The 144,179-nt window shown below is 43.7% G+C and overlaps 1 protein-coding gene across 1 annotated transcript; it reads right to left on the bottom strand.

Moving 5' to 3' along the window:
- Positions 1-4,778: 4,778 nt before the first annotated feature.
- On the bottom strand, positions 4,779-103,218 carry LOC129323422 (uncharacterized). The gene is made up of 3 exons (XM_054969954.1): positions 103,005-103,218; positions 100,437-100,816; positions 4,779-4,940 (listed from the first exon to the last, which is right to left on the bottom strand). Exons 1-3 carry the CDS (start codon positions 103,198-103,200, stop codon positions 4,779-4,781), a joined length of 738 nt encoding a protein of 245 aa, XP_054825929.1. The 5' UTR covers positions 103,201-103,218.
- Positions 103,219-144,179: the final 40,961 nt, after the last annotated feature.

Consider the following 144,179-nt stretch of genomic DNA (forward strand, 5'->3'; position numbering starts at 1 on the left):
GATCTAGAAGCTATATCTTATCATCTGAAGATAGTTTCAGGTAGGTAGCTGTGTTGATGTGCAGTAGAACAAGATCTGAACCCAGTAAAGACCAATGATGAAGGGAGCTTGACTCTTGAAAGTTTATACTCTGGAAAATCTTGTTAGTCCTTAAGGTACCACTGGACTTGAACCTTGATCTTATCACCTGGAAATCTTGCCCATTCATTGAGAAGTGCATGGGCAACTGCAATTACTTTGCACTCAGTATATGCACACAGGTGCTCTACTGCACAGGTGATCTTGGATGACTCATTTTTCTCTCAACCTAACTACCTCACAGAGTTTTGTTGCTTGGAAGGTGCATTATTGTGACTGCATCTCCTGGCCTTTTCAATGTGAGAGCTCTTTACATGTGGGCCATAGAGCATCAGACTGTAACGACATTGTTGTGGCTGACTCAGCTTAAAGGACCAGACCAGAACAGAAAGAGTCACAATAGCCTTGTAGTGTTTTTTTCCATCCTGCTGCATTGATAAAAGGAGAGATGAAAAGTTGCTGCTTGACCTACTCACCAAGGACAATTACTATTCTCCTTAGGTTAATGGTTAATTGCATAACTGATGAACAATAGGCTGAAGGCTGGATTTTATAACAGTGTATCTGTAGAGGCTGCAGGTAGTTGTATTGATCCAAAACAAAATCCAAAAGCAAAAGCCGTGTAATGACTTTTATTAAGACCAACAAAAATGACACAAAAAGTTTTGAGGTCACTAGAACTCTTTATCAGGCCAAGTGATGCTCTTAAAGCATCTTCTTTGCTTCCTGTGTATATCTGAATAGATATATTGGTGTGGGATGAAGTGGGCATTAGATTGCCCCTTTGGCTTTCTTGGAAGGAGAAGGGGCAATGGCAGGGTCCATTTGAGAATATTATGCACAGTAGATGATCAGATGTATCTCTGTGTAAGGATCTGCCAAGCAACTCTCAGAAGACTTATAGCCTCAGCATTTAACCATAACCATAACATCAAGCATTAGACTACCAGCATAACAGCAGGGAACAGCAGAGTGTTGCTGGGTATGACAGGTGATGATAATCACTTGACATCCTGCCCCCCCAAACTCAACCTCCCCCTGGCTTCTTTGGATATTTTTTATGAAAAGCCCGAGCCAATGTGTTGGCTCTAACATCAGTTGATTTAACCCATTCAGCATGGCCTTTTGAAAAATGTTTCCATTGGATCAGGTAGTACAGCACCCCCCCACTTCCATTTAGAGTCCAAGATCTGTTTGACCTCCTGTTATGGTTGCCCCTCAATCATGATAGGAGGTGGTGTTGCCGGTTCCAGGTGCCATTTGTCTGGTCCAGGGTCTTTCTTGAGAAGTGGAAAACAGGGTGCACATGTCTTAGATTTTGGGGTAACTCAAGTTCAACTGTCACATCATTAATCAAATGAGACACTTTGAAGGGTCCCAGGTATTTCCAACCCAGTTTTTTACTCGGCTGCACCTCCCAGCCCTTAATTTTTTTGTTGACACAGACTGCTTCTTTCAGTTTCAATTCCCAGGGTGAGGGGAAATGTTTCTTATCTGCTTGCTCTTTGTAATCTAGTTTGTTTTTTTCCAGAGTTTGTTTTACAAGGTCCCACTGAGTTACTATTTTAGTCTACCAGTCTTTCAAATCTCCTCCCTTCATCTTTGCTTCAGTTCCCAGGAGTGGCATTGGCTTCCCTTCAAAAACTTGGGTCACTTGACATGGTGATGCTCCAATTGTGATGCTCCAATTGTTGTAGCAATATTCCACATAGTGCAGAAAGTCGACCCAATCATCCTGTTGATAATTAATGTAACATTTCAAGAACTGTTCTAGTATCTGATTTGTGTGTTCCATTTGTCCATCAGTCTCGGGGTGGTATGCCAAGCTCAATCCCCATTACTTTCATAAGGTCCTGCCAGAAGTTGGCAACAAATTGGCTCCTGGGGTTGGAAATTATTTTATTTGGGAAAGAATGTAAATGCATCACGTTCTGCAGGAAGAGGTTAGCCAGTTTCTTTGCCCTAGGAAGCTTAGAGCAGAATATAAAGTGGGCTTGCTTTGAGAACAAATCCACCGCCACCAAAATCACACTTTCCCCTTTACTAGGGGGAGGTCTGTGATAAAATCTATGGAGATTGTAGACCAGGGTTGGGGGGGGGGGGTTCTAGCAGATGCAGAAGTCCCAGGGGTTTCCCTCCCTACTTCTTCCCCATCAAGCAGACTTGACAAGTAGTCAAGTATTGGGAAATTGGCCACCAGAATTGCTGTTGGGCTAAGTGCAAGGTCTTTACAAACCCAAAATGTTCAGCCAGTTTGTCATCATGACACTTTTTCAACACCTCCCCGTGAAGGGCTTCTTGTACATACAATTTGCCATTTCTATATCAGCATCCATTCTCCCCCTTCACAAGAGGTTCCTGTAAAGACTCTTCCCCTCCTTTTCCAGTTCTGCTTTAACTTTCTCCAGCCAAGGGTTGGGCGGGGTTGAGAGGAGTTTGCACACTTGTCACTTTGTCATCACCGCTCCTCCCAGTTGGGTTGGTGTGAACATAGTGTCTATAATCTCCTCCCTCTGACTCTTATGTTGTGGGAGGCTGGACAGAGTATCGGCCAGAAAATTTGACTTCCTTGGGAGGTGCTTGAGTGAGAATTGAAGCTTTGAAAAGAACCTCGCCTACTGGAGCTCTTTTGTGCCCAGCCTTTGGGGTGATCATAGGACTTCTAGAATTTTATGATCAGTCCACACCTCAAAAGGTAACTTTGCCCCAGTATCACCAAGTGGAAAGTGCCAGTTTGATGGCTGCTGCCTCTTTGTCCCACACTGATCAATGCCTCTCCACCTCTGAGATTTTCCAGGAGACATAAACACAGGGGTGCAGCTTTCCTTCCAAGCCCTTTTGTAAAATCACTCCTCCTATTGCCATGTTGCTGGCATCTACTTGTACAATGATTTTTTTATTCTCATTTGGATGGCACAGAATGGGTTCAGAGGTGAATAGAGCTTTTAATCTTTCAAACATCAGCTGGCACTCATTGGTCCAAGCAGGGAATTTCATGGTAGGGCTTACTACAAAAGCTCTCTCCTTCCAGTGACTCCCCATCCCCACCAGGGTCAACTCGGTCTCGTAAGTGCAGGGGATTTCCTTCATGGGGCTCTTGTCCATTTGCTCAAAACTGAGAGGCTCTGGCAGCTTCACCAGATCAAGTCCCAGTCCTGCAGGGGCGATCAAATCTTGAGTGCACCCAGAATCAATCAAGACTAGAACCCTGATATGGGTCCTTTGTCGTGGGTGCTCTAGGGTGATAGGGAGAAAAAATAAAGTTCCTTTTGGCTTCACCAAAGATGGCACTAGCTCCTCTCAGAACAGCTGGCTGATGCCCTTCACAGCAGGTCTCCACCATTTCTTGCTGGCTGCGCCTCTTCTCACTCGCTGCTGGATGGTGTGCCATCCCCCAAACTCTCAAGTCCTCTGCTTGCTCTTGCTGCCACCGCCTCCTCTCTGGCTTGTGATGCTGGTCCTCCCGGCTTAGAGTGGCTGGCAAGCCTAGCTTGGGTCCTGACTTTCTCTTGGAGAGAGCCTTCTTCACTTCCGTGGTGAAGTGGCCTGTGCCTCCACACTTTAGGCACAGTCCTTGTTTCATTCTCCTCTCCTATTCGGCCAGAGTAGTTGAACCTTTTGGACAAGGCTTGTCTCCCCCTCTGTACTCTGCAGTTCTTCGCTGTTGGCCTACTTGATGTTGAAGATGGAGCAGTTTCATGACCTGCTCCCTATTTTCAATCTCGCATCTCAGTTGGACCCACCCTAGCAGGGTGCATGAGTCGTCTTGGACCATGGCCTTGGCCACCAGGTCTGGGTTCAGGCTGGCATGAAAGAACTCAATCTTCACACTCAGTCAAGTCTTGCAGTTTGGCCACATATGCCCAGAACATTGCTGCGAACTCTCGCACTAAGCGGTTTCCCTGCCTCAAATGCTTCAGCTTGGCTCATGCCCTCTGTTCCTTGAGGGAGTCCTTGTACTGCTCTCTAAGTGCATGCATGCCTTCATGCTATGGAGTTCCAGTGCTCTGGCTACATAGAGAGTCACATACCAGTTCGCTGCTGATCCCCCCAGTCAGGAACCCAGGTAACTCACCTGGCTGGCTTCAACTGGGAAGGTGGGGCCCTATTCCCTCAAAAACTCTGTCACTTGCACTAGGAAGTACCCCAATTCCTCAGGGTCTCCATCAAACTGATCTTCTACCTTGTGTAGCCCTAGTGGCTGTTGAGGTTGAGGCTCCGTGACTGGCCCAGCCAGGACTCTGTCTGGGAAAACGGGTTGGGCCAGCTGCCATGGTGGTGGGAGGATAGGCTGCTGGTCCTCCTGTGGTTGAGCATCTTGATCAGGTCGTCTGCCTTGATCTCCCGGCTGGTCAGTTTGGAAGGCAGCCCTCATCATGTCTTAGATATTGCCCATGAAGGCGTGCATGTCACACCTCAGCTCCCCCATCTCAGCCTGGAGCTCTTGCACCACCTCATCGGAGGCTGCTCCCCAAAACTCCCTCTGCTGTGGTTCCTCATACTCTTCCTCCTCCTTCTCGAGGAGTCCTTTCCCCAGGAACAGACTCTGTCTGTACAGTCGGCTCTGCTGATGACCTCATCATTTGCTCTCCCTCCTGGTCAATGCCACGTGAGGGATCCATCCTAGTGGAGTGTATTCCGGCCAGTCTCTGTAGCTGGCATCCCATCAGGGAAAACAGGCGCGGGGTCATGCTCCAGCATCAGCCAACGCGCACGCTGGGCTCATGCTCGTTTGTGGGGTCTTCGAGGTTTTTCTCACTCTTCTCTGTAGCACTGGTATCCTTGTTCCCTTTGGCTCCCATGGCATGGGTGTCAAGATTCTGCGGTTGTTCAGGTCCAAGGTGAATGGGATTCCTGGCAATCTGTAAGGATATGCCAAGCAATTCTCAAAAGACTTCACTTTAGGCAGTAAAAGAACTTTATTGAAAAGCTGCTTGTATCAAGATCTTACTCCATGGTTGTTGTGGGTTTTCCGGGCTGTATTGCCATGGTCTTGGCATTGTAGTTCCTGACGTTTTGCCAGCAGCTGTGGCTGGCTTCTTCAGAGGTGTAGCACCAAAAGACAGAGATCTCTCAGTGTCACAGGCTGTCTTTTGGTGCTACACCTCTGAAGATGCCAGCCACAGCTGCTGGCGAAACGTCAGGAACTACAATGCCAAGACCACGGCAATACAGCCCGGAAAACCCACAACAACCATCGTTCTCCGGCCGTGAAAGCCTTCGACAATACATCTTACTCCATCTTTGCCAGGAATAACATTCACATGCAAGCATCAAACATATATAGGCTTTCAAAGCGCAGGCAAATCCTAAAATCCTACCCCCACCCCCAGTCTAACGGTCAGCTCCGCTCAGCAGGAAAACATCTAAGTGGGAAAACAGCAGAACTGACATGTAGGATTTTCAAGGTTGTGGTGTCTGGGAACTACTGGGTGCAGTTCAGAGGAACATACAGATAAGAGCAGGAACAAATACCTCCCTTGTATATTTTCACATCATGGGTCTGAAAGGCAAGGTAATTAACAGTTGCAGTCCAGTGAAAGAATAGCCTCAGCATTTAACCATAACCATAACATCAAGCATTAGACTACTAGCATAACAGCAGTGAAAAGCAGGATGTTGCTGGGTATGTCAGGTGATGCTAAGCACCTGACACTCTGACATCAAATGGAACACAAATGTAGTATTACCCAGGGCTGAGAACAGCCCCCCCTGTTACCGCCCCCCATTGACAGTGTCTCACTGTGTTTGTCATGCTGCACCCAACTCTCACATCCTCTCCAGTCCCATTCTGATATCCACTCACAGCCATCAAATTCTATCACTGTTGTCTGAGCAAATTCTGCAAGTGAGCCTCATTGAATGAGATATTGGGAAAGGAAGCTAACCCCTAGGAAAGTAAAGTAGCTTGGAGTATAATAGAGTGCTTCATTAATGATCAACCTCATACACAAGAAATACTGGAGAATGTTTCTCACTCACACTTCTATATGATCCTCATGTATGTAAGATTCTGCAGCCCACTGCAAAAAAGAAAAAAATTAAATTTCACATTCATCTATTTTACACAATACAATGTTCTCCTTTTATTTTAGTTTCAGCCAAAGCTGCTGTATAATTCTGCTCCTATCTGCACAAAATGCTGTAGAATACAAGTGCCTAGCTTCAAGATACAAGTCATGCTTTGCACGAAGTCTGCACATGAATTTAGCTTTTATTAAACATATTAAACACCAAGGCAACATCAGAAGAACAAGCACAGGCACTTGAGGAAGAATGCTCAGATTTTTGCATCCAGAGGCAGGAGAGCAGCAATGTGAAGAGTAGGGATGTGCGTTTCGGCTTTCTGAATGCCGAAAGAAAGCCGAAACAAAAGTGTTTCGGCTTCTTTCGGGCTAGCCGAAACGTTTCAGAGAAAGCCGAAACGTTTCAGCTTAGCCGAAAGAAAAAAGCCGAAACGTTTCGGCTTCCTTCGGCTTTCTTTCGGCTTTTCAATGGGAAAATGCCTCCATCTTCCTGGACGTCTGGGGGAGGCATTTTCCCACCGAATCAGCCCAAAATTGGTGGGGACCTTCCTCTAACCCCTCTCTAAAAAACCCCCAAGTTTCAGACCGATTGGACTTTGGGGGCCATGTTATGCCCCCCCAAAGCAGGTCCCCCTATCCTCCCATAAGAAAGCGATGGAGCAGCATATTGTTAGCATGCTGCTGCTCATCTTCTTCATTATTTCCTATGGGGAAAAATGAAGAAGCAGGCTTCCTTTGCCAGGGGTGGCATTTTGCATGCAAAATGCCCCCTTACCCTCAGGGGCCCTTCTCCCACCCCTCCTCCCACCCCCCACCAAGGCTCAGCTTGCTCCCACTTGGGGGGGCCATTTCATGGCCTCCCCAATTAGGTCCTCTCAGCCCCTAAAGTCCACCCCTTACAGCCCCACACAAACCCAATTCCCCCCCAGCTGCCACACACAGACCCAAATCCCCACATTAGCCCCTCACAGACCCAAATCCACCCCCACCTGCCCCACACCCATAACCCCAGGAACAGGCTGGCAAAGGCCAGCCCTCTCCCTTTGTTCCCTATGCTGGGAACTTCTAAACTCTCTTTCCCTGGGCAATTCTGCATAGCCCAGGGGTGCCACAATGGTGGGCACACTTCTGAGTGCCAGCTGGTCCCTGTGAAAGAGCACCTGAACCACAGACACCCTCCCTCAAATTCCCCCACCACCTACAGAGATGGCTGGCCAGCCAGCCCCATTGTTCCCTATGATGGGAACCAACTGCACAACAAAGAATAAAACACGAACAACACAAAATAAAGTTTTTTAAAAATTATTTTCTCCCTTTCAAAGTACAAGTAGGCAAAGCATTATGACACATTACACCAGCAGTCCCCCACACAGAAAAATTAACACAACTCACTTAACATCAGAGAATCACAAAAGCACAATTCCTGTCAAAAACACTTTATTTCTTGAACAGCTTTAGGATACACAGCAGGGGAGCACACCAAAGGGCATGATAGAAGTGTACTACACAAAATAATACAACCCACTTCACCGTTTTTGACAGCAGTTGTGTTTGTATGATTCTCTGATGTGAAGTAAGTTGTGTTATTTTTATGTAGTACACTGCTTTCATGCCCTGTTGTGCCTTCCTACTGTGTAACCTAAAGCAGTTAAGGAAATAAAGTGCTTTTGACAGCAATATTTTGGGGTGATTCTTTAATGTGAAGTGAGTTGTGTTATTTTTGTGTAAGATACTGCTGCCATTTCCCCATTTTCCCATTGAAAAAGCCGAAAGCCGAAAGAAAGCCGAAACAAAGCCGAAAGCCGAAACGGCTGGCCGTTTCGGCTTTCGGCTTATTCGAAAGAGATTCTTCTTTCGGCTTTCGGCTTTCGGCTTTAGCCGAAATTTTTTGGCTTGTACACCCCTAGTGAAGAGTAGGGGATAAAGAGTGGGATGTGTGTGGAGGACTATGTCCTCTGGTGTGTCGCACCAACAGCTGCAAGAAGAGAGACGCTGTCCAAAGTAGGCAGGGACTGTGAGGACTCAGCCAGGGGGAAAAGCTGCTGAGAGTATGCCAATGAGATTGCCCATCCCCTCCTGCCATTTCAGTTGGCTGCACAGGGGCATTATCGTCCCAATTATATTTGTACTTTTTAATCTCTGGCTGTCGTTGAAGTGATGCTGAGCAGTCTTGTACCCAGAATATTAACCACAGCATTATAGGAAAGTAAGGAGCCCAGGGAAAGAGACCATGCAAGGTGAAACGACAACGAGTAGAAGCTGCTCTGCCAGTTCCACTGAGGGGACTTGAAAAGAGCTTCAGCTCAGAAAAGGAACCCTCTTTGTTGGGCAGCATAGATAGCAAACTGGGAGAACAGGAACAAGATTATTAGTCCATGGGAAAAAGAAAGATACTCTGCCTGTAACTAAGCATAGGCTGATGCCATGCGCAGACCTATTCAATCTGCTATCTAGAGGCCTGCAGTCAAAGACTGGATTAGTTCAAAGCTAGTAAAAAAAATCTGGTAAAAATATGTAGTGGCCAAAATACTAACTGGGTCTCCAGCAATGGGCATATAAAGCCAGTTCTAGATAGACCACACTGGCTTCCAGTTTGTTTGGTGACCCAGTTCTAACTGCTGCGTTTGACTTTTAAAGCCTTTAATGGCTTGGTCCCAAGGTACCTGAATGGCTACCTTTACCCATATGAACCTACTCAGATTCTGTAATTATTTTGCTGTCAGAACCTACATTTCCAGAAATATGGTGCGTAAGATTGGTGGAAATGTTACCCTAAATGGAGGGAGGTCTCCTTGTGAGCTGGGGAATTAGCATATAAGGAGAAGCAGGGAAAGGGGGTAACTGCAGGATCTCCACCAATATATACCAAGGTCATTCCTTTAGAGAACTCTCTGAAAGAACCAGGTGGGTGCTCAACAGGAATGGTTTTTATTAAAGGAGCAGTAGGGACAAACACACAGGAAATCACACACAGCATATGCACAGAGCTAACTAGGAAACAGGGAGGAAGAGGGAGAAAGATTCACGATCGGGTGATATTTACCAGTTTAGGAGATAAAAGACAACCATAGAATAGCAGCATGAGCAACCAGCGCTTTGTGGCAAGAAGGCTCAGACACATGTCTGAGGGTATGCATAGGATCCAAGGACATACACACAGCATAGGGCTTGGGGCAGCCCAAGTATAGTGTAAAAAATACCCTGGGGCAGAAGTATGTCTTCTGCCTCTGAAACAATAGCTTGATGGCTTGTCCAGAAGTGTAACAATACATTGGGAAAGGTTTGATTAATCATATCTGGGAGAAACTGTAGATGAAAAAGGGCCACCTGCGATGGCCAGATAGGAGTGGCTATCAGGTCCCTGAATAGCCCAGATAAGGAAAGAGGGGTGAGGAAGGTATGGAAGGGCATTGATGAGATAAGCAGGAACTCCTGGAAGACCTCTTTTGTTTTACTTAAGTGCTTCTCTGGGGTGTGGAGGGGCAGCCTGACTCACCTTCTGGTAATTTTACAACTCCAGCTGGGATTGGCATTTGTTCTGCCTGGCCAGACAGTGCCCTGTGTTTATGACACATGAGAAAGGGGCTTGTGATATTTCAAACTATGAAACTCATTCAGGATTCTGTAGGATTGCCAAATTCCAGGTGGGGCCTGGAGATCTCCCAGGATTACAACTGATCTCCAGATTATAGAGATCAGTACCCCTGGAGAAAATGGCTGTTTTGGAGGGTGGAACTGATGACACACACAAGATTTACAATCGCTCACTAGGCTTGAATGCTTTGTTATTTTTGTTGGTTTTGTGGGGAAGATTTGTAGATTTAATCTGTAGATTTATTCCTCGTGGTCACGAATCATGGGAATAAAAGTACAGGGTGATGCCTGCATTCTCCACCAATTAATCTGTTACCGGAACGGGTCTCCTTGCAATGAAATGATTTGTGGGGGAATTAGCTAGCAAGGAGAATAGCTGTGCAAGAGGCCTCTAACCACAGGGATCTGTCACCAGTTTCTACCAGGTCCCTTCCCAAGGTAGCAAACGAGGCTGGTTCTTAAGGTCCAACAGTAACTTCTATTAGGAACAAAATGATATGCACATACATGCAGAATTACAAGGGCAAAAATAATTACACACACACAGAGCCCTAGGAAGCGTAGTCAGAAATTTTAAATAGAGAGAGAGTGAGCAAATATATTTACCTATCCTAAAGAAGGGTCCAGTCCACAGGAGAAGTGAGTAGCTTTGAATGGCCTGCGTCCTCAGCCAAGAGAGCAAGAGGCTTGGGCAAACCTCAACGGAACAGCACTTATGGATGTTCTTCCCTTCCCTTTCCTGCCCCACCCTAAACCCCAGCCTCCCCAGTCTCTAGCCCCAAATCTCCAGGAATTTCCCAACCTATAGCTGGCAAGCCTGCCCTAGAAGGTATAATCGGAATTATTTTTACAAGTCTTTTATTACAGTTTGAAATAATATTTGTTATGGAAGACCTTTGAAGAAATCTGATTCTTGTCCCTAGCGTTTTGTTACATTTTTTAGGTTTTGTTTTTATGTTATGTCTATGTTTTCATTTGTAAATTGCCTTGAGTATCCTTTAAATGGAAAAGTGACCCAGACATTTATGGCAGTTATTTCCAGTGTGTGTCCGTACGTGTATCCCGTCCGTCCCCTTTCTTCCCTAGGCCTGTATGAAGACTCTGTTGTGGCTGACTTGTGGCTTTCTTCTTATGCCCATGGTTGCTTTCTCTCCCATTCCTTAGGCCTTTCTGTTGCTCTGTAGGACCAGAGCAGCTCAGCCGTTACCAGGCTCTTTGCCTGCCCAACCTTCTATGACACTCTAGCAGGTAGGGTTGCCAAGTCTTCCTGGCAATTGGCGGGGAAGGGACATGTGCACATTTCCAGCCAGGTGCAAAGATATCACTTCCAAAAGTGATGTCATTATGTTGGCTGTGGGAGTGCTCCCTTGCTTCACACAGGGACGATTCTTTAAGAAGCGAGGGAGCACTCTCACAGCCTTCTTGATGACATCACTTCTGGAAGAGAAGTTGTCACTCTTGGCTGGCACACATGAGCCGCAAGTTTGCCTGGCTTGCCTCCTGGTGATGGGCGATCACCAGGAGGCTTGCCACCTCCCACTGATCACCAGAGATTGGTGGGCAGAAGGGCTGGTGGGCCCCTGGGATTCCTACTAGCAGCTGTTCCAATCGCTGTCACAGATTTCTTAATCATCAGAACCATTTCCAAATATGCATTACACTTTAATTTATTTTAAATAATTCTGTACTGCTAGAATATCATGCTGAGATAACAACAGCTAATTTTTTATCTTGGTCAGCCAACATGTTGCTCACCTTCAGGCCCAGTCCTAAGGTGACACACAAAGAGAATAACCAGGTTTTACACTGACACTTCAATCAGGGCACTTTCTATCATGCATAGGGTTGGATTGCATTAAAAAAATCCACACGTGGATTCGGTTTCGTTTTCCTGGCCATGTTGGACGCTCCTCTCCGCAGGTCCGGGAGGAAGCGGCTGAGCAGCCTGACCGGGTGGCTGACCTGCGAGGGTTAACCCCCAGGACTCCCAGTGAGGGGGTCAGGGTCCGGAGCGCTGCGGGAAGAGCCCCCTGAAGTCGATGCAGGGGGTAAATTGCCCGTTTGCTCCTACGGAGGCTGGCAGACTTGCGCAGCACATCGCGTGCTGCCGGGCCATGGAGAACGGCAACAAGCAGATTTAAGGTGAAAACCTGTAAGTAGCGAATCCCTTCTGTCATTCCAAGCGTATGCGTATGCGATTGGTGGGAGTTGAAGCTAAGAAGGTTCGGATATCTTCCCCTTCATTGAGTTTTGGAACTTAGTTGGCGGACTCCCCCCCCCCCAAGATGGCGACGAAAAAGCAGAGCCCTGCTTTGGGCAAATCTGTTTCGGCTGCTTTGCAGGGGAAAGGAGAGTCTCTTGAAGAGGTGGTTAAACGGTCGATCGCTGAAGCTATGAAGCCCTTTGTTGATAAGCTAAATGAAATCGGACAAAGGGTTGGCTCAGTTGAAAATGAAGTGAAAACCATTAAAGATGTAGCGCTCGAGGCAGAGGAATCTGCTCGTGAAAATGCAACACTCATGAGAGCTACAAACAAAGAAGTAAAGCTTTTGGAGAATCAGTTGATAGGACTACAAGTGGATCGTGCTCAGACGGTATTGCGTTTACAGAATGTGAAGGAGGAGGAAAGTGAAAATTTAAAGGATTTGGTGTCGGAACTTTTGGCGTCATTCGCAAAGGCAACTAAAGAAGAGTTAAAAAGCGATATTCTGGAAGTCCGTCGGACATCTTCAAAATATGCAATGAAGCGTCAGCTGCCTCGCGAGATTATTATTGATTTTTCATCTAAGAAGACTCGGGACACCATTTTATACAATTCGACTAACGTGGACTTGAACTTTCTTGGCAACAAGGTTAAGATATTGAAGGACATTCCATTTTTAGCTCGGAAAAGAAGATTCAAATACAAAAGGTTTGCAGCTCTTCTGAGAAAGCGTGATATAAAATACAAATGGTTATTTCCGGAAGGCATCTGGTTTAGATATAAAGACCAAGCCTACAAGATAATATCGGAAGTACAGCTGAAGGATTTTGTGCTTAATCATCAAGAGTTCGAGCAAGAAGAAGATCCATAATCTGAAGGGGGGAGTGGGGAGAACGGAGTGAGCGCAGCTATTGTAGCTGTTCAAAGAGAACTGAGACCGAGACGGCGGGGGGGGGGGGAAGAAGACCTGATCCTGACTGTAGTTTGTATCTTATAAGATCTACCAATCTAATAGCATATTAGAAAGTTTAACTTTAAATAATTGTATTATGAAGGGAATTCAATACTTGTAGTTGTAGTTTGTGTTCTTATGTTGTTTTTTCCCTCTCCCCTTGTTTCCTTTTTCCTTTTTCTGTTTGTAGTTTTGATGTTAGTAACTAGAAAATAAATTTTTTTTAAAAAAAAATCCACACGTGCACAGGTGGTGATTGTTGCAGATTCCCTCCTGCCACAGTCCTTCAGTTCTTCCTTCATGCTGCTCCTGGAGGTCCACTGCATTTAAGGGGCATTTTTGGCTGCAGTGGAATAAGGGAGGCAAGGATGGAGTTCTTCATGTACAGAAAGATAGGATCCAACTAGGATTGCCAGCTTTGGCTTGGGAAATTCATGGCGATTCAGGAGTGGAGCCTGGGAGGGTGGAGTTTGGGGGGATGAGGAAGCTCTGTAGAGCTGTGATACTGTACAGGCCACCCTCCAAGGCTGCGATTTTCTCCAACGGGAGATCAGCTGTAATTCTGGGAGAACTCCAGGCCTCATCTGGAGGTTAGCAACTCTAGATCCAACCCACAGAGAACATTTTATTGACCTATATTTATGTTCTCCAGGGTGGCTATAGTTGCAAGAATCTATGTTAGAGTGTGGAGGAAACTCGTTATGCAGAATCTCTGAATCTTGCACAGTGACTTCACAGGGCCAAGAAAAACTGTTTCTTTCTGTTGATAAGTAGTTTCAACAAGACAGGACCTGAAAGAGCTATCTGTTTTGCTGTTGGCCAGAATCCTTAAGCACTTACTATGCAAAGTCTTACCAAGAAAAAGAATGAGAGACAAAATATGGTCTCTAGAGATGGGCATATGAAATGCATGAAAAGGGGCACCTGCAACATAGGCAGCCTGGGAAAAGAATCAGTGTTCCTTTTGACATTTTTTGCTCTAGGCTTTGTGTATTTTTGTTGGGATGATGCACTGGAGGATGGAGACTACTCTTTGAAACTGATTGCTAGTTGTGTTATCCTTGGATGCTTTTCCCTGAAGAAAATCAGAGGCAGGCAATGTGCATCCCATGACCCTCATGCTACAATTCATTTCCTTCTGTTTCCCCACCCTGCCTCTCCAACACTCTCTCCTCCTAACCCACTGCTCCACCCCTCCTCTGGTGTGCAGGCACTGAGTGTTATTTCCACACTAACAGGGCTGTTGTGAGTTGAATCACCCAATAAACATAATTGAAACTTATGGATTGCCCTGGTGCTATTACGTGGAGCCATTTAAGGGAGTTAATGGGAGCTACAGTGCTGCTGTAATTCCTTGTGCTCTTGCAGTAGCGCTAAGGATGTTTCTTTTGAGCTGGATTCTAGCTTTGGCTCATTGCAGGCCGTTTCTCTCTCTTTGCACCAGGTTTGGAGAGGTGCAGATAGCATCAGCGTCTGGATTATGACAAGAGTCCACCTTTATTATTCATTGAACCATTGTATTAGAACTGAACTCTTGTAGAGAGCTGAGGATGTGGCAGAAAGCCTGTCCCCAGCAAGGGGAGAGAGTGCACAAAAAGAGCCAGGTCATGTGAAATGTTTTGATGACACAACACTTTCAGGTTGTGCCTCATTGTCTGAGGAAGTCACTTCAGGCAATCTTCTGTTCCTGTGTAGTTAAACTAAGATTTTTTAAATAAAGGAAATGCTTCTGTCCTCTTAAGTCATCCTTGCTTTATTCAGTGTTAAAATGCAAGTCCCAACAGCATATAGAAACCGGGCATAGTGCCTTCTTGAAAGCCAAGAGCAAGTCAGCTCAAAAACTCTACTTCTTTATACCAAGTAGTCAGAAAAGCCATTGCATACGGGCCCTGCCTTGCCTGGGTTGCACTGATGAAAGCCAATAAAATCCTAAGACATAAAAGGCAAACTGTGTTGCTGACGACTCACTTTTTATCCCCGTGCAGGTGCACTTGCCTTCTCACTGCCTCCTTGGGGCCTCTGGAGGCCTGGGAAGGCCTAGCACTGTGAGGGCTGTGCAACGGGCCCTGGAATGCTCCCGTGCTCTGCAGTGGGCTGATTTTGGCCCATTTGAGGTTGAATCGGGCCCATTTCAGGCCAAAATTGAGCCACTGTGGAGTGCAGGAACACTCCAGGGCCTGGTGCGCCACCCCAGCAGCATTCCTGCACTCTGCAGCAGGCCAATTTCAACCCCAAATGGGCCTGATTCAGCCCGAAATTGGCTGTGGAGTGCAGGAGCTGTTTGTAGAGCCCATTTTTTAAAAAAACGGGCTTGGTTGCTAGTGTACACATATATGATATAACAAGACTGACCAAGGTCTTTATTATTCAAATCTAGGCCACTTTACATATATCAGGAAGGACAAACCTATCAGGAGAATGAACAGAGGGGAGGGAAGATGTTAGGGCCTCACCTAGGCTGCCCATATCTCCAGAACAACTTTTGCTGAGTTTGAAAAGTGAGCGAATGCACATATATATTATAAATATCTGCAGTTACATAATTTGTTGTACAGCTTGAGCACCCACAAGGAATTGTAAGGAAGGGGGAATACACCATTTGAAAATTCCACTTCTTCAAATCTCCCCTCTCAGTTTTTACCCACTTGGACTCATTTGTACCCCTTCTCTTTCATTTAATTCTTGTTGAATTACTCTCAGTGTCCCATCATTTCTGGTGCATTCTCAGGATTTATCAGGCCTTTTTTGAGGGGGTTCCCCCCTTTTTGATTAATTTACAAAGTCATATTTTTCTCCTTACTTGGGGAAGCTCCCGGGTGTATAAAACTCATCTGTAGGTGGCCTGTTTTTTTCCTACTTTTGTGATTGCCACAGAAGTCAGCCACTTTACTATTAGATATCATTAGGGCATAATCCAGCATAAGTCCCACTGATTTCAAAGGGAGAGCTAAGTATATGTTTCAATCTCATCTACTGAATCCAATGGGATGTAAAGTGCTTCCCTTTAGCTGAACTGTGTTTTTAGGGAATATTTTTGGAAAAATTTTGTGGAAAGAAATGTCAAGAAGCATCTTTTCAAATGGAGCTATGGACTTGCTTCCAGTCAGGAAACTAGCAATGGGAATGGGAATGGGCGGAGAGGATAAGTTTCTAGTAGAGCTGCTAACTCTGAGTTGGGAAATCCTTTGAGATTTTGGGGGTGGATCCTGGGGAGTGTGGGATTTGGGGGAGAGAGATTAGTGGGGTATAATGCCCTAAGGCCCACCCTTCAAAGCATGCATTTTCCCCAAGGAAACTGACCTGGGTAGTCTGGAGATCAGCTGAAATTCTGGAAAATCTCCAGGCCCCACCTGGAGGTAACACTTGTTCCCGGGATGGAATTCCAAGACCATGTCTGTCAACCATGTATTTTAATGTGTGAACCAGCCCTAGTTTGTGGGATTACAGAACTATATCTATTCTAGATACAGGGCCACCTTCTCATGTTTCAAAAGCTATATGTTTACTTCTAATAAACATAGGGTTGCCAGCCTCCAGGTAGTGGCTGGAAATCTCCCGGAATTACAACATGTCTCCAGGCCACAGAGATCAGGTCACCTGGAGAAAATGGCTACTTTTGGGGGTGGACTCTATAGAATTTTGCCATGCCAAGGTCCTTTCCCTCTGCACACTGCACTTTCTCCAGGTTTCTCCAGGTTTCTCCCCCCAGATCTCCAGGAATTTCCCAACTTGGAGCTGGCAACCCTAAATAAGCATGATGCCTAATTCAGATTTGTGATAATTCCATCAGCATACCATGTTTAAAGGTTTGAAAGTTTTATTTGAACAAAAGCAGGGCCTTCCCTACCCTCTGCTAGTAGAGAACAAACAGCTCACAACATGATGGGAAAATGAAACCAAACTACTACACAGGCTTTTCAGCCTTAAGGGATCAGAGGAAAAATACTAAACAGTTCAATAAGGGAAAAGAGTTCAATAAGGGAAGATCACCAAATTCACAACTTGCCACAATATAACAAGAATCCTTGTTACATGACTTCCGGTTTGCGATTCATGAAGGTCTAATGCAGCTCAGGGAGCTGAGCTGTCCGTGCCGCTGTTTGTAGGGGCTGGAGGGGTGCAAGTTCGCTCAAGAACCTGAGGGCGCATTGATCTCGGGTGTGAGGGGGGTTCTACGTAACGAGCCCCCGTCCACCCTTGAGGTCCCACCCGAAGAAAGGTAGCCAAGATCTCTGCAGCGGCTCTGGAGTCAATTTTTGACATAAGACCTACATGCCCAAGCTTCAGCAAACCGAAAAGGGAACCTGAATCGATTGGATAATCGAAGCAGCGACTACAACCCAAGAGAAACATTTAAGAAGGTAAAGATTGCTATCTCTCAATACGGGACAGATTACAATAAGAAATAAAGTGATAAAGAGAATTAGAAAACTGCGAGAGACTTGATATATAACTGAGAAAACTCCGGCAAATAAATTACTAAAAAGTGACATTGTAAAGAGAAGTTAGCACGGAAAAACGATTATTGTTTACATACCTGCGGCTAGGAAGAGATAGCGGACTGTGAGAAAGTTTTAACATCGCGAGAACTGCTGTGAAACGGAGAGGAACAGGAAGTGCGTCAGAACCATAAAGAGACTGGTAAGAAGCGGCTTGTAAACAACGGAAGTGGAATATCGCCATTTTGAAGTAGGGCAAAGCTGCGACTTCAAGGAAAACGGAAGTAGGCCATCTTTGACAAGGGTAAGGGCGGTTGCCTCAAAATAAAACCATAGAGAAAAGACGCCCGACATTTTGGACTGCGTAAATACTAGTTTTTAGAAAAATAACCTAAATCTGGACTTTTAAAAATAAAAGAAAATAATAAAGTAGCGCCACGGAGTTAAGGAAAAGAGCAGACTCGTGGGAGCGAAGTAGAGCTAGCCCCACAATGTTGAAGAAGGAATGGCAAACGGCGCTGGAAAATTTAGACAAAAAAGTTTCGGAAGGAAATAAAGAGCTTAAAGATATGATGCAAGAGATGGCGAAAAATTTGAAATATTTTAAAGAGACACTTAAATCGGAGATGGCAGAACTAACTAAGAACATGGATCAAGTTCAAAAAGACTTGCAAGTTACACAGCGGAGAGTTAACGCAGTAGAAAATGCGGCTGACACTTTGGCAGATGTGCAGAGAATGGAGATGAGAGGAGTGAAGGGAAGAATGGCCGTAGCTGAATGTAAACAAATGGAAAAACAACTTAGATTTCGTGGAATTCCAGAAGTTTTGGAAAAATCAGCCCAAGAGCAGATTACAGAAATTTTGGCAGGTTACCTGGGTAAAGAAGAAGAGGAGATAGCAGCGCTTCTGGACGTGGCATACAGAATTAATTCAAAATTTGCAGCTCAAAAGAAGTTACCAAGAGATATGATAGTGCAATTTACAACTAGAAATACAAGAGTCAATCGTGAGTAAACAATTTCAGGATCCATTAGAAGTCGATGGGAAAGTGGTGAGAATCATGAAAGAACTGCCCAGATCGGTGTTGTTGGAGAGGAAAAAGTACAGAGAGTTGGTCCAGATGTTAAAGGATTTGAAAATCAGATACAGATGGGAAATACCTGAAGGACTGGCTTTCGAATTTGGTGGAGTCAGGAGAAACATCAGATCTGGCCAGGAGATGGAAACATTTATTAAAGACAATGAAAAGACTTACCAAAAGGAACTAAAATTTGATCATGGAGTGTAAAATTATATCTTGGAATGTAAATGGACTAAATTCACCTTTTAAACGTAAGACTATTACTAAAAGAAGAGGATGGAGGATAAATGAAGACTTGCTGCAGACGGAAGAAAATATTGCATTGTTACGAAGAGAAACCAAATTCTTTATACAGTACAATTTGAACAAGGATGTATCAACTTATAAGGTATGGGACACATATAAAGCTGTGATTAGAGGAATACTAATGGACCTGAATGCAAGAGCTAGGAAGAGAAAGGAAGAAAAGAGACTTGAAATTATGGAAAAAATTAAAGCCAAAGAGATACAACTTAAGAAAAGACAAGGGAAAAAGAAAATATATCAGGATATGAAAATCCTGCAGGAACAATTGACGGCAATGGATAACAAAGAATTGGAGTGGAATTTTTAAAAAATGAAGCAGAAGTTGTTTGAAGGCGCAAATAAACCTGGGAAATACTTAGCGTGGCAGTTAAAGAAAAAAAAGGAGAAGAAAACCATAACAGGCAGCCCAATCCTAAGAGGGGCGGGGAAAGTGAATAAGAACCGAACTTGTGACGGCGTATCTGGGCTTTACGCCCGAATAAGTTGCCCTCCGCCCGCGCTGGGACGCGGCGCTGGCCCGCTGGCGGGCCGGCACCAGCGCAAGCCTCAGGCGGCCGGGCGGAGGCGGAGGAGCGGCGTAGAGCCCTGCACCGGCGTGGGGTGTGTGTGGGGGGAGGGCAGGGCCAGAGTTAGTCTGCTCCCTAAGCCCCTCCAGAAGCGGGAACGCCCACAGCGGCGCAAAAAAGCTATGCCACGGAAAAAGAAGGCGTAGCCCATAGGCGCTCATGGAACGGTGAAAAACCGGCCTCCTCTCCGAGAGCCCAGCCCCGCCTCCATGGCCCGAAGGAGCATAGGATGAGAACTATCCCGGGGACCAATCAGTGTGCGCACCCGGCGTGGACGAGCCCCCCTCTCCGCACCCAATCACCTGCGACCGCGCCCTACAAAAACATCCGGCCAGCGCCGGCCAAAACCCTCAGGTAAGTGAGCACGTCGCCGGAGGCTCTGTCCCTCTGTCCGTGTGCTGAGTGGTGTGCTGAGTGGCGTTGCCCCTTTGAACACTGAACAGGGGTGAGGGCATTCACAGTGGCAGGCACGGAATGCACTTGGGGGACTTTGCGAAAAAGTGGGGGGACTTCCCGTAAAAGGGAAGAAGTGCAAATGTCTGGCTAACCCCCTTTCTACCCTGACAGGAAGAACAACTCAACATCTAACTGGACTCATGCAAGCTAGTTGCTTCTAACTAAGCACAAACAAATTAACCCTTCCGTGACAGAACGGAATGACACTTGGCAAATTAACTGCAGCCGCTCCTGTTTCCTTGCAGGTACCCAGGCTCTGGAGCTCCCGCCTGGTGATGACAGACAGAGCGCTGACAGGTGAGGAGGAGGTTGGGGGGGGGGCGTTCCGCAGATTAGTGCAAACCGCCCATTCACCTGAACCCACCCGCTCACTTGCCGCTTTGGGTGAGGCCCAGCAGGGGTGGGGGGCGACCATGGCCGCCCCTGGCCGCCTCAGAGGCAGGCGCGCCAAAAACCACATGTGACCAGGTGTTTGTTATGACCAGCTTATTCTCTCCCATAAAGGTAAAAGCTTGCCAAGGCCGCGTGCATCCTCGCCAGACTGCCGTGCAGCAGCTGGTCGCTGCTGCCCTCGACTGTGTGCATCCGCCCAGACGGCGGACTGTGGGGCTTGCATTGCCAGTGGAACGAGGCAAAGCCCACATGTGTCTCTTTCTCCCGCAGGCACGTCCAGGACATGGCTGCTCTCCTGCGTCCCACCCTCCCCAAACTTCCCTGATGGATGGTTGGCTGCAGCCCAGGAAGCACTTTCGTGCTGCGGCCTGCACCTCAGCCCCGCCCCTCGGAGCAGGAAGGAGGGCTGTGTGGAATGCTCTGGCTCCCCAGTCAGCCTAAACACAAGCCTGCTTTTTCCAGTGCAATAAAACGAGTTGTAAAACAACTACCTTCTGTGTCTGTAAGCCTGACTTCGTCCTCTGCCCCTCCCCCAACACTCCCGTCACATATCTCCACCTGCACATCGCCACAAATCTATCTGACAGACCCCGTTCTGCCTCCCCGCCCCCCCTCCCCTCACAGTAACGTCAGGTAGAGGGTTGGGGCAGGGCATGTCAGCGGGGAGGGGGGAGCCACTGAGGGCGATCAATCCCTGGTAGGGCGAGCAGCTGGCACCTGATAAGCCAGGGAGAGGGTTGCCAGGGGTGCTGCTGCAAGGGGGCGGGAGATGGCAGGGGAAACGGTCCGCTCTCCCAAACCCTAGCTCCATCAGCAAAGAAACTAGGGTAGAGGCAGGCGGATGCCATATCCCTGGCAGGAGCTCCCGCGCGTCAGAGGAGGGTCGCTCCCATTGCAGCCGCAGCCGCAGCAACACAGTCCCATGAGCGGCCTCCCCCCAGAGTGGGTCCGGCCCCTTGGGTGCCTGCGGCAGCCCCATTGGCCATTACAACACCCTCCGCCCCGCGGCGTCCCGCCTTGCATCCAATCCTGCGGGGCAGTTGCCAGCCTCCCACGCCAACATGCCATGGTTGTTGGGAGGGGTGGAGTGCGTCCGAGGCTGCGCGTGGCTCCGCCCTGGCCCGGCGCCGTCTCCTGCTTTCAGCATCTGTGGCCGCTTGCGTTGCCTTGTGGGGGGGTGGGACCCACTCCTAGGCTGACAGCCCCACCAATCCTGCAGGGGAGGCTGCTGGCCCCACCCGCTGCAGCAGCTTCACCTGCCCCAGAGGTGCCCCTCCCTCGGGCCCAGTTGCATGCAAGAGGCCGGGCCTGTGGACGGCCAAGGGGGTCTGGCTGCCGGCCTCGCCGGTGAGCCCCGCTGCCACCTTCCGGGGGGTGGGGTGTTCTGCTGGACAGGCGGGGCCGCAGTCCAGGGTGTAATACAGCTGCTGGAGACAAGGGGGAAGGGTCCTGGGGGGGCGGGGGCAGCGAAGCGGGGCTTGGCCGCGTGACCTGGTCACAGCAGCCGGGAAGGCTGGGTGGAGGGGCAGCTGCTTCTGACCATGCACTCGCACAGGCGCCGGACGGCGCAGGGGGCGAGCGGGGAGGGGGCTGGTGAGGCAGCGCCCAGGCTATTGACAGGCTCCTGGCTGCCTGTCCTTCCAAATGGGCTCTCCCCAGCCCTGCCTCCCCATGGTCCCTCGACACCCTACCTCTCCTGCACGCCTCCCCTTCCTCATGTGGGATGGTATAATAATAAAGGCTGATTTCTGTGCAACGGGTGTCTGTGGTCTTTGCCTTGGGATGGGGACGGGGGCGGGCCCGCTGTGTCTGCCTCTTGGTGGCGGCCTCAGACCAACCCTCCCCTTCGGCGCGACTTGGTGGCTGTTCCCTACTGCCGGGACTGGCTGCTGCCCTGGATTCCTCATGGCAGGGCGCCTGCCAGTCCCATGCCAACCTCTCTGGACGTGGCCGCCACGGACTTGGCGCTGTATTGGGCAAACGAGGGAGAGGCTCCTCAGATCACGCCCACCCCTCTCCTTTCCGACTGTGAGCCCCGCCCAACGCATGAGCCGGGGTGGTCTGCCGGCATGGGCACGATTTGCCTGCTGCTCTGGGGCCTGGCCGGGATCGCGTGCTGCCCATTGGCTGCGCCTATCCTGGCCCCTCCCCCTGCTGCTTGTGGGGAACAGCGCCCTTTGGCTGCGCCCGGCGGTGGCCGCACATCAGGCCTGCCCACAACGGTTTCTGGTTCTCCCAATTTGCATCTCTGCGCTGCTGCTGGGGCTGGCGCCGCTGCATTTCGCTGGCACAGGATACGGCCTGGCGGCGCCACTGCTCTGTCTGTGCAGGCACGCCGGCATTGGGGCTGGCCATAGGATTGCGCAGTAAGATTCGAGAAGAGGATAATATATTGATGGATCAATCTGCCATTAATAGAGCCTTTTTTAAATTTTATGCAAAATTGTACCAAAAAAAGGAGGTGAATAGAGATTCAATAGTGGAATATTTGGAGAAAATGAAGCTTCCAACAATTTCAGAGGAATGGAAAGAGAAGTTAAATAGGGAAGTGACAGAGGAAGAAATAAAAGAAGCTATACAATCAACAAAATTAGGGAAAGCGCCTGGACTGGATGGAATAACAGCAAAGTTTTATAGAATGATGGCCAATGATCTGACATCGTTTCTAAGGGAGGTAATTAATGGAATTTTGCAAGGCCAAAAGATTCCTGATTCATGGAATGAAGCTAATATATCACTGATCCCGAAAGAGGGACAGGATTTGACTAATGTTAAGAACTATCGGCCAATTTCGCTGCTGAATAATGACTATAAAATATTTGCAAAAATTATGGCGGAAAGGTTAAAGGGATGGATGTTGGAATTTATTGCAGAAGAACAGGCTGGATTCCTACCTAATAGACAAATTAAGGACAATTTAAGGACAGTAATAAACGCTATTGAATACTACGACAAGCACTGTGATAGGGAAGTTGGTTTCTTTTTTGTGGACGCGGAAAAAGCATTTGACAATTTGAACTGGGACTTTATGTTTGCCACTATGGAAAAGCTGCAAATGGGAGAAAAGTTCATACAAGCAGTTAAAGGAATTTATAAAGACCAGTGTGCAGCGATTGTAGTCAATGATGATTTGACTAAAAAGTTGAAAATAAGTAAAGGTACAAGACAAGGCTGCCCATTGTCTCCATTGTTGTTTATTTTGATTTTGGAAATTTTGCTGATTCAAATTTGAGAGGACGATACAATTCGTGGCATAAAAATAAAGGAATTTTCCTGCAAAGTCAGAGCATTTGCGGATGATGTAATGTTGATAGTGGAAGACCCGATAGATAACATGCCAAAAATAATGGATAAAATAAAGGAATTTGGAGACATGGCTGGATTCTATGTGAACAAAAAGAAGTCGAAGATATTGTGTAAGAATATGACGAAGCAAAATCAGCAAGAATTAATGGAGACAACAGACTGCGAGGTAACTAATAAAGTAAAATATTTAGGAATCGAGCTGACTGCGAAAAATATGGATTTATTTAAAAATAATTACGAGAAACTGTGGCAACAAATAGAAAGAGATTTGATAAAATGGAATAAATTAAATTTGTCATGGTTGGGAAGAATAGCAGCAGTAAAGATGAATGTGTTACCACGCGTGATGTTTTTGCTGCAAACTATTCCAATTATCCGAGACTTCAAACAATTCGACAAATGGCAAAGAAAAATTTCAGACTTCGTGTGGGCAGGCAGGAAACCCCGGGTGAAAATGAAAGTATTACAAGATTCGAAAGAAAGAGGGGGACTGCAACTGCCAAACATAAGATTATACTATGAAGCAATTTGTCTGGCTTGGTTAAAAGACTGGATAACGCTAAAAGACCGTAAATTGCTGGCCTTGGAGGGACACAAAAAATTGTTTGGATGGCATGCCTACTTGTGGTATGACAAAGTTAAAGCGGACTCTATGTTTTTGCATCACTATATTAGAAGAAGCCTTTTCACAATCTGGAAGAAATACAAGAATTACATGGAAAGTGATATCCCTTCATGGGTGGTACCATATGAAGTAATAGATCCGAGAGCTGTTTATAATGAACAACAATGTTTAACTTATAAAGAGATAACGTCGATGGAACAGAGAATATTAAAAATAAAGACACAAGAAGAGTTATCTCCTCAATATGGATGGTTTCAATATAGGCAAATCAGGGATCTTTACAACTCGGACTATTTAAGGGGAGGAATAAGACTGAAAAACTCGGAGCTAGAAGAAGTGATCTTACAAGAAGGTAAAAAAGACATTTCGAAAATATACAAAATACTCTTAAAATGGCATACGGAAGACGAGACAGTCAAAGTTCAGATGGTGAAATGGGCAATAAACTTTCATAAAGAAATAACAATGGAATCATGGGAATATTTGTGGAAAAACACTTTGAAGACTTCAAGTTGTACCAATATTAAAGAGAATGTTTACAAAATGATGTATAGGTGGTATTTAACGCCTAAGAAGATTGCGCTTGGAAATGCAAATATGTCAGACAAATGCTGGAAATGTAAAAAGCATGAAGGATCATTGTATCATATGTGGTGGACTTGTGAGGTAGCTAAGCAATACTGGGGAGATATAACAGAAATAATTAATGAGGTTTTGCAAACCCAAATAAATAGGAACCCAGAATTGCTGCTACTGAACTTGGGAATGGAAGATGTTCCAAAGCAGTATAGAACATTGCTATTTTACATGATTACAGCAGCAAGACTTTTATATGCGCAGAAATGGAAAGTGCAAGAAATACCAACCATAGAAGATTGGATTTACAAATTGTTGTACATGGCGGAAATGGACAAAATGACAAGAAAACTGAAAGATCTTGATCCAGGAGAATATATTGCAGACTGGGGGAAATTGAAACAATATCTAGAAAAAAAATGGGATGTGAAAGGAGGACTGTGGCAGTTTGAGAATTATTAATGTGTGATTTTAAAAAGGGGAGAGAGAAGTAACTTTACCATTAATGGGGAAATTTAGTTATTAATCAATCTAAGCTAATATTAGTATTAAGAAGAATGTATTAAAAATAGATAGGTTAAACAGGGAGACGTAGATTTGATACATCAGTAAATTGGAGATATAGAAGAATCTGAATATGCTTAGAATAAGTGATACAATATATATAAGATTTAGAAAAATTATAGTTAAGAGTAATTTAAATAATAAGATGGGCTAAGGGTTGGAAAGCTGTTAGAAGTCTATAAGGAGGGGGGGAAGGGTGGGGGTTGATATAATATAGGTAAGATGGGGAATTTGTGTAATATTTTATGTACTCACCAATAAATTAAAAAAAAAAGAATCCTTGTTACATTTGGTATACAGGCACATATAGGCACATGTAAAATAGAAACATGGGAAACAGAAACAACAGCAATTATGTTGCATCAGCAAATGTTACATTTGAGATTCCATATTTAGGAATTTTAAAAGCATGCAGTGAAGTCTTTATTGGCCTGCCTTGCCTAGGGTTGCCAACTTCTGGCGGGGTCAGGAGATTTCCTGTCCCCAGTTCTCATTGTCTACTCTTGCTTAGCTGGGCAGTGAGAGGAAATTCCCAGGCAAAATAGGAGGAGGCACATTCAGCATCCCTGGTATGATAATGTTGCTTGCAGCATGATCTGGAAGTGAGATTGTGCTGGGTGATGCTCTGGTATTTGCTCAAAACTCTATGGTTAAACCACACAGTTTGAGCAATTGTTACAGCATCACTCTGGTACAATGATGTCACTTCTAGATTGTACTGGAAATTATGTCATTGTGCTGGGGACACTGATCCCCTCCCCAAGTCCCCACCTTCCCATCTGTGATGCCAGAGTGGTTTAAAATTAATTTCTGTGTCTTCTTGACTCAGAATTCACTTACAGCAGAACCCAGAACACACAATGATGTGTTTGGCAGCACAATATTCTGGGTATAAGGAGGAAATGGCCATGGACTAAATATTCAGACTCCATGTCTTCTCACTGCCACATGTTCCAAGAAAAAATAGCACAGGTCTACCTTGAACGGCACAAATTGCATCCAATCAAACATTCTTGTTGTATTTCATACGCCTTTTACCTTTTACCCTGGAAAATCTTCATGTGCTCCTGAAACTGCGTACTAAGGTTTGAATCCCTTGTTTGTATCCAGAAATTTGTCTTTTGCCTTGGAGTTTTTGAAGTCTGGCACGCAGGATTAGACTGCCCAGTGTATTCAGGAAGTTAGCAGAAAAGAAAAATAAGGAAAGGGGGCTGCATGTGAAGTGAGAATAATAAACAAAGATTTTCTGTTTTAAATGTTGCAGCGAGACCTTGCAAAGGACAAGTTACAAAGTAAGGCTTTAATTTTTTTTCTTAATAAATGCTGAATTTGCACAATTACACCCATACATACCTAGAAATATTTAATAATTTTGTACAAAAAGGGTGGAAGACCTTGATTCAGATTTGAAAAGTAGCCCAAGTCAGCATTTGTAAAATAGCATCTGCTAGATGTAAATCAGTAGACAAAGGTAATTTCCACATGTCCACATGTCCTTAGAGGCTCTTTCCATTCCCTCTTCACTTTTCTGTTCAGCCTGTTCGCAACAGGAGCTGCATGCAATCATGCATGTGCAAAGTAAAAAAAAAAAATTAAAAGGAGAGCTGGCACTTTTAGGCTTTAGACTGTTTGCAGGCTGTTCTGTGACCTCACAATGAAAGTAAGCACTTGTGAGGACTGTGTGTGAAGGATGAGTTTTCGGAGTGACTCAGCAAACCATGGAGTTAAAGCGGGAAAAAGGCGGGGAACGATGGGCTGTGTGGAAATGGCCCAAATTAGCAAGGTGCTTATGATGCAAGGTGCTTTTGAATTGAATGATAAAGTCACTTCGGCTTTGTTTGGAAAGAAAGTCTGCAATAATGGAGAAAAGGTTGGACAATGGCCAGGAAAGAAGAGGAACTGTGCAAGACTGGTATATTTTGGGTTGCCAACCTCCAGGTAGGGCCTGATAGGGTTATTGGTCCGCCAGTGGGGGTGGGGGATTTCTCCACCACCACTTCGCCACCACTCACCTGGCCAGCTGGGAAAAAGGCATGGGAATGGGCCTCCCAGCATGCACTCCTACACAGCATGACGATGTTGCTCCAGGGAGTGATGTTATCACACATGCCTACGGAGTGCTCCCAGGCTTTGCGCTGGGCCAATATGGCCTGGAGCAAAGCCTGGGAGCACTCCCAGGACCTGCGCAATGACATCACTCTCAGAAGTGATGTCATCGAGCCATGCTGGGAGCATGTGTATACTTTGCATGCTTGTGAGGAGATCAAAAAGGTACATGCTGGATCTCTCTCCTCCTCCTAGGATGGTAAGGGGACCTGGCAACCCTAGGCCTGGAGATCTCCTGGGATTACAACTTATCTCCAGATCGCAGTGATCAGTTTTCCTGGAGAAAATGGCTATTTTGGAGGGTAGACTCTATGGTACTATACCCCACAGCCCCCACCTTCAAACCTTGCCCTCCCCAGAGTCTGCCCCCAAATCTCTAGGAATTTCCCAACCTGGAGTTGGCAAATCTAGATCTAGACCAATCTACCTGGGACCTCTTTAAGCATGTACTTTGGTCTGTCTCTTTCCTGAGGAATAGCACAATTGGAGGCTTCAGCTCCTGCCTGCTATTTAGGGCAAAGGTTTTCACAATTCTCCTGGTGGCCTAATACTCTTTTATGCACTGGGCTTTCCCTCTTCACCGAAGCCTCTGGGATTTTTTTTTTAAAAACTGGCCTTTGAAGATAGTAGTTGCCATAGCAACTTGCTTCTTTAAAGGAAGATGTCTTTCTTCGCTCAGTATCGAGAGTTCCTGTAACCATAACAACCAGGCCCCTAGCCTCTTCCCAAATCTTGCTTTGGGGAGTACAACCCAACATAGAACCAAAGCCAAGAGCCTCCGATTTGCTGAAAAGATGCACAGGGAAGAGATGTGGGAATCTCAACCACGCTAATTTCCAGTCCTGAATCCTGCGGTCATCCTATTTTAAAGAGATAGTTCAGCTTTTTAATAGTGTCAGGATTTCCTCTCCACCCAATAGAAAGAGGTTGCTACTATCATATCCTAGAATAGACCCATTTCCCAGCATATGCAGATTTCAAAATACATGCCAGTCGTATAAAGCTTGAAGTACTCCCACTGGCTTGCATCCCACAGTAAACTGCAGTTGATGGAAGAGATTTTTGTCAGTGGTGAGGGACTTCCTTGCCTCTCCCTTCCCACTGCAGTTCAAAATGGTCTTCTAAATGTTGCTCCTGGGAGATGGGGACCACCAGGATTAGTAAGACAAGGAGGGCTGAGGGCTGTAGAGGAAGGGGAAAATTGGTGAAAATGTTCCTTTTTCAACAGAAATTTTCCATGAGATCCAAGCTACTGTCAGTGTAGTTTAGTTTGGTATTTTCATTTCTACTTTTGTGCCTCCTTCAATCCAAGCCTGACTTCTTCTCAAATAACGTTTATATCAATGTATCTAATTTGCAATATTGCCCCACCTGTGGATACTTAAATCTGGAGTTTGGAGCCATGTACAGATGTGACAGATATTTTTATAAACCTGAGAAAAGCCCCAGGTTTGCAGAAAAATCTGAAATCTAAAAAAAATGCCCCCCGTGATAAAAGGAGCACCTGTAGCTTTAAAAAAAGGATGTCCTCAGTGGTCATTGTTTAGCAAATTTATTCAAGCCTTGGTTTCTGTTCAGGAGAAGAGAGGACCCTTTCTAGGGATGTTTGGGCCTTTGAGGGAGGACTCATTGGGGCCAGGCCTAGCAGGAACCACCAGATGACTTGATACTACCTCACTTGCATGATTCACCTAGGCCTGGCTGCTTGCTACTGTTCAACAGCAGCCACCCCACAAAAGTGAGTGTTGTGTAGTGGTTAGAGTTTCAGACTGAGATCTGGGAGACTCATTTTTGCCATGGAACCTCACTGGGAGACTTTGGGTCAGTTACACATTGTCACCCTAACTTACCTCACAGGGCTATTGTAAGGCTAAATGCAGGAAAGGAATAAGCTGCTTTGGTCCATGTTGTGAAGAATGGTGGAATATAAATGAATTAAATAGATAATAAATTTAGTTGATGAGGAGGCATATAAAAGGTTGGTTGGTTGTTGAGTGGGAAGGAGAAAAGGACACATAGAAAGGTACGGATATGGGAGTTGCCAAGAGGAGGAAAAGAAGAAACAGTGTAAAGAGGGGGATATAAGGGAAATTGAGGTGCCCCCTGCAAGTCCTTGTGGGTCCCACCCCATATACAACTGGGCCTGTTTTGGAGGCTGGAACCACAGCGTTTTCCCAGGGGAAGACTGGTGGGGAAGGGAAGAAGGGAAAGCAGAAGATGGATGTGTGTCTGCAGATAAACAGCGGTTGGCTGTTGAAGCAGGAAAAGGCTATGAGGGCTTTCTGCTAAGGGAAAGAGGAAATAGTGGGGGAGGGGGAAATTAGGTGCCCCCACAAATCTTTGCAGGTCCCCCACTTATATTATTATGATGCTAGAATATTCTATTCATCACACATTCCAGCAATGTGATATTTCAATTTGAAATTTTGCTCAAAGAATCTAGGCAGAGAGAGAGTGTAATCTGGTCAAATTTCAAAACAATCCGAAGTGTCTGAGTTACAATTTTTTCTTTAAAAACTGCCTTGATCTCAAAGGTGTTCCAGTTTGTTGCTGATTTACTGTACACTCACAAACACTTTCAATTCCTCATTTTTTAGGTTTACATTCTATCAAAAATATATTAACTGGTTTGGTGAAAATACCTCACACGCTAATAAAGATTGAAATTATATAAATTCTGCTGTTGCATTATTGTGGAAGGGCAAAGAAAAAAAATCTTTATCACCACAACCTCATAATATGTGTCACATTTTGATGTGGTCCTTCCTCCAGAGAACTCAGGGTGGCACACCTTATCCTTCTTTACTCCTTTTTTCTTCACAACAGCCGTGTGAAGCAGGTTGTGCTAAGACTGGCACTTCCAGCAAGCTTCATGAGGATTTCAAGTCTGGGTGTCTCAGGGCCTAGTCTGACATACTAACCAATAGACTACAGTAGCATTTATGCAGCGATTTTCCCCTTCAAGAAACAGGTAAGTCTAAAGTAAAGAAAAACTTTGGTGTAAGAGAAGAGTTAAGGTACTTATGAAGGAACATTATACTCCACCTCTAATGGACTACAAAATTTAGGTTTTTTTCTTTTTGTATAGCATTGTTATCTTAATAGTGTCTGATACTGCTGTCTGTATGTACAAGAATTCAGGGTTGCTCAAGTGCAACACAGGCACAGTGCCTAGTGTGTCTAACAAATCTCAAGCAAGGGTAGATGGCTGGAGAGAGGGCATGGATGTCCAGAAGGGGTTCATTGGATGGGTGGATGGATGAATGAATGGATGGATGGAGAGACGGCACATTTTCTTTGCTTTACCATTGCTGTTGTTGCCCTGCAGTTGTGCTTATCCTCCCTGTGTAACAGTTATATCACCAGCAGCGGACGGTGGGACCTTTGCTTCCCCCACTCTTCCTTCTTAGTTTATTGGTGGAGGGAGGAGCTATTTGCTGTCTCTGAGGCAGAGAGGAGCAGACAATGTGAGACTCTCCCCGCCCCCGAATAACTGGGGAGTTGGGTGGAGAGAAGACGGGACCTAGAAGAAATTCTATACCCGAAAACTCGATTAGATGTCAGGGTTTGCTGATATTATCTCTGGGTTCTTAACTGCCTGAGTTGAGACAAGGGATCTGCTGAAGGCCCATGGCTGTGCCAGCCAGGCTGCTCCTAGGCACTTTTCCTGAAGGGAAGAAATGTATGGTGCTACTAATAGAGAAAAAGGAGGGGTGGCAAAAGAGATTATGGCTGGAAGCCCTCAGTGAAGAAACTTCAGAACAAAACCCCAGTGATGCTGAGGCTCCGAGATGAGGATTCCAGAGTGATTATCCTGAAACACTGATAAGGTTAGCAGGACAGCAGTGCATCTGGAAGCTGCTTGCCACCAGCACGCAATGTGCTTGGCACAAACTTTCCCTCTTGGGTCTCTTAACTGGAAAGCCACACAAAAGGCTCTGTCCTCAAGAGGTCATATTTCTGCCCTGCTGAGCTCCTTGCTTGTTTTTTTCTGCTGAAGATACTCTAAGCCCCAGTCCCCTTTAGAAAGGACCCAGGGTTCGGCCATCTGTGGCATCTTACAGAAGGCTGATCAGAGAGGGGTCATGGTTGGCTGGAGGAGACCAAAGAGATTAAGGACATGTTAAATACAGATACTCCTTTGAGCTCTTCCCAGAAGCTGTTCAATGATCTGTGGGGAAATTGTTTAATTGAGGCATTTACAGTAAGTGTTGCAGAAAAATGCCTACTGTTACTCTTATGGGGCATGAGGACAAAGAAGTGAGGAGGGGCATGAAACCTCTGGGGTCTTGGTGAAAAAAAATGCATGCCCTTACACAGACTACCTGGAGTCTTCCATCCGAAAATTAATAGTGTTTGTGTCAACTTATTTTCATCAATGCTGCAACATCAGCTAGTCCTCGAAGGAGAAGGTTTGTACCTTGCAAAGGCGCCCTTGATTCTTGTGTGTGTGTGAGAGAGAGTGTGTATGAAAATTGGCACATGCTCATTCCCATTCCAGATAAACAGTAGCAAAATCTGTTCATTTCTTCCTATATAATTTACATCTGCTATACCATTGCAGCAATAACTTTGGGTCCCTCCTAGCAGTAGTATGGCTTTACACAAGCTTTGAATTCCAAATTGTAGGTTTTGCCCACTGGGGCAGTAAGCCTGGGAATAGTAACAATTTTAAAAAATCAGAGCAAAGAAGCCAAGCATCTGTGGCATTCACAGATATTTTTTCCTTCATCTGGAGCTCTTCTAGGAGAATCATGGTGGACGGAAAATTCTTTTGTCCTAGTTAGCAAGTCCCTTCCCTCCTCTCACTGCTCTACAACTTGCAGCTACTTGGCAGTAGAGAGACTGTGGTGGCAAAAAACAGTAGTAGTTTTGAGGGCTGTCAGATTGTTTTATTCCAGGAAACAATTTAGTACCACTCGTCCAGCAATTTAGGGCTTCATGATTGTTTCATGAGAAATGGCAGAAGTGCATGATAATAGGAACTTGAGATGTCCTTTGAAATATCTTTGGCTAAAACACTGAAAGTTTGAATCCAGTGCTGCTAGTGCATAGTATACTAGGATTGCAGGCTGAGGCCTGAATGAAATCCAGTTCTTGCTTTGTGCCAGTGTGGTATTCCCTATGGTCAGCGTTGTTTCTGAACTATGTCACTTTGCCTACACATATAGTTAGAGCATACCAGGGGTCCATGGTCTGGTGGTTTGAATGAGAAATCTGCTTCTTGGGCAATATTTCTCCCTATACCTAGAGCATGTTTAAAAGGGGACCTGAAAAGGATCAACTTGTACAGTTCTGTTCACAAAGCTCTGTAAGATAGCACATAATTTGCTTCTATTATTAGTCGGGAGTTCTGCAATGGATACTCCATAGAGCAGCCAATCTGCTATGCCTCTTACATCAGTCTCTCCCCCCCACACCCTCATTTGGGTATGAATTCCAGCTGCAGGGAGTGGGGTGGGAGAAGGATTATTTCTTTTGAGGAAATAACAAGGGGTGGCCAAAAGGAAGTGTTAGCCTCTCCTGCCCCAGTATGGTAGTTCTTGTCAAATGGATATTTTTTTAGCATAAATTACATATTGGGGAATATGATTATGGATTTTGAATGTCACCGTTAATTTGGCTCAAAAGCATACCATGACAAATGTGTTCATAACAAAAGAAATAGGCTTAGAAAGGCATACATAACCTAGATGGTTCAAGAAAACAGCAGCATATATTACAGGGAATTGGAGGATTATCCAGCTGTACAGATACCTAAGTGGTTTCCTCACAAGTCAGTCAATGGTCTTTAATTCTACCCTCCTTTAATCTACTTAAGCTATGCCATTTTTATTATAAAAATAAAGTAGGTCATTGTTCATTTTCTTATTTTTATTCCTGTTAACATTGTCATAATAAGGGCATAGATCTGCAGGCTTTTTATATCAAACTGGCCTGTGATTCACCTTTTCAAAGCAGGGAGGACAGAGCAATAAACACAATTTGCTCTGACATCCTTGGATGGGTCTGTTAGCATTACATTGCTATAAGACTACAAGCACTTAGTGGATAATGCAATACAGCATGATCTCTGAGGCTTCCTGATAGCTGCATGTGCCTGACTGAACTAGTTAGGTCTGGTTCCTCCCCTGCCTGGATGATGCAATACAGGAGGGGATAGATGACTCAGCATGACTGCTGATTGGATAATTGTCAGTGCTGATATGTATATAAGTGTATATGCTCTGTATAGTCTCACTCTGCCTTAAAACAGACAGTCTGGTGAAGCACTTTGCCAGATTGTATAAAGTATTGGATAGCTTTGGACTATGCTCTGTAAATAAATGTAAATAGTTTTGCACTAGCCTTTACTGGTGTATGTGACTCTGCTTTCTTGCCTGCGGCCTCAGTGCTGGGATGCATGTACACTGAAAGGGTTACGGGCCCAACACACTTCCGCTGCGCTGTACCGTGGAGGTTCTAAATGAGGCTGGTCTGCCGGAAAGAGGCGTGGTGAGCTGTGTATCCAGTGGCTAAGTGGATGTCTACAGCAGCTGGAAAAACAGAGGAAGACAGTCCAAGCCAGTCTGAAGATAGTGAGTCGGAGGAAGATGTGAGTGGAGCTGATATACAGGTGCCAGACGCAGAAGGCATCATGGCACAGGCAGCAGTGGCGTTGCTGGTAGATAAGCTCACCTCCACTAACTATAACGTCTGGGCACTCCGAATGCAACACTATCTAAAAAGAGAAGCATTGTGGCTTTACGTTGCTTCTTCCCCAAATCAGCCGACAGCAGAGGACGATGCCAAAGATCAAAAGGCCTTGGCTACTATCATCCTGAGTGTGGTAGATGACCAGCTGGTGCATGTATCTGGTAAGGCGAAAGCTAAGGATGCATGGGACAGTTTGAAGGCAATTTATGTACAGCAAACAGCTGGGTCTTTGATTGCCACAACCCGTCGCATGTATAGAACTATTATGCGGCCAGGGGGAGTCTGTGCGGGCTCATTTAAATGCCTTATCAACTTGTTTCCAGTTGCTGGAGCAGCGAGGCAAAAATGTGTCAGAGGAGGACAAAGTTTTTATTATCCTGAGTTCCCTTTCTGAGCAGTTTAACATGCTGATAACATCCCTAGAGTCCCTGGAGTCGAACAAGCTGACCTTGGCTTATGTCACTGGCAGGCTGCTGGAGGAAGAAGCCAGGAAGGGGAAGATCAAGTTGACCTCTTCCCACACTTGTTACCATCCTGGACCAGAGGGAACCAAAGGGGCCGGCTGCAGCAACGGTGGAGGGAAAGAAAGCATCAGAAGACAGCGTGCAGATCTGGAGCAGGTGGCTCTCAAGGTCCGGAGGTGTTTCTGTTGTGGATCTATGAACCATCTGAAAAAAGATTGTCCGGACGCCAGGAGGAGAGACGGAGGTGGGAGGCAGCCTCAGAAATCTGTGCAAAGGCAGAAAGCTACACTGGTAGTCACCGATGTGACTGCTGAATGCAGGGTTTAGATCCTGGATTCTGGCACGTCTCAGAATTTTTGCCAGAGTGAGAGCCTCCTACAGGACGTCCACCCTTCAAGTTTGCAGCATGTGAGTTTGGCAGACGGACGAAACTCAGAGGTACTGTGTGAGGGCAGTGTGACATTTCCTGCCTTGCAGCACACTTTCACAGGTGTGTTGTGTGTGCCTGCACTGGAAAACAATCTCCTCAGTGTCCTTGCTTTAGATAAGGCTGGCTTTACTGTTACTTTTGCTGGCAAATCATGCAAGATAGCAAGAGGCAGCCAAATACTTGCCGTGGGGAGATTGCATAACAATGTATATGTGCTTAATAATGTGTCAGTGGGGGTGAAATCAGTGACAAATAAGAGCCCATACCATAAATGTATACACTTACTACACAGGCGTCTTGGGCATGTGAGTTATAACACAATCAACAAGACACTGGCATTTCTCGGGAATGAGAGTGTGGAGGAGTGCAGTAATTATTTAGATTGTGATATCTGTAAATGCACCAAGTCAAAAGAGTTTCCTGTGTCTAAAAAGAGTGATAGAGTGTCTTACAAACCGCTGGCTCTGATACATGCTGATGTAATTGGGCCTTATGCCAACAGTCACTCAAACAACAAATATGCTCTCATGTTGGTTGATGATTGTTCCCGGTTTGGTTGGGTGTTTGCACTGAAGAGAAAGGCAGAAGTGTTCACAACCTTTAAATATTGGGCACGGAGAGTGCAAAAGCAATTGGGTTGTGAAATATGTGCCTTGCAAATGGACATGGGAGGTGAATTCATGTCCTCTGAGTTTTCCCAGTGGCTAAAGGTTCAGGGTATAAGGCACAGGGTATCAAATGTCTCCATGCCACAAGAAAATGGTGTATAAGAACACCAAGAAAACCGTTACCGACTAACTAATCACTATGAAAGAATGTTAAACACGTATTGTGCAAAAATATGAAATTTACTCACACTATAAATGATGTCACAAAGTTGTTCTAGTTTCTTCTATTAGAACAACTATAGCAATATATATATTTACACTCCAATAAGAAACCTCAAAGGGGCAGTAGAACATTCAAAAAAGAACCCCTACTGTTTGCAGAAGCATACAAACTTATCAACAAGCTACAAAGAGCCTCTGTGCAATTTCATCCAGTTTCTTACACTTTCATACAAAAATCAATATATACAAAGCACCATTGGGTTGCCCAATACAATTTCTAACAGAAAATCAACTGGTAAATTCAAGAAGACATTTTTCAAAATTGTAACTGAACGGGTCAGCCAGCAAGAGGTCCCGTTTCCGGTATCCCCTTCTTCAGAGCAGTTACAACTGTAAGAAATGCATAAAAAGATACAAATCAATATAAATTAAACAACCTCCATTCTGCCTACCTTCAATAGCTCTGCAAACGCATACTTACATACAGCACATCAAACAACATTTCTATCATGAATCCAAATCGCTCACCGGCGTGTGTAAAAGAGAGGGAGTAGCCCTTCCCTTAAGAATTGCTGTGTAATTCTCCTCTATTACCATTAATCAGTTTTTAAAGGAACAGAGTCCCCAGATAGTCCTCAAAGATAAGATGTCAACTCGCAACTAACATTCATTCCTTGTGGTTCCTCCGTGTGCAGTTTGTAAATCCACCACGCTTCTTTTCTTAACAAGTCCCGTTGTATAAAGACTTCTTCCTTATATTGGCTTACATGTAGAACTGTGTACACAAAGTCATTTTCACGATGTTTCAAAGCCAGGAAGTGTGAGACCAAGGGCGCGTCTTCCACTCCCCGACGTATTCTAGAGCGATGTTCCTGTATGCGTGTTTTAATAGCTCTGGTAGTACAGCCTACGTACATCTTATTACAAATACATACAATAAGGTAAACCACATTTCTTGTGTTACAGTTCGAGAAATCCCTCCAATACAGTCCCATAGCTTTAAACCTCTGGACAGGCATGACCAAGTCGCAACTATTGCAACCTCCACATCTATAATGCCCTTCAGGAAAATTCCTATGTGATTTGTGATTTATCAAATCTGTATGAATAAGTTGGTCTCTGAAGTTCCTAGTTCTTCGGTGGGCTACCAGAGGTTTGTCTTTACAACCCGGAAGATCTTTTATTAAATGCCAATGTCTGTATACTATTTGTTTGATTTGCTTCGCTAATGGAGTGTAATCCATTAATACCACACGTAAGAAGGTCACCTGGTCTAACCCTTTAGAGACCAACTCAGAATTAGAGACGACTGATGGGGAGGACACAGATACCTCAGTTGAAGAAAATACTTACATTAATGCCCGTTCGGGACGTTTGAGTAGGAGCAAAACAAGAGGGAATTTTTTACGCGGAGGCCCCAGGAACCGGGGACGGAAAACCTAGTGGTTAACTTATCTAGGAGAAGGCTGTCTCCTGAAGAGACCAGGGTGCTTAACTTGGGATTAGGTTTTGTTCCGACCCCACGGTATAACGCGTTTAAAACGAGGGTAGACCTGTTTAAGTTGACCAGATTACTTAAACTTAGGAACTTCTTTGGGAATTCACCTGTTAATCAGCAGATCCCCTTTAATTTACGCCCCCATTCTACCTTTATCCCTCCAACAACGGACCATCGGATACAGACCTTTGAGGCAATGGTACTCAGGGATGTAGAACAAATCGAGAAACAACATCGTTATATGAGATCTAATCTTAACAAACTAGAGTTAGAAGCATTGAGCGAACTCAGGAAGGATGAGTCCATAATTATAAAAGAGGCAGATAAAGGGGGAGCCATTGTCATACTGAATAAGGAAGATTATATAGGGGAAGTGAAGCGGCAGTTAAGTGATAAAAAAAGTTATAAGGAAATTCCCAGAGACCCTACAAAAAGCATTACTAGTCTAATTAAAAACTCATTACAGGAGGCGGTAGCAATGGGCTGGATCTCGGAGCAGTGGTTTAGGGCATTGTTAAATATGTATCCTAGAGTTCCCATCTTCTACATACTCCCTAAGATTCATAAACCCGGTTCCCCTCCCCCTGGACGGCCAATTATTTCAGGGTCCGATTCAGTATTAGAGCCGGTTGCCAAATACTTGGACTCATTTCTACAGCCATTTGTGAAGAAAATAAAATCATACATTCAGGATACTCGGGATTTTATTAATAAAATAGAGGGTTTAGTTGTACCCACAGAAGCAGTGTTTGTGACCTTAGATGTAACCTCCTTATACACGAATATACCACACGAAGAAGCACTACGGACCGTTCAATTTTTGTTGGATAAACGAGATATCCAAGAACCTCCAACACATTTTTTGCTGGATCTTTTGGACATAGTGCTCACCAAGAATTATTTTCGGTTTCAGGAGACTTTTTATTTACAGACATGCGGGGTAGCCATGGGCTGCTCCGCAGCACCAAGTATAGCAAACTTATTCATGTCACGATTAGAGGAAGATTTTTTTCAGAACCCGGATCAAAACCTCTTTTTCACACACATTTTGTTTTACTGCCGTTTTATTGATGATTTATTTTTAATTTTGTCTAATAATTCATACACAATAGATTTTTGTAATTGGATGAATACGGTACACAATAATATCAAATTCACATGGTCAGCTGATGGCAATGAAATCAATTACCTGGATGTGTCGGTGTATAGGGCAGAGGGGAATGTAGTTCATGTGCGCCCCTATAGGAAACCCACGGATAGGAATGCTTTGCTGCATTATCATTCTTTTCATCCACCCCATTTACGGTGTAACTTACCTTTCAGCCAGTTCCTACGCCTCCGCCAGAATGCAACTAAGATAGAAGATTTTTCAACAAATGCAAGGAAGATGGGGGATCAGTTTGTATCTAAAGGTTACCCAGAAGCTGTTGTTGTGAGGGGTAGGGAACGAGCATTAAAAAGAAATAGAAAAGATCTTTTAAAGGAAAGAAGGGTGGATAGAGAGACTAGGATTTGCTTCGCACTGGATTACACTCCATTAGCGAAGCAAATCAAACAAATAGTATACAGACATTGGCATTTAATAAAAGATCTTCCGGGTTGTAAAGACAAACCTCTGGTAGCCCACCGAAGAACTAGGAACTTCAGAGACCAACTTATTCATACAGATTTGATAAATCACAAATCACATAGGAATTTTCCTGAAGGGCATTATAGATGTGGAGGTTGCAATAGTTGCGACTTGGTCATGCCTGTCCAGAGGTTTAAAGCTATGGGACTGTATTGGAGGGATTTCTCGAACTGTAACACAAGAAATGTGGTTTACCTTATTGTATGTATTTGTAATAAGATGTACGTAGGCTGTACTACCAGAGCTATTAAAACACGCATACAGGAACATCGCTCTAGAATACGTCGGGGAGTGGAAGACGCGCCCTTGGTCTCACACTTCCTGGCTTTGAAACATCGTGAAAATGACTTTGTGTATACAGTTCTACATGTAAGCCAATATAAGGAAGAAGTCTTTATACAACGGGACTTGTTAAGAAAAGAAGCGTGGTGGATTTACAAACTGCACACGGAGGAACCACAAGGAATGAATGTTAGTTGCGAGTTGACATCTTATCTTTGAGGACTATCTGGGGACTCTGTTCCTTTAAAAACTGATTAATGGTAATAGAGGAGAATTACACAGCAATTCTTAAGGGAAGGGCTACTCCCTCTCTTTTACACACGCCGGTGAGCGATTTGGATTCATGATAGAAATGTTGTTTGATGTGCTGTATGTAAGTATGCGTTTGCAGAGCTATTGAAGGTAGGCAGAATGGAGGTTGTTTAATTTATATTGATTTGTATCTTTTTATGCATTTCTTACAGTTGTAACTGCTCTGAAGAAGGGGATACCGGAAACGGGACCTCTTGCTGGCTGACCCGTTCAGTTACAATTTTGAAAAATGTCTTCTTGAATTTACCAGTTGATTTTCTGTTAGAAATTGTATTGGGCAACCCAATGGTGCTTTGTATATATTGATTTTTGTATGAAAGTGTAAGAAACTGGATGAAATTGCACAGAGGCTCTTTGTAGCTTGTTGATAAGTTTGTATGCTTCTGCAAACAGTAGGGGTTCTTTTTTGAATGTTCTACTGCCCCTTTGAGGTTTCTTATTGGAGTGTAAATATATATATTGCTATAGTTGTTCTAATAGAAGAAACTAGAACAACTTTGTGACATCATTTATAGTGTGAGTAAATTTCATATTTTTGCACAATACGTGTTTAACATTCTTTCATAGTGATTAGTTAGTCGGTAACGGTTTTCTTGGTGTTCTTATAGTCTATACCGTTACTCTCTCTTTTGTATGTTACAAGAAAATGGTGTAGCAGAACATAGAGGAGGTGTACTGCAAACAATGATGGGCTCAATGCTAGCTGATGCAGGCTTACCTATCTCCTACTGGGCAGAGGCCTTGAAAGCCGCTTGTTACGTAGCAAATAGGCTTTGGACACAATCCATAAATGACATACCATACAGGGTACTGTATAAGAAAGATCCCAGCTTGGGATACTTGAGGATTTTTGGTGCAAAGGCTTGGGTAAATATCCCTGTTAGCCAAGGAAGGAAGGGAGGAGCAAAGGCTAAGAAGCTCCTCTTCCTTGGGTATCAAACAGGAATGAAAGCTTACAGGTTTGCAAATGACCAACACACGTTAAGCTTTAGCAGGTCTGCTAATTTTTGTGAGGACCAAAACTGGCTCAGAATACATGTAAATGAATTGCCTTCTCAGGTTATGTTTCCACTTTCAGAAAGCTCAGAGGAAACAAAGGAAATAAAACAGGAGGTAACTTCTCCTAGACAACATTCCTCTGAGGGTGTGCAAAGTGAAAGGCAACAGCCTAGAGTATCTAGTAGAAGTACAAAAGGAGTGCCTCCAGTTCGCTATGATTATGATACCGCTGTAAATTATGTTTATGTTAAAGAGCCAAGGAATTTTCAGGAGGTGCTGTCTCTGGATGAAAAAGAGAAAAAAGCTTGGCTAGAAGCCATGCAGATAGAGTATAACTCTCTTGCAGATAACAAAGTGTTTACACTGGCAACGCTGCCAACTAACAAGGATGCTATTGGTTGCCAATGGTTATACAAACTAAAACGCTTGCCAGATGGTGGGGTACAAAGGAAAGCACGGTTAGTAGCTAAAGGGTACTCACAAATTGAAGGAGTGGATTATGACGAATGTTTTGCTCCTACAGTCAGGGCAGACACTTTAAAAACGGCACTGTGTAAAGCAGGGGTGGATAACATGAAATTCCATCACTTTGACTTTACAACTGCATTGATGAGGACCTGTATATGGAACAGATTCCAGGTTTTGAGTGCACTAACAAACACTTAGTTCTAAAAATCAACAAAGCCTTGTATAGATTACATGGAATGAGTGCCTGAGTAAAGCACTAACTGCAATTGGTTTTACACAGAGTATTGCAGATCCGTGTTTGTTTCACAAATGTATTGAAAACAATGATTGTTTTGTGTTGGTTTATGTAGATGATATTTGTTTTCTATTTCACAAAGATACTGAGCTGAATTGGTTTATGCATACCACAGAGGGTCTGTTTAGAGTTAAACATCTAGGCAGTATTCAAAACTATCTTGGTGTGGAAATTACTCAGAATAAAAATGGTTGTTTTGAGTTACGCCAAGAGGGAAAAATAAAGCAGCTACTGGAAAGGTACAGTATGGCTGATGCCAAAAGTGTGAGCACACCATTGACCACTGGCTATGTAAAAGAGGCAGAGGATCCTGTGTTTGAGAATAAAACAATGTATCAGTCACTTGTGGGGTCATTATTATATATTGCTTGCTGGTCTAGACCTGATATATGCATGGCAGTACATTTACTGTGTCAAAAATGTGCATGTCCTTATAAAAGAGACTGGGTAGCTGCAAAAAGGTTGCTGAGATATTTAAAAGGTACTGCAACACACAAACTTGTCCTAGATACTGTCAATGATCAACAATTGTTAGTTTACAGTGATGCCAGCTGGGGAGACCGAATAGATGGAAGGTCTACTACTGGATATGCCATTTATGTTTGTGATGCCTTGGTCATGTGGAAATCTCTGAAACAAACACATCTCTCCACTAGTACGTGTGAAGCTGAATATTCTGCCATCACTGACTGTGTGATTCAATTAGAATGGATGCACCAACTGATGTCTGATTTAAAAATAACCTGTACATTACCTATTAAGGTGTTTTACGGTAACACAGAAGCTCAGCAGTTGGCTGACAATCAAGGGGTCAAAACTCGAAGCAAGCACATTAATATCAGGTATCAAAATGTGAGAGAAGCAGTGAACAGAGGGCTTGTAATCCTGCAACATTGTGAATCAGAGAACAATGTAGCTGATATGGTTACCGAATGTCTTTCTGTTGAAAGGTTTGAAAAACTCAAACACTGGTTAAAACTAAGAGCCTGAGTCTTAGGAGGAGTGTTAGCATTTGCTCTGACATCCTTGGATGGGTCTGTTAGCATTACATTGCTATAAGACTACAGGCACTTAGTGGATAATGCAATACAGCATGATCTCTGAGGCTTCCTGATAGCTGCATGTGCCTGACTGAACTAGTTAGCTCTGGTTCCTTGACTGAACTAGTTAGGTCTGGTTCCTCCCCTGCCTGGATGATGCAATACAGGAGGGGATAGATGACTCAGCATGACTGCTGATTGGATAATAGTCAGTGCTGATACGTATATAAGTGTATGTGCTCTGTATACTCTCACTCTGCCTTAAAACAGACAGTCTGGTGAAGCACTTTGCCAGATTGTATAAAGTATTGGATGGCTTTGGACTATGCTCTGTAAATAAATGTAAATAGTTTTGCACTAGTCTTTACTGATGTATGTGACACTGCTTTCTCGCCTGCGGCCTCGGTGCTGGGATGCACGTACACTGACAGGGTCAAGGGATGTCAAGGGATGTTGTTTTAGCCTTTCGGTGCCATCATAAAATCAGAGGCATGAGAGACATGGCCAATGTGACAAGGGCCAGCTCACCTTGGAGTCTGAGAGAGAAAGGTTTTAAGGGGGGAACTCCTCCCCTTAGAAAAAGAGGGTACAAAAATGCTCTTCAACTTATTGTGCGTGTAGTTCTGCAGGATGGAGAACAGAGGGTGCTAAAGGCGGGCTTGACTTCACCTACCGAAATGCTGGACACCCAACCAGGCAGGGGATGCCTCACATAAAATCTGGGAACGCCAAAGGACAGTTAGATTTTAGACTTTTTGAGGTTTTTTTCTTTTATTTGCTGTAGCCTTGTGCGCTGCATCTTCTATATATATTCTTGTGCTCTATGTATTTTATAGTACAAGAAAGATCTTTCTTTGGTTAAGTCAAGCTGTGTCTCCTGCTCAGCCATATGGTAGATCTTTGCACATGCACAGAGGCTCACTAGTTTCCCAAACAGCTGGTGAAGTGTCAAGCCTGTTTCATTTTGTGTGGTGGTGGCTTACCAGAGGAACAAAGATCTGGGAGGGAGGGAGAAGCCCCCAATGATGATCATCATCATCTTCACAACAACAACAACAACAACAACATTCAATTTATATACCACAAGGACAACTGAATGCCCATTCAGAGCAGTTTACAAAGTGTGTTATTATTATCCTCATGACAATCACCCTCTGAGGTAGGTGGGGCTGAGAGAGCTCTGAGAAGCTGTTACTGACCCAAGGTCACCCTGCTGGATTCAAGCAAAGGAGTGGGGAATCGAACCTGGTTCTCCAGATTAGAGTCCTGTCGTTCTTAACCACTACGCCAAACTGGCTCAGTTTGTTTGTTATATTGAAACAGATCTGAAAAGAAGACCAAGTACTAAGTTAGCGGAAGAAATATCCATCCAAGTCAAATGAAATGTGACAAAATGGCAACATTGTGTTGTTGTACTAGACCTACCCTAGCCAAACCCAAGTTAGTTTGTGAGAAAGGTTCAGTTCTGACAGAAATTGAGTGAGATTCATATTCACCACCATACTCCATGCAGAGAATTCTGGGGCCATGTTTGAGGGGGCACATTAAGTTTTAGTCAGTTCTCTGCATGGTTGCGTCTAACCATTGTATCACATGACTGGAACATGGAGTCAAGAACACACCCAGCACTCCACCCTGTACATTGCATGGGCATATTGAAAACTTGCCTGCCTCTACTAGAGAAGTTGGCTCACCATTCACAGCCTTTTGATGTGTCAAAGGGAAACTAAGGTTCCGGGCAGCATATGTTAGAAACTATTTGCTTAAACAAATAATGTATAAGAAAGCAACAACAATTCTTTGCAAGAGGTTGGCATAAACTCAAAATTGGTCTAACATTTAGGATCAAAACAGCACCTCAGGCCAAATCATGGAAACAAACTGCTGAAAATAATGAGCCAAAGAGATGTAAAATTAGTTGTGGTAAAAGCCTAGGCCAGAAAGAAGAAGAAACAATAAGAAACAATCTAATAAGACCTGGTAAAAAGTTGATACAGGAATGGAAATGGAGTAAACGGCTGCTTGTTAGGAGCAGAGGAGGTCATCATGACCAAACAGATCAGGGTGGGAAGAGACAAAATTTCTGTTAGGAGGACTAGCATATGATTTGGGCTTCACTGACAACTGAGGAGAAATCTCAGCCCCCCCCCCCCATCCTAGGGATCCCAGGTGCCCCCCAGTGACAGGCAATCTCCTGGTGATTTACCTTCTTGCCCACTGGTCATTGAAATCGGTGGGAGGTTTTGGTATGCCTGCAGAGATTGCTTGCCACCGGAAGACACACTGGGAACATGATGTCAGTTCTTGAAGTGACGTCATCATGCTGGCTGTAGGAGTGCTCCCACGCTTCATTGGGGCCAATTTTGGCTCCAAATGGCCAGAATTAGCCCTGTGCAAAGCACAGGAGCATGCCGGTGGTAGGCACTTCCTAGAAGTGACATTATCATGCAAGTGTGGGAGCGTGTGCATGCCCTTTGCAAACGCACAAAGAGAAGCATGCTCATCCCCAACAATATCTCTGTAGAATTTTTCCTCTTCCCAGAATCCCATCAGTCCTACCTGGCTTTATTTCTGGAGGCAGCAACATAGTGGAAAATTGAATCTGAATCCCAATGGATTCACTTCTCCCATAATAAGTGCTGCAGAGCCAAGACCAACTTAGAGTACATCCCTGGCTGTGGCCTTTCCAATTAACACAGTCCTGCTTGTATTAGCAATTACCTGCTGGTGGCTCACAGCCCGCTTCCAGATGGAGATCAGCTGGCAGGGTTTAAAACAGGCAGGCTGAGGAGTTTCACTAGCAACCAGTCCTCTAAGGTACGTGTCTTTCCGGCATAGCTTGGATTTGGAGAAAGCACTTTTCCAGAATGTTCATGCCTGAGGCAATTATTCAGGGCAAACAGGCCCTAAAAATGACAGTAACATCTTTAATATTTTCACATTATTCAGTGGTATCTGCTTGGACAATATAGTTTGCTGAACATCTTCTAATCCTAATGCTGCTATTCACCATTCTGAGTTCAGAGAGAAAATCATGTATTCAGTAATATCCTGAGCTGAACTAGGGGTGACTGAAGAATATCCTTTGCATATTGTTAGCTACATCAGCCTAGCTTGCTTTTATTCCCCATCTGGTGCCACCCCACCCCCCCCTCAAAAAAAAAAAAACCTGGATGGACTTGGCTGCTACTTGGAGAAAGATGTGGCAATCACTGACAGGACTAGTTCTCCTATATACAGTTAATGGCCTATCCTACTTTAATTCCCCCTCCCTTCCTCTGAGTCATACACTGTATACTGTAAATGTCATCTGTTTCTAGGTTAGCTTAAGCACACAGCATGCCTCTACCTGGCCTTTTTACCACATGAATTAATTACATTTACAAGTGTTATGAGATTTATCAGTGACCAAAAACTATCAAGACATTTGAATAATCAAAACAGCTGGCCAACTCAATTAGAAAAGTCCTTTCTTTCTGAATTCCCAGTGCCTTCGTTTGCGGCTGGAATTCTTCTAGACATCTTCCATTCCTTAAAGGTTTAGAAAATCTTCCAGTTGGACCCAGATGCTTCGCATCTTAAGTTTTCTATCTGCTGTCATCGAGACAGGAGAACAAGACATTTCTTGTTGGTGCCATGTGCTTTGCAGTTTTGCAAACATAGGACTCTGGAAAGGTTTGACCTGAAACTTGAGAGGTGAGGTACTTTCCCTGAGGAGATGACAGATGCAGTCGTCCAAAACAATGTACACCACAGGACTGTGTCACTTAAAATGTATGCTGCTTGTTTTATAGGAGAGAAAGGGAGTGTATTTGTTTTCAGCTAAAGCTCATTGAAGCACTACAGCTTTTTATTAGAGTTTAGAGGGGATAACATTTCCAAACTCCCCTTCATATGTAGCCAATGTACAAGTTTAAAGCAAATAAAGATCCCTAACAAATAATTTGTTACATTTTAATCTCGCTTTACCTCCTAAAATCTCTGGGTGTCGTCCATGTTTCCCTCTTTCCAAACAAACCTATGTAGTAGCTTGGGCTGAGGAAAAGTGATTGGCCCAACTGCCCAGTTCAAACTTTTATCTCTTCCTTGTATTTCCTTTTTAATTAGGGTTGGTAGGACAATCCTGGGCCTACTGGACAACAAACAGCCTTAAGTGTTGTTATATCTCTTTCTTTCAAACCATGAAGTTTACTGGTTTACATAGTTTCTTTCAAACCATGAAGTTTACTGGATTACCAGGTGGCCTCTCCAGAGAAACTGGATGGGACCCCGACACTCACCTTATTTTTTTCCTTGTATGTGCACTCCCAAATCCAGCACAATGGCATCACTTCAGCCATGATGTCATTGTTGGCATTGGTTCCTGGGCTGGTTGGCCACTCTGCAGGCATGCACAGCCTCAGGAAGCTGCATGGGTGCCCAAGCTGGCTTCACAGGGGTCCAAAGACACCCTCAGTAAGTGCCAGGTCCCTTCCTTCCACTGAGAGGGTAAGGGTAAGGAAGAAGAGGGTAAGGAAGGAGTGCTGTGGAGGCCACCTTGGTGCCCAGGCAGGGCACCACTCCTGCAGGCATGCACAGCCTCAGGAAGCTGCGTGGGTGCCCAAGCTGGCTTCACAGGGGTCCAAAGACACCCTCAGTAAGTGCCAGGTCCCTTCCTTCCACTGAGAGGGTAAGGGTAAGGAAGGAGAGGGTAAGGAAGGAGAGGTTAAGGAAGGAGTGCTGTGGAGGCCACCTTGGTGCCCAGGCAGGGCACCACTCCTGCAGGCACGCACAGCCTCAGGAATCTGTGTGGGTGCCCAAGCTGGTGCATCACAGCCACATGAGGCCAGCAGGCGTGCTGCAAAGGCTGTCCAGGCTGGCTGGCCACTGCTGCTGATGCTGTGTAAAAGGCCCTTGCCTGGGCGATGGGGGAGGGGTTTAATAATAATGTTAATAATAACATTCAATTTATATACTGCCCTTCAGGACAACGTAATGCCCACTCAGAGCAGTTTACAAAGTATGTCATTATTATCCCTACAACAACAATCACCCTGTGAGGTGGGTGGGACTGAGAGAGCTGCTAGAAGCTGTGACTGACCCAAGGTCACACAGCTGGCTTTAAGTGGAGGAGTGGGGAATCAAACCCAGCTCTCCAGATTAGAGTCCCACACTCTTAACCACTACACCAAACTGGCTCTCTCTGTAAGGGGGAGATGTCTGGTATTGGGGAGCATTTCCCCCAGACAGTCCCTCAAAATACTGCACTGTCCAGGTGAATACTGGACACCTGGCAATCCTATTGGCCCTCTGCTGCTACTCACCTGACCAGCGGGGGCAGGGGGGGAGTCCTAGGGAATGGGCCCAGGGGGCAAAAAACCTCCTGGGCCAGTGCCCTGTGGTCGGCATGCTCCTGTGCTTCACAGGGGTCCAAAGACACCTACAGTAAGTGCCAGGTCCCTTCCTTCCACTGAGAGGGTAAGTGAACCTGGCAACCCTAGATAATAAAAAAAGTTAAAGGAAACTGGGTGTTTGTTGTTTGTTCCACTATACAATAGGGCTCATCTGGTCAAATTTGGTACAAGACCTGCAGGAGAGAGTAATAAGTTTTCCAGGCTAACTTGAACAGATTATGTTGTAAATTGTAAATCTCTGCAGAGAGCCTGCCTCATGCTTTTATTTTTGTACAGTGCATAGATTTAATTTATTTACACCAGGTTAACAGCAAAAGAGAGATTTCTAAGCACAGTCTGGATGCAGCTGGTTATGATGCCAAGCTCCCTCCCAGTTGTTTTCAGATAGCCTTGCTGGTAGGCTTATTGATATTTCACCTGCAAGTCCACAAATCAAATGCAGGCAGCTTCTTAGAGAGCATCAAATACAGGGTGAAATAACCTGTCCTCAGACACTTCCTAGATGAAGATATTTATCCATGGTATCTCCACAATGTTTCTTAGGAGTGTTATAAGATGGAGCTTGGAGAATATGCATCCGCTATCTTTCCTGGAGCTCTGCCATCCTACCATACATAGCAGTATCCTCAGTCCTGCTCCAGACTCTTTGTTTTGAGGTTGGCAACAGAATTGAAACTGGTCACTGCCCTTTAAAGCTTTTGCTTCAGTTTGGGGGTAACATCTTACTTAGTCTTGCCTATGATTCCCTAGAGGGATCTCAGTCTTGTGTAAGGAGAATCAAGTGGTCCACACAGCTACACTCCAGCTTAATTCAGTCTCTGGTGAAGGATAACCTCTGGTCTCTGTGCCAAGAACTAATTGAGGATGGTTCTCATGCCATCAAGTGTTTTGAAGGCATAACCCAGCTCCTCAAACCTCTGCTCTCTATCATCTCAACGCATCTTGGCAGAGGGTGGTTTGATCATGAATGTAGAACAGCCAGGAAAGAGCTAGCACACTATATTTGACATATTCATCACCATAAGAAAGGAACATCTATCAGTCATCTTATCTCTTTAAGGCCAGCTTAAAAGAGGCAGAAGAAGCTTGTCTTTGCTAAATTGCAATGGCAGGAACTAGGTCTGGTAGCCCAAGAAAAGAGGCAGTCCCAGTTCTGGGAATAATTTCCTTTGGTTTAGGTTGATACCCCCCTTTATTGGACGCTCAGATCTCAGCAAAAGACAGGCATGCTCACTACAGCCAGATATTCAGCACACACACACACACACACCATCCAGGAGAATGAGGCAGTTGGGCAGACACCACTTTTAGATCTGTCTACCTCACCACAATGGCCTCCCCTTGCAGCATCTGAAATAAGAAGCCTCATCTCCTTTCCCTCCTCTGGTAAGTCCCCTGGCAAGGATCTGATCTCTCCAGAGTTGTTTAAATCCTTTCGGCAGGTGCCCATGTTTGCCAAGTTATTTACCCAGGCAAATCTAACTGGTGTTTTTCCCTCTGGATGGAAACTAAGCATTGTAGTCCCAGTATATAAAAAAAGGATGCAAATCACCTTGTCCGGAGCCTGAGGCTCAGCCCCCATACTTACCAGGAAGAGAGGATGGGAGACAGTTGGGGGACAACTACCCAGACACCCCAATAGACACCCAGAGCCAGCGCAGACCAACAATAGAAGGGGGGAAAGAGGCACCCCAGCCACAGGAGGGCAGAGCAGCTCCCAAGCCCCAGAGGATCAAGCAGGGCAGGTGGAAGCCAGCTAGTCCCACTCTCCAGTGGGAGGTTAAGAGCCCCAACAGGGGGACTAAGGACAGCCAGGAGAGGACCAGGGCAGAGGGAGAAGGCACAAGAAATCAGGACAGCCAGCCATCAGACAGCAACCTTACCAGCCATGCCCCAACCTGCAAACAGGGAGGAAGGGAATAATAAGGACCAGCTGAGGCTGCTGGAAGCTCTGAGCAGGGGAGGCTTGGCAGCCAGCCAAGAGAGCACAGCTGTAGCTGCCCAAAGCAGCCAGACTAGCTACCCCAGGTGCAGCTGCTTGAGGCAGCCAAGACCAGGGCTAGAGGGCAAACAAGGGGTGTGGCTAGCAGGTGGAGCCAGGAATGAGGAAAAAGATATAAGGGAAGTCCACCCACAGGGTGTGGTGGGTTGTGTAGGAGTGTGGGGGAGCGGAGGAGAGGGAGAGTGTATGAAAGAGCAGTGGAGAGGAGGTGAAGGAAGAGGAAGACTGACAACTGGATGGAGACAGCTGTTGTGGAAGACAGCTGGGACTATGTCAGGTTGAAGGGACCTGCGGGTGGGCTGAGAGGGTGTGAGGGTGAGGTATATCCCACTTCCTTCCACAGAGCAGGATCCCACATATTCCCTGAAGGTCCTTTAAGGCTGAAGTCAGGCATGTCAGCATCTCACAGGGTGGTGCCTATGGCAGAACCTGACACACCTTTCCTAATCTTAGAATGTCTTTAAGTTCGCTGAAGTTTCAGATCAAGCCCTCAGCCACTCTAGTCCATTGTTGTAAACAATACCAATTGCTGTCCCTTTTTGTACATGTGGAGCTTCAGCCCGAAGACCTTCCATACTATATTTTGTTCTGCCATTTGTATGCAGAGCCCAGAAATACATTTCTTGGTGAAATCTTAAAAAACATTAATTCTCATGTGCCATAAAAAACTAGCCCTGCTTCTTTCTGATTTGGAGCCAAACATCTCTATAAGGATAACTCAGTTCACCTTGGTAGCTAAGAAAATTTGAGCTGGAAATGTGCTTAATGGCTGAGACTTCTTCACCTGTGTATAATGAAGTGCTAATGTGTTTTAATGTACTTTTATGTATTTTTAACATTATAGTTTTATTGTTTATTGTTTATTGTTCATGTTTTACTTATGTATTTTTTTGCTTAATTGTGATGATCCTTGGCCGCTTGCAATAATCATTGTTCTGATTCTAATTTATTTACTTATTTAAAATGCTTTACCCTGCCTTTCTCCCATTAAACAGGACCCAAAGCAGCTTACAATAGCTATCACTGTAAATGGCTATATCAATGAACAGATCAGCACTGAAAACCTCACATGACATGTTTCAGGGGAATGGGGCACAGTTCTCTCTCACAGATGAAAGTTCTTTCAATGCCTCATACACAGAGAAGGGCAGGGCTAAGCAGTTGGTTCTCCTCAGCCCTGGCTGGGTCTCCTCTGAGAGAGAATTTTCCATTCTCCAGGCTGGTGGTCTCCCCACCATATATTGACCTGGAATCAGTGTATAAAGAGATCTTTCTAGAAAAACAGATGACTGAAGAGCTCCCTTACTTGCAAATGGACACCTTTACATTATCTCCTCCCTTCCCTCCACACGTCTGTTAACACATAGCTTGTACTCTATATTTGCAGGGAATTGAAGTAGAAAATTGCAAACAGCACACACAATATACTCTCCTGTATCTGATGAGACAGAGAAGCTGATGTCTTGCAGGTTTATGGAGAAGAGGTCATGGCTGATAAGCTCCTTGGACCCTTCCACCATGTTGTCTGGTTGTCCATGCCCCAAATCTGCAAGTTGGAAGGAAATGTTCCTGGCTACCCAATGCAGCTTGATGCTCACACAACTCTTCTCAGAATATGGTACAGCTGGTGGTAAAAAGGGACAGGATGGGATGCAGGAGAGTTCCCAAAGTGGTTGTTGTATGCAATTACCCTTTTATATTCCTGCTGCAGGGCTTTGGTTTTTGTTCTGCACTCCAAGGCTGTCTTGGTATGCCCCCTTGCTACCATCTGCTCCACTATTCTTTTGAAGATGTTGATGTTCCTGTGAAGGACTAACAGAGCCTCTTGCACCTTTCCCTCTCCCCTTAGTTCCAGGAGATCCAGTGTCTTCTGCTCGTGCCATGAAACACCTTGGTCACCAGCAGCCTGGTTTTTTGGGCAGCCATCTACCAAGGATCTTGTTAGTTTGAAGGTGCAGTAAAAATGACCCTTCATTGTCAGTTCAAAATGTTCAAAATTTACTGCCCAGACAAACAGCTTTCTCATTGGGTGCTTCACATCACATAGTCATGTTGTGAGTTGGGGAGGTGGTATTATGTGGTGACACACTTCTCCTCCCCTGCCCCAGCCTGCTATTTTCTGCTTTGTAAGAAAATACAACCTGAGCCTGAATCATTGAAATAAAGGGAAAAAGTCAGGTAACATAAAAAAAGATTTTAAAGACTCATACATGCAATCTAGCTGGTTTTTCAGGAGCTACTGGATCTGAATAAAAATCAATGTGACCCAGACTTCCTGTTTGGGATCCATGGAGGTCTAACGCAGCTCCACTTGCGGAGCTGACCGGACTGCCGTTTTAACCGGCCGGCGGGGTGAAAATAGCCCGCGGCTGACTGCTCTCAGGCGGGGAGCAGGCAAAGAACGCTCAAGACCCTAGGGTGAGCTAGATCTCGGACGAGGGGGGGCTCTACACAACGAGTCTCCCCCCGATCCTTGAGGTCCCACCTTGCGACGGGTCGGCTATAATCTCTGCGGCAGTTTTGGGGCCAATTCGGCTGGCATAAGACCTACATACCCAAGCATCGATTGGGGGAAGAAGCTGAGAGGAGAACTTAAAATCGAAACAGCGATTACAACCCGAGAAAAGTGAAGAGAAGGTAAAGATCATTATCTTCTGAGACGGGACAGATTGATAAAAACAGAGAGGAAAAAAAGTAGATTTTTAAACTGCAACAGACTAGTGAAAAGGAGGGGAAGACTCGGCAGGAATTGAATTTAAAAAGAGACTAAGTTTAAAGAAGTTATTAAAGAAATGGGACTATTGTTTTGAATACCTGTGGCTTTGGAGCTGTGAGAAAAAGACACCATCGCGAGATCTGCTGTGGGAAGACGGGAGACAGGAAGTGCGTAATAACAATAGAGTGGCTGGAGAGAAGCGGCCCTTGCTGGAGGGCAGGAAGTAGGGAATCGCCATTTTTGAAAGGGGAAGGGTCGCGGCTTCAGCGGAAGAGGAAGTAGGCCATCTTGGATTACAAAATCATAGAGAAACCATAGAGAAAAGACGCCCGACATTTTGGACTCTTTAAAATTTAATTTCTATAAGAAGACCGGGACATTTAAAATAGAAAAACGTTAAATTTTACGCCACGGAGTTAAGGAAGAGAGCGGATTCGTGGGAGCGAGCTAAAGCAAGCCCCACGATGTCAAAAAAAGAGTGGCAATCGGCAATAGAAAACCTGGATAAAAACCTGGACAAAAAACTTTTAGATATGATTAAAGAACTTAAGGACACGAAATTGGAGCTGATAAAAGAGGTTAAAGAGGTTACACAGACAGTAAAATCGGAGCTGTCAGAAGTGAAAAAAGGTATGGAAACAATACGAAGTGAATTACAAGGAACGCAGCAGAGAGTTAAAACAGTAGAAGACGCGATGGAGAATTTAGCAGACACGCAACAAACAGAGATGAGATTGGTGAAGGGGAGAATGTCAGTTGCAGAAACTAAACATATGGAGAAGCAGCTACGTTTTCGTGGCTTGCCAGAAGTGGAAGGAAAGTCAGCGCAAGAACAGATGACTGAGGTGTTGGCTGAGTACCTGGGGAAGGAGGAGGAGGAAGTTGTGGCTATCCTAGATGTGGCATACCGTGTGAATTCGAGAATAGCAACCCAGAGGAAACTACCAAGAGATGTGATTGTGCAGTTTACAACACGAAATATGAAAGAGAGGATTGTGACAAAACAGTTTCAAGATCCATTGGAGATTGATGGCAAGACGATTATTATAATGAAGGAACTGCCCAGATCAGTGTTACTGGACCGGAAAAAATATAAAGTGCTAATTCAGATTTTGAAGGACATGAAAATCAGGTACAGATGGGAGTTACCGGAAGGAGTGTCCTTTGAGTTTGGAGGGGCCAAAAAACGCATCAGATCTGAGCGAGAGATGGAGCGATTTATTAAGGACAATGAAAAAGACTTACCAACAAGATCATGAGTATGGAGTGTAAAGTATTATCTTGGAATGTAAATGGACTAAACTCACCGAATAAGAGGAAAAATACTTTTCACTGGCTACTAAAACAAAAATGTGACATTGTTTGTTTGCAAGAGACCCATATCAGAAAGCAGGATGTAAAATATTTAAAATCTGGAAAATTGGGCAAAGAATATGTAGCGGCCTCCAACAAGAAAAAAAGAGGAGTGGTGTTGTACATAAAAGAGGAGCTACAGCCAAAATTTGTTATGAGAGATGTGGAAGCTAGATTTGTAGCAGTGGAATGTATTTGGAATTTAAAGAGAGTGTTGGTAGTCGGACTTTATGCACCTAACGGTGCAAAAGAAAGCTTCTTTGAGGATTTAAGGAAGCATTTAGACGATCTTGCATACGACCAGATAATTCTTGCTGGAGACTTCAATGGAGTGACAGACTTGGAACTAGACAAAAAGACTACAACGGCACAAAAGAAAAGAGGACTATTACCAAAGCTTTTTTTTGAGTTGATTCAACAAGAGACTCTTGAAGATGTATGGAGGAGAGAATATCCTAAAAGCAGACAGTTTACTTTTTATTCTGCAAGGCATTCTACATTATCAAGAATTGATATGATCTGGGCCTCAAAAGACTTAGTATTATGGACTAAGGAGGTAGAAATAATGCCTATGGTAGGCTCAGATCACAACCCAATTATGTGGAAATTTGGAAAAAAGAGAAAAAGGAAAGCATGGAGAATAAATGAGGACTTGTTACAGGAAAGAGAGAATATGGAAATACTGAGAAGAGAGACAAAGTTTTTTATACAATACAACGTGAATAAAGAAGTACCAACCAATAAAGTTTGGGATGCCTACAAGGCGGTTGTAAGGGGCATACTAATGGACTTAAATGGTAGAGCAAGAAAGAAGAAAGAGGAGAAAAGACAAGAGATTGAGGAGAAAATAAAAGCCAAAGAAATACAGCTAAAAAAGAGACCAGGGAAAAAGAAGGTATACCAGGAAATTAAAATACTTCAAGAACAGCTAACAGCAATGAGCAATAAAGAATTGGAGTGGAATCTCAAAAGACTGAATCAAAAAGCGTTTGAGGGTGCTAATAAACCTGGGAAGTACCTGGCATGGCAATTGAAGAAGAAAAGGGAAAAGAAGATAATAAATAAAATTTGCGAAGATAACAAAACGTATTTGGAGCAGGCTACCATTAGTAGAGCCTTTTATAAATTTTACGCTAAGCTGTATAATAAAAAAGAAGTAAACAAAGAATCAATAGCGTCATATTTGGAGAAAACCAAACTTCCAGAAATCTCGGAAGCTTGGAGAAATAAGTTGAATAGTGAAGTAACTGACGAGGAAATAAGTAAGGCAATACAATCTGCAAATCTAGGAAAGGCGCCAGGGCCAGATGGACTTACGGCTAAATTCTATAAGACAATGGCTAATGAACTGGCACCACTCCTAAAAGAGGTGATGAATGGGGTTTTAAGGGATCAAAGGATTCCAGAAACTTGGAGTGAAGCGAATATATCATTGATCCCAAAAGAGGGCCAAGACCTGACTAACGTGAAAAATTATAGACCTATATCGCTACTCAACAATGACTATAAAATTTTTGCGAAGATATTGGCGGAGAGATTGAAGGGGTGGCTCTCGGAAGTCATAGAGGAGGAACAAGCAGGCTTTTTGCCAGACAGACAAATAAGAGACAACTTAAGGACAGTGATCAATGCTATTGAATATTATGACAAGCGTTGTGACAAAGAGGTTGGTTTCTTCTTTGTTGACGCTGAAAAAGCGTTTGACAATTTAAACTGGGACTTTATGTTTGCCACTATGGAAAAGCTACAATTGGGAGAAAGATTCATCAGAGCAATTAAGGAAATTTATAGAGACCAGACTGCAGCAATTGTGGTGAACGATGAATTGACCAAGAAATTGACGATAAGTAAAGGAACAAGACAAGGTTGCCCGTTATCTCCATTGTTGTTCATTTTAGTATTGGAGATTCTGATGATACAAATACGTCAAGATGATGAAATTCGTGGAATAAAAATAAAGGACTATTCATATAAGGTCAGAGCATTTGCGGATGACATAATGTTAATTGTAGAGGACCCATTGGAGAACATGCCAAGAGTGATAGATAAGATCAAGGAGTTTGGAGACTTGGCAGGTTTCTTCATTAACAAAAAGAAGTCAAAGATATTATGCAAAAATATGACTAAGCAGAAACAACAATTGTTAATGGAAACAACGGATTGTGAAGTAACAAGTAAAGTGAAATATTTGGGAGTCGAATTAACTGCAAAGAACATAGATCTATTCAAAAACAATTATGAAAAACTATGGACTCAGATAGAGAGAGACTTGATTAAATGGAATAGATTGAATTTGTCATGGTTGGGCAGGATTGCAGCAGTTAAGATGAATGTGTTACCAAGAGTAATGTTTTTGCTACAGACAATACCAATCATCAGAGACTCCAAACAATTTGAAAAATGGCAGAGGAAAATATCAGATTTTGTTTGGGCAGGCAAGAAGCCTCGAGTGAAAGTGAAAGTTTTACAAGATGCAAAGGAAAGAGGCGGAATGCAACTGCCCAATCTGAGACTTTATCATGATGCAATCTGCCTAGTTTGGTTGAAAGAATGGATGACATTAAAGAACAAGAAACTATTAGCCCTAGAGGGATATAAAAAAATATTTGGATGGCATGCATATTTATGGCATGACAAAGTAAAGGTCAACTCGATGTTCCTGCATCACTTTGTTCGGAGAAGTCTATACATAATCTGGAAGAAGTACAGAATTTATCTACAAGAAGGAACCCCTTTGTGGGTGGTTCCATATGAGGTGATAGACCCGAGAGCTGTTGATAATGAACAACAATGTTTAACGTATAAAGAAATAACTAAAACTGAAGCATCCAAACTTAGAATAAAGACACAAGAGGAACTATCACCTAACTACGATTGGTTCCAGTATAGACAGATCAGAGACTTATATAATTCGGACTCTGTAAAGGGAGGTATACGAATAGAGAATTCGGAACTAGAGCAGACCCTTCTTAAAGAAGATAAGAAAAGAATATCCAAGGTATACCAAGTACTGTTGAAGTGGTATACCGAGGATGAGATAGTTAAAACACAAATGGTGAAATGGGCTATAAACTTTAATAAAGAAATAACAATGGAGGCATGGGAATACTTGTGGAAAACTACAATGAAGACAACGACATGTATTAATATCAAAGAGAACATTTATAAAATGATCTATCGTTGGTACATGACACCAAAGAAGATTGCGCTAGGGAATTTGAATACTTCTAATAAATGCTGGAAATGTAAGAAGCATGAGGGCTCCCTCTATCATATGTGGTGGTCGTGTGAGGTAGCCAGGCAGTACTGGGGGGAAATAATAAGAGAAATGAGTGAAATTTTACAATTTCAAATTAATAAGAACCCAGAACTCCTGCTACTGAACTTGGGAATGGAGGGAATTCCAGCCCAACACAGGACGTTGATATTTTATATGACAGCAGCAGCTAGACTTTTGTATGCGCAAAAATGGAAAGTACAAGAAGTGCCAACTATTGAAGATTGGACTTACAAATTGCTGTATATGGCTGAAATGGACAAGATGACAAGAAAACTGAGAGATCTGGACTCAGGGCAGTTCAACACAGACTGGGAGAAGCTGAAACAATACCTGGAGAAGAAATGGGAGGTGGGAGGAAAACTGTGGCAGTTTGAGAACTACTGAAGTATTGAAGTAGAGGGGGGAGACTTTACCGGGGGGAGAAGAGATAAATGTGAATTAATAAGCAGTCAGATTAATAGATTGACATATATATAGATATATATAGGTTAACAAACAGAACATAGAGAAAATAATTAATTATAAGGACTAAATATAAGGAGCGATTAACTAACAATATTTTCTTTTTTTTTTCTGACAAGTTTTGTACCAAACTGAATGTCTGAAGATATAGATGGGTCAAATTGATTGACTACGTGAGGAGAGATATATAGAACTATTATAAAAAGATAGAATGAGTAATATATATAGAGAATAAGTCAAATTGTTTGATATAAACGAATGTATGATCTATATGGTTTATGATATATAGAAATACTTGAAATTGAAAAATTGGGATAAATTGTTTATCTAAGATGGAAACAAAGGCTTACAGTTTGGGCATATAATGTTAAAAATAGTTAAGGATGTACTGCTTAGAATAATGGAGAATATATATTTGTTTTAGATAGAGGAAGCTAATAAAAGTAAGGGAAAGGGGATAAAGGGTTGGAAAGCTGTTGGAAGTCAACAAAAAGGGGGGGGAAAGGGAGGGGGTTAGAGATGAAAAAATTGGGGAAAATTGAATGTAAATGTGGAAATAATGGATTCTAACCCAATAAAAATTTTTCAAAAAAAAAAAAAAATCAATGTGACCCGTCATGAATAAAGTCTAAACAGTGTATTAAAGTAGAGTGCTATCACAACAACATGAATGAATATTTTATTTTCTGGATTACCTGTTGTAACCCTCTCTTTTTAAAAAAAAAGGAAGGTAGGGAGTTTGTGGCTTTTCTGAACAGGATTGAGTTGAAAATGGAAAGATATTTGCAAGCATTAGTTGAGTATGAGCTGTTAGTTGATTCAACATTGGAAGACAGCTGTATTTAAAATGAAACAAAGTCCCAACATTACTATACTTTTTAATTTTTTTTAAAAATCTCTACTTAAATGACATGCTTCCAAGCTTGTCAGCCCCTGAGTTCTTTCCACCTTCTTTGTGGGGGGTGGGGTGGAAAGTATTGATTCTCCTATATACAGATGACATGGTATTGGTGTCCCTAACTTGGGGCCAAGCTACACATGACGAATGACACTTGAATGGCAAGTGGATTCAGTGGAGGGCAAGTGAACAGGGAGAAATACACTTGCTGTTCAAGTGTCATTTGTCACTTGTAGCTTGGCCCTTGTATTGTTTTAAGGAGGATGCTGAACAAACTGGGCAGTTTCTTAAGCCTTAAGCATCAAGGGTACTAAGACCAAAGTAAGTGGTCTTTGGGAAGAGACCTTGATGATTTAAATGATCAGTCGATGGCAATCCCATTGAATGATGCAGAATCTTGGGGTAACATTTTGTGAAACCCTCTCATGGAAAACCCACCTGACTATAACAAAAGTCTCAGTTTTGAAAGCTTACTGGGGCCATCTTTAAATGTTACATCTCAAAAGGAGGATTTTTAATTGAGCCAGTCTTAAAACTGTTCCAGTATAAGGCCGTCCCACAGCTTCTATATGGTGCAGAGATCTGGGGTTGGAATGAACATATGACCATGACCCTGAAACCAATTCAAAACCTCTTTTTAAAGAGGATCCTAGCTTTGCCTCATGGCACTCCAGCAGATTTAGTCCAGGCTGAACTTGGGTTACCTGCTATAGGAGCCCATTTGCACTTGGCTTTATTTAGATTCAGGAGAAAGCAAAGGACTCTCTCTGTGAGCCTGCTCTTAAAGCAAAGCAATGCACTGCTGTATCCAGATGTCATCTGCTCTGGTGGCTTTAATAATACCCTCCACTGTTATTCCCTTTCAGGGAATAATCGCTCTGAGACCCCTTGCCTGGTCTCAGTATACGAGACTGGATCTTTAAGATGGATGCAGTGTTGGACAGAAGTACAACTCTCTGTTCCAAATTTTCTCCCTGTTTCTACTTTTTCAAGAGGAACCATGGCAGATCCTTTTATTTAACCAAAATCTCCTTTCCTAGCCTTAGAATGGCTTTAACTTCTCTGAGGTTTCAAACCATGCCCTCAGCCATTTTAGACAGTTGTTACACACAAATATCAATTGATGCCCATTTCTATACTTGAGGAATTTCAGTCCCCAAAGACCTTCCCCATTATCTTTTGTTCTGCCTTTTGTATATAGAGCCCAGAAACAAATTTCTTGGGAAAATCTTTAAAAAATTGATTCTTCCTCCATGGTGGAAAAATTAACCGTCCTTCTTTCCATCCTGGATCTACACATCTCTTATAGAGCAGCACAGTTTGCCCTAGCAGCTAAACAAATCAGGGCTTGAGCTTTGCTTGAAACTCCTTCAGAAAAAAATGGGGGGGGGGAACCAGGTGCAAGGTGAAAGAATTTATTAAGATTTTTTTTGATCCCTATAATGAAGGTGCTTATGTGTTTTAAGTAAATTGATCCCTTCACCCATATATAATGAAGGTGCTTATGTGTTTTAAATAATTTTAAGAGAGCCAGTTTGGTGTAGTGGTTAAGAGTTCGGGACTCTAATCTGGAGAGCCAGGTTTGATTCCTCACTCCTCCACTTGAAGCCAGCTGGGTGACCTTGGGCTAGTCACGGCTCTCTGGAGCTCTCTCAGTCCCACCCACCTCACAGGGTGTTTTGTTGTGAGGATAATAATGACATACTTTGTAAACTGCTCTGAGTGGGCATTAAGTTGTTCTGAAGGGCAGTATATAAATCAAATGTTGTTGTTGTTGTTATTTTTTTAAGTTTTTAACATCATAGTTTTATTGTTTGGTGTTTACATTTTGCTTATTTATTTGTTTTATTCACTCGATTGTGATGGCCTTTGGCCACATGCCATAAATATTCTGATTCTGAATTTTAAAAAGTAATAAAGGGGGAGAGGTGCTGAGAGGAGGGGATGGCATGACTGGTTAACAGTTAGAGGTCAACCAAACAACACTCAGGGAAAGAAAAGGGGGGCGGAGGGAGAAGTTCTATGGGAGAAAGATTTCTGCAAGCAAATAAAACACTTTAACACTGGCTTTTGACCCGTTTAAAAATTTGGGTAAATGAGAAACAAGTTGAGGAAAAGCCAGGAAAAAAAATCAGTTCTGCCTCTCATGCAACCTTTCTATGTGCAGAATTCTAGAGCTCAAGAGAAGGAGAACGGAATCTGAACTATTGTAAGCTGACTGTATAGAAAAGGCCTAAGTCTAGACTACTGCTGGCTCAATAGAGTGGCCATTGCCTAAAGCAGCAGGGCTATGAAAATAACAGCTACTACATAGTGATGGGAATATCCCTCAGCCGACTGCCTGGGTACACTGCTGAGCAGGCAGGTTGAGTCTGACAGGTCTGTGCTGGCACCAGATTGATGTTCTTTTTGTTCTCGATAAGGATCTGAAGTCTCCTTTGGGTTTCACTAGTAATTCTTTTATTCTTCTTGATTGTGCCTTCCAAGTGGTGGAGAGTCCCTGGAGACACATCAATTGTGGAACTGCAGGCACTCTTCCTGCTATTGGCAGAGATGATGGAAAAGCTACAGAAGCAACTGTCATTTCTTCGTGTTTGCATTTTGTTCTTAGGCTATCAACAGGATGTTTTCTGCCAGACATCTATCAGTCTTCTGTCGAGCTTGGTTCTGCTCGTCTGCCTCCTCAGGAGCTGGCTAGAATTTGGTTTGATTGCTTTTCACTACCAAATTAGAGTCTAGTGCCAAGTGTAAACAATTCTGGGTCCAAAGTACCTAAGTCCTCTGGAGCTTGAAGTGGAGACCAAGTATGAAATGGGCCTTGCTTGTATAGGACCTAGAAGTTGTTTCAGAAGTCATTGTCTGGGAGACTGAATCCTCATTAGTGTTCCTATGACGTGACTCCCATATTATTATATCCCAAGATGGTCCACAATATTCTCCTCACCTCCATTTTAGGCTGTGTGACTGGCCCAAGGTCAGTCAGCAAGCTTCCATGGCAGAGTGAGGATTTGTACTTGAGCCTTCCAGATCGTAGTCTAACACTCTAAGCACTTTTCCACACTGGGTCTCAGTCTTAGATGGCCCTGCTTTTCTTTACACAGTTGCACACTGGCTAACAGTTGCATCTCTTGAGAACAGGCAGAGTGCCATTCTCTGCCTCTCCATCACCTATACACTGACCATTTTCATATGCCTGTAAGCCTCCAGAAAATCATGCAAAGTTCATGGCAAGATGGTGTCTTCATAGCGCGATTTCCCATCATGATCCCATTTAATGGCACGATGATGTCGGAAATCACTTCATTAAATGGGGACTTCCGGTTTGGGATTCATGGAGGTCTAACGCAGCTCAGGGAGCTGGGCTGTCCGTGCTGCTGTTTGTGGAGGCTGGAGGGGCGCCAACTGCCCGCAGCCCCCTGTTCTCAGGTGGAGAACAGGCAAGTATGCTTAAGAACCTGAGGGCGCATTGATATCGGGTGTGAGGGGGGGTTCTACACAACGAGCCCCCTTCCACTCTTGAGGTCCCACCCGAAGAAAGGTTGCTAAAATCTCTGCAGCGGCTCTGGAGTCAGTTTCTGGCATAAGACCTACATACCCAAGCTTCAGTAAACCGAAAAGGGAATAAGAACTAATTGGACAACTGAAGCAGCGATTACAACCCAAGAGAAACGTCTAAGAAGGTAAAGATTGCTATCTCTCAATATGGGACAGATTATAAAAAGGAATAAAGTGATAAAGAGAATCTAAAAACTGCAAGAGACTTGTTATGTAAAGGAGAAAGTTCCGGCAAATTAAATTTTAAAAAGTGACACTGTAAAGAGAAGTTAATGCGGAAAATTGACTATTGTTTACATACCTGCGGCTAGGAAGAGATAGCAGACTGTGAGAAAGTTTTAATATCGCGAGAACTGCTGTGAAAAGAAGAGGAACAGGAAGTGTGTCAGAATCATAAAGAGACTGGCAAGAAGCGGCTTGTTAACAACGGAAGTGGAAGGTTGCCATTTTGAAACATGGCAAAGTTGTGACTTCAAGGAAAACGGAAGTAGGCCATCTTTGGTGAAGGTAAGGGCGATTGCTTCAATATAAAACCATAGAGAAAAAACACCCGACATTTTGGACTACGCAAACTTTCTTTTCTAAAAAATAAACTGAATCTGGACTTTTAAAAATAACAGAAAGTAACAAATTAGCGCTACAGAGTTGAGGAAAAGAGCGGACCCGTGGGAGCGAAGCAGAGCTAGCCCCACGATGTCGAAGAAGGAGTGGCAAACTGCGCTGGAAAATTTGGATAAAAAAGTTTCAGAAGGAAATAAAGAGCTTAAAGAAATGATGCAGGAGAACTTTAAGGACTTTAAAGAGGCACTAAAATCGGAGATGGCAGAACTCACAAAAAAAATGGATCAAGTACAGAATGACTTGCAAGCTACACAGCAGAGAGTTAATGTAGTAGAGAACGCGGTTGACACCTTAGCAGACGTACAGAGAATGGAGATGCGAGGAATGAAGGGAAGAATGGCCGTAGCTGAATGTAAACAAATGGAAAAGCAACTCAGATTTCGTGGGATCCCGGAGATTATGGAAAAAACAGCCCAAGAGCAGATTACAGAAATTTTGGTGGGCTACCTGGGGAAAGAAGAAGAGGAGGTTGCAGCTCTCCTGGATGTGGCATACAGAATTAACTCAAAATTTGCAGCACAGAAGAAGTTACCAAGGGATATGATCGTGCAATTTACGACTAGAAACATAAGAGAGTCAATCGTGAGCAAACAGTTTCAGGAACCATTAGAAATCGACAGGAAGGTGGTGAGAGTCATGAAAGAACTGCCCAGAGCGGTGTTGTTGGAGCGGAAAAAATACAGAGAGCTGGTCCAGATGTTAAAGGATTTGAAAATTAGGTACAGATGGGAAATACCAGAAGGACTGGCATTTGAATTTGGTGGAGTAAGGAGAAATATCAGGTCGGGTCATGAGATGGAAAACTTTATTAGGGACAATGAAAAGGACTTACCAAAAAGTACAAGAATGTGATCATGGAGTGTAAAATAATATCTTGGAATGTAAATGGACTAAATTCACCGTGTAAGCGTAAGGCTATTTTCCACTGGCTTTTAAAACAAAAATGTAATATAGTGTGTCTCCAAGAGACACATATTAGAAAGCAGGATTTAAAGTATCTGAAATTTGCAAAGCTTGGAAGTGAATTTGCAGCAGCCTCCAAAAAGAAGAAGAGAGGAGTTGCATTGTATATAAAGGAGGAACTGCAGCCAAAATCAATTTTAAGTGATGCAGAAGCCAGATATTTAGCAGTGGAAATAATTTGGAACTTGAAGAAGACCTTGGTGATTGGAATTTATGGACCTAATGGTGCAAAAGAAAACTTTTTCAAGGATTTACAAAAACAACTTGATGAGCTGACCTATGATCAAATAATTCTGGCAGGCGACTTCAATGGAGTTACAGATTTGGAAGAAGATAAGAAATCTAAAATGGCACAAAAAAAAGAGGACTTTTGCCAAAGTCGTTTTTTGCGATTAAGGAACAGGAAAGTCTGGAAGATGTATGGAGGAGACAAAACCCAAAAAACAGACAATATACCTTTTATTCTGCGAGGCATGCTACACTATCAAGAATTGATATGATCTGGGCTTCCAAAGAACTAATGTTGTGGACTAGAGATGTGGAGATAATGCCTAAGGTAGGCTCAGATCATAACCCTATCATGTGGAGATTTGGAAAAAATATTAAAAGAAGAGGATGGAGAATAAATGAAGACTTGCTCCAGATAGAGGATAATATGGCGTTGCTACGAAAGGAGACCAAGTTCTTTATACAATACAATCTAAATAAGGATGTGTCAACTTATAAGGTATGGGACACTTACAAAGCTGTAATAAAGGGAATATTGATGGACTTGAATGCAAGGAACAGAAGGAGAAAAGAAGAAAAGAGAAAGGAAATAACTGAAAAAATTAAAGCCAAAGAGATACAACATAAGAAAAGACCAGGGAAGAAACGTATATACCAGGATATAAAAATATTGCAGGAGCAATTGACGGCAATGAATAATAAAGAATTGGAGTGGAATTTGAAAAAAATGAATCAAAAAATATTTGAAGGTGCAAATAAACCTGGCAAATATCTAGCTTGGCAATTAAAAAAGAAAAAAAGAGAAGAAAACTATAATTAAAATACGAGAGGAAGACAGAACATTATTGGACCAACCAGCTATTAGCAAAGCTTTTTATAAATTTTACGCAAAACTGTACCAGAAAAAAGAAGTGAATAGAGATTCAATAGCGGAGTATTTGGAAAAAATGAAACTTCCAACGATGTCAGAGGAATGGAAAGAAAAATTAAATAGGGAAGTGACAGAGGAAGAAATAAAAGAGGCCATCCAATCAACGAAATTAGGGAAAGCACCGGGACCGGATGGACTGACGGCAAAGTTCTACAAAATGATGGCTAACGAACTGACACCTTTTTTGAGAGAGGTAATGAATGAAGTTATGCAAGGCCAAAAGATTCCTGATTCATGGAACGAAGCTAATATATCAGTGATTCCGAAAGATGGACAAGACTTGACCAATGTTAAAAATTATCGGCCAATTTCATTGCTGAACAATGACTATAAAATATTTGCAAAAGTTTTGGCGGAAAGGATAAAGGGATGGTTGTTGGAATTTATTGCAGAAGAACAGGCTGGATTTTTACCTAATAGACAGATCAAAGACAATTTAAGGACAGTAATAAATGCTATTGAATACTATGATAAGCACTGTGAAAGGGAGGTTGGTTTCTTTTTTGTGGATGCAGAAAAAGCATTTGACAATCTGAACTGGGACTTTATGTTTGCCACTATGAAAAAGCTGCAAATGGGAGAAAAGTTCATACAAGCGGTTAAAGAAATTTATAGAGACCAAAGTGCAGCGATTGTAGTGAATGATGACTTAACTAAAAAGTTGAAAATAAGCAAAGGCACAAGACAGGACTGCTGTCTCCATTGTTGTTCATTTTGATCTTGTAAATACTGATGATTCAAATACGAGAGGATGATACAATCCGAGGCATAAAAATAAAGGAATTTTCCTACAAGGTCAGAGCATTTGCGGATGATATAATCTTAATAGTAGATGATCCAATTGAGAACATGCCTAAAATAATAGATAAAATAAAGGAGTTCGGAGATTTGGCTGGATTTTATGTGAATAAAAAGAAGTCGAAGATATTATGTAAAAATATGACCAAGCAGAAGCAGCAAGAACTAATGGAGATAACGGATTGCGAGGTAACTAATAAAGTAAAATATCTTGGTATTGAACTGACTGCGAAAAACATAGATCTATTTAAAAATAACTATGAGAAATTGTGGATACAAATAGAGAGAGATTTGATAAAATGGAATAAACTGAATTTATCATGGTTGGGAAGAATAGCAGCAGTAAAGATGAATGTTCTACCGCGTGTGATGTTCTTGTTGCAAACAATCCCAATTATTTGAGACTCTAAACAATTTGACAAATGGCAAAGGAAAATTTCAGACTTTGTGTGGGCAGGAAAAAAACCACGTGTGAAAATGAAAGTATTACAGGATGCGAAGGAAAGAGGTGGTTTGCAACTGCCCAATATAAGACTATACTATGAAGCAATTTGTCTGGCATGGTTAAAAGATTGGATAACATTAAAAAACCGTAAATTGCTGGCTTTGGAGGGACACAAAAAGTTGTTTGGATGGCATGCCTATTTGTGGTACGATAAAGTTAAAGCAGATTCTATGTTTTTGCACCACTATATTCGAAGAAGCCTCTTCACAATCTGGAAGAAGTCTAAGGTTTATATGGAAGATGGAATTCCTTCATGGGTGGTTCCGTATGAAGTAATAGATCCGAGAACTGTCGACAATGAACAGCAACGTTTGACCTACAAGGAGATAACACAAATACAATATGCAACATAAGAATAAAGACAGAAGAAGAGCTGTCTCCTTGTTATGGATGGTTTCAATATAGACAGATCAGAGATCTTTTCAATTCGGACTGTTTAAAAGGAGGAATAAGAATGGAAAACTCAGAATTAGAAGAAGTGATATTACAAGAAGGCAAAAAAGAAATTTCAAAGATTTATAAAGTACTTCTAAAATGGCATACGGAGGATGAAATAGTAAAAGTCCAGATGGTGAAGTGGGCAATAAATTTTAACAAAGAAATAACAATGGAGGCGTGGGAGCACCTGTGGAAAAACACATTGAAGATTTCAACTTGTACGAACATTAAAGAGAATGTATACAAAATGATCTATAGATGGTATCTAACACCAAAGAAGATTGCGTTAGGAAATATTAACATGTCAGACAAATGTTGGAAATGTAAAAAGCATGAAGGGTCACTGTACCATATGTGGTGGACTTCTGACGTAGCTAAGCAGTACTGGGGAGATATAATTGAAGCAATTAATGAGATTTTACAAATCCAAATAAATAAGAACCCAGAATTGTTGCTACTGAACTTGGGAATGGAAGGTGTTCCAATGCAGTACAGAACATTGTTATTCTATATGACTACAGCGGCAAAACTTTTGTACGCGCAGAAATGGAAAATACAAGAAATACCAACTATAGAAGATTGGATTTACAAATTGCTGTACATGGCGGAGATGGACAAAATGACAAGAAAACTTAAAGATCTTGATCCAGGACAATGTATTGCTGATTGGGGGAAATTGAAACAATATTTAGAAAAAAAATGGGATGTGAAGGGAGAACTGTGGCAGTTTGAGAACTATTAAAATGTGATGTTGACTTTACCATTAAGGGGGAATTTAATTATTACAATCTAAGCTAGTATTATGTTTATGTTTAAGTAAATCTTACTTAGAATATAAAGTTTAATTAAGGAAGAGTAAAATGGATATATTGGTGGATTAGTGATTTTAATATAGTATATATATAAAATAATCTGAATATGCTTAGAGTAAGAGATACTATGATATATGTGTTATAGAAGAATATAAGTTAAGTTAAGTAATAAGAAGGGTTAAGGGTTGGAAAGCTGTTGGAAGTCGATAAGGAGGGGGGAGGAAAGGGTGGGGGTTAGAGTAAATTAGATATGATGGGAATGTATGTATTAAACATGAAATATAAACTCACCAATAAAAAATTTTAAAAGAAAAAGAAAAAAAGAAATCACTTCATTAAATGGGATCATGATGGGAAATGTTGTTGCCTTTCATCAGTGGGGCTGTGATGCCTTCTTGTTTAGCTGAGTCTCTTGCAGCATTCTGGTTCTTTTGGATGGAAACACTCTGCTGAGGTTCCTCTCCTCTCCAAACCCTGCCCTTCCTAGGCTCTATTTACAAATCTCCAGGAATTTCCCAACCCAGAGCTGGCAACCCTAGGGCCTAATACCAACTTGTAACACAGCCCCCATCCTGAACCCCATCCCGCCCATATAATCACTCTGAGACCCCTTGTCTGGTCTCAGTATACAAGACTGGATCTTTAAGATGGATGCAGTGTTGGACAGAAGTACAATTCTCTGTGCCAAATTTTCTCCCTGTTTCTACTTTTTCAAGAGAAACCATGGCAGATCCTTTTATTTAACCAAAATCTCCTTTCTTTCATGAAAAGAAAACAGCTGTTTTATTAAGGAAATGTCATAAATAGACCGTATCAGGGCAATGGACTTGCAGTTTGGGCCTAGCCTTCCTGGACCCCAGTAAAATATTCCCAACCAACTTGGGCCACGATCAGAGAAAAGGTACCTAAAGGAAGAAGTGCCAAGCAGCAGCATGTGATTTCCCCTCCAACTGTCATTCTTTTGGATTATGCCAGCTGAGCTGATCTTATTGAAGCTGGCCTGCATTTTGGCACGGTAGTGGTCCACAAGAGAATTGGCATAGTTGCTGTGCAGCAAGCTGATGTTGTCAGGGGCACTGGAACATTGTGTTTGACACTTGAAAACAGCTCTGTTGGGAAGTGCCCCTAGACTCATGTTTGTGTCTTCCCTATTGTTTTGTCATTGCTATTCTTTAGCTGAGCCTAATGCCTTCTGTTTCTTGACTAGCCATCTGGATAAAGATCTGAGTTGTGTTTTGGAAGAGATGCTTGGCTTCACATAACACCTGAAGGAGGAGGAAGAATCTAGTGTTATGGGGGAGGGGGGAGTTTCAAGGCAGAAAAGGATGTTTTTTTGTGAGCAAATGAAGTTAAATGTGAAGCAACACGCGAGTGCTTAGGTACGTGAACTTAATTACAATGCAGGCTGTGTATTCAGAAAAATATTAAGTGTATTTGCACTTGGGGTTGTGGGTGGCAATGCCATGCACATGTGTAGTATGTGTGTGTGTGTGTGTGTTTCTTTTCTTTATTTTTATAACACTTGCTATTTGGAAGACATTTAGGGTTGACAGGTTCTGAAAATCCTATCAGCATTGTGAATTAAGTACTTGATATGACACCTAAAAGGCATTTATTTATCTATTTTTAAAATTAACCCATATGAAACAGCAATATCAAGTAAATAATCAAAATGAACAAAGAACAACAAACTGAATTAGCAGCAGGAGTAGAGATGACTATGATGCCATTGATCATAAGCTCAGGAAAATGAAAATAGTATTCCTCTGGCACTGAAATAATGAGAGTAGCCAAAAATGAATAAATACTTCTAGGGGAGTGTTCCACCATCAGGATGCTAGCACAGAAAAGGCCCTTGTTCCCAATCACCAGTCTCCTCATCTCTGCAGGCAAGGGCGTTTGAAATAGGGCCTCAAATGAATTTCTTCCGGATCTGTTCCTTCTCCCAAATGTTGAGACTGTATTCGGTTTCTTGAATGCAAAATACTTAAGAAACTGTCTATTAGTTTATGCAAAGCTTAACTTCTCAGGTGACAAAGGTGAAACTAGTTTGAACATAGTAATAGGTAGAAGGGGAAACTGTAATTTAGTTTCTGGAGAGACATTTCTCTAGTACACATGGTTGTGCACATTAATTCCTTGATTCAGCGCTCTTGGAGCATTGACTGATATAAACCTCACTAGGAGCTGCCTGTAAGTTAGTGTCCCTACTTTATCCCTGTGATTGCTTATATGGGTAACTGCAATGTAACGTCTGAGTGGGTAACATGTAGGTATATGACTTGCGAGCAGGTCTATAAAATCCACAGCTCACTTTGAAATTCTTGATTTCATATCAAACAATGCTATTATGAATTAACATTACTTTCCTGTGCATGTGCAGACACAGAAATGACTACAGTTGCAAAGTGTATTGTGCAAACAGGCCTCGAGACATTGATTCTGCCTTGGGCAGCTTGCTGTGTGGCTAAGAGCCTGTACAAGGAATCATTAAAGAAGGCAGCAGCATGCTAGGGAGCCTGGGGCATGCCTGTCAATAATTTGACTGAAGCACAGAGAGCTAAAGTGAACACTCCCCAAGAAGTGCTCATAAATGCCTGTGGTTTACACTCCCTCCTCTCCTGCCTCTCACCCCACACTATCCATAAAAAAAAAGCAAATGTCTACTGGTGATCTGAGTGGGGGAATAGCAGATCCAATGGGGATTTGGGAACCATGGAGCAAATCCCCATGCAGAAGCTCTGTTGTCACTGTGAATGCCTTTGCCCTTGCAGCACTGAGAGCAAAATGGGGAAAATTTGTCCATGGGGAAGCAAAGAAGATTGCCATTCTCTTGAATGCTCAGAATCCGTCTCATTGGGGTGGTCCAGCCTCTCATTCTACTTGTTAGGGTCTTGTTTTGCTAGCACACAAATAGAGGATGTCCCTGCAGTGAAAACGAGAGATGACTGACCTTACCTTTGCCAACATCATAAAAGAGGGCACGAGGCAGTCATCGTCTTCCTCCACAATTCACCTTGAGTGCTGCTTTGTTGTGGAGCAGTCAGGCGGCTGCACCAGATGCTACTGCTTCCATGAGCCCCAAACTCCCCAATGCAATTTTATCCCAATCCATCCCACAATTACTGGTAATTAAACAAATAAATCTCAATTCTAATTAATATTTGTAATGGGATTTATGTGATGAGCCACAGCAGTATACATGTTTCGAGTGAGTTGCACAATATATTGTGCCTTGTGGGTAAATATCGGCAACCAGAGTCAATAAACTTAATGGTGACTGAGATCTCTTGCCTCTCCCTTTAACTCTCTCCTGTTCATTTGGGTCCCTGTTCTTCCATTACCAAACCTATTTTTCCTTCCTTGTGTAATGCTAGTTCATACAAGGTCCATACCACTTGTCCCTGACTGGGTTACCATAGAAGGCTACTTTTTATGACACATGCTTAGCCAAACTACCTGTCCTAGTGGTGGCCAATTTTTTTGGTATTTGTGTGATGTTTCTTTCAAGCACATGGTATGAGATAGTGCTGCTCCAGTATATGCAGATCCTGTTGTCTTAGTGCCTCCAAATCAATTGAGCTATGGATCAGGGAACAGGGCAGTGCTGCAAAAGCAGACAGGAGTTGTCAACTAGCCAGTCTTCTACTGGCAGAGCTGCATGGTGCCTTTTCTGGCTGGTTGCCATATGGAAGGTTTTTTCCCAAATAATGGAGGGCATAGGAATGAAGCCAGTTTATATTTAACTGTCTGGCTGTTCCTGCCCTAGAATATTGTTGTCATATTGCCTGTTTGGCTGGGTTTTATCCAGACTCTGGCCATACCACCCTGTACTTGGATTCCCAGATTTCATTACTTCCTCTGCCCCCAGTCTTCTAGTCTTTTGCTCTGGTGATAGAAGGCAAAATATGCAGACACATTTCTGCAGAGCAAACAGGCCCATTCCACTAATGAGGTATGTCATGGCTTTGATTGACAGATGGGAAACAAGGCACAGTGGTTTGCTTTCCTACTGCAACAAACTGCTTCTTCTGAGCTTGCCTAGGGCTAAAGCACATGTTATGAATTTTGGTGAATCAATTCTAGTACACATGCAGCTCCAACTGATGGCAAATCATTCCCCTGGGACCCTTTTGGCTTGGGAAACAGTGTGGAAGGTAGGTGGGGAAGTGGGGGGATGCCATCAGCATGATGCCCTTTTACACTTCCGGGGAAAACCCAGAATTGACATAACATCACTCTAGGAATCACTGTGTAATAAAACCAAAGTTTTTGATGATTCTTAGCATGGCATTATGTCTTTGGCACAATGGCATTATGATACTCCTCTGGAAGTGACATAATGCCATTGTGCCAAAGGCAATTTTTAGATTAATTTTTCTCCCACCAGCTGATGGAGCAGCAGGAGGTGCCAGGTGCCAGGTAGCAGAGGTTGCTAGTGGATTTCCTGCCATAGTGGCAGACTCAGAGGGAAACCCCTCATGAAGGAGCACAATCAAACAATACTCACAGTATATTCAAAGCTCTATACTATTTATAGTAGCTAAATAGAATAAATACAAGTAATACAAAAATACATAAATTTCAATTGATACTGGCTGCAAAGTTCAATATTATTAATCAACTGTTGCTTCTTGTTCACAGATACACAATAGATTCCATCTGGGCTCATTCCGCACGGCACACTTTAAGCTGGTGATGCTGAGCATTCATGCTGATCGGTGCTGAAATGGCGTGGGGTCCCATAATTCTGCACTTCATGATCTTGAGGTGATTTGGTGTATTCTGATAAGTTGAGATGTGTCTGTTTGGAGCCACATTTTGAAGGGCTAAAGCTGATGTCTTTACTTTTTTTTTTTTGCATGTGTGGTAATGTTGCAATGTTGGAACCCCTGCCCCCTTCCCTGTATTTGCAGATTGAGCTGTTCAGTGTCCACTGGCCAGGCAATTGGTGATGGACTTCTGGGGGAAAACATGTACTTTTCCTTCTTGTTCCACTCTCATGCATTTTTTTAAAGCCAAGCCAGGAAAGGGTTAAAATGCTGCTGCTTCATTTCTTCCCCACAGCTTCCCTGCCACTTTGTTTGGCAAAGAGCTGTACAAAAAACTGTTTTTTAAAAAACTCTTTGGCAGGAGGGAGGAAAAAGCAGCCATTTGATCCTTTCCTGGCTTTTAAAGGAGCAGTAACATTACAGCTCTTTCCTAGCTTTGAAAAAAAAAAGAATATGTGTACATACCCGGGAGGAAGGAAGCGAATGGAGAAGCATAAGGGCCCCTTACCTCACTTTACTGATAAAAATCGTGGAAAAGGAGTTCAGAGAGCTGAGGAGGGTGGGAGTGGTTGCTGATGGACAGACCAATCAGCTCCTGGGGGAAAGGAAGAGGGGGGCATGAGAAGCAGAAGAGGAGTTTTTGATTCTGCATGGACATAACACGGGCCCGCAGCGACTGGACAGCAGCTTTTAAAAAAATCATAAAATATGTGCAAGGGAGAAAAACAGAGAAAGGACGGACAAAAACCATGTCTGCTTCCCCTGACTTCCTTGCACGTGGAGAACTCTGGAGAACATGGGAAGCAGAATAGATTCTGAAATGCTGTAAAGTGACCATGCGGAAAACATCTCGGTCTTGGAGTTCCTGTTAGTCGCCAAAGGTAAGTTCCACTTGAAAGGGAATTCAAGACTAGTAAATAAGTTCTTTTATCTTTCTCTTTTTACAGATGCTTGTTCAAAGAATACTAAAGGGGTGATGTTAAGGAGTATATGATGACACTATGATTTTATAGCACATAAGCATTTTACATATCCATTAGCTACTATAAATAGTCTAGAGCTTTGAATATACTGTGAGTGTCATTTGATTGTGTTCCTTGGTGAGGGGTTTCCCTCTGAGTTCTGGTTTGCTTTTAGACCAAGGCTGCCTCTTTATTTTTTGCAGTATAGTGGGAAACTTAGCAACCCTAGGGGGTGAGGTGAGGGAGGAGCCCCTTCCCCTGTGCCTTCATCCTGAGCCAAATCTGGCCCCCGAGAACTTTAAAAATTCTTCTCCCCACAGCTGTTGTGAGACTGCAGGGAAATGAATTGGGTCTGGGGAATCCACACCTGCCTTGTCAAAATTAGTATATTAATGTGTAGTTTGGCCCTTAGTTGAGGACCTGCAGCAGTTAAGCAAGACTTTGGCTGCTTTAAGTAATTTAAGGAAAAGTATCTCATGCCTTCTTGTGAATCTCCACATCCTACTATATAAAAAGCTAAGCGTGTTCCAGACAACTCACTTCCTACTCCAGAGGGCGCTCCACCCAGCTGGGATCAAGAGGAGCAGAGCAGGTGGCAATGCCCATCCCCTGCCTTCACTCAGCTGGAATCAAGAGTGGAGCAAGTGGCAATGTCCACCCCCCGACTTCACCAAGCTGGGATCCAGGGTAGAGCAGGTGGTAATGCTCACCACCCCAACTTCACCCAGCTGGGATTAGAAGTGGAGCAGGTGGCAATGCCCACTCCCCTTCACCCGGTTGGGATCAGGAGTGGAGCAAGTGGCAATGCCCCCCCCGACTTCACCCAGCTGGGATCAGGATCGGAACAGGTGGCAATGCCCACCCCCCAGCTTCACTCAGCTGGGATCAAGAGTGGAGCAAGTGGCAATGTCCCCCTCCCCCCCACCATCACCCAGCTGAGATCAGTCACAGAGGAGGAGGCAATGCCTGCCCGCCTGCCCTCCCCTTTCTAGAGCCCATTGTATATTTTCCCACAATGGGCTTTGTTACTAGTTATTCCATAAAGCAACAGTAATTAAACAAAAATTGAGTTTCTTTCTAACATTTATTAAAGGGTAGTGTTTACCAGTCCCTTCTCCAGCTCTCTCTGCAAAGTTCAGAACAGTAGAACAAGAAAATGATCTTTATATTTTCAAAATTGGAAAATAACTCTAGATGGTGTACTAGCAAGTCAAAAGGAGAACTGACATTACCTGGTGGATGGTAATTAGCCTAGTTTTCAAGGAGCCTTTTCACCTTTGTGAAGTTGATTGGCTCTACTTAATGTTTTTAAAAATCTAAATGAGTAGTTTTAGGTGTAGATTCCCAAGACCAGCATTTTCTGTATGGAAGGCGCAAACAATGAAGCATATTGGAAGCCCCAGTCCCTATCCCTAGATTTGTGACTTTTTTGGTGTTTATATAAGCTACTTGAATACACTTTTGCTAGGATTCAGTAACATATGTTACTTCTGGGTCTCCTATCTGGAAAGTAAGATACAATAGGGCCTCAAACTTGCTTCTTAACCTGTTCCAGGTCTGCAGTCTGCTGACTTAGGCCCATATTTAGTTCCAAGACTGTGGTGGTCCAGGGTAGTGGATAAGGAGAAATGATTTATAGCAGCCTAAGCAGTGAATGTGCATCATAATGTGCATCATGATGACTATGAGCATCCCACGTCTTTCTGTACTGCAGATCACAGCACACAACGGAATTGCCGATCTCATATCATAGGACCCCTGCTTAAAGAGAAATACTCTACCATGTTAGAAGCCTCATGCAATGGGGATCAATTGAACAAACAATGCGGAAAGGACCAAAATGTGGTGAGTTGTTCTCCTTCATGTTATATTTGTCACTTTGGAATCCTATATACATATACTGTTCAATGCTTTGTCACGGGGGAGCATAAGCAGAGAAAATCATGATGACCGAGCAAATTAATTTGTGCTAAAGCTGAACTCTGGAACTTTTCATCACCTAAGTTCAGCTCGTGAACTTGTGAAACAATGATAAAGGTAAGTGTGCCTTTGAGCATTTGCAGGTTTGAATATTTCGCTTGACTACTGTGTGACCAAGCCCAGGACTAGGTTTGCAGTTACGTGTTCCACCAGATTACTTTGAGCCCCAGGACCTTTCTGTTAAAGATATTAGCCACTGCAACTGGGAGAAAATAAAGTTTTTGTTGAGGTTATTATAAGGGATAACAATTGCTGTTGCTGTCAGCATAGATGCAGGTGATTGGCTTACATGTTTATATGATGCTCATGTTATGATAAAGCTCTCAAAGGACACCTTGGCCCAAATAACAAAATGCATTCTGCACACTGTGAAGCTAGGTAGATTGCTTAGGGGAAATTAACAATAAGTAGAGCGCCCTAAGGTCATTTAATTGTGTGAACATGTTTACCTAAGCAATCGTAGAAGGCAGGAGATATCTGAATAAACATCTGAATAAACTAAATAAGAGACTGAAGGGTTATAAAGAAGTTTCAAAGAGTGCTAACTGAGCAGAATGAAATTATTGTAACACAAGGAAAATATCTTACTAGTACAGATAATATTCTGCAGGGAATAATAGAGGTGTGAGTGCTCTATTGTGCAACACTTAAAAATGACCAGAAGAAAGTACATCCCAATCTGTGATCCTCATGGGATGGGATGAACCATGTGATGTGAATGCATTTCTTCTTAGCTGTATCTGTTCTTAGCATGGTTACAATACTTTGCTAGCTAAAAGTAACCGTGTTCACAGTGATTTCCCTTTAATTGGCCTTGATATATCCTAGATCATGGTAAGTTTGCCAACAACCTGGAGAAAAAAATGTCCTGCCTCTTTAATGGATACTTAATAGGATGTTATTTACCAGGTAAAGTTATTTGGTCCCATGCCATGAAAAGCTTCACCTGCCCATTTACACTATTAATCCTCTCTCTATTGAAGGGGCAGGACATTTTTTTCTCCAGTTTTACCTTAGGTGGTCTTAATAGACTAACAGCTTTGTTATTTGCTCTAACAGCATGATGACCAGTCAATGTAAAGGGAGATGAGGTTCCTGTGAAGAAGGATTTTTCAACAAGTGCAACTTAAGTTGCTCTCTCTGCAAATACAAATGTCCCTCTTCTATGGGGCAGTTAAAAGTAAAACAGCTCCAGCCTCCTTTGCATCGGGTTACCCTCCCTGGGTAACAAAGACCATCCAAGAGCCCCCAACTCAGGCTGGTTTGCAGCCACATAGGAGGAGATGATATTTGTCCCTCTTTGCTATCTACAAAGCTTCTGCTGTTTTCTTTTCTGAGGTTTCCATGGTATTTAGCTGGAAGTGAAAGAACTACTTCTCAGCTCCTATTCTAGCTAGGGGTTTGTTAGTATTTAAATCAGCTTATGAATATTCCACTTGGATTTCATGCTTAAGCAAGCCTGCCATAGACCTGACACCATGCTACTATTTGCTACTTTGCTCTGCTTCTAGCACCAGCATTTTTCTCTTTCTCTTGGGTGGTGAAGACTCCAGCGGAGTCTTGGGGTGCCGCCACTGCCCTGCTGCTCATGTTGCTCCTGCATCTGGCAATGTAGTTCATATCATTATGGGTCAGCATATTTTTCTGACAGGAAGAAAACTCAACAGGTGCCTTTCCCTCATCATAAAGTAGAGATGGATAAAGTTGCACCAGTTGAATTTGTCACTCCCCCACCCAAATCTCTGTTTATTAGTTTCAGCAAATTTACAATGAATATGATTAAAAGAAAATCAAAAAGAGTCCAGTAGCACCTTTAAGACTAACCAACTTTATTGTAGCATAAGCTTTCGAGAATCACAGTTCTCTTTGAAAGCTTATGCTACAATAAAGTTGGTTAGTCTTAAAGGTGCTACTGGACTCTTTTTGATTTTGCTACTACAGACTAACACGGCTAACTCCTCTGCATCTATGATTAATAAGAGTCTCTGAAGCAGGAAGTGGATAGAGTCTGGTCTGCTCAGTTATACATGTTTTAATGCTGAATTTTGTGATCTGTTGGTGCTTTCTGTTTGCTCACTTGGCAAAGTCTGAGCAATTCTCCACTCTGTGAAATCCCATGGTCCTCCTGGCTGGTAGGAACATTTTTATGAGTGGTCATAGCTAAATGGTAAACCATGTTCTGAGGCACTGGCTCTCTGGAAACACTTGCTGGGAGATAAAAATAGAGAAGGCCTCCGTATCTGGGGTGTCTGATTGTCCACTGTGAGAAATAGGATTGGATGCTTAGCTAGATTTATCTGGTCCAGTGGGACTCTTCTGAGGTTCATCTGTGTTGTATGCATAAGATTTTCAGGTTCCATGTGCATTATCTCACTGAGGGATTTTGAGCAGAGAGGCAAGGATGTGTACAGAGCTATATGAATAGAAGAAGCTGCCTAATACTAAATCAGACCATTAGTCTATCAAAGTCAGTCTTATCTACTCTGATGTCCAGTGGATCTCCAGGTTTTCAAGCAGAGATCTTCACATCACCTATTAACTATTTCTTTAACTGGAGATCCTGGGGACCTTCTTCATGTAAAGTAGATGCTCTACCACTGAGCCATGGCCCTTCCCCAGTGAACCACTGTTCTGGAGACAGGTTGAGTTCTAGAGATGCAATAAATCCATTTTTTTATCTTCCTTTCTGCCATTTTTAATCACCAGGATGTATACAAAAAAAGTGTTTCTAAAAATGGGCCAAAATTTAAATGCTTTACAAATATGTAAAGTCCTCATCTCTTCATTTTGAATGTCTCTGGAATTTCCAGGTTCTGAAGGTAGAAATGAGAATTTTCTTAACAAAATCTCTTTCCAGGCTGTCACTTCTCCAAGAAAGCTTTTTAGGGCCAAGCTGCAAGTGTCGTTCGTCACTTCTAGCTTGGCCCCAAGTCTCATGCTGTTGCTGAAATCGTTGTAATAGGCCTATTGTCTCTTCCTAAACTAGTGCCAGGGACTGGGATTGCCAACTGTTTTGCTGGTCTTGTTCCTGTATCTTTCAGACTTATGAAGTTTACCTCATCCTCAAAAGCTTTCAAAAGTTAGAATCAAAACTAAGCTAGACATGATGGAGGGGGGAGGGGCTGCCATATTTATTTATTAATGTGTGTGATCAGTGTGCGTACAAAGCTTAGCATGAAACTGTATTTTTACATTAAAAGAAGCACCTTTTCTTCCAGAACTCCATTGTTTTAACCACGTTGGCTATCAGAGCTGGATAGAACAGTACTGCAAAGAATGGAACACATATGCAGTAAGGCAGGGGAAGGGATGGGGTTTAGCTCTCCTCACCCACAAGTTCCTTTTTCACATAAGACTCTACACTCCCCTCTCATAAGGGAATAGGGAGGATGGATGCAAAAAATGTGGGTTTTGGTTCTGAGCTGAGGTTCTGTGAGCAATGATTGTGACTAGACATGGGCACGAACCCCAAAAAATTTGGTGCCGCCGCCGAACCCAAACAAACGAACCATAACGAACATTTCCCGTTACCGAACCGGTTTGTGGTCCAAGGTTCGTGGGTGTCGGAACGGCCCCTGTTGCACTTAGAGAGCCCATATTCACAGGGAGTGTTTAGCAGGCTCTCCTCCAGCCAGCACCCAAGTTTGGTCAAGATTGCAATAGGGATCTTGATACCCTCTCCAATCCAAGGACCCCGGGAAACTCCCACTTGATACAATTAGAGCCACCAGTTGACATTGGCCCAGTGTACAAGAGGTTGACCATCAGAACGGCCTATCAGGGTTTGCAGGGATGAGATTGGAGTGCCCATGGCTACAGAACACCGCCTTCCCCCTCCCTCCTCTGGGTGTCTTCTCCCATGTAACCAATTGTAAGCAATTTGCAGCTCCATGGTTGGAAGGAGGACCTGCCGATTAAGGTAAGCTGGGCTTCGATTCAGGTTTCCAGGGCGACAGAAGGAGTGCAGACAGAGTTCAGGCATTCCCCCAGCTCCGTTTCCAAGGGAATTGATTGATGGTGCCTGACTGTCTGGCTTCACGAACCATGGGCGAACGCAACGAACTGGGCTTCCAACTAATGCTGGTTCGTTGGCCATGGACCCTCATGAACCGCCAGATCGTGAACAGCCTATCAGGCAGTTTGTGGGTTTCTTTGGTTCATAATGCGGTTCGTGCCCATGTCTAATTGTGACACAGTTTTGAACACACATGGGGCCATGTTGGAGTATTCATGCTAAACTGTGCCCCCCCAAAATCAACTCATGGTAATCTATACATGTCATCATTCAGAATATCAATCCGGTACTAGCACACTGATGTTAAATAAGTATCATCTATTAGGCAACAATTAAGTTACTTGGGGGCAGTTCATATGGTCAAATAGGTACACTGAGCATGTGTGTCGGGCAGATCTATTATATACACAATCTGGCACAGGATGAAATGGCATTATGATTATTTTGCTTGTGTCTAGCTTTCAGCTGAATCCACATTTGTAGCTTCTCTGCTGAATGCACTTTCAAGTATAGCCTTCAGTGGTGTTGTAAATTATGTATCACTGAATCATGAGTTGTGAGTTGAAGCAATCGCACAACTATTTCACTACATTCTAAGCTCTGTATAGATCTAATCTTGCAATATTTTCCATATGCTAATTTGGTTGTGTAAACTGGCTTCAAAAATACACTTAATTATCTGGGTGATTTATATAATTTATACTGTGACTTTACTGTAATAATAAACTGCAATATTTTCCTCTGCAAAGATGTTACCAGCTAATAATTCGTAGAAGGTACACTTGTGCAAGCAACAGGTTCTATTTGCATGTGTTTGTTGCACTTCAGCAGTAACTGTAATACCTAAGCCTACTGAGAACTGCTTCACATTTTATATAGAAATCATGTTTGCTGTGGGCATATCAGTGTTATCTTTGGGTGTCCTGCAGCAAACATGGAACATGTAAACAGCAAATGTATGTCCTTAAAATCTATGTGGCTGCAGTTGGGCCTTTGTTCCTGGATGTGTGTGCATGTTTATTTAAGGATGTGTATCTTTACTACACATATACATGTTTGCTGCAGGAACTACTAGCCTAACACCAATGTACCCATGGCAAATGTAAACCGTGACTACAGGACAAGTGCAGGATTAATAGCAGCCAGGCAGGAGAGAGATTTAGATAGGAAAATTATGAGGGGGAAAAGGTTGAATCCTCTGACTACTGGAGTTTGGCTTAAGATTTATATGAGGCTTGGAAGAGAAACCCATCAGGGTTACAAACATTTCTGCAAGCTCCATTCTGTGTGAGATCAGAACTAGAGATGGGCACGAACTGCATTATAAACTTCAAAAACCCGCAAAACTGGCAATCGCGTGATCGCGATCCGGCGGTTCGTGATTGTCCACGGGGAACGAACCAGTGTTTGGGAGACGCCTGGTTCGGTGCGTTCGGCCACGGTTCGGGAAGCCAGACAGTCAGGCACCAGCAATCAATTCCCCTGGCAACGGAGCCGGAAGAATACCTGAACTCTCTCTGCGCTCCTTCTGCCGCCCTGGAAATCCGAATGGAAGCCCAGCTTATCTTGATCGGCAGGTCTTCCTTCCAACCACGGAGCTGCAAAGCGGTTACAAGTTGGGAGAAGACACCCAGGGGAGGGAGGGGGAAGGGGGTGTTCTGTAGCCATGGGCATTCCAATCTCATCCCTGCAAACCCTGATAGGCAGCTCTGACGGCCAAACACAGATCACCTGAGTTGCTCAATGGGACCTGTGCTTATAAATAGCCGTGGGCTCCCAGGCTGGGTTTCACTTTCAGCGAGCAGTGGAGTGGGACAGAGCTCTTGCTTGCCACTTGCTAGCCTTTGGGGAGAGAGACTGAGAGTATAATTCAGCTTGGATTTTTGTGGGAGTTTCCTGGGGGCCTTGGATTGGAGAGGGTATAACTCCAAGATCCCTTTTGCAATCTTGTCCAAACTTGGGTGATGGCTGTAGGAGAGCTTGTAAAAGACTCCCTGGGAATATGGGCTCTCTAAGTGCCATGGGGCCATTCTGCACCCCATGAACCACGAACCGGTTCGGCAACGGAAAATGTTCGTTGTGGTTCACAATCTTGGGATCGTCGTCGGCACCGAACCATGAACCGCTGGTTCGTTAAATTTTTTTGGTTCATGCCCATGTCTAATCAGAACTCTGAAAGAAGTTCCTCACATAGCAGTTGTTCTAATTTGCAGAACCTGTGTTCACACATCCCATGTAAACAATGTCTAAGACAGAGTTGTTCCGCCAGGCACATGGCTGAGGTCTGGGCCTCCGTTGGCCAGAAACAACAAGGGGTGTATAAAATCTAACCCTCTCTGCGAAGGCTGTCCACCATCCTGTTTTAGTTTGTAAGGCTGACTGTATAACTAGAAATGTTTTTATTTTGATGATGTTTTTAAATGTTTTATGGAAATGGAATTTTATTGTATTTTAATGGGTTGTGATCCACCCTGAGCCCACTCGCAGGAAGGATGGAATAGAAATGTGAAATAAATAAATAAAATAAAAATAGTCACCCGTATTGCTGAATAAAGGCACAAAACTCCAGTTAACAATAGCTTCCTTTGAAATGTACATGCAATAAAACAGATGCTTAAACATTCATCCTATGTGGCAGTGAACATGTTGGCTACAGATTGTTTTAAGCAAAAGTGATAGCAATTATGCTGCAACCCTGAACTTCTAATCTCAACATTTTGGAAAGCCAGGATCTTGAGATAAGTTGGTCCAAAGTCCTTGGAAAATTACATTTGCATTAGGATGGATCTTCAGGACCTATTTCTTAATGATATTTTGCAAATCTTTAAAGCATTTCATACGTCTCTGTTGATATCGGCTCTAGCAAAAGATAACCAATGACACAACAATCCACAAGCACAAGACAACTTATGGGATGACTCTGCTGATTCTTCTATTGAACTCATTGTGCTGTCAGGCTGCCAACTCCAGCCTCGGAAATTCCTGGAGATTTTGGGTGCTGCCTGGGTGGACAGAGTTTGGCCAGGGGAGGGGACTCAGGAGGGATATGATATCATAATGTTTGCCCTCTGAAGTTGCCATTTCCTCCAGGGGAACTGACAGTTGCAGTCCAGAGGTAAATCCGGGAGAACTCTAGGCCCTGCCTCGAGCTTGGTAACCCTAATCTGCTGTATTGTAAGAATGAAACGGCTTGTAGAAACTGCTGTTTGTGACAAGGAATCTATAGCTTTATACCTCAGATCCATTTCTAAGTTTTAGAAATCCTACTTAGCTAGTATTTGAGAACTGAACTTGAGAACTGAACTCCAGCCTAGTGAATTCCTGGTGCCTGTGGTGGTGCCTGGGGAGGGAGAAGATTTCACCTAGAATCTATGATAGGTCCCCAGGGTTGTTAAAATGGCTGTGGAAACTTGCCTAAATCCCTAAGACACTCACTGAGGTATCAACAGAGAAGTCCTGATGTCTTGGTCTTTCTAGTTAAAATAAACAACAGTATAAACCTAGTTCAATTAATAAACAAAGAAAGTGAATAAAACACAAACCAAACCCTATGTAGTTTTACATCTAGTAGCTGGTTCACTTGGCCATGCTCAGACTTTACACCTGCTGAGGTGGTTATGCTGCTAGTAAGGTGTTCCCCTCCCTTTACTCTGTGGAGAATGTACTGAAAAAGCTTTCAGAGCCTTCTTGCTTCCCATGCTTTCTAGTGCACTTGAGTACACAGTGTACATATACAAAGAATAAACAACATCCTGTTAAGTTTTAATTGAATGAGAAGAACCAGAAGAAGAAACAAAATAGCATCCTCATTAAGGAAAACAGAACACCTCATATAGTGGTCAGTTTTGGAGCTTGAAAAGTGATGCAGATGATTAAAAACAGTTTGCAATTCTCAGCCACATTTTAGAGAAGGAAAGAATGGGTTGTTTTTCCTGCCCAGCCAGGGAAATCTTTTTCATGCAATGTGGGAGGAGTGCTCTGGACAGCGCTGGATCTGTGCATTCTCCTAAAATGCGCATAGGGGCAAGGCCATTTGCAGCCAGTCTCCACTGATTACTAGAGTTTTGAATGTTTCAGATGGTAGCCATATTAGTCTGCAGTCGAAGAGCAACATCTGGGTCCAATGGCACCTTAAAGACCAACTATATTTCCAGGGTATGAATCTTTGAGAGTCAAAGCTCTGTTCGTTAGAGCTTGGGATCATTTCAATGTGCAGACTGCTGCCCTCAGCTGGTTGAGATTGCAGTTGCTTAATAGGGATGCTGTTGCCTGAGAGAGTCTCATTAGAAAAAAAAAGAAAGACTTTGCCTTTTGGAGCAGAAGATGTGGAGTATTATCCCCAGAGAAATAAATCATGTTAATGGTTAATAATGTGCAATTTATCACTGTAGTTTTGCTCTGAGAAAACTTTTTACAAGAGTCCTGGACAATATGGGGAGCTGGCTGGTTTGCTCCTGCAGTTGTTAAATCAAAAATTTGAAAATAAAGGACCGTCTGGGAGCTGTGTTATGTGCTCTGTGGTTGATTTGGAAACGGGGCTATAAAATGAAGAATTTTCACTTGAAATAACTTTTAAAGAGGTTCGAAGCAAACTGGAGAGAATTCAAAAGAAAGCAAAACATTATGGTAAACAAAAGGAATGCTCCAGATCAGATAAACATTTACCCAATACAGTCATCAAGCATAATATACTACAAATCTGAGCCTTATTACCTTACTTATCCATTCATGTATAAAGGCAGTTAAAGCCAAATGGTTATGGATGAGTTTTTCTTTTAGGGGGCTTATTTATTTCAAGAACCAAACCCTCTAGGGTGGTAGTCTTTGATACATGCACAAGCTTCTTTGGATCATCCAAAGAGCTAGAGGAGGATCTTGCTTTAAGGGGTCTGTGTTAAGAGCAGGGCTTTTTTTCAGCTGGAACGCGGTGGAATAGAGTTCCAGAACCTCTTGAAAATGGTCATGTGGCTGGTGGCCCCACCCCCTGATCTCCAGACTGAGGGGAGTTTAGATTGCCCTCCGTGCCACCAAGCGGTGCGGAGGGCAATCTAAACTCCCCTCTATCTGGAGATCAGGGGGCGGGGCCACCCACGATATGATCATTTTCTCCGAGGGCAACCCATTGAGTTCCACCACCTCTTTTCCCAGAAAAAAAGCCCTGGTTAAGAGGAATTTTTTTTGAAAAATGTATTGAGATTAGCTTGTAGTATAGACACCTGAATTGTAAACTGTGGATTTACCTACGCATCTACCTGCGTAGATGTAAATTTTAGTTATGGCATTAGAAATTACATTTTTAATTTTTAAAAAAGTAGTAATATTAATACAATAAATATTTGGAATGTATGGAAAAATTAGAAAGAGTAAATAAGAGGAAGAGGAAAATACACAATAGCAGCTTTCAGGTATAAAACTGTCTCTACTAAAATTCAAAGCCACTAGAGAAGGCACTGTATAAGATGCGACAGGTTTTGTTTGCAGCAAACATCGTTTAAAGAGTATCATAAAATATCCTACCTGCACATGCAGTCAGACTGGGGATGATTAGATTCTCTTTTCATGGAGGCTTTAAGGAGCAGCTATAATGATCAGATCAGTTCATAGCATTTGAATTGTAGCATTGAAAACATCAGGATTAGATAACCCTGGAGCAATGTCCATACTGCCTGTATAGGTCTATCTTTCTGGCTGCTATCTAATGTTAGAAAGCTGCAATTGTTCTACAGATATGATCCTTATACATGCCTGAATGGCTGGCAGACTGGGAACCCTCTACAAACAATTCAGCTACAGCATGTGTATGAGACAGGCTGTTTCTTACTATTGGAGCAATGTGACCAGCAGAAACCACCGTCTTAACCAGTGGTGAAGAATAAGATCCCTCTCTTCCCCCTCCCCTGACATCTAGCCATTCTTGCAGTAGCCTCATCTACTGTGCACTGTGGCAGAAGCACAATGCAGGTTTGCTGCCAGGACCTGTGAACAAATTTCAAAGGGCTGGTTTATATCAAGAGGCAAAGCTTTTCCTTGAGAGTTGCAGTTTGATTGCTGGTGTGGGATTACATATTAGAATGTTCCTCCTCAAGAAGCCTGTCCTGCACGTAGGAAGAAAAGAGCATGTCATAGAAAAGGCTAGGTCAAACTTTTCTGCCTGTCATCCTAGTTTTCTACATGCAGAAAATCTCTTTGTCATGGAGAGCAACTGGGCACGTCACACACACATGCACCTATCCAGAAGCCTAGAATGAGAGATGCCAGGTAAAGCTTTGGCACTTGATTCTTCTTGTTATAAATGAGGCCAATTGTATGTGTTTCTGATTTGACATGATACATCTGTGCCTTCTCCATTCAGAATGAACCGAGTATGACTGTACATTAATGATACCACATGGAAGCAGTGAGCAAGCCAGGCAACTGAGGCAGTGTTCATACCCTGCAAAAAGTTGAGCTAATGGGATGCCTTGGCCTAATTATTTTAGACCAACCATTCTATCATCTCAAAAGTATTTGAACAATATACTGTATTCATCCATCTTGCTATCTCTTTGCCATCTTCCATATATAGAGAGAATGTGAATTAAGGATAAGAGGGAAAGCCCAGCACTATTCCAACTAGCTAAGGGACAAGTTGGGCAGAAAGAGAGGGGGGCAGCAGTGGTTTGCACCCCCTTCCTCTTGTCATTATCCATTTATTCAGTACTATCCTACTGTAGTACTCTAAAATATCAAAGCAACACATAAAACTCTCATAAAATCATACATGGGATGGGACCCAGTGTGGTATAGTGGACATATCCTTGCTCACAGTGTTGTCTTTGGGGTAGTCACGCTCTCTCTTAGTCTAGGTTAGCTCATGGAAGTGTTGTGAGGGCAACATTGATGAGGGGAGATCCACGTGCCCCACTCTGAGCTCTTTCAAGAAAGAGCAGCTAAAAATGCAATAGGTAAGAAGCGCTGTGATGTTCCATTTCGCTTGCAAATCAAGAATCAGGTACTCACTCGGGTTCCTGCTCTTAGACCGACACAGCAGAGACGGGTGCGTTCAAAACAATATCCATTATTTAGCATGGAGATACAGGGATGGGAGCAACTGGTTTCAGGACAAGGAAGCTCATGTAATCTACAACTCTAACATATGGAACCCAGCAGGGACTCCCTCCCGTGAGACTATACTAACTCACGTCAGTATCGAAGCAGGGAAGCAGACTGTTCCATTGTAACATATACAAGAAATACACCACAGTTACAAAATACATATATTTTTAAAACTTCCAGAGCAATGCATTGCATTGTCAAAGAGCAAAAACCACAATTAGGGTTTACATGAAATTTCCAAGGTTTTTGTCTTTTCCTCTCAGTTTTTTTGCCTGCAAACCTTCATCTTGCATAGATTTATTCTTTAGATAATGTGTGAAACGTTCGAGATGTTCTGTCTCCCTGTGACTGTGTACAGCCGTGTCTCGGTTATATCCCGTCCAGGGATATTGCACGTACACTTTGTGCTAGCACTAAACAGATTAAAACTATAACACATTCCAGGCTAAGGAGCAATTAGTCAGTGTAAACGAAACTTTTAATTGCACCTATGATTTATTGAGCGGAAGCCAAACAATTAAGATTCATTCTTCGACATGATCATTCTTCGACAGCTGCAGAGAATGGCCATTTGTGTGCATGTGTGATTGAAGAGCCGCTTCTATCTGGAAGGGCTCAGACCACTTTTCTTCATCTGAAGGGAATGTTTATATACCCTACTGTTAACCAGGAAGGCCGACTGTTCTTTTTGGTGGCCTTCCCTATAGGAGGAAGGAAAAGAACTGTGTGCAGGTAAGCCTGCAAGAGCATGAGCTTTCCTTACCTTTGAACCTTTTCTTGGGGCCTGAGCCTTAGCTTTATATGTGGACTTTTTATAATACTGTCTTCTCTAGTGGGCTCAGAGGTTTTGCTGCCAAGCAGCCCCCCAAAATACATCTGATCTCCTGTTCCTTCAATACACCACTTGCTGTTGAGCAGAAGTCCACTGGATTGGCCTAGTGCTTCAATATCTCAAGTCCATATGGTACACGTTAGTGATTTTGACGGGTGACTCAGATCTTTCGGTGTTTCAATGAACAGAAGAGACACTGAACATGTCTAGAAGCACATTGCAATATTTAGCAGAAAACACTGTACGAACATTACATGGGCATCTATTTTACAATAATAAACATAACACGGCAATTTTCCAGAGAGCCCAAGCAGTCAATATTATTATCCCCACATTGCAACCAGGGGCTGAGGCCTGCCTATGGCTATCCGCTGCATTCATGTTGAAGTATGATTTAGACTGGAGTGTCCTAGTTCATAACTCATACTTGCTCCTACTGTGAATCCATATCTAGTAATTCCAAAGACACTTGTGATTCATTTATTGTGAGTGCACACAGAGAGCTCTTCATCCCATAAACTTGCAGGAGGGCTCCATTTTACTGTCACTGTTGTAGTCCAGTTTTTCATTTCTCTTTCTCTTATCTGCCAGAGAAGATCTTTGTATCCAGCCAAATCATTGTCGGTGTTTGGAACTAGGATGAATCAGGCGTAAAATGAAAATAAATTGCTAATTCCTCCTAATAATGCCTGATTTCCTGATCTGATATCCCACATTAATTCTAATTACTTATCCAGAGTCAGAGCATTAATCAACATCTTAAAACGTCTTCTTCCTTAGCAACAATGATGCACCAAGCAGCTGGCATAGCAAATGTGCCTCTGTGCCAGAGATGTGCCTCTGTCATGCTGGCTTGGTTCAGAGAGCAGCTTTCTCATGGAGGTGGGATCCTCATCAAATGGACAGGGATATTAGGTTTTACTGGCCTGTTCAATAAATGATAAATGTGAAAGGCAGTGCTAGAGATTCATGGTCAGGCACAAATTTGTCCACATCATTATTATCACCAATGTAACATGCCTCTGATGTACTTAACTCATAAAGAATTGATCTGTAATAGCAGCTAATGTCACTGGTTTTGAGGTCTCCTCATTCTATTGTCCCTTCTTTCTATCCATAATAGGCATAGCTAGGACTAACCTGGCCACCATTATCTCCATTAGCACTAGGTAGAACATCCTGATGGCCATTTAATCAATTCCAGAGTTACCATCTTCATCACATCCCTGCATCTGAATTTTTGCTAAAGAATGTTACAGATTTTAGAGGGCCAAGAGGGATATAACTGAACATCCAAGTGTGCACTGCTGCTTTACCCACTGAGACAGAAACCCAATTTTATTTTATTTACTTAAAAATGTATGCCCCCTTTCCCACCAAGTTCAAAGTGGCTAACAGCAAAATTCAACTACAGAACAATAGAAACATTCCATCACACTTCATCATCCTGCACAGTTTATGAAAGCTGACCAGTGATGGAGAATCCTGGAAAAAAGCATGACCTTTCCAGGATGGACTGATCCTGGGTCTGTGATGGAATCATAAGCAACAAATCTTGAGAGGACCTCAACTGACACGTGCATTGATACAGGGATAGGCATTCCTTCAGGTATACAGGTCCCAGACCATGAAAAGTCTGGAAGTGCGAAGGAACAGATCTGCAAGCCTTGTTTCCTCAGGTCTCAGAAGGTCAGAAAACCCTGCAGCTGTCCCAAATGTCAGTGCCACCACAACTTTTCTTTACTCCAGTGTGTATGGAAGTTGATAGTTTGTGACTGGGTTTTTAGAGAGAAAATAGCTGAACTTTTGTTCAAGATGCAAGTGTTGAAAGGATTTGTGGTCTAGCATAGGAATGCATTTACCAGTGCTGATTAAGAACACCTGCAGAACAGTCCTAGACTCCCTAACTATTTGTACTTGAGGGACTGTTCTCATGACAGCTCTGTAGTTTACTCCCTAGATTTTTCACAGCTGTAATGCCAATTGAGGTCTTAACCCTGATTGGTTCCTGTGTTGCCAGGTGGGTTGGCAAGGCCATGACATGTAACTCAGTGAGGCCTAGAAAGATGGCTTCTCAGTTCACTCAATTTAGTAGCAGTGCTATTTTATCCTATCCCATGCAGCATGTTGTTATGCTGGCTTGACTGAGTAAAGAAGAGATGGCTCACTATGTGATGGACTGGTGAGATATGCAGCTATGGAAACCACATTGAGATGCTTAGTTAGTTAGCTTTTAAGTTTAGACAGACAGGTTTTAGCATTTAGCAACAGTTAAGAATTTCTTGTTTTATTGCTTATTGCCTGAAGAGAGTGCTTCTTGTTCTGTGGAGACTCTCCTTAATTAATAAACACACTTATCTTTTATTAAGCTGAAGTCTGGAATTCATGTCTTGTGCGTGGGTATGCCCTAGAAATGAAATGGAGATTGGAAAGCATGGCCTTTGAGAAAGGGAGAGCTTTTAGTCTCATAAATAACTTGAACCTCCTTCTGCCTGACTGGTCTCTGAAGTGGCTGTGTGTCAGTGCTCAGAACTGGGAGGTGTGAAGACTGTGGGGTGCATGTACAGTGGGGTGCCAAACTGGTTAGTAACCCCGCCACCCAAAATCCAAGAATGTTCCTGCTGTACAGATTTGCACATTAACACTCTGTTCCTGTGTTGCTGTTTGTATTTTATATATATTCTGTAAACCACCTCGAGCACCAGACATGGTGGAGAGGAGGTATATAAGTTGGATAAATATATTTAGCGACTTCACCTAGATACTGTGTCTCCCACTTCACTCCTACAAGCTCGCACAGTGACAATCTATTGCATTTTTATAATCTTGAGATATTGCAGTCTCTGGATAGTAACACCCAATTGGTGTGGTGTGTTTATAGAGATCAAGCTTACAGAATTCAAAATATAAGGAAGTTTAATAAACAAAAAAGCCACATGGTCTATTCTACCATCAAGCTAAGCAAGGATACAAAGAAAACGTGAAAAAACACAATATTTTTACTGTAAACTCTGTATGTATTCTAGTAATGTTGTTGCTAGGGTAGGCTAGTAAAACATGAAGTTACAGCATTTAAAGCTCCACCATTACCTTGACTCTCAGAGTTGGGACTTCTATCATCGCTGGCCAGGTGGACATGATGGAGTCCCTAAGTAAAGACTTAGACTTTCATGGCTTCTACCTTCCTGATCAAAAACTGTAGGAGAAGTGAGAGAGATCTTCCTTTTGTTCTGCCTCAAGAGGAGGAAATTATTATCTAGCCATTTGGCTATCTAAGTCTCTGTCCTTTTGGGTGTGAATCTTGTTCTACTTCAGCTATAACCATTAGTATCTGCAAGCACTAAAATACTCTGTACTTGGGGCATGATGGCTCTTCCCCAGGCCCTCTTCTTTCTGCTAGCTATGAGTTTGCAGCCAAGCTCCCACTCATGAACATAGTGTAATCCTAGTGGTTGAATTGGTGGGGTGAATTCTAGGGTGGAAGGCATTTCTCTGCATAAAGTAATAACCAGCATATTCAACTGAGACTGGAAAGGCAATCAATGAAATTAAAACTATTAAATATGCCTATTAATAGGTGGGCAGCTGTATTTTGTACCAACTGGAATTTTTGGGATACCTTCATGGGCAATCTCATGTAGTGTGCTACAATTATCCAGTCTTGAGATTACAAAAGCTGGACCAGTGTTTCCAAGCTAGCAGAGTCTAGAAGATAAGGAAAAAGCAAGAGTCCAGTAGCACCTATAAGACTAACAAAATTTGTGGTAGGGTATGAGTTTTTGTGAACCACAGCTCTCTTCTTCAGATGCTTTTATGAGCTGTGGCTCACAAAAGCTTATACCCTACCACAAATTTTATTAGTCTTATACTTACTACTGGATTCTTTCTCTTTTCCACTGCTACAGATAGACTAACATGGCTACCCATCTTGATCTTGCAACTGCCTCCGGGTCCCTAAACAAAAATGAATTACTCTGTAGTAAATAAATTTCCCTGCAAGAACTGAAAGTGAATAGAGCCACAGCCCTTTAAACAGGCAGGTGGTAGCACACTCTGCCAATGCAGGAGCTTTTGGTGTTCACAGGCAGGAAGATTAATATGTGGTAAAAATAGGCAAGGAAGATAGAGCTTCCGGTTTGGGATTCATGAAGGTCTAACGCAGCTCAGGGAGCTGAGCTGTCCGTGCCGCTGTTTGTAGGGGCTGGAGGGGCACAAACTGCCCATAGCCCCCTGTTCTCAGGCGGAGAACAGGCAAGTACGCTCAAAAACCTGAGGGCACGTTGATCTCGGGTGTGAGGAGGGTTCTACACAACGAGCCCCCATCCACCTTTGAGGTCCCACCCGAAGAAAGGTAGCCAAGATCTCTGCAGCGGCTCTGGAGTCAATTTTTGGCATAAGACCTACATGCCCAAGCTTCAGCAAACCAAGAAGGGAACCTGAATCGATTGGATAATCGAAGCAGCGACTACAACCCAAGAGTAACATTTAAGAAGGTAAAGATTGCTATCTCTCAATACGGGACAGATTACAATAAGAAATAAAGTAACAAAGAGAATTAGAAAACTGCGAGAGACTTGATAACTGAGAAAACTCCGGCAAATAAATTTTTAAAAAGTGACATTGTAAAGAGAAGTTAGCGCGGAAAAACGATTATTGTTTACATACCTGCGGCTAGGAAGAGATAGCGGACTGTGATAAAGTTTTAACATCGCGAGAACTGCTGTGAAACGGAGAGGAACAGGAAGTGCGTCAGAACCATAAAGAGACTGGCGAGAAGTGGCTTGTAAACAACGGAAGTGGAACATCGCCATTTTGAAGTAGGGCAAAGCTGCAACTTCAAGGAAAACGGAAGTAGGCCATCTTTGATAAGGATAAGGGCGGTTGTCTCAAAATAAAACCATAGAGAAAAGACGCCCGACATTTTGGACTGCGTAAATACTAGTTTTTAGAAAAACCACCTAAATCTGGACTTTTAAAAACAAAAGAAAATAATAAAGTAGCGCCACGGAGTTAAGGAAAAGAACAGACTCGTGGGAGCGAAGTAGAGCTAGCCCCACGATGTCGAAGAAGGAATGGCAAACGGCGCTGGAAAATTTAGACAAAAAAGTTTCGGAAGGAAATAAAGAGCTTTAAGATATGATGCAAGAGATGGCGAAAAATTTGAAAGATTTTAAAGAGGCACTTAAATCGGAGATGGCAGAACTAACTAAGAACATGGATCAAGTTCAAAAAGACTTGCAAGTTACACAGCAAGTTACACACACAAGTTAATGCAGTAGAAAATGCGGCTGACACTTTGGCAGATGTGCAGAGAATGGAGATGAGAGGAGTGAAGGGAAGAATGGCCGTAGCTGAATGTAAACAAATGGAAAAACAACTTAGATTTTGTGGAATTCCGGAAGTTTTGGAAAAATCAGCCCAAGAGCAGATTACAGAAATTTTGGCGGGTTACCTGGGTAAAGAAGAAGAGGAGATAGCAGCGCTTCTGGACGTGGCATACAGAATTAATTCAAAATTTGCAGCTCAAAAAAAGTTACCAAGAGATATGATTGTGCAATTTACAACTAGAAATACAAGAGAGTCAATCGTGAGTAAACAATTTCAGGATCCATTAGAAGTCGATGGGAAAGTGGTGAGAATCATGAAAGAACTGCCCAGATCGGTGTTGTTGGAGAGGAAAAAGTACAGAGAGTTGGTCCAGATGTTAAAGGATTTGAAAATCAGATACAGATGGGAAATACCTGAAGGACTGGCTTTCGAATTTGGTGGAGCAAGGAGAAACATCAGATCTGGCCAGGAGATGGAAACGTTTATTAAGGACAATGAAAAAGACTTACCAAAAAGAGCTAAAATTTGATCATGGAGTGTAAAATTATATCTTGGAATGTAAATGGACTAAATTTACCTTTTAAACGTAAGACTATTTTCCATTGGCTTTTAAAACAAAAATGTAACATAGTGTGCTTGCAAGAGACACATATCAAAAAGCAGGATGTAAAATATTTGAAACTTGCAAAACTTGGAAATGAATTTGCAGCAGCTTCCAAAAAGAAGAGAGGAGTTGTATTGTATATAAAGGAAGAACTGCAGCCAAAATTAGTTCTAAGCGATACAGAAGCCAGATATATAGCAGTGGAAATAATTTGGAACTCTAAGAAGACTTTGGTGATTGGAATTTACGCGCCTAATGGGGCAAAAGAAAATTTTTTCAAGGATTTACAGAAACAATTAGACGAACTGACCTATGATCAAATAATTCTGGCAGGTAACTTCAATGGAGTTACAAACTTGGAAGAAGACAAGAAATCTAAAATTGCACAAAAAAAGAGAGGACTTTTGCCAAAATCATTCTTTGCGATTAAGGAACAAGAAAGTCTGGAAGATGTATGGAGGAGACAAAAATCCTAAAAATAGACAATATACATTTTACTCTGCAAGACATTTTACACTATCAAGAATTGACATGATCTGGGCCTCCAAAGAATTGGTGGTATGGACTAGAGACGTGGAGATAATGCCCAAGGTAGGCTCAGATCATAATCCAATCATGTGGAGATTTGGAAAAAATACTAAAGGAAGAGGATGGAGGATAAATGAAGACTTGCTGCAGACGGAAGAAAACATTGCGTTGTTACGAAGAGAAACCAAATTCTTTATACAGTACAATTTGAACAAGGATATACCAACTTATAAGGTATGGGACACATATAAAGCTGTGATTAGAGGAATACTAATGGACTTGAACGCAAGAGCTAGGAAGAGAAAGGAAGAAAAGAGACTTGAAATTATGGAAAAAATTAAAGCCAAAGAGATACAACTTAAGAAAAGACCAGGGAAAAAGAAAATATATCAGGATATGAAAATCCTGCAGGAACAATTGACGGCAATGAATAACAAAGAATTGGAGTGGAATTTAAAAAAAATGAAGCAGAAGTCGTTTGAAGGTGCAAATAAACCTGGGAAATATTTAGCGTGGCAGTTAAAGAAAAAAAAGGAGAAGAAAACCATAACTAAGATTCGAGAAGAAGATAATATATTGATGGATCAATCTGCCATTAGTAGAGCCTTTTTTAAATTTTATGCAAAACTTTACCAAAAAAAGGAGGTGAATAGAGATTCAATAGCGGAATATTTGGAGAAAATGAAGCTTCCAACAATTTCAGAGGAATGGAAAGAGAAGTTAAATAGGGAAGTGACAGAGGAAGAAATAAAAGAAGCTATACAATCAACAAAACTAGGGAAAGCGCCTGGACCGGATGGAATAACAGCAAAGTTTTATAGAACGATGGCTAATGAACTGACACCGTTTTTAAGGGAGGTAATCAATGGAATTTTGCAAGGCCAAAAGATTCCTGATTCATGGAATGAAGCTAATATATCACTGATCCCGAAAGATGGACAGGATTTGACTAATGTTAAGAACTATCGGCCATTTTCGCTGCTGAATAATGACTATAAAATATTTGTGAAAATTATGGCGGAAAGGTTAAAGGGATGGATGTCGGAATTTATTGCAGAAGAACAGGCTGGATTCCTACCTAATAGACAAATTAAGGACAATTTAAGGACAGTAATAAACGCTATTGAATACTACGACAAGCACTGTGATAGGGAAGTTGGTTTCTTTTTTGTGGACGTGGAAAAAGCATTTGACAATTTGAACTGGGACTTTATGTTTGCCACTATGGAAAAGCTGCAAATGGGAGAAAAGTTCATACAAGCAGTAGACCAATGTGCAGCGATTGTAGTCAATGACAATTTGACTAAAAAATTGAAAATAAGTAAAGGTACAAGACAAGGCTGCCCATTGTCTCCATTGTTGTTTATTTTGATTTTGGAAATTTTGCTGATTCAAATTTGAGAGGACGATACAATTCGTGGCATAAAAATAAAGGAATTTTCCTGCAAAGTCAGAGCATTTGCGGATGATGTAATGTTGATAGTGGAAGACCCGATAGATAACATGCCAAAAATAATGGATAAAATAAAGGAATTTGGAGACATGGCTGGATTCTATGTGAACAAAAAGAAGTCGAAGATATTGTGTAAGAATATGACGAAGCAAAATCAGCAAGAATTAATGGAGACAACAGACTGCGAGGTAACTAATAAAGTAAAATATTTAGGAATCGAGCTGACTGCGAAAAATATAGATTTATTTAAAAATAATTACGATGCACGTGTGAGAGAAAAAGCTACTCATACTTCTGGAATCCCCATCCAGCCCAACTCCTTCTTTTTCTCTGCTCCCCCTTTTCAATCTCTCTTAGTTGCAGCCATTGCCTAACCTTACAAGAACATCTTCTGCTGAAAGGCGATTGCTTTACCTCTCTTGTCATTAAAAGGCTCTTCTCAGCAATTGCACCTCCCTTTTGGCTCTTTCACTTCAGCCACTGCAGGGATTAACAGGCACACAGGCATACTTGAGGAATGGTGGGATCCACCACAGCCTCTCCCTGGTTTCTTCTGGGTAGGTGTGTACAGGCTGGGTGCGGAGTGTTCACAGAAATCAGACTAGCAGCATCTGAATTAATAAAGAGTTTACTGGCATCATGCATGTCTATTTACATAGCAGATCTGAACAAGATTGAATGAAAAGCAATATAACCAACCGTTCTCTGACCCTACTTTTCCTTATCCCTATGATGTTATGGTAAGGAGAGGTTCCTTCTCTTGGCATTTCAAGCATTCCTCTGTGCCAAGGATGGAGCCCCCATTGTTTTGCAGTATGTGGTCAGTGCTGTCATTGGGAAAAAAGGAGCTCAGGTCTGAGATACCTCTGTGTCTGAAGAAGTTGGCTAAGAAGAAACAGGGAAGACACCCCCACTTTCTTGGGGTCAGGCGGTCTTTATATCTCAGACCTCTTCATTCTTTCCCCTTTCTAACTTTTGAAACTGGCATCTTATCAGTAAAGAACTTTTACTCACGAAGTAAAATCTCTTGAGAATTGCCTAGGATCCTTACACCATAGTTTTCCTAGATAGAGGTGAGGATGCCAGGAGAAGGGAAGGACTGAATACTGAAGACAGGAGAATAGATAGAAGTAGGCTGGCTGGTGATGAGAAGGAAGCAGGAAAAGGGGAGAGACTATGGGGGCTTTCAGAGAAGAGGAAGAAGAAATAGTGGGGGAGGGGAAATGAGATGCCCCCTGCAAGTCCTGGTAGGCTGCCTGTTTCTTATATATAATTATGAACATGTCCCATCTGTGGATTCTTAAATCCAGAGACTGGGGCCATGTAAAGACAGAAAGCATTTTCCTACAGACCTAGTGGATCCCCTCAGGATTGAAGAAAAATGTGAAAAGTGAACAAAAAAGGGAAGGGGAGGTTTAAATCTGCTTAACGGAGGAATGTTGTCTGTGTTTGTGCAGATAATGTAAAGGAATGTCTGTGCAGGGGCTGTGCCGTCGTGAATGCAAGGGCTGGATAGCTGGATGCGTAGGGGAGTAGGAGCCTGCCTGCCAGGTAGAGTAGGCAACACTGTGGGCAGGCAGGTATATGGTTGGGGGTGGGGGGTAGATGGAGCCAGAGCCACTGCAACTGCTGTCCCACAGCTATTGGTAGTGGTACTGCAGGCAGGTGGCTTGGCCACTGAGTGGGTGGCCCATTGAGGGAGTGAGACAGGGGACAAGAAGGGAACCCACCTTTGTAATAATTATAATTGTAATTCCTAAAGATGAATGAGCAGATGTATTGTCGAAGGCTTTCACGGCCGGAGAATGATGGTTGTTGTGGGTTTTCCGGGCTGTATTGCCGTGGTCTTGGCATTGCAGTTCCTGACGTTTCGCCAGCAGCTGTGGCTGGCATCTTCAGAGGTGTAGCACCAAAAGACAGAGATCTCTCAGTGTCACAGTGTGGAAAAGATGTAGGTCATTTGTATCTACTCAGGAGGGGTGGGGTTGAGCTGAGTCATCCTGTAAGAGTTTCCCAGGGTGTGGAATGCTAATGGCGGGAGGCTTCACTGTATCCTGAGGAGGTTCTTTTGCATATGGATTGGTACTTGATGTGCTAATCTTCTCTGCAGGGCTATTGTCGGGTGTGGAGTGTTTTGTTAGCCTGGTGTTTTTCAGAACTGGAAACCATGCTCGGTTCATTCTTAAGGTTTCTTCTTTCCTGTTGAAGTTTTGCTTATGCTTGTGAATTTCAATGGCTTCCCTGTGCAGTCTGACAAAGTAGTTGGAAGTGTTGTCCAGTATTTTGGTGTCCTGGAATAAGATACTGTGCCCTGTTTGAGTTAGGCTATGTTCAGCCACTGCTGATTTTTCAGGTTGTCCAAGTCTGCAGTGTCTTTCATGTTCTTTTATTCTTGTCTGGATGCTACGCTTCCAGACAAGAATGAACCGAGCATGGTTTCCAGTTCTGAAAAACACCAGGCTAACAAAACACTCCACACCCGACAATAGCCCTGCAGAGAAGATTAGCACATCAAGTACCAATCCATATGCAAAAGAACCTCCTCAGGATACAGTGAAGCCTCCCGCCATTAGCATTCCACACCCTGGGAAACTCTTACAGGATGACTCAGCTCAACCCCACCCCTCCTGAGTAGATACAAATGACCTACATCTTTTCCACACTGTGACACTGAGAGATCTCTGTCTTTTGGTGCTACACCTCTGAAGATGCCAGCCACAGCTGCTGGCGAAACGTCAGGAACTGCAATGCCAAGACCACGGCAATACAGCCCGGAAAACCCACAACAACCATGAATGAGCAGAATCTTCAAAGCCAGGAGTGCAACAGAACATGTCCCTTTTAATCATCAGGCTGCCTTAAAATCCTTGCAATGGAAATAAAAAACAGATTGTTATGTTCATAGCTTAAAAAGAGATACCACAGCTCAAGTTTGACTGGAAGTCCTTCTCCTTAATCCCTGCAGTGGGATGACTCTGCCACTGTTCTGAGGTAGTTTGTTCTGATCTTATTTCGTATGTTCCAAGGTTAAGACTTAGCATTGAAAAAGAAGCCACAGCTGAGCCCCTGTGAGTTCCAGTGCAAATTATTTCCTGGTAGTATTGATCTATCAAATTCACAGCAACAACAAATGCTGGAGGTCACAGTGTGGAGTCACAATATGGTATGCAGACTTTTGAGTTATGCAGAATGCTTCTTTGGGTTAGATGTTAAAAAAATCAAAAGGGAAATATATTCCTGGGAGAAAATACAATATTATACTACTCTGTCTTCAGTTTGTTTTAGTATTGCCCATTACCACCAACATCAAAGCACGATCTGGACAGGTTTTAACACCATGCCCTCTCCCAGAAATAGCTTCTCCTCTATTTTTTTTTAAAAACTCAGATAGTGAGAATGCATACACCACTAAGCCAAGATCTATCATAGATTTATCCTGTTGCTCCTCTAAGTCACTCAGGGCAGAACATATGGTTCTTCTTTCCTCCGTTGTCCCATCTCAATAACCCTGTAAGTTTGGTTTAGGCTTATTAGAAATAGTTACATTTGGTTGGTAGCAGAGTTACTCAGTCAGAAGAGTTTTCCCCAATGTGCAGTAATTAAGCCTCAGACAATAGAAAAGATAGAACTTACAGTTCACTGAGGTAGATTCCATTCACTGCAATATCTTGGGGTAGAAATAAAGATGCCTCTTCTAAAGATGAATTTTCCCTATTGGGCATGGTCAGCTAATCCATCATCATGCTTGCATATAGTATATGGATGAGGACTTCATGGCAGGTGCTCTGAGGAATATGTCCTTCCCTTTGGAAGGCCATGAGGCAGGAAAAAGAGAATCTTGCGAAGGAAGCAGAGAGAGGAAGAGGCATTCCCACCTTAGACAAAGAGAAGTCACTTACTATTAAGAGAGTAACGCACAAATGGAAAGACATGCTGCCCCCCCCCCCATGTTCAAGGCATGCTGAGTTGCCTATTCCATTAAGGCTGAGAAATGGTAAGTACAGAAAGTGACTGGGTGAACTGGATTTAAACTTTGGATTTGGATTTAAACTAGTCTGACAGTCTAAATATTACATCACACAGGCTCTTCCTCATTCAAGACCCATATTTCAAACTGCCTTCCACTCTGAAAACACTACTGCCTGTCTCCATCCCTAGACAGCCATGTGTATGAAGGAAAGGATGCAGGCATCTGGATGTCCTTTGAAAGCCCAGTCACCTGGCTGAACAGTCAAGTGGCAAAGGGGCTGGCCCATTGCAACCCCAGCCGGAAGGAAGAGACAGACACAGACTTGGAATAAAGGGCCGTTTATTAAAATGACCATAAAGGTAATGCACGGCAAGAGCTAACTAAGCGGTACAGGTCAAGCCCTGGGGTCAGCACACTGACCACCGCCTTGCCTGTCTGGGCGAGCCCCAATGCCCCGGGTGTAGGCCATCTCAGGAATGGCTGCAACCCGGCCAGCTAGGCCCTCGGATCCCCACTCAAGCACCTGTTGCGCCCCAGCCGCCCAAGCATGAGGTTAGGCCTTGTTCCCGGGGATCCACTCAGGCGTCTGCCCTCCCTGACGGTAGCCGCCCAAGCATACCGCCCTAATGACAGACCCTGTTCCCCAACCTTGGGGAATGCCACAGGGGCTCACCGGCCCGCACCCTATTCCCAAAATCTCCTGCCAACTACTAACGAAACAGCACAACCCAACAATAACTCAGAACACTGCAATTAGTGCAAGGTAGGCGAAAAAACCCCCTTCCCAAAAGCCAATCAGGGAAAAGAGGTAAAAATTCCTACCTGGCTCTGAACCCAGCAGCCGGCTATTCCTGCACTAAAAACAGGGTGAGGTGGGTGGGCCGAGCGCTCGAAGAGACTGCAGCTGGAGTGAGTGGAGCCGCCTGGATCAGGCTCTTGGCTCCGCCCCCCAGCTAAGCCCAGGATGCCTGGGAAGGGAGCCTGTCTCCTTTCCTCCAGGGCGGGGCCGCAAAGGACGGCTCCCAGCTTGAGCGGCATTCTGCCGTGCTGGGAGAGTCGCATTGCAACCCCAGCCGGAAGGAAGAGACAGACACAGGTTTGGAATAAAGGGCCGTTTATTAAAATGACCATAAAGGTAATGCACGGCAAGAGCTAACTAAGCGGTACAGGTCAAGCCCTGGGGTCAGCACACTGACCACCGCCTTGCCTGTCTGGGCGAGCCCCAATGCCCCGGGTGTAGGCCGTCTCAGGAATGGCTGCAACCCGGCCAGCTAGGCCATAGGATCCCCACTCAAGCACCTGTTGCGCCCCAGCCGCCCAAGCATGAGGTTAGGCCTTGTTCCCGGGGATCCACTCAGGCGTCTGCCCTCCCTGACGGTAGCCGCCCAAGCATACCGCCCTAATGACAGACCCTGTTCCCCAACCTTGGGGAATGCCACAGGGGCTCACCGGCCCGCACCCTATTCCCAAAATCTCCTGCCACCGCAAGGGTCAAGCCTCTGCTTAGACCCTCGCGCCCCACAGGTGGCCTAGAGCCACCCAAAGCCCTTGCCGTAGGTCATCTAGGAATATATCATTGCCCTCAGGTGACAGATGGACACCATCTCCTCTGTAGAGGTGGACAAATTCGGCCCTAATCTTGGGGTGTGGCAAATAAATACCCAAGCCTTGCCCCAAAGACCTCTTAATAGCGTGGTTAGCCTTATGTCAGGCCCTCTCTATTGCCCTGGTGTCAAAGGCCTCCCACCAAACCCGTCGTTGTAGCATCTCTGACCATACTATAAGCACACTCGGCCATCGGCTGCTTATGTATTCAAGGTCCTCAGCTACCTGCATCGACAGGGCCTTGCCCTGTACCAGCCCAAGGTCATTACCACCCAGGTGAATGACCACAATGTGTGGGGGAGGACCTTTCCGTCCCCTAAACAGGAGAGGCAGCAGGCCGGGCCATCTGAGACCATGCCTGCCCTGCCAATCCACCGTGGCCACAGCGCACAGGCCCAGCTGGGATCCAAACTGTGTTCTCTTGGCTTGATTGGCCGCCCAGAACACCATGCTGTGGCCACAAATCAGGATTCTCTTCCTCTCCTGGCCCGACACGGCACCTGAGGAAAGAACAATTAGTTTGCCATTTAGAACTGATGTAGGGGCTGGACATAGGACCGAAATGCCCTTGACTGCCACCTGCCCACTCTCTGAATTGGCTGCTGAGGGTATCCTATAGCAGCTGCTGTGGAGGCCGCACCAATCCGGAAGGAGTGCGTTCCGAATTTGACCCCCGACAAGCCAATTTTCTTAAGTGCCCTCTCTGTCACTGCCCAAAACTGATATTTAGTCAGTGGGGCCTGATCTTTGTGGCGGAACAAGCCCCCTTGGGCATCCCCACAAAGCGTGACATATTCCTTGAGGGCCTTCACAGAGCACAGCTCCTGCTTAGAGCAGGGGCCCAAAAGCAAGGTGGTCCCCTGCTGCCGCTGGTCTGTCTTGGACCTTCTAATCCCAATGGAGACTTTGTCCCCCACAAATTTAATGTCCTGGGCCTTCAAGGCCTGTCCAGATGCATCTGTACGCGATGAGGCCACCAGCTCACTTACTCGGAGGGCCCCAAAAAATGCTGTTAAGGCAGCAGTGTAAAAAAGCTTCTGTTCAAACACGGATGAGCAGACTTCCGCCCACGCGGTCACCAGCCCCCTCAGCACTGACGGGGAGATGGGCTGCCTCGGGTCCCTTGGCTTTTTAATGCCCCCTAAAAAAGACTCCAAAGCCTGTAGACCAGGAGGCATCAGGGGTGACTTGAACTTCGGCTTCTAGCAAAAGCTCCTCCCTCCAAAAAGTCACCCCATTAAAGGTGTCAAGGAATTCCTTCCCCACCAACAGGTCATCCCGCCTGCCCTTATTAATTCTTAAATGCTGATGGGGCAACCGTAAGGCCCTCATAGCATCGCACAGCCACCTGAGGAAAGCCCTCCCAGGCACAACTGCCTTACAGGCAAAGTTTAAATGGCCAACTAATTGCTGCAACTCAAGGAGAGATATCTTGGCTCCACTCAAGCAGCCCTCCAATCGAGCCCAAGATCTACCACCGTCTCTAAGGGCAACCTTAAGGTCTGTTGAACTGTGTCTAGTTCTATTCCCAAGAACGTTATGACAACAGATGGTGTCTTGGTTTTCTCATGAGTTAAAGGAACCCCCAGTTCCTCAGAAAACTCCATGAACTCTGCCAAAAGCCTGGCACACTGCCCCAAGCCAGCTGGCCCAGACATCATAAAGTCGTCTAAACAATGGATGAATAGTCAGCATCCCTGCGCCTTGGGGAGACCTGAAGAAACCGTTCAAGTACCCTCAGCTTTACTGGGCTGGGCCCCTTTTCCAGGCTCTTGTTGGCCACCACTGCCCCCAAAGCGTTTCCCACCCTGTCTTCCTTTGGGGCAGGCAGATTATGGGTGGGTTCCCATGCATGCAGGGCAGTCATGCATATACTTGCCCACTTTCTTGTTGCAAAGCTCCTCGGACGTGAAGTCCCAACAAAGCAGCTGTAATTAAACCTGTGCGGGAACCTGAACCCTGAGAGGGTAGAATAATCATATGATCACTCTCGCTCCTATTCCTGAGGTTGGACTTGGCAAGGGCCATGACCTGCACCCACAGCTGTATCAACCAAGCCGTCCCCTCAAAGTCCGTGTACCCCCTGTATATAATATTCATGTATTGGAAAAGGGGGAGAGCCCTACCTGGCTGTGCCCTAGTCAATACCCCTGCATAAACCAGGAACCCAGACAACCAATGAGTCCAGTTCCTGCCAATCTGCCTGCAGCAGATCTTCTCCTTATCCCTATCGTACAGATCATCTACATCCTTCTTCTCCTGTTCCCTGAAGAGAAGGGTAAAGACATCCATGTACTAACCCTTTGTATATTCTCCCCCCGCCTTGCAGGCAATGCCATATCTCCCGGGGGAAGTGTCCTATAAGGAACCATGCCATATCCCTGGGGTCCATAAGGGGCCAGGCCCATCTGCTTGCCATAACCAAAAGGCCACCAGGCCACCCAGTCACAGACAGAGGGAAGGCCTATCCATCCCAACTGGTAGCACAGCCCGATACAGGCAGTACTTGCGCCTGCTGCAGGTGCAAGGAGCCACTGGCATAACTAGGCCAAATAGTTAGGCCTGCAGAAGGCCAACCAAGCATGGGATGTGTCTCCAAAACAGAAAATGCAGGAGCGCCGGTAGCAGCTACCTGTCCCAAAGAGACCCAGGGCCAAGTGGCACTCCGCTTGGGCAAAGGATCCTTACCGTCAGGCATGGGTTGTTCCACTGCTATGGCAACTTGCCCACTGTCAGCTGACCATTCCTGGTCAATGTCAGCCACACTCTCAGTTAATGTTGGATGGTCCTGGCTGCTGCCTCCATCACTTGCCACCACTCCTGATACTCCATCCAGGGCAGAAAGACAAGAGGCAAGATCCTTATTAAAATCAGCCCTGGTCATTCTTTTAGCACCCGTGTGTGGCTGAACAGGTGCAACAGCTGATGCTGTACCACTCCCAGCCCTCTCAAGAGCAACAATGCACTCCACAAGTTTCTGCCTGCTTGGGCCATCATCTTCGTCTGAGGGAGACAGAGCCCGAGTAGGGTTCCGCTGCACTGGCCTTTTTACAGGCCACTTCCCCATTGATGGGACACCCCCATTTCTGGGCAGCATAAACATTCCCAAATGATGACACAGCAGCCATTAATAATGTGTTGGACTGGCTCGCAGCTTTACCCCTTAACCAACTGTTAACGCTAGCCCTGACAGGTAGCACTAAGCCCCTGCAAAAGTAACAATTGCAAGGAGCAGTACCAAGCTGTCACATAAGATGGCACTGAGCATGGCCCTGAGAAAATCTGCCTGCCAACAGAATGGCTGTCAGGCAGAGACAGGCCACCAGTAATTCTCCACCACAAGATGGCGCCAAGCACAGCCCTGAGCAAATCTGCCTGCCAACAGAATGGCTGTCAGGCAGAAACAGGCCACCAGTAATTCTCCACCACAAGATGGCGCCGAGCACAGCCCTGAGCAAATCTGCCTACCAACAAAATGGCTGTCAGGCAGAAACAGGCCACCAGTAATTCTCCACCACAAGATGGCGCCGAGCACAGCCCTGAGCAAATCTGCCTGCCAACAGAATGGCTGTCAGGCAGAGACAGGCCACCAGACCCTCTTTTATGGCCCACAAGAATATAGGCTTAGGTGCCGCTTTACCAGTAAGCCAAAGTGAAGAACACAGGCTCTGTTTTTAAGTTACTTTATATTGCTTCTTGCCCGGGGTGGGGGGAGGCTAAATGGAAACAAACAGGCTTATGGCAGGAAGAGTGGTTTATGTGTAAGTGGGGGTGGGGAGAGGGCTCTCACCACCCACTCTCTCCAAGACAACTATTAAGGGGAGTGACCACACCCAAGTTGGGCCAAAGTCCCTCTGATACAGCCTAGCTGCCCGCCACCCCAGTGCCCAACCAGCCTGCTCAATTAAACCGCTCAATTACTCTAGCCCCAAAAGGCCCTGAAGCCCTGGCCTGTATTGTGCGCTGCAGCTGCAGGTGCCAGCTGCCTCCAACAGCCTCCAAGAGCTGACTGCTATCGCCGCTTTCCAACTGCCTCCACTGCCGCCATCAATGCTTGTTCAGCACACATTCCTCCCTTCAGCTTCACCACTCAAAGGAAGGCAGAGCAAAGAGCTCTTGCTTCACTGAGCGCTCGAAGAGACTGCAGCTGGAGAGAGCGGAGCTGCCTGGATCAGGCTCTTGGCTCCGCCCCCCAGCTAAGCCCAGGATGCCTGGGAAGGGAGCCTGTCTCCTTTCCTCCAGGGCGGGGCCGCAAAGGACAGCTCCCAGCTTGAGCGGCATTCTGCCGCGCTGGGAGAGCCGCATTCTGTTGGGAAATTGGTCACAAGAAAACTTTCAAAGGCTGTGTTGGCTGTGTCAACTTTCCCCCCTCTGCTGTGTGTACATATGGCTGCCCAGAACTGAACCCCAACAATATCTGTTTTGATCCTAGTTCAGCCTCTTTGTTTTCTGTCCCAAACTCTGGCCATCTCTTCTGCTGCTGAGGACATGTGTTGACAGCACTGATGAAAAAATATCACCTCTACATACTCTTTTAATGGGAAATGCCATCTCAGTCAAAAGCCTTTTAAACTCTCCAACTGCTTTGTTTTACTGATAGGGAAAACAGTTTGTTATGAAAAAACAAGGCACCAATTTCAACAAACTTCTGTGGGAGTTGTTAGATATCTAAGTGTTATTTAGATGTAAAAAAAGTTTTGCCATGTCAGTATCTGTCCACCTCTTCCCTGCTGGAACCATTTGGCAGCCAGCAGTACTAGGGGTGGTTCTTCAAGCTGTTTCCAGAGGCCCAGCACTACAACAGTAGCAGGCTGAGATTAACTGGCTGAGATTATGAAGGTCATTGCCTGGCAGTGGATCAGAGAATGCTGAGCTGTGCTGACTGGCAGAACTGCGTGCTTCAAATGCTTCTGCTTGCCCCTGGCCTGGCTGTGGCTTACCTGATTCAACTAGCCCTTTGCCTGAAGGATTATTAATTTTCAGTTAATGGGGAGAACTGGCACTTTTTGTCTCACAATATTTAGCATGGCTAAGAGGCCAAGAAATCTTCCCTGCTCCTGTCAATGTCTGGGACAAAGCCAACTGGTTCTCTAGATGCAATTTTCTTTCTGTTGCTGCCAGCCCAGTCCCATACTTCCCAAATCAGCAGTTCAGGTGGTGCCTCTGAAAAGGCCCCCACTGGGTTTCTCTATCTTCCAGCACCACCTGTATCTTCACAGACCTCATGCCTTGTCCTGTGTGCTATTGTTTGCATTCAGGAACTCTGCTTTTGTGTACCAGCAGCGGTCCCTTTGACTGGCAGGTGTCTTTTGATCACCTCTTCCTGCTTTGAGTGGGCTGGCTGTTGGAAGAGTGATATTTCTTTCCTGATATAAATCTTTCTCCCTTTCCTCTCTTTTAATCCTTTGACTTCAGAGCCAAATGAAAGCTCCTCCTTGCTAACCAGGAGGCCCAGAAGACAGCTGTGAAGAGACTAGTTTCATCTTTGCAGATTTGAAATAACATCCTGGTAGCCTTCTACCCCCAAAAGCTGTTGCTATGCGTATCCATTTCAGAAAACTGAGTTTCATCTTTTCTGGTGGATGGAAACTGTGTTATACTTTGGGGATCTCTAGAGTCCAAAATGCATCTTTGATGAGTAGGAGAATTATGAAAACCACTGCCAGCTAAGGTTTTCTCTGCAGAAATTGGAGAAGAGGCAAGGAAGCAGTATAAAATGGGGGTGGGGTATCACAGAGCACAGTGTTTTTCCTAGGAAAGAGTTCTGCACAGCTGTCACTAATCTACTCAGATGACAATATCTGAGCAATTGCTTTTGGTGTAGGATAATCACTGTTTTCATCTTTCACATCACTAAATGCCATTTCTGGGAAACTGCAATTATTGCCATAGTAAGTGCAACTATTGTATGTTTTTTGGTTTGGTGTGGGATGGTGGCTGTGCAGTTTTCACAGGCATCTGTTGGCCTGTGACATCATGCTGTTTCATTAGGAGGTCCACCTGAAGACGTGGACAAAAATATAAACCACAATAAGTAAGGTAGTCTTTATGTCGCTACAAGGCACCTTTTATTTTTAAGAGGCAAAAGAAAAGACATCATTTGAAAAATCCCCCCCCCCAACTTGCATTTTTGAAAAGGGCCAGTGGGGTTTTGGATCCAGTTCAAGGTATTAAACTTGGTGTGTAAAGCCCTTCACAGACTGGGATCTGCATACCTGCGGGACTGCCTCTCCCATTATGTTCCCTGCAGGCTGTTGTGCTCTGCAGACAAGCAACTCCTGGTGGTCCCTTGCCCAAAGGACATTCATCTGGCCTCGACCAGGGCCAGGGCTTTTTCTGCCCTGGCCCCGGCTTGGTGGAATGCTTTCCAGCTGGAGATTCGGGCCCTGTGGGACCTGTTACAGTTCCTCAGGGCCTGTAAAAGGGAGATGTTCTGGCAGGCCTTTGGTGGAGGACCAGCAGGTATTCCCCCCCCCTCCACCTATGACCACCACTTTTTCTGGGACTGCCCTCGGTCATGTGTTATGCCCATATGTATGGCCAATATTTAGACTCCCAACTGTTTATTTAAGTAGCCTATGGATAAGGCACCTGGACTATTTTAATGACTTATGATTGTTACTAATTTTATACTTTTATGATTAATTTATTGTATTTTATGGATGTTGTGAGCCGCTCTGAGCCTGTTCATGGGGAGGGTGGGGTATAAATCAAATCAAATAAATAAATAAAATAAATTATTGGTTAGTCAGAGCAGCAGGTTCATGAGCCCATTCTGTAAATACCTTGCAAGGATCAGCTGAATTATATGAAGGGCTAAGTCTGAGAGGAAACTGACAAAGATGTAGGCAGAAATGAGGCTACATGAAGAAGGGATGATGCACTCAAAGGTTGAATTCATATTACAGACTGAAACATGTACCTGTCGAGTAATTATAGTACTTTTGCTATATCATGAGAAGACAAGACTCACTGGAAAAGCTGAAGGCAATAGGAAAAGTTGAAGGCAGCAGAAAAAGAGGAAGACTGAGTAAAAGATGGATTGATTCAATAAAGGAGGCCGTGGCCTTCAGTTTGCAAGACCTCAGCAATGCTGTTAATGATAGGACATTTTGGAAGTTGTTAATTCATATGGTTGCCATAAGTCAGAAGTTACTTGATGGCACATAGCACACATTGAATAATTCTTTCTCCACAAGGACTCTGTAACTGTTGCTGTGCGATGAGTGCTATTGAGAGTTGTAATAGAGAACTCTCAGCACTCTCAGCAAACTACAGTTCCCAGAATGCTTTTGGAGGAGTCATGATTAGACATGGGCACGAACTGCATTATGAACCCAAAAAACCCATGAACCGTCCAATCATCCGTTAGCAATCCAGCAGTTTGTGAGCGTCAATGGCCAATGAACCACCGTCGTTAGCGGCACGGTTCGGTGCGTTCTTCTGCGGTGTGTTCTTCCGCAGTTTGTGAAGCCAGACAGTCAGGCACCATCAATCAATTCTCTTGGAAATGGAGCCGGGGGAATGCCTGAACTCTGTCTGCACTCCTTCTGTCGCCCTGGAAACCCGAATGGAAGCCCAGCTTACCTTGATCAGCAGGTTTTCCTTCCAACCATTGAGCTGCAAAGTAGCTACAACCTGGGAGAAGACACCCAGGGGAGGGAGGGGGTGTTCTGTAGCCATGGGCACTCCAATATCATCCCTGCAAACCCTGATAGGCAGCTCTGACGGCCAACCACAGACCTCCTGTGTTGCTCAATGGGACCTCATCTTATAAAAAGCAGTGGGCTCCCAGGCTGGGTTTCACTTTCAGCGAGCAGTGGAGTGTGACAAAGCTGTTGCTTGCTACTTGCTAGCCTTTGGGAAGAGAGACAGAGAGAGTTTAATTGGAGCTTGGATCCCTATTGCAAACTTGACCAAACTTGGGTAATGGCTGGAGGAGAACTTGTTAAACACTCCCCGGGAATATGGGCTCTCTAATTCCAATGGGGGCCGTTCTGACGCCCACAAACCATGAACCTTGAACCTTTTCCAGTTTGGCAACAGGAAAAGTTTGTTGCGGTTCGCTGGTTCGGGTTTATTGTCCGCACCAAACCACGAACCACTGGTTCGTTAAATGTTTTTGGTTCGTACCCATGTCTAGTCATGATGACTAAGGTGGTATAAAGCCTAGACATTTATAGACATTAACCTAAGTGTTATAAACCTTCTGCAGTAATCATCTTCATTGGCAGACTAGAACATGCAATAAGATGCATTAAGAAGATGTATCCATGCATGCAGAAGTTTTGTGTTCATTCCATTCAGCATATATAATCAGTTATGCCTTAGCAGTCTTTTCCTGGTAGGAAAGTCCCTGTTTGATTTTAGCAGGGTTTGAGAGTCTCTCTACACAATACTTTTGACACATGTACTTCACATTGTTGGGAGACGCAATGTTAGCCAGGAAGTGTAGTTTTAAATAATAGAGCAAAATCCCTGGTGGCCCAGGGAAGCACTGGCACTGGAAAAAGCAGTGTGGGTTGAAAAGCACATAGCTGCTACTGCTCCAGAGATCAGTTTGCCCCACTGGTGCTGGCCTCCACCTCCTGGCTCTAGGTTAGCTTGGGCAGGGCTCTCTGGTTTGGACCATGGCGGGTAGGGTTGTCAGTCCCTCTTAACCTCCCAGTGGGGGACTGGCTTCCTGCACTTACCTCTTGGGGTGGGGTGTGTGCATGCGCGCACTTCTGGGAAGTGACATCATCACGCAGCCCCCTGGGAGCGCATTCACACTTTGCAAAGGCTCAGACTGGGGCCGCTGTGGAGCGCTGAGAGCACTCCTGTGCTTCGCAGTGACCCAAAATGGGCCCGTTTTGGCACAAATTGGGCTCATTTCGGGCCCGTTTTGGTGCGAATTGGGCCCATTTTGGCCCAGATCAGGGCTGCTGTGGAGCGCAGGAACACTCCTGTACTCCACAGCGGCCCAAAACAGGCCTGATCCATGCCAAAACGGATCTGACATCCCTAGTGGCAGGGTGGGTAGGGCTTAGGTATGTGTGGTGGAGCTGCTCCCCTTTCAGGGAAAGACTGGAAGGGTGTTAATTTTTTTTCTTTTTCAATTCAGCCATTATATCAATATAGTGATATAGGCGTGTACAAAAATAGAAGAGGTGTATGACATCAGCAATGATGCAATCAATGACGACTAGGGTTGCCAGGTCCCCTTGCCCTCCACATGTGCACTCCAAGCCTGCGTGATGACATCACTTCCTGGAAGTGATGTCATCATGCAGGTCATCTCACAGGCCATGTGCTGTCCCTGGGCATGCTCTTGTGTGCTTCAGCAGGCCAAATTGAGCCTGAACTGGCCTGAACTGGGCCACCTCAGAATGCAGGAGTGCTGCCGGGGCCAGGCGACGGACCTTGGAGTGCTCCTGTGCTCCGCAGTGACCCAATTCAGGCTGAATAGGGCCCCTGCAGAGCACAGGAGTGCTGCTGGGGCAGCACAATGGGTCCTGGAGTGATCCTGCACTCCGTAGCAGCCTGTTTTGTCCTGAATTGGGCTGGATTTGGGCCACATTGAGCTGGTTCACAGGAATGCTGTCAGGGTGGTGCAACGAGCCCTGGAGTGCTCCTGTGTTCTGCAGTGGCCCAATTTGGCTGAAATTGGACCTCTGTGGCATGTGGGAGTGCACTGCACCACCCATGAGCATGCCTTAGGAGGCGTGTTCCCCCACCTTTTCCCCTGCCAGCTAGGTAAGCAGGGGCGGGTGGTGGTGGAGGGTGGGAGCGTGGGATCCCCTGTCCCCAGTGGGAAACTGGCACTCCTATTGATGACTGCCCCTCACTTGAAAATCCTGATTATTTATAGCATATAGAGAACAAAATTAACTAATTACAGCTGAAAAAATGCAGAGGAAGGGCAGACATGCAGAACAACTGTACAGAACCAATTCCAGTGCTTTTGGATTGACTGCAAAAATGAGTAACGTGTGCAGAAAACCCAAAGTTTCCCAAAGGAGTAAACTGCAGCTCCCACAGACCATTTGATGTCAAAAACTGGGCCGATTCCAGATGGCCCTCCCCATCCCAAAACGTTGTGCGTCGTCGCGTGGAAAACGCGAAATATCGCATTTTCCACGCGACGATGCGTGACATTTCGGGATGGGGAGGGCCGTCTGGAATCGGCCCTGGAGTCAGCAGGGAAAGGCTAAAGATACTTCTCCTTGCATGGCATGGTCCCAATCAGTATCAGATATACACACATGAGGATACAAAGTTCTAATGACAGCCATGAGGATTTTGCAATTTATGAATCAGCCTTTACTTCCAAGTAAAGTACTGGAATTAAGATGCTAGTCATTTTCTTCGTCTCTTCATCTCTTCATCTTTTTTGTTCAAGAGGAATACATATTACCTTTTTTCTTTCTTGCACTCAAACTCCTTTTATTGTTTACTTTTTAATTAATATCCCTACCATATGGAATACTGGATAACTAGAAATATTGTATCATTTTATCTGAGCACATTTACAATGGGCCAGATAGAAAGTATTGCCAGTCAAGCACTCTTGAGAAAACACAATGAAATCATGAAGGGACTCTGGGGGAGAGCAGGGAACACAAAGGAGTGGCCAACCTGCTCTCTCCAGGACAATATTACATTTTTGAATGAGAAGATCTGGGAAAATGTTTATAAATGTTTGCTTCAGACATTGGTTTGGTTCCATTAGAAAAAACAAAACCAGGTGGGAGAAGGTGTGGGGGGAAGAGTGGGTTGACGGTGATGAATGCCCAAGAACTAAAAAGTGGGTTGGAGGTGGGTGGGAGTGGGAGAGAAAACCAAAAACCAAAATAAGCATTATACATAAGGAAAAAAATAAATATAATATAATAATAATAACATTCGATTTATAATACCGCCCTTCAGGACAACTTAATGCCCACTCAGAGCGGTTTTACAAAGTGTTATTATTACCCCACAACAATCACCCTGTGAGGTGGGTGGGGCTAAGAGAGCTCAAGAGAACTGTGACTCACCCAAGGTCACCCAGCTGGCTTTGTGGAGGAGTGGGGAATCAAACCCTGCTCTCCAGATTAGAGTCCCGTGCTCTTAACCACTACACCAAACTCAAAATCAGCTTCCAGAAAAAGATTGGGGTACAAGTGGTCTCAAAAGAACTGGGGAAAAATGGGAAAAAACCAAAAAACCCAAAGAAAAAACTAAAGGCAACAAACTGCACGCAGAAATCAGGGGATAAACCAAAGCAGTATGGGGCCAGAACTGATGGGGGGGAAACCCATAAGGAAAACCCCTGAATGATGGCTGCACATAACAGAGCAAACAGTGGACCTCCAACCCTGTTTCCTGGCTGGGAAAGCAGCAGGGGGAGGCTGGAAGCCTCTTCTCCATGCGTGCCATGGTCCTGATCCACATTGCACACAGGCATAAGCATAGAACTCTTAGTGTGTGTGTGGTTCAAAGATTCTGTGGTGTCCTCAAGGACTTTGCAATGTATGATTTTGTGAGGCTTTGTAAACAGTTCTAAGACTCTTCCTTATCAGTCCTAAGTTTTCAGTGGAATTTATTGCCAAGAATTCTTGCTTAAATTTTCAGACTTCAACTACATTCATTTAATCTCACACACTCCTTTTAAGACATGAGAGAGCTCCTGCTTTTGAGAATACGTATGAACTCAGGCAGGATGTTAGCTTGGGGCTGTGTATGCTATGCATGGAAGTTCATACTGTTCCCCAGTAATGATTCAGCAGCTGGGCTGGGAGGAGGCCATAACGTGGGTCTCCAGATGTTTCCTAGCAGGATTTGGTGCATTGTGAACTCAGTTGATCAAAGCTCCTTTTTACCTGCTGATGTACTCATACCAATTACAGAGGAGCCAGGATGAAATAAACGCTTCCCTCTCCAGCTGTTCCTGGGATTACTTGCTTTGAGACTAAACAATTGGTCATTTTTCAAATAGATGGCTCATTGCCAGAATGTAGGCAGCAATAATTTCCTGGTCTTTGAGTGTAGATTAAATTAATCTCTTATCATCTTGAAGTTTGTGATTAGCAAAAGTTACATGCAGATTGAAGACCACTTCACAAATTTGGCAGTGTTGTATTTGAGCTTCAAGGAAGAAGGTTTTGCTCCTGTGATTTGGGATGGGTAACTAGGGCATGACTGTAGCTGTGATAGAATCTGCCATGTTTAGCACCCCGTTTTCTTCCTCTGAACTTCCACTAGAGGCTGACTTGCATCTGAAAGGGGGAGATATATATGTGGGAATGCATGCCTTAGAGGGGGATTCTAGCACCACTTTACATCACTGTAAGAAAAGCTTCTTCCATCCCTCTCCTGTGTATATTCCAATAGCGCAAGGCCAGAGCCACTTCGGCTTGTGGGGTGGGTGGCATGGTCAACAATGGCTTGGCGTATCAGTGTTCAGTTCAATGTTAAAGTTTATTCAGCACATGGGAGATAGAGAATGCATTTTAAAATTCTAGAAAAGCATTAAACCTGATAAACATTCATTCTTATTATGACTCTCCTGCTCAGTTCAGACAGTATACAAAATCATAGTTTCTTTTAACTATGGTTAGTTTGAGAAACCAGGATTCAGCTCACAGATGATCACTCAAATTTGGCTTTGCCTTAACAAGTGCCAGGTGCATTGCCTTGCCTTTATACCCTGGGAAGTCATTCCAAGAAAAAAAGACAGATTAAACCATAATTAAGACAGGAGAATGTTTGTCATAAAAAAACCCATCATTACAACAAATTGCCATTAATAGATCAAATCCTGGTTTCAGATCTTGGTTCGATGCACTCTAACTAACCATAGTTAACAGAGTGGCTTGCACTCAGACTACCACATTAACCATAGTTTAATTAAATCTTGGTCTTACTCAATGCCTGAACTGAGCCTTCATCTCAGTAACTGGGCAAGTGGCTGGCATTCAACAACCGAGAAATTTCCATCACTTTACTGAGACGTTTAAACAGTTTTCAGGAAGGAAGGGAGAGAGGGTCTTAATCAATGAAAGGAGGGGGAAGACACAACTTTCTCTGCCTCCAATGTTTTCTCCAGGATTAGGTGAGGTTGCACTTGCACTTTTGGGGAAGTGAGCAAAACCTTGTTGTCTTTGGGGAGAAATGTACAAAGATGCTGGTTTTGACTGTCTGCAGTTGCTTTGGGTAATCAGCCCTGACTGACGGCCCCAGTTCCACTAGCTGCATGCATCCATTAATAGTACTTCCCTGTTGGGGAAGACTGGGAATGCCCTAGTGTCTTCATAAGAAGACAAGTGTGAGTGATGGAACTTTGGCCTTTGTAGTAACAAACAAGAGGGCAGTATCATAAACGAAAGAGGAGACACTACTGCTACACCCCTCCTGGTTCAGTGTGAGAGTACCAAACCATCAGCTTTCATCTCCATGTTCTTAGCCAATGATTGTGTTCCTCAAGGTCCTTTATCCATTCCCTTATGCAGTTCCTTAATACCTACTCCAAATCCTTCTTGTCTGTTTTTAATTCCATTCTTCTTCTTCCTGCTGTGATTTTTTTTTAATTTATTGTGTTTGTCTTTCTTCTGATTTGGAGGTATTGCTAAGCAATGTTTGTGTCACTTAAGGCACCCCCCCCACTAGCTTCTTAATGTCAGGACCCAACTGGAATGGCAGGGAGCATGGTCTGAGGTTAGGCCTGGAAAGTGTGGAGGAGCTGAAAACCCTGGGAAGTGCCAAGTACAGTGTTGCAAGACCTGCTTTGTTAGCTTGATGATGGATCACTGCTATTTACATCATACCAGTCCAGAGGCTTTGTTTTGCCTGTCAGTTATAGTGACACCTTTGATATGCTCTGAGGATTGAATATACATAATCCCAGTAGTTCACAAAACTAGGTCTTCACCTACTTTTGTTTTAAAAATACATGAGTCTGAGGACTTGCTGGCCTCCAGGAAGCACACAATGTAAAAGGAAAAGAAACAGTTTATATACCAAAGAGCCTATGACAACTGACAGGGTGTATATTTATTTTGTGCTTGGACAGCTGTACCGGAAAACAAAAATGTAGTGTGAGAAACAACCCTTAATAGCAACCATCACCTCTGGGGAGTTCTTAGCCTTGTTTTCTTCTCACGTACTCTCTGTAGTATAGAGCTGTTATTTTACTTTTTCAGTTTGGCTGCTGCCACAAAATCACCTCCTCCACTTATTAGGGATTGAGGCTTTAACTGCTCATGAGAGGGTGACTCAACTAGGATTTCTTAGCTAAGGTAAATCTAGATGCCCTATGAACAGGAAACGGTTTGTATACACACACAGCCGGTATTCAAAATTTGAGAGAAGCTGAGCTGCCATCATAAGTATAGCAGAAGCAAACATTCTCACCTGTGGTCTCTCTGGTTTTTCATTCACACATTATAGTAGCTCACTTTCCTAAGACTTTGCAGTCCTTGCAGCTGTGTCCAGTGATTTTTGAAGACACCTGATCTCCAGTGCATGCAAACCATTGACAATGCTGGCAAGAGTTTCTTCCATTCACCTCAGGGTTGGTAATAGTTCTTGGGGAAGAAAAAGAGGCAGGAATCCAGAGCTCTCAGTTTTGAAACTCAACATATGAGAAGATGCATATGTGCACTACAGCTTTGTATTAGGGATTTGGTCTCCTTGGTTTAATATTTGTTGAATATGGCATAGCTGTGGGTTACAGCTTTATTTTTATGATTTGTTGTTTCCTCTTTTCAATAACAATCAGCATTTTGTTTTGTTTTTGTTTTGAGTAGGTCTGCCTGAGATTTGCACATGATATTATAAAGTGGTATCTTTTTGGAACAATTATTTTGATGAGAATCCAAAACTTCCTCTTTTATTGTGATTGTTTCTTTTATACATAAATCGACTGTCTCTTGATTTTCAAATTCTGACACTCCCAGGGTTGCCATAACAACAGGCGTTAAGAGCTTGTTGACATTGCCCTGCTGTACTAATTGCACAATTTCCTGCTGCTGTTACAAGCCAGTTGTTCCTTTTAAGAAGCTGAAATTGCTTTTGGCTGGTCCATTTGTTACCTCGCTGCCTCCATGGGTCTGGTAAGGGGCTTAAAGGAGAGAACAAATCAACCAGAAAAGCCCCAGGGAAAGGTTGTTTAGCCCTGCTGAGCGCAGGACCAGCTGACACAGGCTCAGCAGGCAAAATGCAGTTGGGCTATGGCCACAGTCCTCCCCATCAACATATGCACAGGGAAAATAGGTGATTTTGGTTTCCATTAGGTGAACAAAGAATTCATACTAGGCCTTTGAAGAAAACCAGGTAAGTCTGAAATGATACATTGGTCTGGGATGTTCGAAGCTTTTACTATGGCCTGTCCTGCCTGGATTTCTTTGTGGCAGGTGCCATAGATACCTTCCATTATGTATTGCTTGAGTAGGAACAAAGGCTCCTCCTGAGGCCTACACGACTATTGGTCTTTTGTGCTGGTAACAGCCAATCATAACGGTTGCTTTAGAGTCCAATCACTGTGCTGCAACTAGTTACTTTGTATATAGTTCATGCAAATGAAGGTTTCTAGCTGCTTACCTTGTACTGGTTGTTGTTAAAAGTGGGTGTGGTTTCTGTAAGTATAAATTAGTTACTGTTGTGCCTGTCTGCTGTCTGTCTGCTTCCAGCTTCCAATAAAGATGTTTATTATAATAAAGAGCTGTTAATTTCAATATATAATACCTTCTATAGCAGTGGGTCCATGCTTTGATAAAGCTGCTTCCAAGGTGAGTGTTGATCACCAGACCAAGCGGACACTGGGATTCAGAACAGCTTCAGATTTTACCTTGCTGCACAAAGACAGAATGTGCTAAGTCCCTGTGCAGTCTGTTGTTGGAGTTTGCACATTTCAGAGCCTGTGAGGGCTGTATTCACATGTGACATTATTTCAGAGGCAGTTCTGGAAATGTGTCCCTGTTATCAAACAAAGCTGCTTTTAGCTCCCACCTCAGATCACTGCCAGTGATTTTCTACTGGGAGCAAACAGAAGGGCTTCTAGAGTAATCCCAGCAATGGGATGGAGTCGGCCGCAGGAAAACTGCAGGAGAAGCCAGCCACAGGCATTTGTTCACACCCCACAAAGAATTACTGCACAGATTCCCAAACCCTGCTGATGATCCGTTGTGAGGACAGAATGCGAGGTTTTTGGTCCATGAGTACCTTCCTCCTCTTCCCTCACCTGTTAGTGCTCTGACTAACTAGTGCTGTGTTTCTGTTGTCTCAACACTGATCTGTTAAGGAGGGCGGGCAGGAGCTCTTGCAGTGCTTAGACCACTGGCCAGCCACTAATACATTCCATATATCAAGGCTGTAGTACTGCTAAAGAAATGTATGTCTTTCCCTTGCACCTGCACAAACGATGGTCAAATCCAAGGATCTTGGATGTATTTGCAGCTTAATGGACATCCACCACAAGGATTACATGCACTTTCTCTCTTTGTGACTGTATTCAACTAATTCTGAATAGTGCAAAGGCATGCCAACACTGTGACTGATCCACAGGAAACCAGGAGTCGTAAAGTAATGCCATCAGGCAGAGTATTTAGTGGTGGTTGCAGAACTATTCCCTCTCTTGCTACAATCCAAGGATTATTACATTTAGCCAATCATACTAATTTTTGATGAGATTTCAAGCACAGTAAGGAATATCTCTCGGTCTTGTGAAATTATTTCTTCCACTGCTGCTTGTTGGGGTTGCCAGCTCCCTTCACCTTTAATCTATTGCCGCATTGGAAGAGAGGCAACCACAGGTTGTCCTGCTTATTCCCCCTCACCTTGGTCCTGTGATCCACTACCCCATTGCGTCTTCTGAGGCATACAAAAGCAAGAGGAGAGGGAAGCCTCAAGCTGGTCTCTCTCCCTGCAAAGTATGATTTATTAATACCATGGCCAAATCCACACATCTCAAGTTTTCCATTTTCCCCCCGCCCATTATTTGCTTCTCAGAGGGCTGTTCACATACTCTTACCTCAATCCCACAATTCTCTCGTGTCTTTCACGTTGCATCTCAGACGAATTTGTCATGCTTTCAAACGCTTCTCTTGCACAGTTCTCACTGTGGATGCGGACAAATAGAAGCATTTCACAAGGAGACCGCCCCCTTCAAACCACCCCACTTCCGTGTTTGCAGGCTTTCCGGAACATCATCCCTCTTTGCCGTGCAATTATCAAGCTTTTCCACTCTCTCTGCAGCATGCCTGCCCGCCCTTCCCCCCCTTTTTTAAAAGGGGACTTTCCCAGCATTGTTGCACAATCCCGGCCATAAATCTTAATTGGGGTGCTCCAAAATCCCCGCGGAGACATCAAGGGGTGGCGTCATTTCCATTGTCATGTTATTTTTTGGGTGCCAAACAGTTGGAAATATCGGTGGCTGTTAAAATTAATTTTTTTTAACTTTTGAAATTATCATTATAGTGGAAATCTGTCATTCTAACATTACATTCAAGCGTCAAATAATTAGTCTGCCCGTTTGGAGAGTTTGGATCACCCCCACCTTAAATATCAGTTCAAATTAGCCCACCAGAATAATGGTCCAATGGATTTCAAAGAAGAAGACATAGAATAACATTAACCGATCACAGGCATCATAGGGGTGTGGCCTCGCCATAGTAGTTTAGCAAAAAAACGCTATAGCAGAAATCCGATGAAAAAATGAAAAAGAAAATGAACGTGATGTCGTCATCGGCGACGTAGGATCTAAACCCGCCCCGTATTGTGCGATTCTACCAGGGATGTGGATGAAGTATAGTGCGAGGCAGCGGCAGTAAGAGAAGGGATGGGAACACAGACTGGGACATTGCGGGATAGAATCCAGCGTGCTTAATGCACATGAAAAGCGGAAGGTAGGGAAGTGTGGATTCGGCCCATATAAAATACCCAATACATTTTGTTAAAATTCTTCCGCTGGGTTGACCCAAAGGTTAGTGGCAGGGAACACATGGCTTTTTGCTGAATCAGAGACCCTACAAGTTGAAGGAATATTAATACAATTTCCTTGCAGTTTTGCCTGGAGTCCTGTTCCTTACAGGTGGCATGGAAAGAGAAAGGAGCACTAGAGAAAGGAAAACAGGAAGGAGAAATACAACTGTCTCATCTTGATTCACCTGTGAACTTAAAGGCAAAAAGGTAACCTGTGGGACACAACTATGCAGCCTTACTATCTGTTGGTATTTTTCCCAGGGGAAATAAGGGGAATTGTAGAGCGTCTTCTCTTGTTAAGTTCCAGTGTCGGCTCTTTGCTATTATTCTGAATGAGATCATTACACAACAATCATTGCCACTGATCCATTTGAGTTTCCAGACACTGTTCAGGCCATTTTGCAATTGTTCTTGTTCTACTAGGCCTATTTTTCTCTTATTCAACTTCTTCCCAGGCAGGGTTATAAGAACTTTGCCCCATCTGCTGGGAAAGACTCTTTCATTACAGGGGAGTGGATTGAATGACATTTTAGGTCTCTGATTTTATGATTCATGCCAGGAAAATGGAAAATAGGCCCTCAAAGTATTTATCACGTTCTGCAGGGAAAGGTGAGAACCACTCAGAGGTATATAATCCCACAAAGACTGAAAACAGTTTGGACCATTCTCAGCTAGCTCTGTAGAAAATCCGAAGCCTGTTTTGATAAGTATTTGCAGATAATCTAAGCGAACACTAGGGAGAGGCTTACAGCCTTCAAAAAGGATGCCACTCCATGATGTTCCTGAATCCTGACCAAGATTCCACTAGTGGGGAGACTAGAGAGAGATGAATCAATCCTTCCCTTGACTTCTTCTGTCCTATCCCAAATCAGTGTTCAGACGGAGGACTCTAGTAGGATTTCTCAGTGCCACAGCTAGATTTCCCACTCCAGCAGGTGGTGCTGTGGCTCCATCCAGTAGAACGCACACTGTCATACCGGGGGAAGAAGCAATGGAACCTCTGGCGGCATCTTAAAGTTTAGCTTGTTTACTGTAGCATGGCTTTGTAAAGGGGGATGGCAAAAGTCTACTTTATCAGATCATGAAGGGGATGGAGAAGGCCTCAGAAATTCCTCTGCACATTCATAGATAGAGATACAGTCTCTCTCTCTGTGAGAAACAGTATTATGAAATGAGGCACTTTCAATGCTTATGTTTCTATTACATGCTAATAATTCAGCTCATGCTAAACATGTTTGCAAACACATGCATTCAACAGATATTCTGTTAGTTAACAGAACTAACTAACAGATAATAACTAATAATATTTTCTTTTTGGTAAGACTGGTATAATGTAACAAACTGAATATGTTTATTTGAAGATATATATGAGTCAAATTGATTGATTATGTGATGATAGTTATATAGAATTATTATTGAAGGGAAGTAGAAATATTAAAGTAATTATATATAACTAAAAGAATGAGTAACATATAGAGCATAAGTCAAATTGTTTGATTTAAACGAATGTATGATCTATATGGTTTATGATTTATAGAAATATTTGAAATTGGAATTATGGAAATTGGGATAAATTGTTTATCCAATATGGAAATAATGACTCATAGTTTGGGTATAGAGTATTAAAAATAGTTAAGAATGTATTGCTTAGAACAAATGGGAGACCATATATTTGTTAGATAGAGGAATTTAAAAGGAGTAAGGGAAAAGGGACAAAGGGTTGGAAAACTGTTGGAAGTCAACAAAAAAAGGGGGGGAAAGGGAGAGGGGGTTAGAAATGGAAAATGGGGAAATTGATTGTAATGTATAAATAATTGATCCTAACCCAATAAAAACTTTTCTAAAAAAAAACAAAAAAAAAAACAGATATTCTGTGACTGGCTGTATCTCCCCATTGAGCACAGGCAGAATGGGAAGCTCAGGCTTGCTTCTGCATAATGTGTAGTATTTTTTATATATAGGTACAGACAACAAGCAGCTTCCTGAGGCTTCCCCAAGTATCAGGTCATAATGCTAGCTCTTTTACAGAAATTATCCTATCCTTCCAGATGAAATTAAAGAGTTTAGACAAATTCTGGAAACCTCTGCCCAACCCCCGCAATTTGGAACCAAACCAATTCATTGAACATATTAATATGAATTTCCTTAACCACCATTAGAGGTTTAAAACTCTTGGGAGTTATAGGATAGTATGATGTATTGTCTATGTACAGAATGGAATCAATTCATTATTGTAACAAGCTGTATTGTTAAATATTTTGCTGATCTCTTACTTGCCTTTTATGCATCTCTTATCCCTGTTGGTGTATTATACCATGCCACAATGCTGTCTTTTTTTCTTGTAATCTGTAATTCAGCAAAAGATGAACATTTTTTTTAAAAGTGTTGCTTTGGTGGGTATTACTACGTGATGTGGTCCTAAAAACAAAAAGGATATGTTCTGATGGTAGAAATAAAATAAAACTTACAAGCAGAAAGAAATCAGGGCTGAAATTCTCAGCAGCAACAAAGGATAGGTGTGGCAGGACCTCCTCTTTATGAGAGATTCTTTCAATTAACAGGCCTAGAACTGCTTATATGCCATTGCTACTTGCCCATAGGCAATTGTGGAGCAAGAACCAGATGCCAAACACAGTCAGTACTGATGATGCATAGACAAAGTCACACCCTGACTTGGAAACTTTTAGAGACCTTCCAGATAAGATGGATCTGGCACTATGCAGATCTGTGGATTCCAGGTTTCTATTTAGATCTGAAGGGCGATCCCAACAGCCCACAAACATTATCACTTCATCTGGGTGAGAAGGCCATCAGCATTGTGTTTGTCAGTAATTAAGTATCAGAACAGATAGGACTTTATAAATACTGGATGAAGGAGCCTTATAAATCTTTAAAGCAAAAGTAGAGCAGTATTAGTGTGAAACCATGAGGTTACCTACCCACTCCAGCTCTGTCTGCTCTCACTGCCTCCACCCTCTTGCTGTCTATGCTAGTGACATTATAAAGTGGAGGATGAGTGTGGCAGTGTGATCAGGGAGCTGCACTTCAACATAAGAAACCCATGTTCACCTGTGAAGCTCCATAGGAGGCTTGGGCCAAGTCATTTCCAGCCTGGCCTTCCTCAAAGTATTAAAATGCTGCACTGAGCTCCTCTAAGCAAGGGTGGGATGTAGGTAGGGCTGCCAGACCCCCACCCTCCCACCCCCGCCTCCACCTACCTGGCCAGCGGTGGGGGGGCACACCTTCCATGCACACCCCTCTGCAGTGCTGTGCGCCCCCGCACACAGCAGCAGCCAGGATCAGGCCTGTTTTGGCCTGGATCGGGACCCCTGTGGAGCGCGGGAGCATTCCTGCGCTCCGCAAGGGCCCACAACGGACTCAATCCATGCCAAAATGGGCCTGATCCACGCCAAAATGGGCTTGGATTGGGCCCGTTTTGGTGCGGTTCAGGTCCGTTGTGGGCCCCTGCGGAGCGCAGGAACGCTCCCATGCTCCAAAGGGGCCTTAAACGGGCCCGATCCATGGCAAAACAGACCCGATCTGTGCAAAAATGGGCACGGATTGGGCCCGTTTTGGCGTCGATTGGGCCCGTTGTGGGCCCCTGCAGAGTGCAGGAATGCTCCTGCGCTCCACAGGGGCCCACAACGGGCCCGATCCGTGCCCCAATGGGCTGCATGGTGACGTCACTAAGTGACATAATTGCGCTTGCAGGAGCGCATGCGTGCGCTCTGCACGCGTGCACACACACACCTCAGGTAAGAGCCAGGCCCCAATCTCCCACTGGGAGATCGAGGGGGCCTGGCAACCCTAGATGTAGGGCCAGTTCTTGGCACAGCCTTGCAAGCCAAGGCATGAAGGCACTGCAAGGGCTCAGCTCCCCCAGCAGATAGTGGCATGGGAAGTGATTGGCATCCCTTCTTGGGCCTGTGCTGCATCCATCCAGGTCCAAGCCAAGTCCCTGTAGCTGCAGGGACTTGGTCCAGTGACAGGGTGGGCCAGGATGGAAGAGATGGACATTGCTTAGGGTGACAAAATACTTTGAATTGGGCATAGTGGAATACCAAGCAAATGCATAAAGGGAATATTTATACAACTTGGTTGGAAGCAGTGGGTCTTGCACAACCTGGACCTTTATCTCCCTTACTTTGTACCACAGTAAAACAACAAGGCGGGCAACCTTTGGGTACATCAGAAACAATACTAAGGGGACAGCATCTCTGTCAGAATGGCTTACAGGGCAAATATCCCATTTGTCTCAAATGTGGGATCGTTCCTGTTGTAAAAATAGATATATGTAAAGCATATGCACAATCTTTGTTTATTTCTTTAAGTTTTTAGCCTGCCTGAAAGCAAAGCCACTGGAAAGGTATATATACAGGAAATTAAAGTGCACATAAAATAGCCTATTCATATCAGTGTCAGACTCAGAGCTAAGATATAAAACATATATTACGTTCTATTCAGTTAAAAAAAATAAGCTGCATGTATAGGCAATTATGACTGTATTTTATCTGTGACTTTTAACCGGCTCATAAACTGTATGCTATTTTTGTTTATGAGATCTTTCTTTGATCTTTTTTTCAATACTTTGTACTTTATATATATATATGCCATAAAAATAACATGCACCAATAGAAGCGTTGTCTCTAGTTTTTAGTGGAAATCTTGCGATATGTCAAGTTTTCTTAAATCCCCTATCCTGTCTGGAGCCTTGAATCATAGCATTATACTCTTATTTTTTTATAAAAATGAAATGGGGTAAGGAAATGGCTAAAATCATGATCCAAATGTTATTCTACCCAAGAGTTTTAAAATGTAGCAGGTGAAAGCACTTTCTCTCAGCCTCTCAGAGAGGCAGTCATCAGGCCACTACTTAAAAAACCATCCTTAAACAAAAATGATGTAGTTAGTTATCACCCTGTCTCTAATCTGCTCTTTCTTGGCAAGTGGTTAACATGTTGTTTGTTGTTCTTGGCACATGGTGTTCTTGGCACATGGTGTTCCTTGTTCGTTGCCATCCACGAACAACGAACACTGACGAGCATGATCCTGTCATGAACATATTCGTTGTTCGTGGGGGCTAGCAGGCTCTCCTCCAGCCATCAAGATCCCTACTGCACCATTCCCAGAAACCCTACCTGAGCAGGCAGCAGGAAATGTACCAATAATAAATAATAGCTTGGCCCCAGAGCCTGGCAGCAGCCCTGGGACTTGAAGGGGTAGATCCCTATCGCACCACTCCCAGAAAGCCTACCTGAGCAGGCAGCAGGAAAGGTACCCATAATAAATAATAATTTTGTTTCAGAGCCTGGCGGCAGCCCTGGAACCAAAATGGGTAGATCCCTATCTTGCCACACACAAAGAAAATTAAAGCTCCAATGCACTCACCCTGTCTCTCTAACAGTGGCTGTCTCTCCCTGAAAGCCAGAGCTGGGAGCCCCCTCCCCCCTGGTCTTTTCCTCTTGTAACAAATTTGGAGCTCCAGTCCACACTTAGAAGGAAGACCTGCCTATCAAGCTAAATTGGGCTTAGATTGGGGTTTCCAGGGCAAAAGCAGGAGCTCAGACAGAGAGATCTCTGTCTTTTGATGCCACACCTCTGAAGATGCCAGCCACAGCTGCTGGCGAAACGTCAGGAACTACAATGCCAAGACCACGGCTATACAGCCCGGAAAATCCACAACATCCATCGTTCTCTGGCCATGAAAGCCTTCGACAATATATTGTACTTCAGCTAACCACTTACGAGATAGAAACCAAGTAATTTACTTGCAGACCTAGTTCACAGCCCAAGAGGTTACCTGAGGCTCCAAGCTGGCAGGGGGTGCCTCCATGAAGAAAGAGGCAACAGACAGGGTTTGTGCCTGTTGTTTTTTGCCTCCAACCTTCAGCAGCTCTTTGGAACTGGGATAGCACCAGTCACTCCCACTGGTGCTGCTGCCACCTACAAGTGGTGGAAGCACACAGGAACAAGCACCCCCCCCGTCATACTGCTGATACTCAGCTCCAGCATGGACTGTCTTGGAACTGGGGAGCAGTGGTATGAATGGGGGAGGCACACTTCCTCCTGTGCCACCTCTCAGGACAGCAAATGAGTTCAGCCACTCCTGTTTACGTGATAAATTACCAAGCTCCAGCAGTGACTGGAGAGCTCCCCTCAGTTCAGGTCAGAATTGGCTTGGCACTTACAAGGGTTTTGTAAGTGCTTGGGGAAAAAAAGGTGTTTTCTGTTCATTCTCTCCCCATGCATAACATTGGTGTATATGTGCTGATGGAGCCATGTGCATGCATGTTCATAATGGCGCCAAGAAGAGGCTGGATGAATACTTGTCAGAGATGCTTTAGGCTGATCCTGCACTTGACTAGATGGTCTGTATGGCCCCTTCCAACTCTATGATTCTATGATTCTTAAAATTATTATTGGTTCTGCTTCCATATTACAGCACCAGCCATATGGAAAACAGCTTAGAAATGGATCCCCTCCTCTTTTAAAACAAGCACTTTGTCGCGCACAGGGCTGGGCACAGCAGGCAGGAGGCTCACTGGTACTGCAGAAGACAGCAAACCAGGGTCCAGGAGTCAGGCCAGGTGTCAGGGTCAGGCTATCAGTCAGAGAGAGAGGGGCAGGCAGAAGAGTAGTCAGTAGGCAGGCCAAGGTCAAAGTCCAAGCAAGCAGTAGAGCAGGGTACACGAACGTCCAGGTAGCAGGGAGTGGGAAGCTGAGTTGCTTCCATGCTTGGTTTCCTCAGCGTCTTCCTTTATTGCTGTCCTAATGAGGGACAGCTGTTGCCTCTCCCTCGAACAGCTCAGCTTGGCATTGTGCTTGCAGACGGCCACTCCTACGCCTCTCCAGGAGCGCTGCCTTCTCTCTAAGTTTCCTCCTTTCAGCTGGCCCCAGAGGCTCGGATTTCGCTCTTGCCCTGGGGGAGTCTTTGTCTCTTACAGCCTCTGTGGAGGTTTCTGGCTGTTTCTCGTCCCTGACAGTCTCTGCAGAAGCTCCAGGCTGTTCTTGCTGAATTCCCTCTGGAGCAGCAGCAGTGGTTTCTGACTGCTCCTCCTCTCCCATAGCTTCTGCAGGGGCTTCTGACTCTAGAGGAGATCCTGCTGGCCCTTCCTGGCCCTTCCTCCTGGCCCTTCATCTTCTGAGGAGGACTCTGAGGCACTATGTAAGGTGGCCAGTCAGGGCTGGGGCTGACTCATGACACACTTAGGAATAAGAGAGAGACTTGTTTCTGAATGGGGAACAACAACCATGTAAGCTGCTTGGCAGATCCAATCAAGGTTCACCCAAACACAGAAGATATTGACCAAGCAAAGGGCTATTGGGTTGGATAGTCTGGCCATGTCATTCACAGCAATCAACATGAGTTCAACATGAAATAACACCTGTCCTTCAAAGCTGCTGGCTTTTGGTACCTGGTATGCTGAATGCTGGCTGCACATGTGCAGAATCTTATATGACATTCTGTGCTGGAGAAGAACTTCTTAGAGAAAAGTTGCTTGATGCTTAGTATAGCTGAATGTTGTAAAATGGATAAATTTATACACTGAACCAAGAAATTACAAATATAGGCAGCATAGCTTCTAGATTTCCTAAAGACTCAACTCAGTAGGCCCTAATCCACGGATCCCTTTATGTGAGAATGTTGGCTACATTTTCACTGCTACACTCAAGTTGCTTCTCTGCCAAACAGATGATTATAACTTAGTTCTGACAGCAATGATTACATTTGAGGGGGCTGGGGAATGCTTGAATGTTTGCTCAAGCCATGATCAGCAGTGCTGACAAATTATAATGCCATTCATCCAGTTGGTGATGTATTTGCTGTGCAGAAAATAAGTTATTTGAACTTATTTTTTGCCAGAGGGCTACATACTGCAGTACCTGCCGAAAGCCCGCACCCTCAACAATGGACAAAGGTAGTCTGTCTAGGGCAATAATCTCTGTCACCACATGAGTGAGCGCCTCCTGAGCCATCTCCCTGTTTCCTTTTCTTGGCAGTGCCACTGACCCCGAGGGAACAACCTCCTGAAGGGTAGCCTGGCTGGAAGTTCCACTCCCACCCACAGCACCTTCAATGTGAGTCTTCTTCCCAGGGGTGGACTCCTGTTCTCCTCCCACTTCTCGGCCGGAAGAATGCAGAGAGGGATGGACTGCAGGCAGGGGAAGTCCCAAGAGGTTGAGATGTGGAGGAGCTGGATGTTTCTTCAAGACCCCCGATCCACTTTGAGATCCATCCTCCTCCTCCTCCTCCTGAAAAAGTTTTAGCAGCTGCTCTTCCTCTGGCAATGCTGACAATTCTTCTGCCTCTTCCTCCTCCTCCATCCCCATAAGTGGATCTTGAAAAAGAGGCTCTTTGCTGGGCACTGGTGGGCCAATGGAATGAGCTTGGGACTTCTTCCCCCCACGACCACCTCTGCCCCTCACTCTAACCCTCATGGAGCTAATAAGAAGACCCCTCAGCCAAGCCACTAAGCTCAGCCCCAGAGCCTAGCAGTAGTCCTGGGACTGGGGTGGGGGAAAGGGCCCTCACCCACCACACAAAACACCTTTCCAGCTGGGAAAGGTGCTCTAAATAAGAAAGAGACTTAAAACAGTCTCTTAAAAAGAGACTGTTTATCAGTCTCTTTTTAAGTAGCAAGCCAGCAACACCAAAATGCTCCAAAATCCCCCCCCTCTCCAAATCCCATCAGTAGCTCTTCCCTGTCTCTCTGCTTGTTGGGAAGTGGAACCATGAGGCTGAGAGCTGGTTATTATACTCACTCTCCATAGAGTGAGAATATGAGCTCTCTGGTTGGCAGGTAGAGATGCCTATCAAGATTTTGAGGGCTATGATTGGTGTTTCCATGGCTGCATAAGGTCTGCAGACATTCACCCCCTCCATTGCCTAGGAAATTAATGGATCAATGCCAGACTTTGTGGCTTCATTAACTGATTACAAACCAAATGAACCAGTCTAAAAAGTTGTGGTGGTTCATGAAAAAGGGATCCCATGAACCGCTGGTTCGTGAATGTTGAACTGGCCCAGTTCGTGCCGAATTTTGGTTTGTAATTCGGTTCGTGCCCACCTCTAGTGCCTACAGATTAGGACTACTTCTAGTAACTCTGGAACCTCTGACCTCCCTCATAACAACAACAACAACAACAACAACAACAACAACAACAACAACAACAACAACAACATTTAATTTATATACCACCTTTCAGGACAATTTACCCCCTTAGAGTGGGGTACAAAATGTGTTGTTATTGTCTTCACAACAATCACCCTATGAGGATGGTGGGACTGAGAGAACTTTGAAAGAGGTGTGACTGACCCAAGGTCACCCAGCTGTCTTCAAGCGGAGGAGTGGGGAACCAAACCCAACTTTCCAGATTAGAGTCCTGCCGCTCTTAACCACGGCCCTAAACTGGCTCCATTATGTGTAACCACTCAATCCATTTCACACCTGAAAAATTTGTAACAGGATTCCTACCAAGCTACTGTTTTAACAGGATATTTATGCTGCTAGAGTGTATGTGTGTGTCTAATTGAGCTCTATGTTCAGAATCTGACTGAATGCTCCCTGAACTTGGATTGTCTAATCGTTTTAATTTGGTTTTGTGTATTTTATTTTTCCACTTGTATGAAATTCCTCTCTACTGGACTCTTTGAATATTAAAGATCTTTAGTTCAGAGAGGAAGGAGCTAGAGCACACACAGTCTAAGAGGCTGCCATTCTGAATTCACTAACGGGATCTGATATACTGAGAAAGGTGGGAAATAGAATTGTTAAGAAAAATAGAAAAGAGTCCAGTAGCACCTTTAAGACTAACCAACTTTACTGTAGCATGAGCTTTTGAGAACCACAGTTCACTTCATCAGATGCAGATGCATTCGTCAGATCCTCTAGAATTGTTAAGAGAAATTCTCTTAATTCCTCTTTACCAAGTTTCTCCCTGAAATCTCACAATCCTTTTCTTTACCTCTTTTTAGGAATTTGGAGTTAGTTGCTAATCAATTCCTTTTTGATCAAAGAGAAATTTGAAGAGGGGAGGGACAGGAAGGGAGCTTCTGCAAATTTTCAGAATTTCACTCTGTAGATGCTTAGAGGCAGGCAACATCTTCTTCCTATTATCCAGCCATAGCATCACCATTTGGTGTGTAACATAAAACAACAGCAAGGGCTGAAGTTACAAAAGGGTGCACAGGTTTCTCTACAAAGAGAAATCAAAAAGAAAGGAAAGAGAAACCCCTCTTTTAAAAGAGGAATAAGAGGAATCAATGGCTATATCCAAAAAAATGAATTTTGAAAAAGAAATTCCCCATCCATAACAACCCTAGTGGGAAAGAAAGAAGTAAACTTTATATACTTAAAGTACTGCAAGCCAATTTGGGGACTAAAGTTGAGCAGTGGGATATAGTCTAGCAATAAGCCAATAAATAAATAGATTTTCTCAAATTATCTGGAGCTATCTTACCAGAATGTATTATGTTTCTCCACTTGTATGTTTGTAGCTTAATGTGCTAGGGATTAAAGATGTGCACAGAGGGATTTCATTTGGTAGTTGTTTTCAGTTTTTTAAAAAACTTGTTTTGGTTTCATTATGTTTGTTATTAAAGCTATTTTTTGTTAATTTTTCATTTGTTATTTCCATTGGGAAACACATTTCTGCCTGTACCTTCTTTCCCTATACAGCTGGGATAAAATTCTCAAAGACTGTTCCCCCCACCCCCACACTCCTGCTGCTAAAAAGAACCTCTATGCCAAATATCAGAGGGATAGGAGAAAGTGTTTCCTATTTTGGAATACAAGCAGGCAAAGAAAGGCTTTGGCAAAGCAACCTAAGGTAGCAGGGAATGTGGCAGAAGAGGTACAGAGGATTGTGTCTGGCCATCAAGAAAGCATGTAGCATGGCAGAGTGGACACAAATACTCTTTCAGATATAAAAACAATGGCAGGTACCACATGTAACAGGGCTTCCCCCTGTACCATCCCTGTAGCATATATATAGGGAACAGAACTGATTGAGGAAACAACTTGCAGAACCACCTCTCTCTGCTCTGTGGCACGGCCGCGTGGATTTTTCCTCCTTTCTCTAAGGGCAAAAGTTTACATTATATGCAGCTCTGTGGTGCTGCAGGGTTTTTTTTAACTGAATGAAGCCATGGTGTGGGGCACAATACTTTTTCTTTCTGTTGCGGTTTGTAGTCCCCACAATATGGCAGATGATGCTCGGTGTCTGGGGGTAAGGGAAGTGGAACATTTGCCTCTATCCTTCCTAGAGGATGTAAGCAAAATATGTCCACTCCGGCAATCGTGCTGCCTAGCATTTGACTGTATCTTCATTTCCTGTCTGCAGTGTTGCCTACGTGCCAGTAGGCAAGCAAAACACTTGCCCCTGATAAACATAAGCCATTGCTCATACAGGGTCAAAACCCTGCCTGAGCCAGCAATGGAGTTGTGGAAAAGATTTTGGACAGCCAAATCTGTCAGTGCACTGTCCAGAATGCCCCCCTGATACACCCCAATATTCTGAAGAAGCTTGCTTTTGGATCAGTGATGCCTGAGCTGCAGTAGAGAGTCATGTCTTGATATTAAGAATTAAGCTCAGTTAAAGACTACTGCACAAGGAAGTAGCCTGGTTTGCAAGGGAACCCTAAACCACCTTATTCAGTGGCTTCATCCTGTGCCTCTCTGAAGCAAGCTCACCATTTCAAGGGTTTGGATGGGACTTACAGTAATTCAGTCCTAAGCTCGACAACACATAGCCCCACCAATGAATCTTACTCCAGATAACTGGTAATGCTGTGCTTAAATCTCAGGTTGTGTTATTCATACAGGCTTTGGAACCAATAACTGTTGGGTGATGCTGTGGACTGTGAAGTAGCCATGGTATGCCTAGTTTGGACCCCAGTCTCTGCAAGCAAGTAGGCAGTTATGGGTCAGGCAAGCTGGTTCAATGTCTTTCCACTGGGGCTGGTCAGGAATCTCTCCTTGTGCATCCTGAACAAGAGGTCACACAGAGGTATATAACCATGACTTTATTGTAAGCCTAAAGGTACAGCAGGAAGAAACTTTGCTTTCCCTCCCCAGCCTCTTATTTATTTTACTTTGGGACTCAAGGCAATTTACAATTCTAAACATGAAACTATACAAAAGACAATGCAAAGGTTACTAAAACCCTAAGTAACCCCCTCCCCTTAAAATGCCTGCAGCCTACATCCCATTAAAATGTAGGCTTTGCAGCACTTTCTAAAAACTTCTAAAATAGTGCCTACCTCACCTCCCCAGGCAGCCTGCTCCATGGCGTGGGAGCTAGTGCAGAAAAAGCACGGGCTCCTGCAGATGCCAGGTGGGCTGCTGTACATGGAGGAACAGCCTGTGGGAGGCAACCGGAGGAGGCATGTGGGACTCTCCCTCCCCCCCCCCCCCGGTCCCTCTCCCTCTCCCTCTGGCCACATCATTGTTGAGTGATCAAGCTGCAGGTACTGCTAACTCTGTTTCTTCCTTGGCTCCCATGCTGAAAAGGGAGTCCAAGCCGCTCAACCTGTGTGAAACACAACCTGTGAGAAACAATGTTGTTCAATCTTGTGTTTGTTTTGTTGCCTTTATTGTATTTTGTTGTATTTTTTTTTCTTGAATACGGATTTTGGTTTGCCATGGTAACATGATCAGTTTTTAATGATAACACCAACATTAATCACAATAGGTCCAGCGCTAACCACTGACCTTCACAATGAAGCAGATGTACATGAGGTTTGTCTGGACCCATGTAGCACACCTGAGTCTTCAGGGGATGGAAAAATGAAAGAGACTTTATTGTGCCTAGCACTGAGCTGTGACTAGTTCTGAGCTGGAGTTTTGAAATCTTAGGTTATATTTGAGCCAGATCCCAGTGCTAAGCTGGGTCACAGTTGCTGCTGTGTGAAATACTTTCACACATTTTCTGACAGATAACTGGAATGAGAGACAGAGTGGGAAACCAAGCGGATGATTTGATTAGGTGTGATATAAAGTGTATGGCCCAAGATGTTATTACATCGAGTTTATTGCACTTGTGGGCACAGTAGTAAGGCAATGTGCAGGAGGAAGTTCACAGAGGTGCTGAACTGAAGAGGAGTCTATTAACACAAGAGGACTGATAAATCGCACAAGGAAGCTTATCATTGTAATGGTGCGAGGGGAAAGGCACTTCCACTTGGACTGAATCTGAATCCCATTCAGAATTCCTCATAGTGTCTCTAGCTGTGCTTTGTCTTCCTTCCCCTTTTCTCGTAATTATGATGCTTTCATGGAAATATCAAAGGGATAATTTTCCTGCATTCACAGAGAATATTATTTTCACTGAGAAGAAGATAGCAGAGCAGGGGAAAGAGGAGAAAAAGGTCTTGGAGAAACATCTTATTTTGCAGCTGTCTGAACAGGTGGCATTATCCATCTCTTTGCATAAAGATTGAGTGGCTTAACTAGGTGGCAGACATTTATATATGGAAGTGGTTGTATTAGGGGCACAACTTAATCACCTTCTCAAGAAGAGAAAATTATGGGGTGGGGTGGGGGTTGGAATGAGGTATGGACTGGGCTGTTTCAGCGTGGATGCAAGTGAGATCTTTCTGATGTGGTTCTGGAGGAGATTACTACTGATCTTTATTTATTTTAACAAGAAGTGTTAGGTTCATGCATCTCCATCTCCTGTAAGTTCCCATTTTGATTTGTTGGAAAAGAACCTCACAGCTACCAAGACTGTGATGAAGGATGGCTTTAACAAGCATGCTGACCAGGCCCTCTTAGACAGATGCTAGACAGAAGATTATCCTCACTTAATTTGGCTCCAAGTAATCCAATTTCTGTTGCAGCTACAAGCTCTCTGACCTCTTGATCTTCTCTCTGGAGTCTATTTAATGAGAGAGACTGTATCAAACAACCTTGTCCCCAAATATTTGTTCTATAAGCTCCCTCATCACTAACTGTGTTCTACCACTGTCCTGTTTCCAGAGCTGTCATCCTATGCAGCAACATTCAAGTTTTCAGAGAGGACAAACATCCAGGAAAACCACATAGTTGTGATATATAATTCAGGCACATCTGTGCCTAAATTCAATGACAGTCATAAAAAGCTGCTTTGAGGGCTTGGGTCTAACAATACATGTCCTAAGGACTATCTGAAATATGACCCCCCCCCTCAACTTTTATTTTTTTTAATAGCAAGCTTCTAGTCATTGTAGTTTCGCACATATAATATGGTAAAGTATCAGAAACAAAGAGACAAGTGGTAAAAATCTTTATTTTCTCCTATCATGATTCCTAAACTCACATATGATGTTTGATCAGGAACTAATACACTTTCAAAAATCAGGTCGACGTTAATTTCCAATCAAGAATACTGTTCTGGAAAAGCAATACACCGATAAACTGTAAAACAATAGCAGCAATAATAATATAATGCAATGGTTGTTAATTATGTGGAGCCCCCATATGCAAGTTAGCAGCTGTTTTCTAGGATGACCTCCTGGCTGGATTTAAATTAACCTATATGCATTGTTTGCTTCCCGTTCTCCTTTAAAAGGTTATCCTCAATGACTGACAATGGATAATTTTTAATCTTCACATATATTAATTCATTTGTATATTTGTATATAGAAATTATCCTTTTATTTCCAGTGACAGAAGCTAAAGTGCTTTAGCCTTCTAGATTGTCCGGTACCTCAAAAGTGGCTCTTAGTAATGAACAAGCAGCCCATCCCTGTGCTAATAATTTCTGCCAATTTTACAGTGATGATGTATGCATGAAAATCAATTCATTTGTTAGCTTGTTTCTCATCTTTCCACGCACACGTTCTCTGTGGTGGCCCCTTCTTATGGAATGGTCTGCTTGAAGAGGTCAGGAACGCTCCCACTCTCCTGCCTTTCTGCAAACTATGAAAAAGCAAATTATTCAAGAGGGTGTTTTTACACAGGCAATGTCTGCGCTGTAAGGAAATCGTTCAGAGAGATGCTTTGGTAAAGGGATGGAGATTGTAGACTATTATTTATTATTTACTTTTATTTATAATCCAGTGTTCTCCCCAACGGGGGCCCATGATGGATTACATAATTGTCCTCTCCTCCATTTATCCCCATAACAGCCCTGTGAGATAGGTTAGGCTGAAAGTGTGTGACGGGCTCCAGGTCACCCAGCAAGCTTCCATGCCAGTGTAGGGATTCAAACTTGGTTCTCCTAGATCTTAGTCCGATACTCTTAACCACTACACCATGCCGGTGCTCTCTCTCTGTTATAATACCAGATACTTTTGTGGTGAGTATGCACCTACTGGGTAGTTTCAGCATTGTTCAATATGTAATGTTAAATTGCTTGTGTTTGTTTCAGCGTTGTTTCAGCTCCGTATCAGATTAGTGCTTGTTTTTTCAAATTTCTGTAATTCATAGCCTATTGTATTGTGTTTATTGAATGTCCCAGCCATTGATTGTCTTGACTTATACTGTGTAATCCACCTTGAGTCTTAGTGAGAGAGGCAGACTATAAATTTAAAAAGAACAATAAAACAAAGCCACTGTAATTGCACACCATAAAGCAGCAAAGTAATAGTAAGAAAACCTTAACTTGAAGTCTCAGCAAACAAGAAGTTTAACATCAAAAACAGAAAAGATATGGCATTTGGTGAATGGCAAACAAAAAGAGATGCTTTCCCCAGAAGCAAACTGCAAACCACGTGGAACCCATACAAGGGAAATTGTTTTTAAGAAAACAGTAGCAATATATTCAATTAATTCTAAATGCAAAATTAATGCAAAAATAATAATTTATATCTTTCAATGTTATTCACAAATACAATCCTCTACACTACTTGTTATCCAATACACCATACAAGGTAATAATCAATCTAACAGCGTCCCGAGGGGACAGAGTCTCTATGGCCCTATGAAACGCTGAAAAGTTCTCAGAATTTTCTCCCGCAAAGATGCTCTGTGCTGAAGACAAAAATCTGGTTTTTCTCCTGTAGAAATTCTTTGTGCTGAAGGCAAAAGTCCATTTGTATTCAATTACAATTTTGTTGAAATTCTTGATGTGTTGTTTTTTCTCTAGGTAGGTGGAGCACCAAAGACGTGATGGGTCCCCCGAAGGGGTCCCCCTGCCCTACAAGCGGCCAGCAAAGTCGGCTTGTTTCGTGTGATATCCACTTCCTCAGGGGCCAATCAAAAGACCACCAAACATTCAGTTTTCTATGAATAAATGAATACAAAACCTTCAAACAATATAACGGGCTCAGTCTTCATTTAACAATAAATTGTCAGGGTACTCTATATTACCCAAACATAATGACTCACCAAAGAATCAACAGAGCAGCTCTCAGGTGCATACAATTCAGCGCACTCAATTTAATCAGTGTAACAACCACACCCTACATTTCTTTAAATACATTACAGCCATGTATGTTTTAAAGCAACACTTACAATAATTACTGCCAAAAATGTATCCGTATTCACAACATGGTATCTAATTTATCCTAGGAAACAGGATAGGTTCAAATCTAAGTTTAAACCATGCGGATGTAAGGTTCCCAATTTATGAATCTACTCTGCCTCCCGTCTCAAAAGGTCCCTTTGTTTCGATGCTTGAGATTCCTTTGGTGACACAAACAGGACAGTAAACTTGAATTCAGTTTCTTTTGTGTGATGACTGATAAAGTGCTCTCCCGGTTCCTAATTCTTGAAAGGTGCTCTAATATTCGGGTTTAGACGGGTCTAATAGTGCTCCCAATATACATTTATTTATTGCATGAGCAACTTATTAAGTAGACCACGGATTCAGTTTGACAGGTAGAGTAATGAGAAAGACAAATCTTGGTGGGCTTACTTACTCCTTGCCTTGCCAGACTAGGGGGCCCCTAGTCAGTGGCCACATGCAAAGTGTCCCTTTGGTAAACCACTAGCCCCTACCCTGTCCGTATGTTTAGTGTGCACCAGAATATCTTTTAAATTTCTGGTACGTCTGAATCCAATTCTAGGAGGTGTCTGACATCCAGTGATGTGAGAGACAAGATGCCAGTGTTTATTCACGATCCTTTGTATATCATTAGTCAATGGTGTGTATTCCAAGGAACAATGAATAGCTTCAGGAGTTTCTGTTCTACCTCGCTGAAACAAGTCCTTTCTAGATGTCCTGTTTGCCCTGTTCTTAGCCTCTCTCACCACTACATGGGGATATCCTCTATCCAAAAAGGCTCTCTCCATTCTTCTGCCCTAACTTCTGTAGTCCATACAAGAGGACGAATTCCATTTAAGTCTCAACATCTGCCCGTATGGGATGCTTTCCTTTAGGTGACGGGGGTGAAATGATTGATAGTCCAAATAGGAATTTCTATCAGTAACCTTTTTAAAGGGTCTGACACCAATAGTATTGCGCTCAGTGCGATAAGTTACTATGTCTAGAAAACTGATACAATTCATATTAAAAATAGCAGTGAATTTGAAATTGTTATCCAATTGATTCATCCAGAGTATGAAGGGTTATACCTGGATAGGGATCCCACAATCGTAGTGAAACTGGCTGACAAGGGGGGAGGAATCGTTCTATTGGATCGGGAAGTCTATGAGGCGGAGGTCTTGAAACAACTACAGGGCAGGAACAGTTACTTGCCCATCAATCATGATCCAACTAAACACATAGTGGAACTGGTAAAAATAGTTTTGGATGAGGGACTACTGATGGGTGAAATTACAGAACAAATGTATAGATCTTTAATGAATACAGCTTCCAGGGTCCCCTTATGTTTTACCCAAAATCCACAAGGGGATTTCCCTGCCCCCTAGCCGCCCGATTGTATCGGGATGTGATTCAGTGTTAGACCCTTTGGCAATCTATTTAGACACTTTCTTGCAACCCTTTGTGGTAAGAACATCAACCTTTGTTAAAGATACAGGCGCTTTTACACAAGAAGTTGAAGAGAAAGCAATGAATTTGGACTACACTTTCATCACTATGGATGTTGCCTCCCTATATACGTCCATCCCCCATGAGGGAGCTAGAACAGTGATTGAGACAGCTTTATACCAACGAGAACAGCAGGTTCCTAGTACCCCGTTTTTGTTGCAATGGGTTGACTTAATTTTAGAAAAGAACTATTTCCAGTTTAAAGACCAGTTTTATTTTCAAATCAAGGGGGTGGAGATGGGGTGTGCTGCCGCCCCTAGCATTGCCAACTTATATATGGCAGACTTGGAATCCAGATTAATTTTGGCACCATCTGAAAACCCTTTCTTTGACAGGATTAAAACATACAGGAGATTCATAGATGATCTATACATTTTGTTTCTCTCCTGTCTTATGTAGCTACCCATCACCTCTGAGGGGGCATCCAAATTAGGCCTGTTTATGGAAATAGCAGTCTTCTGCAGAGTATTTCAAAATCTTTGTCTTCCGCAGAGTATTTTAAAAATGAACAGCGCTGGGTGAGAGAGCACACCCACACAGCTCTGGTTTAGGGGATCCTGTAGGATACAAGCACTGTCTGCAAAGTTGTGATGGCTGCATAGATGAAAAGGCATGGAGAGATTAACTTTAATGACCCATGGTAGGGCTTTAGGGTGCATCTCTCAGAAGGGTTTAGTTGTCATTTCCTGCCTATCTCTGGCTACACATGACCAATAGCAAAGGGTAAGTAAGTTTCAGGGCTGTTGTTCCATTTTATTTCAGACACTCTCCAGCTGCATTGTTCTAACTTCCAAGCCTCCACTGGAATGCAAGCCTATGTCTGAGTGCATAAGTGGCAGCTGCCACTTTCTGTCCTGCCTCTTGAGTTCGATATAGAAGAATGCAGTAGGAAGCCAAGGACTTTCCTTTGTTTCTAAGCATTGTTGCATCCCATGGTCAGATTGGAAGAGACATGAAGCTCTGCCTGAGCACACAACCTGACAGACTGCGCTTCTTCCACCAAGCAGGCTGTCATCTCTTGTGTGCCTTGGAGACAAGCTGCCTCAGAAATAAACCAGAGCAGCTAACATACCCAGAGCTTGTTACAAATGTGTTAAAATCTAATGGTGAGCACGTGCTTTGTGCTCCCATGAGCTGAGTGTCAAGGAGGGAGAGAGAAAGAAGAGAGGCAGGCGAGCACAGCTGGGGAAGGAGAGCAGGAGGTTCTGAGACAGGCAGTGTGACTTCTTGCAGTAATAGCATAGATACCAATGTTAGTGATTTTAAGAATAGTGGTAACACCAAAATTGATAAAATCCCACCTTGTTGGAATAAATCTGCACAGCCCATAATGTCTGAATGCATTACAAGCCAAGCGTTTACCTGTGAAGCTGGAACGTAAAAGGAGCTTCTGTATATGGATAGAACATACTTTTAGTTTAATCCCCCGGTTTAATCTGGGCTAAGAAAGTGCCCAGATTTAAGTTAAAATTACATTATGTGCATGCCATGCAGAAGTTCTTTTTACTTTTGACCTCTTTAAAAAAAAAGCCCTTACTTTTCGGAGAGTTCTCTAATAATGCTTATAATCACTGACCCAATTATGAATCAAGCAGAGGGAAATTCACTGATCACTTGCCAGTTATTTGCTCAAATTGATACCCCCAAATGTTGACGTACATAACTAAAATAAACATGGATGTCTGTAAGACAAACAAACAAGTGAACAAACACACACATTGGAAACAGTGACTAGTAGTTTGTAGGGACTCTCTAGAGACACTTGCAGTCCTTCCCCAGGCAGATTAGTGATGGAGTTCAGGGACTCAAACCTGAACTATCCTTTTCAGCTATGCTTTTCCTCACAAGGTCAGCCTCTGGAACTCTCCCTGTGCTGCATTTCATGGAACAAGGCTTGAATCTGTTATGCCTGGTCTTCATTAGTGGTCATACCATCTGTCCTGCTCTTTTGCACCCCAGGATCCAGCAGTGCCTGGTGAAACCCTGAGAAAGCATCTGTTTTATGGCTTTATTTACTTGCACATTGGTGTAAACAATATTACTTGAGTTAGCAACAGTGCCAGCAGAAAAAACATGGAATGCAACACTGATAGATATTTGAGCTTCAACTTCTGTGGCCATTAGCTTTTTAAAAATCATATTTAGAATGAATAAATAGTTATACGTTTTCAGAGATTCTTCTCAGCTCAGTCTTTTTCTCCTTCTAACACATGTACCCATTTGAGATGAAATGTACCTCCCCCACCCACCCCAAAGCAAAATATGGCAATATTAATTTTCTGAAGTTTTCAATAAGCTATTGAAGATTAATTTTAGAGAAAGCCAGGGGATATGATGGATTGGAGTTTAAGCCTGGTGAAATACGAAATACAAAAAATTGACCATTATCTCTCCTTGCTACATACTGTACCCCAGTTAGGTGAAGGGCAAAGCCAGGAAAATACTCACTCAGCTAGACCACATTGAGAAGGAATTCTTAACAGGTTTACCACCTGCTCTTTTTTCAAACAACCATGTCCAAAATAAACATGGAAAAGAAGAGATGCATCATAATCACCAAAAGCAATTTTAATACTTTACAAGGATGGTATGTTGTAATTGTTGTCAGTGTGCCTATGGAGCTCATTAAGAACTGATTAACTGAACTGATTAAGAGTAACAAATGCTTTACTCTAAAGAGAGCCAGTTTGGTGTAGTGGTTAAGAGCGTGGGACTCTAATCTGGAGAACCTGGGTTTGATTCCCCACTCCTCCACTTGAAGCCAGCTGGGTGACCTTGGGGTAGTCACAGTTCTCTGGAGCTCTCTCATCCCCACCCACCTCACAGGGTGTTTTGTTGTGAGGATAATAATTAACAATACAATAGAAAATTCATACAGCCATTATAATACAATACATACTATAAATTTTGTAAACTGTATCGTTGCCTTTTCAAATACAGAGACTTTTTGAAGCTCACATGAGTTAATACATTAATTTACAAAGTAGCGCAGCAAGGTAGAGGTCTAGAGTAATCACCAGTCCAGTCCCATATAGGGAATAATAAAGCCAATGGGCACAATTGCCGATGGGATGCTGCAAAGCAATTTTATCCAATACCCGTTTCGAATTTCTTCCTCCTGGGCAGTCGTCTGGTGAACTAAAGGAGTACATACATTAATACCCCATTCCATAATTAAATAATTCAAAAATACACACAAATGTAAATACTCACTCTAGAAGCCACCTGCGCCTATACAGCCATGCAATCAATAAGGATCCAGATACAGATACAGGCAAGCCAAAACACCTTCAATAAATACAAATATCAATACTAATTGAAGCACATGATCTTAAATCATTCGTAATTACCCAATGAAGCATGAGAGATCCATTTCGTTATTAAGTCCCTGAGGGCTTAAAGAGCCCAAACGGAAGATCCATTTGCTTTCCAATTGAAGCAACTTCCTAGAATGGTCTCGGTTTGGAGAATCTTGAATCACTTCTAATACCGATATCTTGAGATCAACAACACCAAGATGTATTGTGGTAAAGTGGGAGACTAGGGGGGCTTCTTGGATCTTGTTCCGAAGCCTCGAAAGGTGTTCCTGGATCCTGACTCTAAGTTGTCGTTTGGTACTCCCCACGTAGTATTTTTTGCACAGACACTGGATTACATACACTACATTGCTGGTTTTACATGTAGAAAAAGCTGGTGTGAACAATATATATTGAATTTGTATATAATTTCCTCCCAGTTGTGTTTTTTGTGCTGGTTCTGGTGAACTGGGAGGCTCCCTTGGATTTTGTGTTTTTTGTGAGGATAATATACTTTGTAAACTGCTCTGAGTGGGCATTAAGTTGTCCCAAAGGGCGGTATATAAAGCGAATGTTGTTACTATTACTATTACTATTACTATTACTATTACTATTACTATTACTATTACTATTACTATTACTATTACTATTACTATTACTATTACTATTACTATTAGATCTAACAAACTAGATAGGAAAGAGATGAAAATAAGCCTAAAGCTCCCTTGCTAGATGAGAGAGCTCTCTAGAGGTTTAAGAAGAAGGAGAAGATTACCTTGACAGAAGCATTCTGCAGACAGAAAAGGAAAAAATCTGAAAGCAGGTATTCTCCCTATAATCTGGCCTAACTAGAGCTTGCTGCCCCCCTCTGTAGGAATGACATGACACAGGGTTGAGATTCTGAGCATCAGTCTGCGAAGGCTAGTCTCTCTCTAGCCAGGCAGTGGCCCTTTTGTTTAGGCACAGCATGTATACACAAGGACTGATGACCAAGGAAATAATGTTTATCTGTGCTGGCATCCAGTTAACCAGTTACTGACAGGGACGGCTGAAACTGCACGTAGCCAAGAGAAACTTTGCATTGTTAAGCATTTACGAGCAGAGGGGAGCAGAGTGTCCTTTCGATCAGGGTAGGTTTGCCTATTCTGCTGACCTACAGGCCCACACTCCACTCTTTTTCTTTTTCTTTATTAGGAGCAGGAATCAATTTACAATAAGCAGTCCTGTTCAGTATCTGACTCTAGATTGGATCCAACATCAGATGCATGCAGTTTGTAATAACGCAGTTGTTTGGCTAAAGTTTTTGCCTGTGAGGCCGTTAGTGGATACACGTGAGGTTGTTTAGCAATCACCCTTGACCCCATAGATACAAGAGCAGAGAGACACTGTAACAGGCAACAAATTAGAATTAAACATGCTATAAACCCAATTCCATATTGGACAAGGAGACCAAGCCACCCAGTAGGCAGCCAGAACCATAATGAGGCCCACCAGGAAGGTAACAGAACTTGCTTAATATCAGAAGCTAGGTTATGTAAATTGTTCAACTGAACAGATACTTTTTGTGAATTATCAGAGATATTAAAACAACATATATTTTTAACAGATTCACTACCTAGATGGTGCAACAATAGCAAATAATCGATGGCAGCGCGATTGTCCAAAGCAGCACGTCTGAGCTCCATGAGCTCAGCATTCAGGGCAGCAATTGCAATAGAAGTTGCATTCATTGTCTTCGCCAGGCTGCAAGCTATTTGGCTAAGAGTTTGATGGTTCACAATGGTGAGTGCTGGAATGCCAACTAGAGAGGCTACAAGGGCCACAGCCTCAGCATCGCTTAGGAGATTCACTGTAGTGTCACAGCTGAAATCTAGAGGGGCAGCCCAGCGTCTTTGAGTGGGGATTAACAAATCTTCTTTGGCAGGGAGTACAACAGTAAGACGACTTAAGCAACAAACAGTATCAGACAAATTGGCAGGAATATAGTTAAAGGTGCAGGAGCCACAAGAGAAAAACCACCCAGGGGGCAAAACAGTATAAGTGAAGGCAAAAGTAACATTTTCAACAGTGGAACAATTAATAACATTTGGGCCAACTAACAAACAGTGAGGCTTTGGGGGGTTGGTTCAGCAATTCACAATGCGTGCGCACGTGGTCTGGTGAGCAGAGGCGTTAGAAGCTATAAAAGGGGTATACAATGACACAGCGTCAGAGGGTAATTGATAGGAAATAGTTCCCCAATCATACATGTGCTGGTACCCAATTTGTGTTCGGTCTATAAACATCTTAAGGTTAGTATCATTCAACAGATAGGACAAGGGGGTACATACTGGGATTAAGCAAGAAGCTAAAAGCATGTGCATATCAGTGGATTCTTTCAGACAAAAGGAGGAAACATTAACCTGCTTTGCGAGACATTCCCAAAGATTATATTGCAGGCGGTCAGGCAATGAATTTGCCTGGACAGGGGTCAGAAAACAAAACAGCACACACAGAATGAGAAGTGAATTGGCAGTTATAACCGCAAAGATGGCAGCACACAGATTCTCGGGCATCTCTGGTTGATTGTTCGCCTGTAGGACCTGTAGCGATTTGCTGGTCGTTCGCTTGACAACTCCCCACGTCACCAATGGGGCCTGCGGTGCCCTTCGCCCCTTCGGAAGGGGGTGGAAAGGTCGCTGAGCTTGCTCCAGGCTGACCTTTTCCATCTCAGGCACCGGGTTGGTTGTCACCTGATGCCACGCCATACGCAGGCCGGACAGACTTCGCTGGAACCCACAAAGGACCTGTAGGAGTGAGAACAGAAGCAAACCCTCGACCCCAGGTTATTAAGGGAACAGGACCCAACCACGTCCAGTCAGGCAGGGCTCGATAGAACACCAACGGCTGGGGCAGCTGTGGTCGTTCATGAAAATGCCTATCATAGGGAGAAGAAGGCATGGTTCCTGGGGTTTGAGAGAAATTTAATTGATTCAAAGTAAAAAGAACTTTATAGACTTGCTGTGTAATGTTTGCTAAATTGGGGGTTCTATATTTCCTGTTTTAATTGTTTTTGCAACAGGGTTTTGAAGGAACGATTAGCCCATTCAACAATGGCTTGACCAGTGGAGTTATAGGGGATGCCATGTGAAAGACGAATATTCCATTGATCACAAAACTGCTGAAGGGTAGAAGAACAGTAAGCAGGGGCATTATCAGTTTTTAACCGCTGTGGACGGTCTAAAACAGTGATGGCAGCGAGGAGATGGGAAATAACATGAGAAGCAGTTTCTCCCCTCTGAGGAGTGGCCCAAAGCACTCCAGTACAGGTATCGATAGATACGTGAACAAACTTCCAGGGGGAGAGGTCAGGAACATAAGTCACATCCATTTGCCAAAGTGCATTGGGCCCTAGGCCACGAGGATTGATCTCCCCTCCAGGGATGTGAGAAACGCCCACGCAGTGAGGGCACGCTGACACAATGGCTTGGGCTTCTGATAGAGGAATATTAAATAACTGAGCAAGGCCTTTGGCATTTTGGTGAAAAAATTGATGACTGGAGATGGGATCAGAAAACAGAGAAAGGACAGCAGTATCAGCACGCGCATTGCCCTCCGATAAAGGTCCAGGCAATGAGGTATGACTGAGGATGTGAGCAACATGAAAGGGATCAGAAAGCTGTTCAAGGAGAGATTTTAGGGTGAGGAACAGAGCCATAAGATTAGAATCGATACAGGGTGCCAGATAAGCACCAGGAAGACAGCTGATTAGTTTACAAACATAGTGGGAATCAGAGATGAGATTAAACGGTTGCTGGGCAAAGGTGTGAAATGCAAGGATAGCAGCAGTGACCTCTGCTCGCTGGGGATAGGCCTGGTTCGCAGAATATTTAGTAATCCAGCGACCTTCGCTCTGAAAAACAATAGCTCCTCGGGAGCGGCCGCCATCAGAAAAAACTGTGGCTGCTGCTCGCAGCGGCTGAGGGGACTGAAGAGATTGAAGGAAAATAGGTACTGATTGTAGGAGAGAGAAGCGATGATCTTTAGGTAAATGAAAAAGGATTTCTCCCACAAAGTCTGCAAGAGCAATCTGAAACTGCAGAAAAGTACACAGGAGGTGATTGAAATCATTTTTAGGAAAGGGCATAGTTATGGACAGCAGATCATAACCAGTCCGCTCAATAGCACGCTCTCGTGCCATAGCACAGAGATCAGCCGTGGCATGCGGATATGGAAGAATATTTTGATGAGAGCCATGAGAGAGATACAACCATTCTACAAGAAAGACTTTCCCATGATGAAGTATTCCCAGAACTCCAGTGGGAGTGTGGGGAGTGGGAAGGACGAAAAGGCGAAGGCCGTCAAGCCCCGCAGGGACTCTGTTTACACACTGCTGAGCTAAAATCTCATTTACCTTTTGCAAAGCTGCCTGGGCCAGCAGGGGAACAGTAATAAGATTGCTGGGATGTTTTGCAGTAGTAAGTAAGGAAAACAATGGACTCAACAGACTGGTAGATAAGGCAAAATAAGATCGCACCCAATTAAGGGTGCCTGGGAGTTGCTGCAAAGCAACGAGAGTAAGAGGAGACGGGAACTTTAAACAAGGAACCACCGGAGCAGCAAAAGAGTGAAGCATCCGATGCCCTAGATAGGTATAAGGCTCCACAACTTGCACCTTTTCAGGGGCCACAATAAGGCCAAAAGGTTGGAGAGACTGAGTAAGGTCTCCCAA

Source organism: Eublepharis macularius, chromosome 2 (assembly GCF_028583425.1).
Source record: "Eublepharis macularius isolate TG4126 chromosome 2, MPM_Emac_v1.0, whole genome shotgun sequence".
Classification (NCBI taxonomy): Eukaryota; Metazoa; Chordata; class Lepidosauria; order Squamata; family Eublepharidae; genus Eublepharis; species Eublepharis macularius.

What these genes read in the sequence shown, in the direction of transcription:
- LOC129323422 (XM_054969954.1), bottom strand. Translation starts at nt 103,200, where the DNA reads ATGACCAGGGCTGATTTTAATAAGGATCTTGCCTCTTGTCTTTCTGCC. An exon ending in GGAACAACCCATGCCTGACG is followed by an intron (nt 100,817 to 103,004) that starts GTAAGGATCCTT and finishes TTCTTTCCTCAG; the next exon opens with GTGCCGTGTCGGGCCAGGAG. An exon ending in GGGAGGCCTTTGACACCAGG is followed by an intron (nt 4,941 to 100,436) that starts GCAATAGAGAGG and finishes ATATCCTTACAG; the next exon opens with ATTGCCAGGAATCCCATTCA.